General features: G+C 43.5%; 6 protein-coding genes and 1 pseudogene across 8 annotated transcripts; 4 read left to right on the plus strand and 3 right to left on the minus strand.

Annotated features, from left to right (window-relative positions):
- Positions 1-7,513: 7,513 nt before the first annotated feature.
- On the minus strand, positions 7,514-31,851 carry Pelp1 (proline, glutamate and leucine rich protein 1). The gene is made up of 17 exons (XM_026381897.2): positions 31,420-31,851; positions 24,330-24,394; positions 23,498-23,603; positions 21,051-21,200; positions 20,735-20,806; positions 13,837-13,896; positions 13,415-13,565; positions 13,099-13,228; positions 12,877-12,964; positions 12,339-12,427; positions 12,142-12,258; positions 11,881-12,028; positions 11,595-11,754; positions 10,712-10,767; positions 10,338-10,544; positions 8,708-10,225; positions 7,514-8,559 (listed from the first exon to the last, which is right to left on the minus strand). Exons 1-17 carry the CDS (start codon positions 31,666-31,668, stop codon positions 8,467-8,469), a joined length of 3,459 nt encoding a protein of 1,152 aa, XP_026237682.2. The 5' UTR covers positions 31,669-31,851; the 3' UTR covers positions 7,514-8,466.
- Positions 31,852-35,329: 3,478 nt separating this feature from the next.
- Positions 35,330-43,616, plus strand: Arrb2 (arrestin beta 2). Its single transcript, XM_077800451.1, has 15 exons — positions 35,330-35,426; positions 38,107-38,137; positions 38,723-38,783; positions 38,891-38,935; positions 39,134-39,330; positions 39,645-39,704; positions 40,105-40,172; positions 40,298-40,433; positions 40,626-40,710; positions 40,981-41,053; positions 41,325-41,462; positions 42,232-42,315; positions 42,405-42,484; positions 42,640-42,694; positions 42,987-43,616. The coding sequence occupies exons 1-15, from the start codon at positions 35,404-35,406 to the stop codon at positions 43,078-43,080; spliced, it is 1,230 nt and encodes a 409-aa protein (XP_077656577.1). The 5' UTR covers positions 35,330-35,403; the 3' UTR covers positions 43,081-43,616.
- A 7,005-nt stretch (positions 43,617-50,621) lies between these two features.
- Positions 50,622-52,133, plus strand: Med11 (mediator complex subunit 11). Its single transcript, XM_026381898.2, has 3 exons — positions 50,622-50,825; positions 51,035-51,165; positions 51,601-52,133. The coding sequence occupies exons 1-3, from the start codon at positions 50,741-50,743 to the stop codon at positions 51,736-51,738; spliced, it is 354 nt and encodes a 117-aa protein (XP_026237683.1). The 5' UTR covers positions 50,622-50,740; the 3' UTR covers positions 51,739-52,133.
- A 1,708-nt stretch (positions 52,134-53,841) lies between these two features.
- Positions 53,842-59,169, minus strand: Cxcl16 (C-X-C motif chemokine ligand 16). Its single transcript, XM_026381896.2, has 5 exons — positions 58,605-59,169; positions 58,099-58,237; positions 57,745-57,827; positions 54,453-54,872; positions 53,842-54,001 (listed from the first exon to the last, which is right to left on the minus strand). The coding sequence occupies exons 1-5, from the start codon at positions 58,669-58,671 to the stop codon at positions 53,961-53,963; spliced, it is 750 nt and encodes a 249-aa protein (XP_026237681.2). The 5' UTR covers positions 58,672-59,169; the 3' UTR covers positions 53,842-53,960.
- A 745-nt stretch (positions 59,170-59,914) lies between these two features.
- Zmynd15 (zinc finger MYND-type containing 15) lies at positions 59,915-65,136 on the plus strand. 3 transcript variants are annotated; one of them, XM_077801064.1, is made up of 13 exons: positions 59,915-60,500; positions 61,156-61,390; positions 61,480-61,635; positions 61,912-62,072; positions 62,607-62,759; positions 63,054-63,134; positions 63,280-63,396; positions 63,485-63,573; positions 63,660-63,758; positions 63,892-64,045; positions 64,113-64,195; positions 64,462-64,622; positions 64,965-65,136. In XM_077801064.1, exons 1-13 carry the CDS (start codon positions 59,915-59,917, stop codon positions 65,134-65,136), a joined length of 2,247 nt encoding a protein of 748 aa, XP_077657190.1. The 3 variants fall into 3 exon arrangements, with proteins under 3 accessions (XP_077657190.1, XP_026237684.2, XP_077657191.1); XM_026381899.2 differs by having other exon boundaries at positions 64,137-64,195; XM_077801065.1 differs by lacking the exon at positions 63,280-63,396 and having other exon boundaries at positions 64,137-64,195.
- Positions 65,137-92,174: 27,038 nt separating this feature from the next.
- Positions 92,175-104,020, plus strand: Tm4sf5 (transmembrane 4 L six family member 5). The gene is made up of 6 exons (XM_026381894.2): positions 92,175-92,345; positions 97,670-97,750; positions 98,279-98,415; positions 98,649-98,839; positions 103,702-103,862; positions 103,976-104,020. The coding sequence occupies exons 1-6, from the start codon at positions 92,175-92,177 to the stop codon at positions 104,018-104,020; spliced, it is 786 nt and encodes a 261-aa protein (XP_026237679.2).
- Positions 104,021-120,442: 16,422 nt separating this feature from the next.
- LOC113177383 (GTPase ERas-like) lies at positions 120,443-121,117 on the minus strand (annotated as a pseudogene).
- Between the last annotated feature and the right edge of the window lie 21,272 nt (positions 121,118-142,389).

Consider the following 142,389-nt stretch of genomic DNA (forward strand, 5'->3'; position numbering starts at 1 on the left):
AGAAGTCTATCCTTCATAGTCTGACTTGGGCAGAAATGTGTCCAGTGGATGCAGAGAGTACTTTTTGGAAGGAAAGAAGTGACAATTTGTCATTTGATTATTCTTCAGAATCCTGCAGCTCTTCAATAAGCTTGAAGGTTCAGCTAATTATGAAAAACTTCTGATGCTCACTACTAACCCTGGTTTCTCAAAGCCCTACATTCTTTTTCAATCAATAATCATATTAGATTTTCCAAGGATCTATATTGTAAAAGCAAAGACATCATTGGTTGCAAAGATGATGGCTTCAGTGTTGGGATAAATATTCTGTCCACCATCTGGGCGGGACTGAGGAAAATGAATATCAGAATTCTCATTAAGTCCCAAGTCTTTCTATGAGAAATGTCTAGGAAATGATTATAAAAGAAAATACTTCAAATAAAATCCATGAATAATTTTAAAGCCAAAGAAGCAATGAATAGATTAGATAAATCAATCCATTAAGTTTACAGAGATTAATGTGCCTGACCCCAGTATGCTCAGATGACTGGCACTGCTCTCCAATAACCTTCTAACACCCTTAGGTCTTCCTACTGTCCCCAGCCAGCAGCTCTCTGTTGGGGCTCCCATTGTACACTAAAATAATTATTCAAGGATTTCATTTCATTGTATTTATCCATTTGCCTTCCTCCTACACAGGGGACTATGAGATCCTTGGACATGGTGACTGTTTCCATTTGCTATCTCTAGCATATAGCATGATGTGTGGCCTACAGCACTATATGTATTAGGAAATAAATTTGTAAATCAGTGAATGGCTCCCTGGATGTCTCATCAGAGATGAGAGCTGAAGTACAACAAATGAAAGCAAGTAACCACCAGGCTGGTTGATGGACTGAAACAATGAAAGAGCGAGTTCAGATTCTTAGTGTTAGAGACCTAAAAGTGTTGCTTACACACTACTCTACAACATGAGAGCTAGAGAAACACAAGATAGGTTAGGCCTGAAGGACTTGTGGTCAGAAAGGTGGGGGAATCTGGAGTCAAATGGAGTTAAAGTGTCTGGAAACAAAACCAGCCTGAGAAGAGGAAGGCCAAGCACAATCACCAAGGACTGGAAAGGGCATTTCCTCCTCAAATCTGGATCACACAAAGGGACATTCATTTACCTTCCAGCCACCAACAGCCTCTTGATACCAAGCATTTTGTTAGGTAAAGAATACCCAACAATAGGGCTGGGGATGTGGCTCAAGCGGTAGCGAGCTTGCCTGGCATGCGTGGGGCCCGGGTTCCATCCTCAGCACCACATACAAACAAAGATGTTGTGTCCGCCGAAAATAAATATTAAAAATTCTCCCTCTCTCTTAAAAAAAAAATTACCCAACACTCAACACCTAGCATCCACAGGATGCTAGATGAGTTACTCTTTAGGGAAATCCACTGGACAGGTGGTAGGGAGGCCACTCCTTCAGGGTTTTAAGACTGATTTCCACAAGGCAGAAACTGAGAAAGAACACCAGGCACAAGGGCTGAAAATTAATGTAACCACATAGTCACAGGCCAGAGAAATGGCACCTTGTGGGCTCCACAGGCTCTGTGCTCTGAAAGATAGTTCAAAGTCTTCTTGGCTTGCAAGGAATGAGGGAGGAGGGTGTGCAGTCCTGTTGGTGCCCTACAGCCCCAGCCGGTTCTCTGTGATGTTCGGGCTGTGAGATGACGCCACCAAATGTTGGACATTCCTCAACAGCACAGATATTGACTCCCTCCCGCTTGAAGCTCTTATTTTCTGGGACACTGCCCTCTCCAAGTTCCCTTTCCTCTCCTCAAAGGGGCCCTTTTAACCCTAAATGTGCTGTTATCTAGGTCCCACAGACAACATCACTTTGCACTCCAAACAACTCCCTGGGTGGCTTTTTGCCTCCCAAATCTCCAGCCCTGGGCCCTCTCTTGAACTTTCAACCTCACATACAGCTGCTTGTCACCCCAGAAGTACTGTTCCCTCAAAATGTTATTTCCCAGACTGTGCACTTCTTTAGAGAGACATATAATATACTGCTTCCTCGATGCCTCATACCTGCTTGTGTACCATAAGGACATAAATGCTTGTTTAAATTGTTCTCCCGTTTATTCCCCAAACTAATCTTGGCTACAGTCCCTTCCATTTGGGGGATTACCTATGGTTTTCATCTACCTACTCCCCCAAAGTCCCGTCTCTAACAGAGTGTAAGCAATAAGGACACTGACTCATCATACTGAGAGTGACAAGAAAACACAAAGCCTGGCTAAGCAGCCAGCTCCTCCAAGGAAGAGTAGGAACAGTGAGACTGCTTGACCCAGCCAGGCTCTGGCAAGGATCCCCCAAACTGATACTCTCATGGCTTATGTGGCAGTCAAGCCCAGGCTTATGTGGCAGTCAAGCCCAGGATGCAGGCCAAAGGGCACTCTGACATATCAGGACAGCTCAACCTCACTTTCTCCATCCAGGGCTCCTGCCTACAGTCAGCTCCCACCACCCTCCCACTGAGCCCCTGCCCACTTAGTCTCTGATCTCTTGGGGTCCAACTCTCTTCACAGGCTGTCAGAGCTGACTGTAAATAGAATAAGACACTTACCTCCTCAAGGGAGGGAATCCCTGCAACTTAGAAGAAAGTTTAAACTCTGAAGCACAGCTTCCGATGCCCTCCACCACCAGATCCTCACAAACCATCCAGCACCTTCTTCACTACACCACCTGCCTCAGCCTTCTCTTGTTCTCAGGTGGCTATGCATGGAGGTACACTTCTGAATCTCCCTATTTCTTCTGAGCCACACCCTCCTCCTGCTCACTTAATTAAGGGGCCCAAAGACAAAATAGTCTGATCCTTGTGAAATTCCACCCTACAGCTTTGTCTTTTCTCCCCCAGTAGCGCTGAGGATTGAATCAAGGGCATCACCCATGCCAGGTAACACCCCGCCACTGGACCTTTTTAAAAATCCCTTTCAGATAATTCCAGATATGAGCCTTCCAACTTTGTCTCATAAATATTTAATAAACAGCTTCACAATTGAGTTTACAAGGATTTTTGATCAAAGTCTGGAGAATACCCCCCAAAACCCTCTCTTAATAACCCTGATTTGTTATCCCTAATAATTAGGGTCAACAAATTAGGGTATTAAATATGTGAATAATTTAACTAACCTTTCACTACCCTGACCACAAGCACATCTGAAAATCTGGTGGAAAGCTTGCTGAAGTCAATATGCTGACCTTACTTCCTCAACAAATAATCCAGAAATCCAGGACTAGCCGGACAACTCCTGTTCTGAATTATGGACCCATTCTAGTCCTTATCATTTATCATTTTCCCTAGATCAAGCAAAATACACCTTAAGAACATACTCTTCCTACCAGATATGGGTACACATCATAGATCTCCAATAATTATATGTGCACAGGCAGACCAATAGAATAGAACACACGGGGAAAAAAACACCCAAATACATGTAGAAACTATAAGGTATTTCATATCTTGGAAAATACGACATTTTTACAAAATGAGGTTTGGTTAAAATAGCAATGTTGGATTTGGTTTTGTTGTTGTTATTGTTTGGGGGCTTTTTGGTATCAGGGACTGAATCCAGGGGTGCTCTATCACTGAGCCACATCCCCAGTACCCCTGCTTTTATTTGTGGTGCTGGGGATGGAACCTAGGGCCTTGTGCATGTGAGGCAAGCATTCTACCAACTGAGTTATATTCCCCAGGTCTCCCCACCTTTTTTTTTTTTTTTTTTTGAGACAGGGTCTGCTAAATTGCTTAGGGCCTCACTAAATTGCCAAGACTGGCTTTGAACTTGCGATCCTCCTGTCTCAGCCTCCCAAATCACTGACAGGAGTACAGGCGTGCACCCAGTGCAATGTTGAGTCTGTACCTCATTCTTTACACTAGAATAAATTCCAAATGGAAGAAAACTTTAAAATTAAAAACTGAGAGCAGGGTACACTGATGCACACCTATAATCCCAGTGACTCAGGACACTGAGGCAGGAAGATTACAGTTAAAGGCCAGCCTGGGCAACTTAGCAAGAACCTGCCTTAACATAGAAAAAAAGGAAACTAGGTGCCCTTCAATAGATGATGGATAAAACAAAATGTGGTATATACACACAATGGAATACTACTCAGGCATAAAAAGTGAAATTATGGCATTTGCCAGTAAATGGATGAAAGTAGAGACTATCATGCTAAGTGAAATAAGCCAATCTTGAAAAAAACTAAGGACCGAATGTTCTGATATGTAGATACTAACACAATAAGGCGGGGAGGAGTGGCAAGGGAAGGGAAAAATAGGAGTTCATTGTACTAAAGAAAAGGGAATGAAGGGAAGGGTGGGGGGATGGGAATAGGAAAGATAACAGAATGAACCAGATTTGACTTTCCTATGTTCATATCTGAATACATGATCAGTGTAAACTCCACATCATGTACAACCACAAGAATGGGAAGTTATACTCCATGTATGCATAATATGTCAAAATACACTCTATTATCGTGTATATTTAAAAAGAACAAACTAAAATATGAAAAAAGGGATTGGGCATATAGCTCAGTGGTAAAGAACCCCTGGGTTCAATTTTTGCACAAAAACTCCTAAAACTTAAAACCATAAAAATTAGTACTACAAAGGCATGGCATCATAAAAATCTTAGTGAAAAAAAATGTGAGACATTCCCAATCTCACTCTAGGCTTCTAAAAAATATTACCTGAAGAGATAGGGGTATTGCTTAGTAGTAGAGCATCTAGCATGTTTGAGGTACTGCCAGGAAAAAAAAATAGGAAAAGAAAATCAAGCCAAACCCAATAGCCCTAAAACACATAAATTCAATAAAATAAAATAAAAATAAGCTAAAAAATTTTCAGCATGAAAAACAGTATAAACCATTAAAAGACAAACTGTAAAAAAGCAACCTTATTACAAAGAGCTAAATTTCCTAATCCACAGAGTTATGATGCAAGAAAAAACAGAAAACTTATTAGGCAAAGGATGTGGACATCTCACAGAAAAGGAAATTTAGAATATCTTAAACATGTTTAAAAAAAAAAAAAGCTCAAAACATGTTGCAAAGGATCACATGATTCAATACAATTTGGCAAAGATCTGGGGAAACATATTCTTGATGGAAGCAAAAATTGGTACAAATCCAAGGAAGGACTCAGCAATTCTGCTTCTAGGAATTTATCTAACACATACTCAAATGAAAAATGACACGTACACATATCATGCATATACATGTACATGTCTGTTTTGTGGCAGTAAAAGATAATCAACCTAAATATCCACAAGCCAGGGACTGGTTTCTTAAATTATTATATAATTAAATTCTAGGCATCTGTCAAAAAGAGAAATGGGGAACTCCCTATGAACTGAAATGGAATGTTTGTCCATACAACCTTCAAAGATTATCTAGAATCCAACCATTTTTTTACCACCTTGGTTGAATGAGCTCCTGACTGGGGTCTCTGCTACCACCCTTACTCCCTTTCATCTGTTCCCCAAGAATGTCGAATGAATCCTGCTAAGATACAAATTACATTGTCAATTCTCTGCTTAAAACCCTTCAGCAACCCAGGGTATGGTGCACACCTATAATCTGAGCCAGCCTTGTCAACTTAGCAACACTATCTCAAAATAAATATTTAAAAATGGACTGGGAGTTATGGCTTAGTGCTAAAAGCACTATTGTATTCAATCCCCAGAAGCCGGGAAAGACATGTTGGAAAACACACATACCCTCACAAATCTAAGCCCCCTTTCCTTATTTTCCTAAGGTATTTGTCACAATCTAACAGGGGACACATCCCTAGCCCCCTTTTCGGTATTTTTATTTAGAGACAAGGTATTACCGAGTTGCTTGGGGCCTCGATAAATTGCTGAGGCTGATTTTGAAATTGTGATCGTCCCTGCTTCAGCCTCCCGAGCTGCTAGGATTACAGATGAATGCCACCACACCTGGTCACATTTAGAAAACAAATCCCATAAAGACTGGACAGAGATTTTTGTCCATTTCCAAGCTTTATCATCAGCTTGGAAAATAGCACCTATCAGTGTATCAACATAAAATGGCTGGTTTTGTTAACCATGAGGGAGGGAGGGGACTGGGAAAAGGGTACCTCAATAGTCCTCCCCTCTGTACCATATTTGCAAATTCTTGTGTATCTTACCTATTTCAAATATACATACATTAATATATGTACCTAGGGCATAATGGTACTAAATAAATATTTCCTGAATAACTCCCCACAACAGTGAAATTAAGTGCTCTACTAAATTGTGGATATTATCATTTGTGTAAAAAAAATAGAATGTATATTTGTGTGTGTACATAAATATATCCACAAATATATATCTCTAGAAGAACATGTGAATACTGATTGTACTGGCTACTTTAAGGAGAAAATCTGGGTGACTATTTAGAATACAGTTCAAATTGAGAAATGTCTGTGCTAGCCTCTTCCCAGGATCAATATCAACTTCACCTATCTACAATTTCCAGACATCAGGTTTGGTTCTTTTCTGAAAAATCACTATTGCCAGAGGTCTTATACTTCTGTACCTCCATCCTTGCAGTGAGCCTTGGACTTTAAAACAGCCTTCACCACGTAATGAAAACTCTTGAACTTGATTCAGAAGGAAGTCGGGGGGGGGGGGCACAGCTCTAAGACATTTTAGGGACAATAAGGGAGATTTATCACAACATATATAATACAGATGTTCCTCCTCTTACGTTGACATTCCAATAACCCATCATAAATTTGAAATGTTTTTGAATATTGCATTTAACACCCCCAACCTACTGACAATGTGTAGCCTAGCCTACCTTAAATGAGCTCAGAACACAGCTCAGAACACTTAATTTGCCTCGAGTTAGGCAAAATCATCTGACAAAATATTTTATAATAAAGTACTAAATATCTCATGTAATTTGTTGAATACTCTACTGAGAGTGAAAAAAAGGGGAATGCAATCCTTATTATCTTAAGCCAGTCAGTTTAAAACAAATAATAGCCCACATCAATGTAAAGCCAAAAAAAAAAAAAAAACCCTAAAGTCAACTATCATCGTCACAAGGGATTATCTGTATTATTGAATTAGTTACTTTTGTTAAATTTGATGATTGCATCATGATAGTGTTCTTAATATTTAGAATGTTGAAGAACTGAGGGGAAAAGGTACATGATGTCTGCAATTAACTTTCACATGGTCTCACAGGGAGGAATGTGTACCTCCAGATTTCTGTCTACATATAGACGGTTACATGGGCTAAATATTAACAACTGGTGAGTCCAGGGAACGGCCTATGTATTATATTATTACAACTATTCTGGGGATTTGGAATTTTTCAAAACAAGTTTGGGGAAAATTTTTTTAAACCATACTAGTTCAAATGCTTTCAAGGTATACACAGAAAGAAGAAATGACTCTCTTTTCTGTATTCCTAAAGTCTTTACTTGTGTTCATACATCAATAGACTGAATGAAGACATCATGGGGCCCCATCTCAAGCCCATAATTCTTGGTACCTCACAAACAGCTTCAGGCTCATGGTTCCTAAACAAGACCTAGAATAAATATTAACTGCTTAAATGCACCACACACTAATTGGAGAATACCTAGGTATCAAGAGTGGGCAGCCCCTGGATATGCTTATGAAATTCATGCCCATGAGGTGTTGGGAGAACAGGGAGATTGTCAAAGGACTGGCCCCAGGACAAAGTTCACTCCCCAGCCCCACTGACAATGCCCCTTTAATATGGGGTACCCAAAGTTCACAGTGCACAGAATTTAATGACAAAACTTTCAATCAACTTCAGTCTGAGCCAGATGCAGTGGTGCACACCTGTAATCCAGCCTCAGTGGTCTGAGGCAGGAGGATCTAAGTTCAAGGCCAGCCTCAGCAAAACTATATCTCAAAGTAAAAAAAAAAAAAAAAAAAGGGCTAGGGATGTGGCTCGGTGGTTAAGCTCCCCTGAGCTCAATCCCCAGTGTCCCCGCACTACCACAAAAAATCCGTTTGCTTTCAGAGCAAGAGACTGCATGTGCACAGGCACAGGTTCACTCAGCAGGCTGCTTACTCCCTTAAATTCTTACATTATTTCCCACCTCTAATTACAAACTCAAAAGCAGGGCTGCATCTTTTAATTCCTTGCAGTCTTAGCCATACACACATCCTTGCATATACTTAGTATTATATGAGAGCAGAGAGCAAAAATTCTAAAATTCTGACTCTTAAATTTGCTGAGTGACAAGACCTCCATTTCTTCTATAAATCAGTGTTTCCTCCTCTATACAATAAAGACAACATGACAGCTGCAGGAACACTTGGAGACTCTGGATACCTTGAGAACTCCGGGCTCCTGGCCGGGGATATACTGTGGCAAGAGCCAGAAGCCACATCAATATCTAAGGATATAACTTTATTGGAAACAAAGTGTTGGGATGTGGAAGAGAGCTAGGAGTCAGGTTCCGTGGTAGGTGGTGGCTTCTCATCATCAGGGGGGCAATCGATGAAGTCAGCCAGCATGGCAGCTGTGTCATCCTGCTCCTTTTAGGAACAAAGACATAAGATTTGAAACATATACATAGGTATACATAGAAAAGTGGCAAACCTCTTCCCTAATAAAAGCAGCTGCACCCCATTTCCCCACCAGCCCCACCTTTCTAGCCAGAGTGCTTCTCCACCTGGCTCTCACCTTTTCCTGGAGAACTGCAGCCTCTGTCTCTGTCTCCATCTCTTCTTCTGCAGCTGTCTCTGGTGGGGGTGGCACATTGTCACCCCCACCCTCAGTCCCCTCTTCCAGCAGGGTTGGAGGAGCAGAGGGTTCTTCTTCAACAAGCTCCTGAGGAGGTGGCCCTGCCTCTGGGCTTCCCCCTTCCCTCTCTTCCTCGGCCTGAGAAGGGAGCACCTCGGGGGCTAGGGTAGGGGCTGTCTCAGTTCCATGCTGCTCCTCTGATCCTGGTTCCTCCACTTCCAGCAGCAGCCCAGGCTCTGGTTCTGGCTCAGGGTGCTCTTTGGGAGACTCTGGAGGAGGGAGAGCTGGGGGCAGGGTTGGGGGTGGAGGTCCACCTTCTTCTACCTCCCCTCCTGCTGAGCCAAACTCCAAGTCTTCAACCTCTTCCAACTCTTCTTCCTCCTCCTCTTCCTCTTCCTCCTCTTCTTCCTCTAATTCACCTTCTTCCTCCTCAAATTCTTCTTCAAACTCTTCTTCCTCCTCTTCTTCCTCTTCAAAATACTCTTCTTCCTCCTCTTCTTCTTCCTCAAATTCTTCCTCCTCCTCCTCCTCCTCCTCTTCTTCCTCCTCCTCCTCTTCCTCTTCCTCCTCCTCTTCATCACTGCTATTAATATTAATAACTGTCAAATCCTCTTCCAGAGCTGGGGGTCCTCCCCCTCCAGGAGTCCCCTCAGGGACCAGCTGCGGTGGCGGGAGTGTCACAGGACCAGGTACAGGTGGGGGTGGGGGTGGAGGGAGAGGCCCTGGGGCTGCAGGAAGCTCTTCAGGCTCCTCCTTGGCTGGCACAGGAGGGGATGCTGTTGGGGGCCCAGTAGGGGCAACAGGGGGAGGAGTGGTGCCCGAGGGTGGTGGGGGTGGCAGGGGCGGAAGCCCCTCAGGCACAATCACCACGCTGTCATCAGAGTCGCTTTCTAAGGAGATCTCAACATCAGATGCCTCCTCCTTATCATAGTGGACAAAGGCTGGTCTAGGCACTCTCCCCCCAAAAGTTTCATCTGGTGGGATGGTGGGTGGAGGAGTCCCACTAGGAGCAAGGACAGGGTCCTCATTGGAGCCTGCACGGTGGTTCTCAGGGCCAGGAAGGAGCCGAGGGGGTACAGATACCAGGCCTGGGACAGAGAGGCCTAAGTGGTTGGCTGTGGCTGGGGGTCCAGGGCGTGCTGAGGGCACAGGGCCTGCAGAGGGTATGGGGCCTGCTGAGGGCATGGGGCCTGCGGAAGGCATTGGGCCTACTGAGGGCATAGAGCCTGAAGAGGTCAATGGGCCTGCTGAGGGCATGGGACCTGCAGAAGGCATGGGACCTACAGAAGGCATAGGGCCTGGGGGCTGGAAAGGCGGAGCTCTGAATGGAGACGGGGCCTCAGGAGGGGGTACAGGGGCAGGTGTGGGGCAGGTGGGGCCCATGGCCTGTAGAGGAGGAACTCGGGGGTGAGTCAGAGCAGCACAGGTCACCAGTGCTTCCGAACAGAAAGAGGAGACCTAAGGAAGGAAGAAAAGGCCACTGTGACCCTCAAGAATACATGGTCTCATGGGCCAGCATAACAAGAGAATCCAATAATCAAAGAGGGTCTTGGGCCCAGTGAGCAGTTACCTCAAGACTGTCCTCTCGCTGACCAAGGGAGAAAGCTTGCAGGGCACAGGCAAGAGGAGGTGGGCAGCGAGGAGAAGGCGCCAGCAATAGCGCCAGCAGCAGGCGGTAGAGCTCACGGCGGCAACAGGAGCTGGTATATGGGGAGCTGCCCAGGACCTCACCCTGCTGGACACCCATGACCAGAGGCAGAATCAGATCATGCAGTCTCTGAAAAGGACACAGAGCATACCTAGAAACTTGGCCAAGAATGCCCAGACGGTCTCCAGGGCCTCCTCCCAGGTTTCAATGGACCCACCTTAGGGGGCACCCCCCATACACATGCAAAGAGCAACAGCCCCCACCCCCAGGCTCCATGGAGAACATGTTCCACTAACCCTGTGAGTCTCCTCCTTGATGAGAGGCCCACACATGAGGATGGTCCGGCTGAGGCCTGGCAAAAAGAATAGTATGTGACCTGTAGGCAGGCTACTGACAAGATAAAGACTGAAGGCTTCTGAAGCATACAGCCCAACAATAGCATCCGGCTGCCACTGAGCACCCTGGGCAAGGCATTTATTTCCTTCCCTTGGTCTGCTTTCTCATGTATAAAATGGGGACCATAAAAGCCCCTCTAGGATATAAGGCTATTGATAATACTTAAATGAGATAATGGAGGTACACCATTATAAATGTGCCCTTAGGTACTTGGACAGTTGACTCCCTGCTTCACATGGGGTGGGGGAAAGTGAAATACATGGGAGCCAAAGGAAAGTCACCCATTAACTGCATAGCATCCAATTACTAACTTCTATTGATAGATTAGTGGTTGCACTGGAGGCAAGGAAGCTTCACCAGGCATCCTGCCTTATAGGGGAATGTGAGTTCCAAAGGCAGGGATTTCCCCCAAGAGCTAGAATTGTATCTAATACATGGGTACAAAGTGTCTGTTAAGGGGCTGGGGATGTGGCTCAAGCGGTAGCGCGCTCGCCTGGCACACGTGCGGCTGGGGTTCGATCCTCAGCACCACATACAAACAAAGATGTTGTGTCCGCCGATAAATATTAAAATTTAAAAAAAAAAAAAAAAAAGTGTCTGTTAAGTAAATGAAAGAAGAGAAATGAGACTCTGGAAGGACAAGATGAACTATCAGAACCCCAGTCTAACAGCAGGACCCAAAACGCCACCTGCAGCCCTCATAGCTGCATGGCTGCTTCTGCTCCTTCTGCGGGCTATGGCTCCAAGCCTTCCCAGAGCCACACAGGTCCAGGCGTCACCAACCTCTCAGCGCAGCTGCACAGACATCACTGTTGGCATTGTTCTCTCCTTTCCGGTGGCTGGGTGGGGCCATAGCCTCCCCTACATCCAGCTTTATCTTCTTGGGGGCACTAGGCTTCCCAGTTTGCAAACCCCCATCAGGGCTCCCCCGAGGGCTGCGTAGCTGATGGTAGTGGAAAACACTAATCAGGTTATACAGAGGCAAACAGAAAGGCAGGACAGATGTAGGAGACAGAGTAGTGAAGAGGCACATTTGGACAAAGGGCACAGGAGATAAGTTCTCACTCACCTTAAGGGCATCAGACGGTGGGGAGATATCACTGAGTAGATGAGTGAGCAGGGCCTCTCCAGAGGCTCCTCCCTGAAGCACCCCTGCTGAGGCCCCACAAACCTGCACCCACAGCTCTAAGATAGCATATACTTTGGTCCGAATAGTGCTATAGTATGAGCAAAGAGGGTAGGTTATAAATGGAAATTGGTTGTGCCAGAGCCCCAGGTCCACCTGCATGCCTTCTCACCCTCTCCCCTTTATCCCCTCCTGGATGATCACCTGTAAGGCCTCTCCTGGCCAGGAGAGAGAGTATCCCTACCAATGCTCCAGGCGTTGAGGACCTGGGGGAGCAGGCGACTGATCAGAGCCCCAAAGCGTAAGAGCCGGCCTCCACACCTGAGGGCAGAGATGGAATGGTGACGCTCATTTCCTGCAGGCCCGAGATCCTTCTCCACACCCAGCTAAATCCCACTCACGCAAGAATGAGTGCAGAGAGCAGGTCCAAGGCTTCAAGGTGGATAGACGGCAGCAATAGCAACCTCAGGGGACCATCTCCAAGCAAGCTCTAGAGAAAAAAAATCAGCAAACGTAAGGACTGGGAAAAGAAAGCAAGAGCCAGAGAAAGGCAGAGCAGAAGAGTGTGACTTTATACATTATGTACAAATAATTAGGAACCTACTCCTTGGCCACAGCTCACACAAAAACAAACTCCAATCCTCTAATAAGACCCTGAAATGGAGGATAACTAGAGGATGGCTGAGCTTCTCAGTAACGACTCAGCTGATCCCCAAAGTCACCCTCCAATAAGGAGGCACTGGCTATGTGAGAAAATCTACTTTGACACTGGCACTTGTGTCAGGGAAGCACAGTGAGTTATGGTATTTGGACAGAAATAAGGAGCCATCTGGGACAGCTTCAGAGATGAGTCTGTTTGGGGAGCTTCAAGTCACAGTGCTTTCCTAGTTGCCCAAAGTCCTGAACAAGGGCTATGTATAAAGGACAAAGTCCACTCACAATATTCTTGCCACTGACACTGAGAGTCCGGCAGATGAGATCCAGGACTTCCTGCACAGGCACGGAAACAGGAGCCCCAAACTCAGAGCTAAAGAAAATAAGAACAGGGAGACCCTCAGAGCAGGCTCCCCAACATGGCTCCACACCCACCTCAATCTCCCTTCTTCACGTTGAAGTTAACTCTCCCATTCCAAGACCCTGCTCCTTCTAATACCCACACACCTGAGCATAAGCCCCAGACAGCGGGCCAGTCCTGAAAACCTCTGCCGAAGGCGCAGGAGGACATGGGCATCACCATCTTCTGAAGGGGAAAGCAGCGTCTCCACTCCAGGGCCTTCATTCTGAACAGGAGCTGAGCAGCAAACAATCACCTCATATACTATCTTCTTTCCATTCCTTCCTTTTTCATCGGTGGTACATGACCAGCTATGTTCATCCATTTTGCCTAGCAACCAACTGCCCCGCCTCTCTGGACCTCCCTCCTATTCCCTCCTGTCAAGCTCCCCAGTCCTTATTGACCATCAGCCCTGGTCCCTACCCGTTTCTGCGCCTTCATAGAGGGCCCCCAACAGGCTGTGCAGTGAGGCCAGCAGGCTGTGCAACTCCTGCTCCCAGCTCTCAGTGTGCTTCAGGCCCTGGGAAAAGCCAGCCCCTAAGGAAGGCAGCCTGGAATAACACTCACAGGCCAGCTGCAAGAGGAAGGGCAGAAAGCTGGTCAGATGGAACTAGCTCAGCTGTGGAGCCCCCACCCCTCTAAAACCCAAGAGCTGGAAATCAAAGGACGCTCAAGGGACAGTCAGGCTTTCGGGTCCAGATGGGCATAGGAAAGTAGAAGTCGAGACTAGTGATGTTAACCATGGGGAAGTGGAAACAACCCAAAAGCTATAAAAGAAAAGCTAATAATAAACCATAAGAGGCTCAGATCCCTGAGTTCTGTATCTCTCTCCCCACTTCCTTTACCTGCTGGAGCTGAGGGCTCAAGGCATCCACTCGAGACAGGAAAAACGAGGCCAATTTGCCCTAGAAGGGAAAAGAAGGAAGAGGTTGTGAGGCAGCTCCAGGAGCCAGAGATGCACACCCATCCATTCCCAGTGGCAGACTCTCCACCCAGTCTTTCCTACAGACGCAGAAAGCACACTGCCTACACAGGGCAGTGAAGCCTGGTATCATACATTCTTTCATAGCAGGAAAACACCCTGCATGTCACATCTGCTCCTTAGCCTCCTGTCTGGGGAGAAAAGAACCTGGGTCCTGCACTACAGACAACTGGACTCCGTCCTGCCAGTTTTTACAAAATTACAATCATCTCCTTCAACCAAGGACACAGTCCTAAGAAACAATCTCTACATTCCAACCCTCTACCAACTCAAGACACAGAAACCAGAGTCCAAAGCTGGGAATCAAGGCACTCTCTAGAGGTTATGAGGGACAGGCCAGTGGAGCAGAACAAAGGCAGCAAATCTGAGCAGTAACATGACAGTCAGCAAACATCATCTCTGCTTGCTATGAGAAAACTCTGGCACAGGAGTGTTTAATCTGAGGGCCACAATTTATTTGGAAATAAAATCAGAGGCCTTGAACATAGAAGATGAAAAAATTACATCATTATTTTCACTAACTATAAGTGAAATGTAGTGTTCCCTTCAATTGGAAATGTAGACAAATGGCAGTGTTAGCAGTACCTTTGACTGTCACCAACAGAACATACTTATTTTTATTTCATATTATAATGGTAACATCTTGAAATATCATCCACATGCATGACAAATTTAAAATTACAGTAGTCAGAAGACCTGCTTCTAGATTTATAATGAATTCTTTTAATTTTATGTTGCCTTAGTATCCATTGTGAATACAAACTGAACGTTCTTATACCAGAAGCAGGGCCAGTGTCCAATTCTCCACCTTCTCCCAATTGCTCAATGCAAGTGATCCTGGTATGTGTCTTGTTCTCTTGGTAGCCAGCCCTCAGATCCAGCCTACTGGACTCAAGGCCCCGCTGACCTTCACACCATGAATGGGCTGGGAAGATATGCCAGAGTGACTACTTCACTGTCACCTCCTGGAACCCATGCTTGATTCCTTTAAACACATCAATTAAAACTTCCAAGGGAAATTTGTCTGAATAATGCCCTAGAGTCAGAAGTGAGAGTGTGTGTATGTGTACGCATGCATGTGTGTATGTGTACGCATGGTCTGTTTCCTCATGTTCCCTAACCTCTTGTGTAAGTAGCCTCCAGGTATGCCATGTATCCTATAAGGTCCCTGGTAGGACCTGTAAGTAATAAAATCTTTGTTCTCTCTAGGTTTCTCCTAATCACTGAAGGAAAACTCATCTTAAGACAACTTAGATTAAAAAAAGACCTTGCTATTTAATGTATTAATAAACTAGAACATACTACTCTATTTTAAAAACTATTTTAAGAGACTAGCTTTCCTTAAAATTCTATGCATTTTATTTTACGAATTCAAAAATATTACTCCAATAAAAACATTACACTGCTGGGTGCAGTGTACACATGCTAATAATCTCAGAGACCCCGGAGGCTGAAGTAGAGGATTGTTAAGTTTGAGGCCAGCCTCAGCAACTAAGGCCCTAAGCAACTTAATAAAACCCTATCTCAAAATAAAAAAGTAAGAAGTTGAGGATGTAGCTCAGTGGTAATGTGCTTCGTTCAATCCCTAGTACCAAACAAACATTACTCTCAGAAGGGTTCGTGGCAAAAAAAAAAAAAAAAGAAGAAGAATACAACAACTGAAATATAAACAGGAAGAAGATAACATTTCTACTTTCAGAGAGATGTAAGAGTTAATCAGGTAGACACAATAGCCAAAGCTGGACAGAAAGAAGATCAGGAGGGAATGATGCTGAGGCTAGAGAATAGAACTGAGCTTGGTTTAGAAAAAAAGGCTGCAATCCAGATCATGAGGCCAGAGAGAGAAAAATGCTAAGGAAAGCTACAAAATCACAAAATGCCAAGAGAGAAGCAGACTGAAGTCTTGAATTCTGGATTGGGAAGTACTAACTTTATCCTGGACTCTGTGGCACCCTATGTACAAAGGTGCACTTCCAGAAGACAAATAAGCCGTAGCACCAGGCACAAGGCCCAGCACTAGGGAGGATACTAGGAATAGAAGCCTCTGCCAGTGTGTGGTTCAGAAACCAAGTTCCCAAGGGTTCCCTATCTATCTGTGGCAGGAGCCGCATATAGTTTCCCATATTACACTTCAAGATTCTCACTAACCATGAGACAAGCACTGTTACAGCTAATCCCAGGTAGGGGAGGATCCAGGACCATTTCCCTTAGGATTCGGAGAGCATTTGTATGTCTTATATGGTACCCAAGGTCTCCTGACTCACTTGCTTCTCCAAGGAAGACAGGTCTTCAAGAAATTAAGAATTACCAAAGCCTCAACTATTTGGGGCACTTGGTCTTTTGGGCCAACTTATTACTCATGCTTTTTTTTTTGAGACTCTGGCTCAAATGGCTGGACTGAGGCCAACAGAAGTCTGCTTGTGTGTCTGTAACAAAACAAACAACAGTGCAGTGACATGGCACCAACCACAAGATCAGCCCTGGCTAACCCATAAAGCAAGCCAAAGTTGTTCCAAGCTCACCTGAACATTTCACTTAAAACATGCATGAAGCCAGGCGCAGTGGCATATACGTCTAATCTCAACAGTGCAAGAGGCTGAGGCAGGAGGATTGCAAGGTTAAAGCCAGCCTCAGCAACTTATTGAGAATCTTAAGCAACTCAGTGAGACCCTATCTCTAAAACATACACAACAGGGCTGGGGTTGTGGCTCAGTAGTCAAGTGTCCCTGAGTTCAATCCCTAATACCACACACACAAAAAAAAAAAAAAAAAAAAAAAGAAAAGAAAAAGAAACAATATACATGTAACACACACACACACACACACACACACACACACACACACACACAGTCCTAGGTGTATTACAAGGGTAGGGTTTGTCTCCCCCCTCATTCTCATTCCAAGTAACTACTAATCAACTTAGCAAGGAGGAAGAAGTGAGGTAAAGCCTCAGCAGAGACAGACTTCAGGAACTCAGAATGTTTGAGATTCTTCATTTGGGAGGTATTACCCCTGAGATGGAAGATTGCAACTGCCCTGGGAGCATCTGGGAGGCAAGACAAAAAATTGATAAATATTTCAAAATGGCAACTATCAGTTTCCTAAGTACTGGTCTGCAAGATTTTACAAATATAGACTGCCCCTAATGCCTTGCATAAAACAGATTCTTATCTGAATAGATAAAGCAATAGACGAAGCCAAAATCCTCAACAGAGGGAAGGATGTTTTCCAAATGACACTATTCTTAGAGAAATAAAGGCAGGCCAGGTACAGTGGCACACACCTGTAATCCCAGTAACTCAGGAGGCTATAGCAGGAGGATCGAATATTCAAAGCCAGCTTCAGCAAAAGTGAGTCACTAAGCAACTCAGTGAGACTCTGTCTCTAAATAAAATACAAAATAGGGCTTGGGATGTGGCTCAGTGGTTGAGAGTCCCTGAGTTCAATCCACAGTAACAAATAAATAAATAAATACACAAAGGTAGGCATACTCTGCAACCACATGTGAATGCTTTGTTGTTTGTTTGGAAAGAGTACACAAAACACAGGCCATAACTCTAAAAACTATACTGTCTAAAAAAGGCTTTGAATTTTACACATCAACCTCCCAACTACTCACACTGAAAACTTAAGAGGCAACCATAGAGGAACCACTTAGCATTCTAATCTCTGTGACTATTCAAATTTCCACTCTTCAGGTAACACTCAATTTCCATTCTGCTTTTACATGGGGATGCAATTAAATGTAAATACCAAAGAAAGCTGAATCAAAACAGACATTTGTAGTATAATCTGAGAACGAACAAAACATCTTGCAAGACAGGCAGTTAGTAAAATGTCAGTAAATAAATCTTTAGTAATTGTTGGTAAAATCCATGAGTTACTCCAAATACTTTGTTTCTTTACCAAAATCCTGTCCTGTCCATTCAAAGTTTCTATTAGCTGTGGTTAAGAGCATTCATATGAAAACAAAGAATCAACAAGGAAATGACCCATCCTCATGCTCACTAAGAAATAGCACATGTTCTAGGACTTTTCAGATACTGCAAATAACCAGTTACAGAGGTCTCCCTCTTAACCATGGGGAGCACATTTCAAGAACCCAAACAGATGCCTGAAACCAGATAGCTGAAAACCTATATACTATGTTTTTGTTTTACTATACATACATACCCATTGTAAAGTGTGAGTTATAAATTGGGCACAGTAAGAGAATAACAACTAATAATAAAACAGAACAATTTTAACAACATATTGTAATACAAGTTATGTGAATGTGAATTCTCACATATGCTCATGCTCTTGATACTTTAATAGCCATCTCAGTTATCAGACTATTTCAGCATCATAATGCTTGTGTTCAAATAACCCTTATTTTACTTTATCATGGCCCCATAGAGCGAGAGGAGTGTTACTGGCAATTCAGACATGCCAAAGAGAAGCCATAAAGTTCCTCCTTTAAGTAAAAAGGTACTCCATTTACAAACACACAAAAAAAAGTACACTGAGGTTGCTAAGACCTAAAGTATGAACAAATCTTCTATCTGTGAAATTGGAAAAAGAGAGAAAGTCATGCTAGTTTGTTCCCAGCATGAGGCCAATTATCATTAAATCTATCAGTTTATATATAATAAGAAAAAACATTTGACCTACAAGGCAACACCTACTGGTTTTTAGGTATAGCTCACACCCAATTACACAGATGTGCCAATTACAAATGACCCTTAACTGTTGCTGTTTTAATAGAATTTGTAAACTGTTACTGCTTTAACAGAATTTGTAAACTATTCATATCTGTAGCAGCTCCTTAAAAATCAAAACTGGACCCCAGCCCGACGCACGGAGGAGGCAGAGGAGATGGCCCTGGCAACCAATGCATGGAGGAGGACACTGACCACATACACGTGGAGGAGGAGACTGACTGCACTGCAACCCCCCATCTACCAATGCATGGCCCTCCCAGTTCACTTCCATCTAGAGACAACAGCCAGGACAAGGAAGACTATAACCAAGGTTCCTGCAGGCCTAGTTAAACCAGAGGCGAGGTATTGGTAACCTGCAGGGACACTATAAGATTACAGAATAAAAATTATAATACCTCAGATCTGCACTGCCAGAGAGGAAGACACATGAACAACATGAAAAAACAAAGGAAGAACCTGCCCCCAAACAAACCAAGATGTTACAATAATAGAATCCATTGACAACACAGTAAATGAAATGTCAAGAGAAGGAATTCTGAATGTACATAATTAAAATGATCTGCAAACCACAGAATAAGATGAGAGCGATTATAGGCAACAATTGATCATTCCAACAAAGAGATAAGAGGGCAAATACAGGTAGCAAAAGATTACTTCAAGAAAGAGACAGACTCTTAAAAAAGAAAGAAAGAGAAGAAATCCTTAAAGTGAAGGAAACAATAAACCAAATAAAAACTTTAATAGAAAACATCATTAAAGACTAGACCACTTGGAAGACAGAACCTCAGGCAATGAAGACAAAATATATAATCTTGAAAATAAAGTTGACCACACAATGAAGATGGTAAGAAACCATGAACAGAATATTCAAGAATTATGGGATAACATGAAAAGAACAAATCTAAGAATTATCAGGATAGAGGAAGGCACACATATACAAACCAAAGGAATGCACAATCTTTTCAATGAAATAATATCAGAAAAATTCCCAAATATGAAGAATGAATTGGATAATCAAATATAAGAGGCTTACAGGACACTAAATGTACAAAACTATAACAGATCTACACCATGGCACATTATAATGTAAATGCCAAGCGTACAGAATAAGGGTAGAATTTTAAAAGCCACAAGAGAAAAGTTTCAGATTACATACAGGGGGAAACCAATTCAGATCTCAGCAGATTTCTCAACCCAGACCATCAAAGCTAGGTGATCCTGGAACAACATACACCAAGCTCTGAAAACAAAATTAATTCTTCCCCTGGCCTCTTCCCTCATCTGTGCCATGTATAGTCATTTTGTATGGATCATGACAAGTGGTGTGGAGTGGGGTGACAAAGGGAATTTAGGCAGGAATACAAAAAGAAACTTTTGAAGAGTTGTCCTAGGAAAGCAATACATCAAGAAGGCCTCCTACAGGAACAAAGATAGGATGTAGAAAAATGGGCAAGGCATTCTATAGATTCAGAGAAAGCAAGGCAAGACAAGATGGCACATGTATCTAATTCCAGCTGCTTGGGAGATGAGGCAGGAGGACTGCATGTTCAAAGGGCCTGGGCAATTTAGGGAGACCCTGTCTCAAAATAGAAATAAAAAGGGCTGAGGATGTACCTCAGTGGTAGAGTGACCATGGGTTCAATTCCTGGTTTGGGAAGGAAGGAAGAAGGAAGGAAGGAAGGAAGGAAGGAAGGAAGGAAGGAAGGAAGGAAGGCAGGTGGGCGAGGGGGAAGGAGGGAAGAAGAAAGGGGAGGAGGAGGAAAGAAAGGAAGGAGGAAAGGGAGTAAATGGGTGGTTGGTGGTTAGTTGTGGGAAGGAGTCCATGGGTACAGCCTAGGTCTTAACATCAGACAAATAAATAAAGGTACTGATCCCTGCTGATCTTAGGCCAGTTGCTTAATTCTAATTTCTTGATCTGTGAAGATTAAACAAGTGCTCCAAGGTAATATCATTATAGTTGTTGAGACAGGTGCTTAGAAAGCTCAGAAATGGGATCTGAGGTTAAGAGTGCTATCAAGGTTTATATTGGTGGGAAGAAGAGATTCCATGAATACTTACTTTGAGAGAACCACAAGCCCGAGGGAAATAGGTCATACAAGCCTTCATTCCTTCTAATGCTGACTGCTCACACTGTAGGAAAAACAGAAAGTCAGGAAGAAGGAAGAGATCAAGAGCCCAATGGCCCCATGTACATCCCCCACTGCACTCTACTACCCTAGAAGGTCCTTTCTCTACACACTCACTTTTTTCTTGCTCCTCCCCCATCCCACTTCTTGATCCTATTTCTTAATTACTTCTCACCACATTCTTTAATCCAAACAGTGTAAATAAGGGCAAAGACTCCTAGGGGTAAAGCAGTGGGGAAGTGTCTCACCTCTGGTCTAAGGCCCAGCAGGGAAGTGAGAAGTCCAGGAAGGTGGTTGATGGAGATGTCCCGAAACAGTGTAGGAAGTTGGGCTGCATATCGGAGTAGGTCCCTCAGAACAGCCACAGCCAACTCCATGGTGGGTGGAGGGTCCTGGGACTAAAAACAACAACACCCATGCTGCCAACCTCACCTCCACTGTCACCAAGAGGAGGAACAGGAGGTATAACAACATAGGGCTTTTGAGAAACATCACAGTCAGTGTCAATAGTATCATCAAATCTACTACTGTAGGGAAAAAGGGCCACAGAGAATATACAGATCCAAAAAGAACATATTTGTCTTCAGAAAGAACTTGTGCTTAATATTTTAATATTGAAAGTATCTGGAATCCCAGGAATATGTTAGGAAGGGAAAAACAAACAAACAAACAAACAAAAAACAACTAAAGCCCCAACCCTTTGAACCCTTCAAGGCTATATGGAGACACTTCCAGTCATGACAGATGGGATGCTTACGAAGAAGGATTCTATATAACACCCAAGGACACATCTATGGTGTTTTCTCCCATTCCTTCTGAACCTGGCTGTCTTCCAATGTTCTCAAGTCCATGAGTCATTCTGGGCATGTCTTCTCCCTAATGCTAATCAATCATCCGGACTCCTTGTTTTGCCTCTGTATCTCTATATATATCTATTTCTCGTTAATTCTACTGCCACCACCCTCATTCAAGCTACTGCAAATGTTCTAGATTACTTCAGTAGTCTTCCACATGGTATTCCTATTTTCATTTTCTCCTTTCTAATCCTTTCTCCACACAGCAGCCAGGGTGCTATTTTTAAATAAAAACTTGACCATCACCGTTACCACCATTTCCTCACTGCCACTGCTATGGTTTTAATGTTCTCCAAAATTCATGTGCTGGAAACTTTTCAACACAATAACGTAGGAAGGTAAGACCTTTAGGTGGGATTAAGTTATGAGGGTAAAATGGGTTAATGTCATTATCACAGGATTGGGTTTATTATAAAAGCAAGTTCTGGGCATGCACACTCATGCCCACAACCCCACATCCAACCTCCCATGTGATGTCACCCACCATGTTATGTTGCCCTCACTAAATGCTGCCTCTCAATCCTGCACTTCCCAGCTTCCAGAACTGTGACCCAGATAAATCACTATCTACAGTATTTTATTATTTTGACTGTTAGTATTTGGTATATTAAGATATCAACTTAAAACTTTGGATGAATTCCACTGCTCTCAGAATAAAAATAAAAATCCTTAATGTGACTATCAAGGCCATACATATTTTGGTCACAATCTATCTTCCCATTTGTGTCTCATCAACTCTAGCCCCACCAGCATGCTTTCAATTCTTCAAATGGCAACTTCTCTTCTGTCAGGGTTTATTCACTCTCACAACATTTTTTCAGCCCAATTAACTACTACTGATCAGTTCAGGAAAGCCCTTCCTAAACCTCTGACCCCAATCCCTACCTCTGCAGTTGGGATCAGATTCTACCTCCATAAAACCTACCTCTGTTTATCACGTCACATTCAACTGTATCATTATTCAGTTAAAGTGTTTTCCATTAGAACAGAAAATAGCAAACTAGGGTCTGTGGGTGCCTGTTTCTTCATGGCCCACAAGCTAAAAATGGTTTTCACATTTTTAAAGTGATGGAAAACAAACAACAGACGACACTTACTTCACTGAGAAAATTTCCCAACCTCTGTATTAGACTCTAGGCACCATGAAAGAAGAGTCCAAGTACACCTTACCACTGTCTGCCTAGAGCTTAGCACACAGTTTGCTGTAAAACTAAGTATAGACATCATCAAAGCATGGAAAAGGAGAGAAGAGAAATTAAAACATTAAAAGAGGAACAAAGGAAGCCAGGAGCAGTGGTGCACACCTGTAATCCCAGTGTCTTGGGAGGCTAAGGCAGGAGGATCATGGATTCAAAGCCAGCCTCAGCAACAGCAAGGCACTAAGAAACTCAGTGAGACCCTGTCTCTAAATAAAATATAAAAAAGGGCTGGGGATGTGGCTCAGTGGTTAAACCCCTCTGGATTCAATCTCCAGTACTAAAAAAAAAAGGGGGGGGGGGCACAAAGGAGTAGACCAAAACAAACCCAGAAAAAGGAATATTATCGATTTAGCGATGACATTCATTACAAAAGCTAACTAAGGAGTGAAGCTGTCAAAGGTTACAGTGTGATAGATCAGATGAATTAAAATAAGCCAGCAGATAAAAATATCAAAAAAAAAGTTTGAAAGGATGTTTCTATTTCAAGTTTAATCTCTCTATTTTCAGGAAATTGCTTCTCTAATCATTCTGTCCTCAGAACTAAATGTCCCAGGCACACACACACACACACATAAAAAATACCAGACCCAGGAGAAGGATCAGGTGGGAAAAGGAGAGGGCAGTAGGCAGCTGAATCCTTACCTGCAACACCTGCTGAATGCTACGAAGCCAGGACACACAGTGCTGCTGGAACATCTCTGTAGGGCTCTCCCCCACCAGCAGGGACAGCAGACACAGGCCCTCAAACCTTACAAGCAAGAAGGGTGTGACACAGTGGGTGGGGGCTACTGACTGCACTTTTATTCTCAAGGGCTCTAATAAAAGACTTCAACCCCAGATCCATTGTGCTTTCCACCTCCTGAAGTGCTTGGAGGACCTAAGGTAAGGTGGGGCCAGCAAGGAAAGAAAGGAGGCCCAGGTAAAGAATAGAAACTTGGGAACTGGAAAGGGTGGATTCAACTCAAGAGAGCTCACAATCAGAAAGAAACTTCCCACCCTTCTGGAAATGGAGAAATCTTTTGAATCCACAGGGTGGTGATAATAGATGGACAGGTGTATATACAGTTCACTCCCTAAGGGAACATACCCCTGGAGAGGAGGAGGGGGAAGCCAGGTGTGGTGGTCCACACACCTATAATCCCGGCAACTTGGGAGGCTGAGGCAGGAGGATCTCAAAGTCAAGGTCAGCCTCAGCAATTTAGTAAAGCCCTGAGCAATTTAGCAAGACCCTGTCTCAAAACAAAATATCAAAAAGGCCAAAGAGCGAGAAATGGTGGCACATGCCTATAATCTCAACAGCTCGGGAAGCTGAGGCAGGAAGATGAGTTCAAAGCTAGCCTCTGCAATTTAGTGATACCCTAAGCTGTCTCAAAATAAAAAAGGGCTGAGGATATGGCTCAGTGGTTCAGTGGTTTAGCACCCCTGGCTTCAATTCTTAATATCAAGGGGGAGAAAAAAGTGTTAAAAGACTTACCGAGTTTTGATGGAACCTAGACGTGCATTACTGAGACTCACCAATGCTCCAAGGGCTGAAAGATTCTAGAAAAAAGAAGTTAGGTAATAGGACATTAAACACAAGCAGAATTCTCCAAGCTTTCCCTTCCCCAGCACTTCCAAAATCCTTTCTGAAGTTACAGTTCCTTTGAGGCCAAAAGATCATCCCTCCAGAGGCCTTTCACCTGTGTCCTCTTCTCCTGTGGGTAACACTCATATCAGCCTCTGAGCTCTTCCTCAACTTCTAATTTGCCTGATCCCTTCCACCATACCACACCCAAAAAATCAGAGCTATCCAAGAAGAGCCAAACTCATCCCTCCATTAGTTTTCAACAATGGGTCAGGTTCACCTCGGATCCATGGAAAGCACTCAGCATAAGATATCCAGAAACCATAGCTGAAGGGACACTGAACTCATTCCCCATCCTTCTGCCTTCATACCCAAGCAAATCCTCTCCTGTTCCTGATTTCCATACAGCTGTAAAGAAGACATCACAGATCTACTCAGCCAGAGTCTTCCTTCCAAGGCTCCCCTTCCTCTCATACTGTGGAAGGCCATGAAAGAGGTTTCCTCATTGGCCCTCCCACAGAAAACTTCTCTACTGGCAGAAGGACCAGACCCCCCTCATGGCACCTGTATCTTCCTAATGGTATACAACACTCATTGTTTCTGTTTTTCTTCATACTGGGTATTAAACCCAGAGGTACATTACCACTGAGCTGCATCCCCAGCCCTTTTTATTTTTTTTTTTTTGAGACAAGGTCTCCCTAAATTGCTGAGGCTGGTTTTGAATTTACAATCCTCCTACCTCAGCCTTTCGAGTTGCTGGGATTACAGGAATGTGCCACCATGCCCAGCATCACTCATTCTCTGAACACACATCATGCATCTTTCTGAACACACATCATGTACTGGGTCAGGTCAGCTCAAGAAATGTTTATTCAAATGTGACATTGTCTTAGATACTGGATAGTTTACTTTCTAGTTAGAGACAGAAAATAAAGAACTGATGAAATAAACACAGGTTGAGCATTCCTAACTCAAATATCTAAAATTCAGAACATTTTGAGTGCTGGCATGACACAAGTGGAAAATTCCACACCTGACCTTATGTGATGGGGCCAGTTAAAACAGGTATACAGTAGCTTATGCAGTGCCCCCAAGGGGAAAAAAGAGACCCTCTTAGTCCCCTTCAGCTGTGATTCTCTTTCCCACAGCTCAAATTTCCCCCACATAAGCCTACCCACAAAAGGTTGTAAAATGGAGGCATGAAGGCCAGACCAGCCAATGACAGGTTCCTCACAATGCCCCACATGGATTACATGCAATACTCAGTGTTTTATTTTGCTGCTTATTCTCTGCTCTCTAATGTAAAGATATTGTTGAAAATTTTTAAAAAGCAGATACCCCTATAGGTAACCGTAATAAGAAAAAAGCATGTGTATTTACTTACAGAACATAGGTGTTCATGATAACAGAGATGATGAAGATGATGTTTTTTTTTTATATTTATTTTTTAGTTTTCGGCAGACTCAACATCTTTGTTTGTATGTGGTGCTGAGGATCGAACCCGTGCCGCACACATGCCAGGCGAGCATGCTACCACTTGAGCCACATCCCCAGCCCCAAGATGATGTTAATATTGGGGAAAATGTACCTACAGATGACATGGTGAAAATGTGTGAAGGATTTACTGAAGGACTAAAGCAATATGCATTCGTAACTGAATAAGAAATCATGTCCATTTGTAAAATCAAAGAGACTTCTAAATCAAAAAATGTTAATGGGGCAGATGACTAGAGGAAACATTTAAAAAAGTCATCCCAAAAAATGCATTCTCATTCCTTCAGGACCCACTTCCTAGTCTTGCAGCTGCTTCACACGTTTGTTTTCACTTAAAAAAAAAAAAACTAAAACAGTACACAGTAACCTTTCAATGAAAACACATGTAGGTGCCATTATTTGCAGATACTGGTATTCAATAACTGATGCAGGGCTTTTCTTGCTTTCTTTTTTCCTGTGGGTACCAGGGACTGAACTCCAGGGCACTCAATCACTGAGCCACATTCCCAACCCTTTTTTGTATTTTTATTTAGAGACAGGGTTTCACTGAGTTGCTCAGTGCCTCGCTGAGGCTGGCTTTGAACTTGTGATACTCCTGCCTCAGCTTCCTGAGCTGTTGGGATTACAGGCATGTGACGCCACACCTGACTCAATGCAGGGATTTTGATAATGTTTTTGTGCTACTTCCTTATCATTTACTGTATTAATGGTGTGTCATATCATATTTTTCACTGTAAAGTACTTAAGTATTAATAAGAAATGATTGCTTAGCATATAAATTCATTGCCACAAATGATGGTGATACCAAACAACCACAGATTGTCCACATGGGTGACTGAGAGCATCAGCTTCACTTCTTTACAGTTCAATGTACCCAAACTTTGTTTTATGCACAAAATTAACTAAAATATTACATAAACTGGCTGCAGTGGCACACACTTGTAATGCCAGCACAAAGTGGGAGGCTGAGGCAGGAAGAACCAGGTTTAAGACCAGCCTCAGCAATTTAGCAAGACCCTGTCTCAAAATAAAAAGAACTGGGGATGTAGCTTAGTGGTAAAGCACCCCAGGTTCAATCTCCAGTACCAAAAATAATAACAATAAAATGTTCCAGTACATATATGTCAGATGGTGCTAAATGTTTTAAGAAAGAATAAAGCAGAGTAAAGAAAGAAAGCAGTGCTCTGAGTAGGAAGGGAGTAGTAAAATGGGCACAAAAGTCCTCTCTTGAAAGTCTGTGTAGGCAGAGACCTAAAGAGAAATGAGAATAAGACACACCCTCATATGCTACTGATAAAAATGCAAGACGGTCATTTTGGAAAAAACAATCTGGCAGTTCCTCAAAACAATATGCATAAGCCAGGTGCTGGGTAATCCTAGATATTTGGGAGGCTGAGATAGGAGGATCACGAAGCCAAGGTTAGCCTCAACAACTTAATGAGATCTTGTCTCAAAAGAAAAAATAAAAAGGCTGGAAATGTAGCTCAGTGGTACAGTGATAGAGTATCCCTGGGTTCAATCCCCAGAACAACAACAACAAAAATGGGGTTATATGCAGAGTGAATACATGACCCAGAAATTCCACTCCTAGGTTGTTTTATGCACAAAATTAACTAAAATATTACATAAAATGAAAACATGTGCTCACAATAACTTGTATATAGTTCAAAACAGTATTATTTTAATAATGAAAAAGTAGAAATAATTCAAATATCCATCAATTTCACAAGGCCCTGTCCAAAAAATAAAAAGGGCTAGGATGTAGCTCAGCAGGAGAGTGTCCCTGGGTTCAATCCCCAGTACCAGTGACCACACACACACACACACAAAAAAAATTATAGAAGTAGACTAATGGTCACCTATGGCTGGAAGCAGTCAGAGAGGGTTGATGGGAAATAGGGACTATCAATGGGTACAACGTTCCTATATAGAGTGATGAAAATGTTCAAAACACAGTGATGGTTGCACAACTCTGCAAATACAAAAAAACAAAACAAAACAAAAACAAAAACATTGTATTGGGGCTGGGGATATAGCTCAGTTGGAAGAGGGCCTGCCTGGCATGCACAAGGCCCTGAGTTCAATTCCCAGCACACACACACACACACACACCCACCAAAAAAAAAAAAAACAACTATTGTACCCTTTAAATGAGTAAACTATACAGTATATGAATCACATTTCAATAAAAACTTTTTTTTTAAAGGAGAGAATTAAGCAGAGAAGTGACATTATCTGACTTATGGTTAAAATAAGTAAATAAACAAAGACAGACATACCAGATTATACTGGTGCATACTATAATCTATAAGCTACTCCAGAAGTTAAAGCAGGAAGATCACAAATACAAGGCCAACCTGCAAAACTTGGTGAGACAGTCTCAAAATAAAAAAATTTAAAAAAAAATAAAAATGGCTGGGATGTAGCTTAGTGGTAGAGCTCTTGCGTAGCATGTATGAGGCCCCGGTTTGATCCCAGTATTATCTCTTTGTAACCTGGTAAGAGTGTGGATAAAAAGCTGTTAAAATCCAATTAAATTCTGAAGGTAAAGCTAATGGAATTTGATATGAATATGCATACGGGATATGGATGGGAGATACTGAGAGAAGTCAAAGATAACCTCAAAGTTTATCACTTGATAATTAGACAGAGGTGCCATTTACTAAGGGGAATGATTCAGGAGAAGTAGGTCTTGAAGGTAAGAATCAGGAATTCAGTTTCAGGTATGTTAAATCTGTGGTATTTATTTAGCATCAAAATGGAAATGCCAAACAGGCATTGGGTAGACAAGTCTGGAGTTACAAGAATTCCTGGTTAAGATGTGAATTTGGGAGTTTTTGGTCATGACATTGGATCAGTTCACCAACGGAATAAATAAAGCAGAAATAAATAAATGGAATAAATAAAGCAAAGAAGCAATGTGAGGATTGGGTTCCTGGGAACTTTAACCTTTACAGAGGTCAAAGAAATAAGGAAGAACTAGTCTTTACTGGAAAAGACTGGAAAGGAGTAAACAGTGTGGTAGGAGGAGAATTGAGAGAGTGCTATCCCAGAAGCCAAATAAAGAAAGTCTTTTAAGAAGGAAGGATTCAGACACATGGTGGCACACACCTATAATCCCAGTAGCTGGGGAGGATGAGAGAGGTAAGAGGATCCCAAGTTCAAAGCCAGCATCAGCAATTTAGCAAGACCCTGTCTCAAAATAAAAAATAAAAAAGGGCTAGGGATGTGGCTCAGTGGCTAAGTATACCCAGGTTCAATCCCTGGTACTCCCCCCCAAAACAAAGGAAGGAACAATCGACTATACTAAATGATATAGATGGGTCAAGTGACATAAGGACTCAAATTTGACCCATGAACTTACTCTCTTAATGGTCACTAGGATTACCTTCAAGAGTTACCAGATCACCCCAAAAAAGTGTTTTGGCAAAGTGGCTGAACAGATTAGCCCAATGAAATAATCATCATAGTAATAATCTATTCTGGGAAGGAACTTTAATGGATGGCAAAACAGATGAAAGGTTAAGACATTTCATCTCCCAAGATATCTATTAATTACAAATAGAAAAATCATAAGTTTATATTGAGAAACCTAGAAAATACATCTTAACCCAGAGATGAAAATTAATATATCAACATGGAAAAAAAATAGACAGTATATGCCTCCTGATGTGGATGCTCCAAGAATGACACACCATAACTTCTGCAGAACTCCTGCTGAAAATGCACAATCTCAATCTAAGGAAAACCCAGAAATACCAAATGGAAGGGCATCTTACAAAACAACTATCCTGTACTGTTTTGTTTTTCTTTTTAGTACTAGAGACTAAACCCAAGGGCACTTTACCACATTGAAATACATCTCTAATCCTTTTGATTTTGAGATAGGGTCTCACCAAGTTGTCCAGTTTGGCCTCAAACTTGCAATCCTCCTACCTCAGACTCCTGAATTCCTGGAATTAAGGACAGAAGCCACCACCATCAAGTTGATTTTGACCTTTTTAAGAGTATTGGGCCAGGTGTGGTGGTGCAAACCTGTAATCCCAGCTACTTAGGAGGCTGAGGCAAGATGATTGCAAATTTGAAGCCAAACTGGGCAACTTAGTAAGTCTATAAATTTTTAAAAAATTTAATGAAAGGGCTGAAGTAAAGATTCAGTGGTAAAAGAACCCTGGGTTCAATTACAGTACTGCAAATAAATAAATTAAATGAATTAAATGTTGACTTGTGGGTAAAGGATATATAGGATTTCTTTTAATCTTTCAACTTTTCTGTGAACTTTAATGTTTAAAAAAAAGAAGAATGGAAGCAATCAAGTATAGAGAATTATTTTGAGGAGTTTTGCCATAAAATAAAATATAAAAATGGGACAGGAACTGGAGGGTAAGTTTTTTTTAAGCAGCTTTGAGTTATATACTGATGAAAATAATCCACCAGAGAATAGGGGAAGTTGATGATGATGGAGTAGAGATCTGCTGAAATAAGATTCTTGTGTAAGTGGTAAGGGAAAGTGTCTAGTACACATGCAGAGGAACCGGCCTTATGTAAGAGTATGGACAGCTCATCACTAGTAACAGGGGGGAAGGCAAAGCATTTGTCACAGGTAAGCTGGTCAATATGGTGGTGGAAGTCTATGGAAATTACCATCCATCCATTTCTCCTTTCTCCATGATGTCTAATTTATCTACCTAGAGATAAGAACAGTATGTTACATATAACCCATACCCAATAAATATTTGATGAATGAAAATCTATGGGGAAGCAGCAGGATTTGATAGAGTGCTTATGGTAAGGTGTGTGAGGAATAAAGTATTCAATATGACACTTGACTCTCTACTCATGCTTTCCCTCCACCTCTGAGCCTCTGGACAATAACCTTTTCAGTTCTTTCCTACCCCAGGGCCTTCCCACATGAGTTTTCCTCTAAAAACCCTCTCCCATTTTCTTTCCTTACCCAACCCCTACTCATCCTTAAGGTCTCATTTTACATTCCAGTTCCCTTGGAAAATCTCGACAATTCTCCGGATTAGGTTAGAGGTTCCCTGCTTAGGATTCAATTTTCATCGCGTTTCATTGCGCACTGCTCATCGCCATCATGCCTGTAAATGGAGAGCCTAGTACAGCCTTCGGCTTTCAGTAAAACCACGTAAATATTTATGCGTTGAATATGTCCGTTAACTCTGTGCAAACAATCCCCAAAACAGGTATCTCCATAAGAAAACGCGACTGGAGATCATTCAATTATTCAGTGACCAGGCCTGGAACTGACTCCATTCCGGAGTGCCTACCAATAGCCTAGCAACAGAAAAATGAGGCCTAATTTTTCCCCTAGAGAAACGGCGGATAAAAGGGAAAGACGTGAATCTCGTCTGAAATGATGGCTGGATTCGCTTTCTGCCGTTCTCCCCTCAACCTCCCTACTGCAGCTTCGGTGCAGCGTAATCCTGGCCCTCGGGTGCCTCGCCAACCTTCCCACAGAGCCGCGAGCACGCGAGCTCAGACTTACCTGGGCCCCGCCCACCGTCCCATGCAACCGCAATAGGCACATGAGCCCGGGCAAATGTGGAACCGAACAGACAGGGGGATGCACAGGAGCAACGGTAGACCCCGTTCGCGGCTGCAGCAAACCGGAAACGCTCTCCAGCAGCAGCAGACGAAGACGCGGGCCCGAGTTCATCGCCGAGAGACCCCCGGTTCCCCCGGGAACCCCAGCCGGGGAGCCCGCTGAGGGCCCACTAAGAACGGCTGCCGCCATCTTCCCCGGGCTCTACTGGTGGCGTGGCGCGATGACGCAAACACACCGCGACGGACGCGTCTTGAGAAGGGGGCTTACGGAGGGGGTTGTGATCCTGCGCACTGGCTGAATGGAGGTGGACTCCCGGGCTCAGGCTGAGTGGGAGCATGCGCGGGGTGGAGGGGCCCCGGGGGCTGAGACAGCGGGAGTGTAGCATCTCCTGTGTTCGGGGATGGCCTATAAGGCCCGCCCGGGGCGGGACGGAGGCGGGCTTGTGGTCCTTAGTAAACACGTGGTCCGGACAAAAGGCGCTGAAATCCGAAAATTTTCCTTTAAACAGTTTTAGACACCTTCGTTCTGGGATTTGGTAATACCTTATTTAAGAAACCACTTGTCTGAAATCACATTTTTAACCTCAAGTCCGGAAATGATATAATATACGTGCCTTTGGAGGGCATCAATTATAAAGAAAACCTTCTCTTTTCCAAAGGCACTCCCCCAGTAACGTGTGTATAATATTAATTCATGCACAAACACATAAATGAATAGTTTATCTTACAACAAGAGGGTGTGCACTTGGCTTTTTAAATTCATATATCGTGAGCGTTTTTTAAGCTGCGTAGGATGAATGAAATACACGTGCTACGATCTAATAGTTCCATTGATGAATTTTTGCACCAATTTTTTTTAATATGTCATGTGAACAGATATCTTTTTTTAAAAAGAGTGTGTGTGTGTGTAGAGAGAGAGAGAGAGATTTTTTTTTAATATTTATTTATTTATTTATTTATTTTGGTTTTTGGCGGACACAACATCTTTGTTTCTATGTGGTGCTGAGGATCGAACCTGGGCTGCACGCATGCCAGGCGAGCATGCTACCGCTTGAGCCACATCCCCAGACCCTGCACCAATTTTTCACCAATACATTATAAGTGAACACCCCAATACCTCATTCTGTATTGAGTGATGGTTAGATTCAAATACAAGAGTCATCCTTTTTTCTGCTAGATCTCTATCCAATTCTTCAAATCCTGATATTCTGCTTCCGAAATACATTAACCCAAGAGGGCTAATTTTTTTCATTTTTCCATCTCTGGTGTCACTCTGATCTAACTTACCATCCTCCCTCACCTGGCTTCTTATAAGCTCTTACAAAGGTTTATTTATTCATTGTTTTCTGCCACCCTTTTGCTTTCTAGTCCCTCCACACAATAACCAGAGGATTTTGGTTTTTGGGGTTTTAGTGGTTCTTTGTGTGTGTGTGTGTGGGGGGGTGTTGTGTTTGCTACTAGGGATTGAACCCAGGGAGCTTAACCACTGAGCCACATCCCCAGTCCTTTTTATTTTTTTATTTTGAGACAGAGTCTCACTAAGTTGCTTAGCACCTTGCTAAATTGCTGAGGCTGACTTTGAACTCCAGATCCTCCTGCCTCAGCCTCTGGAACTGATTGGATTATAGGTGTGCAGCACTGCACCAGGCTCCCATGTATATAAGCTTTTGTCACTTCCACCTTAAAGCCCTTCTGTGGCTTTCAATCAAGATGCTGAAGATGTAGCTCAGTTGGTAGGTCCTTGGATCTCCAGCACTGCACAAAACAAAAAACAAAAGTGATGACAATGAAATACTGTCTCTCTGGAGATACCTTGAGCCCAGGAGTTTTTGTTTTGCTGTTGATATTGTTTTGTTTGTTGGCAGTACTGGGATTGAACTCAGGGCACTTTTCCACTGAGCTACATCCCTTTTTCATTATTTTTTATTTTTGAGAGAGTCTCATTAAGTTGCCCAGGCTGGCCTTGAATTTATGATCCTCCTGCCTCAGCCTCACCAATAGCTGGGATTACAGGCATGCACCACCATGCCTGGCTGAGCTCAAGGGTCTGAGACCAGCTTTGGCAACATAGAGAGACTCTGTCTCAAAAAAAAGAAAAAAAATGCCAGGAACGATGTTGCTCACCTGAATTCTCAGCTATTCAGGAGGCACTGAGACAGGGGATCCCAAGTTTGAGGCCAGACTAAGTGACTTAGTGAGACCCTCTTAAAATAAAAATAAAAAGGGCTGAGGTGTAGTTCAGTGGTAAACTACCTCTGGGTTCATGCCCCAGTACAAAAAAAGAAAAAAATAAAAGGCCAATCTGGGTGTTGAAAAAATCTAATTAGTGAAATAGAATAACTTTTCATAGAATAACTTTTCATGTTTAGTAGACATTTATATTTCTTCTTCATTGCCTTTCATGTCCTTAACCTATTTGGGTTCTGTAGAAATTCTTTGTAGATATGGGAAATTATTGCAAGGCATTTCTACCAATTTGTCCTTTTATTTTTTTAGTTCATTTGATGAGATTATAGGAAAAGAGATGAAAGGAGAAATACTTTATCTCCATAAGTCATCCTTTATTCTCCCTCAAGTCCAATCTCACTCAAGAAATGACTCCAGTATGGCCCTCTTCTCTCTTCCATTCTACCAACCATCATTTTCTTTTGACTAGTTTATGTACTGCAGTCTTGTCCAACTCCTTCCACCCTCCAGATTGCCCAGAATTATCTTCCAAAAAGAGAAATCTCTTCATGTCACTCCTCTTGCTAAAATAATAATAATAATAATAATAATAATAATAATAATAATAAATTAATAAAGTGTTTCCAGGGAAAGACCTCAGTCCACTTTCTTCACCTACTATACCAAACAACGTGTTCCAGTCTTTCCCCTTTCTCTTTCCTGCCATCTAACCCTGTGAACACTTCAGAAGAGGATGTGACTTGACTTTTTCCCTCTTTGGAATGCCCTTTCTCCACATCTGCCCATCTTTCAAATTTCCTTCCTATGGACAGTCTTCACTCTCTCCACCCCCACGCTGGCCAAGCGCTTTTAGTTGTTTTGTCTTCTGAGTCATACCTCTATTATAGCATCCATAGGATCATAAAACCTGTTTGTGTGTGTCCTCAAGTATACAAGGAAAACAGGGGCCAGGGTACCCCATAGAAACTAGCATAAAATAGGGATGGATGTATCCATGGATGAATGAGTGGGTGGATGTTAGCTGGGATGGGTTGGTAGAGGAGGTGGAAAGTCGGAGAAATTTTAAAAACGAACCGTGTATGTCGAAGACATACACCAGGGGGAGCTGAGACACCACAATAAAACGGGAAGGCGGGTCAAAGGCTTTAAGCTCTGGGGTGAGAGGCACTCACTAAAGCAAGCATCACGCAACTAAGAACCGCTCACCCACGTGTGCATTACCCAGTCCTCCTTCGACTGTGTTTGAGCTCATCCCACCTCCCCCGCCACCAGCGTCGCCTCCACAGCCACTGAGAAAGCAAACAAAGGGGAGGGCACCCCTGCAGAGCTCCGGCTGCCAAGAGCCAATCAGTGGGCTCTTAGTATCAGGGAAGGCTGGTGCCTTCATTTAAAGGGGCCCAATCGGTTTCTAAGGGATTGAGGAGGGGCGGAGAGATGGGCTGGAAGAGCGGGAGTAAAACAGCGCGCGCAAGAAGGCTCCCCTAGGGAGGCCGAGGGCTGAGGCGTGGGGCGGGACCCAGGGGCGGCCCTGTCTGAGTGGAGAGGGCAGGCAGCGCTGCGGCGCGCGCGATCTGGCTGACGCATCTGGCCCTAGTTCCCCAGGACCTGAGGGGAGGGGGAAGAGGAGAAAGAGCCGTGGGCGCGCGTGCGCAGTGGCGCGGGGAGGAGCTGGGACCTGGCAGCGGGCGAGCAGGCTGCGAGCAAGCCGCGAACCCGGCGGGCGGCGGGCGCGCGCACCATGGGGGAGAAACCCGGGACCAGGTAAGGGAGGTGGGGCCACGCGGCGGGGCACGGCCGGTGGCGGCTCGCCGTAAGTGCCAGTATGGTCCCCAGACAAGGACAACGGGGAAAGAATCTCGGGCCGGACCCCTGGGTCCCTAGGGGGCAGCCATCCGGGGCCGCACGCCTAGGTCCTCGAGGATAATGGGGTGGGGGGGGCTGTGTGCGACTCATGTCTGGGCCCCTGTAGAAAGCGAGGCCTGTCGTCGTGCGACCAATGGATTCTCCTGTGCAGGCTGCGATGCAGGGGCGGAGGAAGAAGGAGCAGGTGGCCGGCCCCAAGAGGTTGTGTACTAGGAGACTGATGCTGGGAGGGGATCCTCCCTAGACTCAGACTTAACCAATGGAAAGCCTCCTGTCCAATACCCCACAGGCATTCGGGCTGCCCCCACCTGTCCCAAAGGCCCGGAGCTCTGCTTCCAAACTTCTGCCTTTCCCCGTGGTTGCTAGGAGCAGCAGCTTCATATTGAGGGAGCAGAGTGCTTAGAGACCCTCTATGAGATTAGGCCGAATCCCTCTTCTGGGGATGGGGGAGTATCAGCCCTGGGCACAGCATCCACTCCCCGGATGTTTTCTGTGCAATTGAGGCTCCTTCCTTCCACTGACACCCCGAGTTCTCGTTTTTTTTTTTTTTTTTTTTTTGGTCTCTAGCAAAATCCACTTCCTGTTGTGACCAACACCCCAAGGGGGCAGAGGGTGTATGCCTTAGTCCCAGGGGAGTAGGAGCAAAAGAAAAAAAGGTTGGGGTTATATGCCTCAAAGCAGAGGGGATCAGGAATGGGAGCTTGGTCACTAATTCTGCAAAACATCATATAAATTCCACCACTCCTCTCACCCATATAATATGAGAATTCAGGTTTCTGAGCATCAAGAGGACCAGTGTCCGATAGAGATAATCAGAGGGAAGACTGACATCCTGGGTTAGGAGTTAAACACCCCACAGAAAGGGGAAGTCACAGACTTGAGGGAGGCCCCCTGATTTCCGTTGTGTGGTTCATGGAGGGGGACGGGTGGACCAAAGTGGACTGCTGACTTGGCATGATTCCCTCCACCCTCATCAAATTCTGGGCCATAGGAAATGGAGAGAATAGCAGGAAGTGCAAAGGGGCATCTGCTTCAGCTACCCTCCCCCTGACTCCAGACACCTCCCTGATCATTCCCATACTCTGCTTCCTTGACCAGCTTTACTATGTGCATGCTCTGCTCCCTAGCATGGCAAGAGGTGGCTGGGATAAGATCCAAAAGGCAAGTGTCCTGTAGTTGCTCCAGAACTATTGACCCAGAGCCACATTCCAGTTGGCCAACTGACTGTGGCTGTTGCAGCCCTTTGCCAGGGCTCCTAGTGGGAGGAAACACTGGGACAAAGAGGAAAACCAGAAGCTGAGGGCAGGGAGAGTCTGGATGATGCCATAGCAAGTTGGAAAATAAGGTAGGGTCCTTATTCTAGCTGCCACTGTGTCCATGTTTACACTCCTTTATGATTGGGGATATCTGGGACACTCCATACCTTTGCCATATGACCTTTGGACAGCTTGGCTTCAGGAAAACGGGACAAGGAAGTTGTAACAGAAACTTGTGGTGGAGAATTTCAATTTCTATTATCTGGGTACCCTTCCTAGGGATTGCTGCTGATGACAAATTATTGATGCTAGTTACAAAGCATAGTGAAACATTTTGGTGATTAAAAGCAGGGACTTGGAGCCAAGTTGCCTCAGTTTGTGGAGGCTCACCATTTACATTCTGTGACCTTAGACAAAATTCTTGATCTCTCCAAACCCCAATTTCTTCACCTGAAAATAAAAATATTAGGACTTTCATCATTGGATTAAGAGCATTAAATATCACATTTGGAACAGTGCTAGGCATGGAGTATTCACCCAGTAAATGTTAGCAAGCATCATGAATTTCATCATATGGCTGTTACTAAACTAGGGATGCCTAAATGAACAAGGCTTTGGAACTCACGGTGTAAGGAGACAGAAAGATGGTACACAGCTAAATTCCCTTGTGTGCTGTCACTTGTCATGCAAGTAAAATATGAACAAGGTGTGATAGGATTCACAAAAAAGGAGTGGGCTGGGGTCTAAGCTGGGTCTGCATCCTAAAAGAGGTGTTATGTGAGCTAAGCTTTGAAAGATGAATAGACTTTTTAAGCTGCTGAGATCAGAGATGGGGACAGTTGGTGGTTAATAGAAAATAGCTCCTGTGGTAGAAACCATTTGAGGGACAAAGTCCAGAGCCATTGCTCTTCCATGTACCCCAACTGTCATTGGAGCTAGAGGGCAAATGGAAAAATGGTTAGTTCTGACTCTGGACACTGCTGCAGCTTGCCCATTCAGGTCCCCTCTGGGGCAGATACTCTGGGAAGAGTCTGGATGGTTCCTGGGGCAACCAATGGCCATCACTGTGGATTGAAGGGGACTAGTGAGGGTGGACCAAGGACAAGAGAAGGAGCATTTGCTCTGGTAACGAGCTTCAGGGGGCTGCCATGTGAGAAATGTAAGGGACTTATCAGAAAGTGGGAGGGGTAGAGCTGGGTAAAGTCTCCAGCCAGGGTTAAGGGTGAGCTCTGCTTCTCAGGCTGGGGAGGGATAAAGTCCTGGCATGGGGGTCCCTGCTGAGTCTGAGGGAGGCAGTGGGGTTTCCCTTTCTGTTTTGTTAGGGTCTTCAAGAAGTCGAGCCCTAACTGCAAGGTGAGTCACCCAAAGTACTTATCCTTTGACCCTCCCTGGGCCCTACCAAAGCCCAGCCTTCCCCTAGACAACCCCCAACACTAGCTCCCCACTTCCTGTGACAGCTAAGAGCTGACTTCCTTTGCCTCTTGAAGCCCCTTGCTTCAGAGGCTGCTCAGCCTAAGCCAGCCACAGGGCTGGGTGAGGACAGGCCCAAGTCCTTATAGCAACACTAAAGAAAAAGAGCCACAAGCAAGCCCAGTTCCTTGTAACCCTTTAGGAGCCAACCCATTGAGCCTGGGGCTGGGAAAAGTTAACAACCCCCCAGGCTATGGCCTGTTCATCCCAGAGCACCTTGAGAGGTGAGCCTTCTGTGCCAAATCACTAGCACTGTTCTCTGACCTGCTGATTGGGCTATCCTCTCCCAAACACATACACCTGACTGGTGAACAGAGATGAGAAGAGAGATAAAAGAGCAGCTAAAAAGCCTAAGAAGTTTGGTTTGATAGCCCAGCCTGGGCCTGGAGCAGGGCAGCCACTTTTGAGGGCTTTGATGCCTTGTCACCATCCTCCCCAATCCTCCCTGTGACTCCTTGACATCCTCAGCTCACCGTGTACTTGGGCAAGAGGGACTTTGTAGATCACCTGGACAAAGTGGACCCTGTAGGTAAGTTTGTCCAGAAGGGGACAGCTTACTCCCCCAAAGGGGAGATTCCTAAGCCTGGGAATGGGGAAGAAGTCCCTTCAAGAAATAAACCTGTGTCCTTTTCCTAGACGGTGTGGTGCTTGTGGATCCTGACTACTTGAAAGACCGCAAAGGTATCAGCCCCAAATCCAAGGGGCCTGAGGGGAGGTGGGGAGGAGAGAATGAGATGGACTGGCATTGGAAGGTGCCACAGAGAGATGGAGCAGAAGGAATTCTTATGCTACCAAAAAAGAAGCTATGGCTGCTTAGGTACTTGGAGGCGTTGGGGAAAGGGGTTCTCCTGACGACCCCACCTTGCCCTCCCTTACCAGTGTTTGTGACCCTCACCTGCGCCTTCCGCTATGGCCGCGAAGACCTGGATGTGCTGGGCTTGTCCTTCCGCAAAGACCTGTTCATCGCCACCTACCAGGCCTTCCCCCCAATGCCCAACCCACCCCGGCCCCCCACCCGCCTGCAGGACCGGCTGCTGAGGAAGCTGGGCCAGCATGCCCACCCCTTTTTTTTCACAGTGAGAATGCTCTCAACTCTCTGCTGGGCAAGGGGTCTGGGATCATGGTGGGGCAAAAGGGGTGAGGCATCTATTTTGAGCAGATCTAGAAGAAACAAGTGAGGCAGGTGCCCTAGATTCACCACCCTTTAAGGAAGCAACTTCTATGGTTTAACCATTCCCCACTTCCTGGAGCCCCAGGAAACCTTAGTATAGGCCTCCTCCCTGGGGCCTCTTATCCCCAGGTGCCCTTTGTCCAGCTTCTTAAATTGAGATTGGGATGAAGACATGAGTCTTTCTGGAGGCACTGAAGTTTCCCCTTTCCTCTGCTACAGATACCCCAGAATCTACCCTGCTCGGTCACACTGCAGCCAGGACCAGAGGACACAGGGAAGGTATGGAAGGAATGGCTCTGAGGACACATGGGCAAAACAAAGTTGAGCAAGACCCAGAGCATAACTGAGCAGAGAGTGAAACTGCAGGGGTGGATAGGGAGATATCCCCCACCCCATAGATGTGTGTGTGTGTGTGTGTGTGTGTGTGTGTGTTCACTGCACAAGTGACACTGTCTCCTGCTCTTGACCTGCATGCACATGGGTACAGGGGTTGCCCGTATACTACCATAAATGAGCCTCTGCAGGCTTGGAGGCAGCGGGGGAGATAATCCCTGCACTCCTCACAGCAATGGGGCAAGAGTCCCTGCCCAAGACAAGAAACGTGGAGGAAGGAAGGGGAGTGGTGGAGATGAGCGCAGGAGTCTTGGGTAAGATGTGGCCTTTCCTCCCCCCTCCCAAGGCCTGCGGGGTAGACTTTGAGATTCGCGCCTTCTGTGCCAAATCACTAGAAGAGAAAAGCCACAAAAGGTGAGGGAAGCAACCTCCTCTGTGGTTTAACTATTCCTTCCCCACTTCCTGGAGCTCCAGGCCCTGTGGGAGGTGGGAGGGAGATTTGGGTGTCTAGAGATTGATCCCTCCCCCCCCCACCCAAGGAACTCTGTGCGACTGGTGATCCGAAAGGTACAGTTTGCCCCAGAGAAACCAGGCCCACAGCCTTCAGCTGAAACCACACGCCACTTCCTCATGTCTGATCGGTCCCTGCACCTTGAGGCTTCTTTGGACAAGGAGGTGGGATGCTAGAGAGTGATGAAAGTGCCAAGGCAAAACTGACCCTGGGGGCAGGGATGAAGCCACAAGCAGTTGCCTCTGCTGGGTGTGGAGTTGCTATGGGCTAGGGCTCAGGGGAGGGGGCACACCAAGAACGGGACCAGTGAAAAACAGGTGCAATTCATGTAACGCCTGCCCCCCCCCCTTCAAAAGCTATACTACCACGGGGAGCCCCTCAGTGTCAATGTCCACGTCACCAACAACTCCACCAAGACCGTCAAGAAGATCAGAGTCTCTGGTAGGAGACAGGGTTGGAAGGGTATCTTGGGGGAGGGAGTCCCTGCATAAGTGACTTTTGTTAAGATTTCAGTCCAGGTCATATCCCAGTGTGGGAGACCTGCCAGGGCACAATGAATTTAGAGAATGTTATCTAGACCTCAGTATTTCCTGTGTTAGGGATAGTAGGTAGGGGTGTGCTGGGGTTTGGGGCCCACCCCACATGGTCTGGAATGGTGCCACAATGGTAAGTCTACGCTCCATCCAGAGCTGTTCCACCCCCACCCCACAGTGAGACAATATGCCGACATCTGCCTCTTCAGCACTGCCCAGTACAAGTGCCCCGTGGCTCAACTTGAACAAGAGTAAGTATCACAACAGGCCTGCGGGTCCCAATCTTAGAGAGGAGTAGGCCAGGGGAATATGAAGTGAAGGGCAGAATTTATTTCCTGAACCATCTCACTCCTAAGGTTGTTCTCTACACAGTAAGGTGGCTCTGAGCTGTTCATTTTCTTGAACAGACTGAGCCAAAACCTACCCTATGTAACCTGTGCCTAAAGGGACAAAAAGAGGTAGGCTGCCCCATCATCCAGCCTAGCCTCTCCAAGATTCTTGTCCCTTTGTTTCTACCCCAAGTGACCAGATATCTCCCAGTTCCACGTTCTGTAAGGTGTACACCATAACCCCACTGCTCAGTGACAACCGAGAGAAACGTGGTCTTGCCCTGGATGGGAAGCTCAAGCATGAGGACACCAACCTGGCTTCCAGCACCATGTGAGGCGGGGCTGAGTGCCCATGGGGCAGGAGACAGGGCTGGTTGTGTGTCAGGCTCTGTTCTAGATATCAGGAAGGTATCAGTGAACAGGAGACCAAAAACAATTCCCCCGCTCCCCCAGGAGAGAACAGTTGATCAGATAAAGGGTAAAATATGCATAGCATGTTAAGGGACAAGAGTTAAGGAGAAAAAAGCAAGCACAGACTGGAAATCTAGAGAGGGGCAGGTCTGCATTGATTTTAAATAGGGTAGCCAGAGGTGCATTTTGAGGAAGGAGGTGTTGTGAATATGCAGACCAAGTGTGCTCCAGGCAGAGAGAGCTGTAAGCCCTAAGACTCCAGAGATGGGACAGGCCAGTGTATCTAAGGAATTGTTAAGTGCCCTATGGCCTTGGGCAGGAGCAGCTCCATTGGTCCAGAGCTTTACAAAGGGCTGGATCAAACCCCAACTGGGCACACAGTGCACACTGCACACAGAAGGCCTGGAGGCCAGCATAGTGAGAAAGAACCAAAGGAGAGGAGTAGGTGAGGGGAACAGGATCTGCAAGGTTCTCGGGTTAGAAAGACTGAGCTTTTGTTGCCAGGGATGAGGCCCCAGGAGGGTTCTGAGCAGGGGAATGCTGCGGTGTCCTTTGCCAGTGCTGCTGGAATCCTGGGGTATAGTGTGACTTTGTAGTCCAGCTCAGAATCCTGATGGAAGCCACGGGGTTGTGTGAGGTGACAAGGCAATGAATGGGCCACCTGATCCAATATCTCCCCACAATTGCAGAGTAAAGGAGGGTGCCAACAAGGAGGTGCTGGGAATCCTGGTGTCCTACAGGGTCAAGGTGAAGCTGGTAGTATCTCGAGGCGGGTGAGTATGGCAGAACCTGGTAGGGGTCACAGTGGTTCTCTCTGGTTCCACATCATTGTTGTCCTCTTCATACATCCTCTTTCTCCCAGGGATGTCTCTGTGGAGCTGCCTTTTGTTCTTATGCACCCCAAGCCCCATGACCACATCACCCTGCCCAGACCTCAGTCAGGTGAGCACTCTGCCCACCCTGCACCCCCAGCAAGGCCAGTGGAGAAAATTTGATCCTTCCAGCACCTGCCCACCCTGCACCCCCAGCAAGGCCAGTGGAGAAACCTTGATCCTTCCAGCACCTGCCCACCCACCCACTCTCTCTTCTCCCCCCAGCTGTTCCCGAAACAGATGTCCCTGTGGATACTAACCTCATTGAATTTGATACCAAGTAAGAAACCCAGAGCTATACCTTCCTACTTTGACCTTCTTTGCAGATTCCCATAATATCCAAATCTACCCTTATACCTCCTGGGGTTATTTGTTTTCCTTGGGGGGTAAGAGGGTGGTTGAATATTGGATGACTCAGCCTTGTAAGACTCCCTATTTCTGTCCTTTTCCATCCCTTCTGGTTCCATTGTTGTTTAAACACCTCTGCCCCTGGGAGGGGGTAGGGAGCAGAGGGGGAAACAGAAAGAAGGGTCACAAGCCTTTACCTCATCCCTCTCCTTTCTACCACCAAGCTATGCCACAGATGACGACATTGTGTTTGAGGACTTTGCCCGACTTCGGCTGAAGGGGATGAAGGACGACGATTATGATGACCAATTCTGCTAGGAAGGGGGGCTGGAAGAAGGGAGTGGATGGTGCTGGGAGAGGTAGGGACAAGACCAAGATCCCCGCTATGGAGGCGGGGGGTGTTCCTGCTTCTTTTCCTTCCCCTCCATCCAGCAGTTTCCTCAACCAACCCCTTTTCTCACTCCCCCTTTACCCCAGATACGCACTGGACCCATCACTTGTTTAAAGTGGGCATTAATCTTTTTACTACAGCTCTGCTTCCCCAGTTGCCCAGTGGGTGGCAAGCTGTGTTCATACATGAATTTTTTGGAGGGGGACAACAAGGAGTGAGAGTAGGGAAAGGGGAAGAACTCCCATATTCAATTTCACACCAACACAACTGCCCCCTCCAGTCACTCTCTGCCTCCCATTCCTCCAAGATAAGACCCTGCAGAGGCAAAGCTGTTTCTTTGTTTCTGAGCATAAACAAGAAAATAAACCTTTTAATAGGCATGAGTGTGTGTGTGTTTTCCCTGTAGTGTTCAGTGCGTAGTGTGCGTATCCACAATTCCTTTCTGTACCCTCAGGGCACCTGACATCAGGCTATCAATAAATGTTTATTGAATGATTGTGTGTTCCTGTGTTCCAAAGTAAACACTGCAACTTGATTTGGTCACTCCACACTCAAGTTTAATAAGGCCACAAAGTAAACTGTCATTTACAGGGGAAATAATAATTAACTTCCCCACAGACAGGATGCTCCCTCCCAGGAGTTGAGCAGGGTGGGCTCTTCCCTGTTATGCCTGATGACATAGGACAGCATTGTGACCTGTTGTGACCCAGCTGGTTTCATTCCCACTTCTCCTTATGGTTACTCAAGTAGTCCGCTCCTGGGGCTCAGTGGGACCACATCTGCACACTTCACCAGACAGAAGCCACATGAGTGACGTCTTTCTAACACAGAAGCTGAAGCTTTGATCAGCCAAGAGAGTCATGCAGCTGTGGGCCTAAAGACACATCCTAGTGCTGCTCCTGTGATGCCTGGGATATGCATCAGAGATTCCCTGAGGCTTGGCCTAAGTTCCAGGCTAGGCTGAGGAAATAAGCAACACTCCAGAACATTTCTCACCTCCATCACCCACTGCCACACCTATAATTGACCTTTATCTCCTATAGCTCCTTCATTCATTCCATAAACTCTTTAGTTCTGGCAGGGGAGTACTGGAGATTTAACCCGGGGTGCCCTTGAGGGTCTCACTAAATTGTTTAGGGCCTTGCTAAATTGCTCAGGCTGGCTTTGAACCCATGATCTTCCTGCCTCAGCCTCCTGAACTACTGGGATTACAGGCGTGTGCCATCACGCCCAGCTCATAAACTCATCTTGATTTAATTATCTGTATGTGCCAGGCATGATATAGGGACATAGCAGTAGCCAAAACAAATATTAAGTCATTCCCCATCTATTACAGTATCTGTGTCCCAAGGATAAGTACAGGAACTGTGAAACACATGACAGGGAGTCTGATATAGCTGGGGTTTGGGGATGATTTCCCTGGAGGAAGTGACTTTTAAGCAAAGATAAGGAGACCACACAGAGATGGCAACCCCAAGTGAAGACTGAAAGGAACAGAGCGCCTTTTGGGGACTTGAAAGAGACTCTGGACTGGAACAGCTAGTCAAAGGCAATGGGTGTAACAGGGCAATAAACCATCTTTTTCCTTTTTCTCAAAACCGTGTCCTCTGGGGCTGGGGATGAGGCTCAAGTGGTAGAGCGCTCACCTGGCATGCGTGCGGCCCGGGTTCGATTCTCAGCACCACATACAAAGATGTTGTGTCTGCCAAAAACTAAAAAATAGATATTAAAAAATTCTCTCTCTCTCTCTCTTAAAAAAAAAAAAAACTGTGTCCTCATTGGCAATGGGGACAAGGATGGAGCTTTCAGCAACATGGGGACAAGTCTATGAGCTCTTAGTCTATGTCAAAGCTTATACGTGTAGAGTTAAATCATTATTTATCCACAGGCTTTAAGTGCTGCCAAAAAGTCAATGACCTTGTTTACCCCACCATAGGATCAAGCTTCCCTCTGACTGCCATGACCCTGCTCCTTGACCTCCAAGTCCATGGATCTCCAAAAGCTTCGAGTGAGTAAGAACCCTTTGGAGGCACAATAACAATCCAGAATCTGGCTCTACCACCTTGGATTCAGAGCCAGGAGCCCCCAAGAAGAATCCATGAATCCAGATGTATAATTAACACACTTTGAGAACATGAGGTTTTTTAAAGCTTTTTATGTTTTTAATGCTTTTTAGGAAGTAATACATGCAGTATGGTTTTTAAAAAGTCAAACATTATTTAACAGTAAACAATGAAAAGAAGGCTCCCTCCTGCCCATTTCCCATCCTTCCATTTCTTTTTCCTAGAGACAACCACTATTGCTAGTCCTTGATTATCCTTCCAAAGATATACTTCATATTCAGTCACACATGTGGGTTTATGTATTCTTTAGCTTATATAACACACAAAGACTAGCATATTATGAATTCTTCTATACCTTTTTACTTAATAGTGTATCTAAAATAGCATTCCTTCCACAATACATATAGATCCACCTCATTCTTTTAAAGAATGATTTCCTCATTGTTTAGATATCATTTATTTTTACCAGTTACCTACTAGTGGACATGCTGAATGACCACTATTTTGCCAACTCAAACAGTATTAAAATAATTGCCCTTGTTGATTTGTGGTTTTTGTTTTGCTTGTGGTACTGGGGATTGAACTCATGGCCTCAGTCATGGTAGGCAAGCACTTCCCACTGAGTTACATCCCCAGTCCTTAAGGTCTCAAGTTTCTAAGTTCCCCAGGCTGGCCTCAAACTTATGATCATCTGGTCTCAGGTGTCTGAGTAGCAGGGATTACACGTGTGCATCACTACAGCCAGCTTATACATATGTTATTTTGCCTATGCTAAGAGTGCCTATAGGACAAATTCTTAAAAGTAGAATTGCCAGGTCACAGAGGGTGAGCATTTTTTTTTTAATTACTGTCAATCTAGCAAGTAAAATATAATATTACTGGAGTTTTCACTTACATTTCTTTGATTTTGAGTGAGGATGAACCCAACTTACTGCACTGATTTTTTTTTTCTTAATGACAAAAGTTCTTCATGAACAAATCAGCTATTTGTAGTAGACTTTGCAAATATTTTCCCCAGTTTTTTTATATCTTTTGCATTTGTATCTAGTTTTTTATCTTAAAATACAGAATTCAATGATATTTAATACATTCACTATATTGTGCATTCTTCACCATTATCTAATTCCAAACATTTTGCTTCTAGTTTTATTCATTCATTCATTCCAGAAATTGAGCCCAGGGGTGCTTAACCACTGAGCCACATCCTCAGCCCTTTTTACTGTGTATTTTGAGGCAGGTTCTCACTAAATTGCTTAGGGCCTTGCTAAGCAGCTGAGGCTGGTTTTGAATTTGCCATTCTCTTGCCTCAGCCTTCCAAGTCACTGAGATTACAAATGTGTGCCACTGATTCTAGTATTTTGTTGTTGTTTTTGGTGGTGCTGGGGATTGAACCCAGGGCTTTGTGCATGCAAGGCAAGCACTCTACCAAATGAACTATATCCCCAGCCCTGCTTCTAGTATTTTTAATACACAAATTTTTAAGACAGTCAGCTATAATCACTTTTTAATGGTTTTTAAAATTTTTTTTCTTCTTTTTAGTTATTCATGACAGTAGAATGTACTTACTTTTGACAAATTTATTGGCTCTTTTAGTTTTTTATTACGAAAGCTCATGGTTCCTTCTGCTTTCTCACAACTCAACACTTCCTCTTCTTTCCAGCCTACATTCAAGATCATTAGATCAACCACTATCTTATCAGCATACTCAATTTCTTCTCCTTTCACAATTAGCTTTCAAACCCCACCCTTGAATCTGTCCCACTATCTCCTGCCTCTTTGCACTAACAGGGAGCTGATAGGCACTAACTAGAGAGAAATCATATAACCACACTTATCATTCAACAAATATTTTTGATAACCTCTAGGTGCCAACACTATGCTAGGCCCCAGGTATAAATTTAGGGCCACTATAAATTTATGGTCTCTAATCTAAGCTGAGATCTTGATACCTGATTCCCTTTGTCCCTTCTCCTTGTCCCTGGTCACCTCCCTCTCCTGCTCCCATCCAACTATTCTCTACCTTCCTTATAAGGATTTCTGCTTTTCACAGACATTAGGCAGTGAGGATGAATGACTTCAACTTCCCACTCTACAAACACTGACATCTACACCAACTCTCCTACACCACCAAGGTTAAGATGCTTTTTTGGTTCAAAGCTAATCATTCCACCTGTGCTCACAGCTCTCACTTCCCTCCTCCTCAGAGACCTTAATTCATTGAACCAACCCTTCTCTTCAACCCCCTTTACTAGCTCTTCCTTCACAGTAAATAAACCCACACAATTCTTTCCACTGAAGGGAAGAAGAAAGGAGAAAGAGAAAGGAGGGAGGGAAGAAAACAAACTCCTCCACGCTTAGCTCTTTTTCACAGTAAAGTATATCTCTATTTTCTCATTTTTTTTAAACTTTTTTTTTTTTTTGGTATCTGGGATTGAATCCAGGGGTGCTTAACCACTGAGCCACATCCCCAGTCCTTTTTTAATATTTTAGAGACAGGGTCTTGCTTGGGGACTCACTAAGTTGCTGAGGGCAGCTTTGAACTTGTAATTCTCCTACCTCAGCCTACCTAGTCCCTGGGATTACAGGTATGCACTACCATGCCCAGCTTGAGTTGTCCTCAGAGACAACTACTTTCACTGTCTTTAGATGTTTCTGTTGACATTTATCTCCACGTCTCCAAACACTTTTGACTTCTTGATTTTTTTTTTAAGCATTTATGGCTTCCCACCATAGAAGATAAAGACTGAACCCAATCACCAGGGAACAACTTTCATCTTGCCCCAACTCCAATTCTCTCAAGGGAATTATATCCTCAGTTTGGATCAGACCAATATTCTGTATTTAATTATGGCTATGCAAAGGTTATTTATGGTTGAGTCATGTGGTATATTATGATTTCCTTTCTGTTCTCATGCAACTATTTCCCCTAAATAACTGAGATTTTGAAATTTGCTTATTATCAGAATTTATCACTAATTCAGCAGTATACACTTCCAAAAAAAGTCTACATTTTGAACAATTCCAAAATTCATCTCTTTCATCTCCTTGAAGTAATCTCTCCAGGATCCTTCTGATGAACTAGCTGTTCTTTCCACCTGCTGTCCTGGAATTGCCTGGGCTGTAGCCCTTGTGGTGGTGGTATAGTGGTGAGCATAGCTGCCTTCCTGAGCCCAGGGGTTCCCAGTTACCTCTCAAGAATTAAGGCTTACTTCCTGGATCCTAGATCTTCCTCTTCTGGTTTAACTTTAATAACTTCCTGAGAGGGACTGGTGTTGTGGCTCAGTGGTAGAGCACTCACATAGCACGTGCAGGGCCCTGGGTTCAATCCTCAGCACCCTATATAAATAAATAAAGGCATTGTGTCCAACTACAACTAAAAAATAATTTTTTAAAAAAATAATAATTTCTTGAGAAAGGATGCATATAGGAGAAAAATTTTGAGAGCTTGTGCATATCAAAATGCCTTTATTCTGCCTGTGTAATTGAGAATTTGACTTTGTGAGTCTATTCTCTAAAAATCTATTATTTCATATCAATGGAACAATAGCTGGCCACCCAGGTAAGAACTGATTTCCCTGAACCTCAGAGACCATCTGACTAAGTTTTCTTCAATGGATGTGAGTAGCAATGATATGGGTTAGTTCCCTGAGACAGGTGAGCCTCCTCTGCATTTTCTCTCCCAGCTTCTGCCAGCTGCAACCCAGGAATGGAAACAACTATTTTGACAATGCAAACAATACATGCTCTAGAGTGTATTTCTCAAACTTTCTACGTGTACAAATCACCAGGGGATCATAAAACAAACACTGGCTAGGTGCAGTGAAACAGGCCTGCAATACTAGCAGCTCAGGAGGCTGAGGCAGGAGGATCATAAGTTCAAAGCTGCCCTCAGCAACTCAGCAAGGCCCTATGCAACTCAGCAAGACCCTGTATCTAAATAAAATATAAAAAAGGGCTGAGGATGTGGCTCAGTGGTTAGGTGCCCCTGGGTTCAATTCCTGGCACCAAATGCACGTGCACGCGCGCGCGCGCGCGCGCGCACACACACACACACACACACACACACACACACACACAAAACCCACAAAGTTGATTCAGTAGGTCTGGGTTGGGGATTGAGATTCTGTATTTCTAACAAGTTTCTAGGTTATGCCAATGAGGCTGGACTGCAGACCACACTTTTGAGGATAAGACCCTAAAGATGGACCAAGTACACTGAAAGCCTTGGTCCTGTATGATTTGTGGAGCACTGAATTATCCACACCCAACTATTTTATGAGAAAAAAATTAAGTGTGCTGAGTCATGGGAAAAAATGCAGTCATTGGATCCCTCCCCTTCCCCTGTACAGGAGATAGAACCCAAGGGTGATCTACCATTGAACTACATCTCCAGACTTTTTAAAAAAAAATTTTTTTTTTTGAGATAAGAGTCTAAGTTACCCAGGCTAGCCTCAAACTTGCAATCCTCCTGCCTCAGCCTCCAGAGTCCCTGAAATTACTGGTAATTACCACTTTTGTTTCATTCTTGATGATCTTCTGCAAGCTGCAGAAAGTGATCTTTCAAAAAAAAGGTAAATCTGGTCATAAAACATTTACTAAAATTCCTTCAAAGGTCCCCAAATGTGAATAAAGTCCACATTACTTAGCTTACAAATCTTTTCCTGACCTGGTTCCCGGATCCTGTCTCCCCAATGTCACACCTAACCACCACCACACTCCACTCAAAATAAACCCCTTGCCGGATTCCAAATGTGCTAGGCCTTTTCACATGCTCTTGCCTATGGTGTTTCCCTTTTCCACTCCCACTTCTCATCTAGTTAGCCCTTCGGGATTCAGTTCAAGCAGCATTTCCTCTTGGACTCTTTGTGATACACCCTGGGCATATCTCTTAACAAAACATCTATCCAAATGTCACATGAGAGTCCGCCTCATTCTTCTTTAACTCCCCTGATCCTACAACATAGGTACCCAGAAAAGCAAAAAGAAAAAAAGCTGGAAGGTGCCAGCAACAGAGAATAAATACTTCAATAGTCTGTATTGCGGCTGGACTCACAGTCAGTGAAAAGCCCTGGGGAGAACAATGTAACACTCACCAAGTCAAGTTTTCCTCGCGCGTGGTTGGCAGACAAAGGGCCCATGGCCATCCAGTCTGAAGGAATACCCTAGAAATCCAATCACCTAGCACCCAGGAGACGGTTAATAAATTCTTATTTTACAATTAAGTATGCTCCACAAAACAGTGGCATGAAAGTGGACAGGTCTGAATGTTCTCAGACCAGGACCTATTTCAACAGTACCCCTTACACAGGTGGTCCGCGGTGAAGGCGCAGACGCGGCCAGACGCAGGACGCCCAGGGAGTGACACCAGTTCCCAGGTGGACCGAGTGCGCGCTGGGAATCCTGGGAATTGTAGTGTTCGCTAGAGAGTTCCCTCTACGCAGGCGCAAGCCGACAGCCACTTCCGAGCCCTAAGCGTTGTACTAAGCAGAAGGACGGAATCCCGTGGAGGTTTCCCAGAGGCACGATGGCTACCTACAGCCTGGCGAATGAGCGATTACGCGCCCTGGAAGACATCGAACGGGAAATCGGCGCCATCCTCCAGAATGCAGGTTCGGAACGCGACGAGCGAAAGGCAGAGAGCCGAAAGTGAACCGGAGCTGCGCACACATGCGCCGACCGGAGCCTCGGCGCGTGGTGGGGGTGGGATCCTAAGCGCCTGCGCGGTAAATAGGGTGGGTCCTTAGGGCGGGGCTATAGTGCCAGTCTCCGATTAGCCGCACCCATTCCAGTGAGCCCCGCCCTCTCCCCGCCCCGGCAGGGACGGTGATCCTGGAACTGTCCAAGGAAAAAACCAATGAGCGGCTTCTAGACCGGCAGGCGGCAGCCTTCACCGCTTCTGTGCAGCACGTGGAGGCGGAGCTGTCGGCTCAGATCCGCTACCTCACCCAGGTAAGTATGTCTGCGATGTGTTGTGCACCTACCCCTTCTCCGCCTTAGCCTTAGCGGTAAGGATCCTCTAGTAGAGCATTAGCTGGGCAAAATCAGGCCTCCCAAACTGGCGAGTTGACACCTTCTTTCCAGGACTTGTTTCCTCCTCTAAGAGAAAAGAATTAAGGGGGTTCCTTATGACAGCTATCACCATTTCCTAAGGTTTATGTGTGCCAGGCATTCATTATTATCTTACAATACGACGACTCTAAAAAGTAGTTATTTTCACCACCATTTCACGGATGAACTTAACAGAAGTTAAGTGATTTGTCATCCACCTACCAAGCTGCTTAGCAGACCAAACTCAGGAAAAAAATGAGACAAGAAACCTGATGCTTGGTTGGGGGTTAGGTAAGGGAGGTAGGGCTACACTGATCAGTCTTATCTGTCCTGTAGGTGGCCACTGGGCAGCCCCATGAGGGCTCCAGCTACTCTTCAAGGAAAGACTGTCAAATGGCTCTGAAGCGAGTAGACTATGCCCGTCTCAAGCTCAGTGATGTGGCCCGAACCTGTGAGCAGATGCTGGAGAACTAAGCCAAGGAGTGGATCCAGAGTGTGAAGGGAGACTATGACCTGCACTTTGGGTCAAAACTTAGAAGCATGCAGGATGGGAAGCAGGAACTGAAACATACATGCCCTGCTGGTCAAAGAAGACTTAAGACAAGGACCAGAAGGTGGAAATGGAGAAACTAAAACCCCATCTTACCCACAGCTGTGGCCTGACTCCTCCAGCAGGGTGTTCCTGCTTTGGATTTAGCAAGTTCAGGAGATGGACATTCAGTTGCCCAATCCACTTCCTCATGTCCATCATGCCCCTGCCCCAGGTTCCCAAAAACAGCCTAATGAAGATATGTTCTTCCTCATTGGAAGATATTAAACAAGAACTAAGGATTTTATTAATAAAAGCAATAACAATTTTTTAAAGGAAATCAGATTCTTAATTGGGGTATATTTGAGTGGTATGAGGGATTGAAGAAGTAAACATGGCCTGAACTACATCAGCACAAAGCCACTGAGGATGGAAAGTGGGAGAGCCCAGACCTTTGGTGTGGGGTTGGAGAGGAACCACTGGTATAGTGTGCAGGATACTTGTGACTAGGAGGAACCATCAGCAGCAAAACTGAAGACAGGTGTCACGGTAAGGGGCAAGGGCCTAAAGCAAATGTCTATAGAGAAAAGAGTCAACAATTCTAAAAAAAAAAAAAAAAAATTTCAATGCTAGGGATTGACCCAGGAATATTCTACCACTGAGCTATCTCCCCAGTCTTTTTTATTTTATTTAGAGACGGGGTCTTGCTTAGTTGCCCAGACTGCCATCAAACTTAAGATCCTCCTGTCTCACCTTCCCAAGTCACTGGGATTATAGATCCTAAAAATAATTTATTTATTTTTTATATTTCTTTTTAAATTTGTTCTTTTTAGTTATATATGACAATAGAGTTTATTTTGACATATTATACATGCATTCTTTCAGTTGTACATGATATGAAGTTACACTGGTCGTGTATTCATATAAAACATAGGGAAGTAATATCTGATTCATTCTACTGTCTTTGTCTAATCCAAAGTACTTCTATTCTTCTCTCCCCATGCCCCTTATGGTGTATTAGCATCCATATATAAGAGACAACATTCAGCTTTTGGTATTTCAGAATTGGCTTATTTCATTTAGCATGATCATTTCTAGATTCATCCATTTGCCAGCAAATATTTCAGTCTTTATTGCTGAATAAATTTGTGTGTGTGTGTGTGTGTGTGTGTGTGTGTGTGTGTATCACAATACTTTTATTTTTTGTCCATTTATCTGTTGAAGGGTAGCTAGGTTGGTTCCAGAGCTTAGCTACTGTGAATTGAGCTACTATAAACATTGATGTGGCACATCATTATAATATGCTAAAAATAATTTTTAATAGTTAAGAAGCACATATAGATTTTGTCTAAGCTATCATTATGTAGGATAAAAGGCAGATTTTATTTTCTTTTAGATTTTTTTTGGCACAGATAGGGATTTAAACCAGGGCCTCACACATGATAAGCAAGCACTCTACCACTGAGGTACATCCTCAGCACCCAGATTTTATAATATTGATTTTTTTTTAAGGGGGACAAAGTTTGCCTGGTACAGTGGCGTACACCTGTAATCCCAGCAGTTTAGAAGGCTGAGACAGGAAGATCACAAGTTCAAAGCCAGTGTCAGCAACTTAGCAAGGCCCTAAGCAACTTGGTGAGACCCTGTCTGTATGTAAAGTTTAAAAGGGCGGGGAATGTGGCTCATTGGTTAAGCACCCCTAGGTTCAATCCCCCCCAAAAAAAGGGGGGCAGGGAACAACATGCCTCTAGTCCGAGTTGCTCAGAGGCTGAGGCAGGAGGATCCAAGTTCGAGGCCAGCCAATTTACAGAGTCCCTAACTCAAAAATTAAAAAATGCTGGGGATGTAGCTCAGTGGTAGAGCACTTGCCTAGCATGTTTGAAGCCCTGGGTTCAGTCCCCAGTATGAGGATAGGAGGCTAAGAAAGTTCATTGATTGGTTAGTCATATTAAATACTGAATATAGTACCTAATATGTGTCAGAAGTTGTATTAATTACATAAAATATAAAAACAAACCAACTTTAGGCTCACAAGTTGTAGGTGGACACATACTTTCATTTTATTTATTTTTATGTGCTCAGGATCAAACCCAGAGCCTCACACAGTCTAGGGAGGTACTCTACCACTGAGCTACAACCCCAGACCACACAAGCTTCATTTCTTGGCTTAGGCATTGAAGACTGTTGCCACAGGTGTATAATGCAAACCTGAAAAGGATAAAGAAATAGAGATGAGCTCTGAGATCTAAGGGAGTTGGAGAAGTGGATAATAATTTGAACTGGGGAGTCAGACTCTAAGACATCTAGGGCCTGGTATATAGTAAGTACTCAATAGAGGATTTGTGAATTTATTGAATGGTCCTCACCCTTTTCCACAAGTTCATTTCCCACTAGCCTAGTCCAGCTGCCATCTCCTTGATGTTGCTCCAAGCACTGCCTGACTTTAAAGTCCAAGTACTGGCCCCTGGGCCCATGGTAACTTCCCTCCCTCTCTACTCCATAGTCTCTGGCTGACTCTTCCTGTGTTCTGTAGCACAGGAAATGTTAACATTTGTGTGCCAGGGTCAGGTTTCCAGCTACCCGAGAACTACCAGGGGCAAGAGTCCTGCCAGGAAGGAATCCTGGATCCCTGGGGGAGGGGTTCACAAGCCCAGTTTACCTGGAGAGCACTGCAGAGACTGTTCCCTCCTCCTTTTGCACAACACATAAAGGAGGACTCCAGTGAGAATGAAGACAATGGCCAGGAGGGACGGCACTGCCACCATGACTGATTTATTAATGGCAGTGCCTTCCATTTCTTCCTTCTGCCTCTGTTTCTCTCCATCCTTAAACCCAATTCCCAGATTATAACCCACAGTGAAAGTGGTGGTTTCCTTTAGGTGAGTGAGCTCTTTGTCCAAAGGCAGCACTCCTGATGGAAGCTTGAATTGCTGGGTAGACTGCTGAGTAGGTGGCAGGTACATCTGGGCAGGAGTGTTCGTATCTGGAGGTGCCAACTCTGTGGGCTCAGGAATTGGAGTGCTGGGAAAAAGTAAGTGCTCCTGGTTGACCTGACTCTTCCCACGTTCATATCCACACTCTGAAGAGGAAAGAAGTGAGAAGCAGGGATATCAGGGAATAGGTGAAAAGCAGACAGAGGTACAGGAAAGAAAAAGTGGTAAATTTCCTCATTCATCCCCCAAATCATGGCTGACACCCCTATAAAAACCAAAAAAAAAAAAAAAAAGATTAAAGCTGGGTGTGATGGCATACACCTGCCATCCCAGCAACGCAGGAGGCTGAGGAAGGATGATTACAAATTTGAGACCAGCATCAGCAATTTAGCAACCCTCAGTAACTTAGGGAGACCATGTCTCAACATAAAAAATTAAAAGAACTGGGGATGTATCTCAATGAGAGAGCACTCCTGAGTTTAACCCCCATGTATCCCCCAAAGAAATTAGATACTAACAAGAGAAAAGCATAACAAATGTATTTAATCAATTTTACAGGGCATGGGAGCCTTCAGAAAGAAGACCCAGATTCAGGAAAAAATATTTTTGTCCTTAGATTGAATGAAGAATGGACAGTTATGTAGAAGTATGTACCAAAAGGGTATGATCTAGTGGTGATAAATGGGGTTGGAGGAGACCAGCAAAGCTTGCCTATTCCAATTCTTCTTGGCCTCCCAGTATAGGGCAGGACCCCTATGGAAGGAGAATATTATGACTTATTCTCAGATGAGGTAGGTCATAGAATTCCTTTAGGGAACACAGAAAGATGGTGGAAGGTCAGAGTGAGCTTGCTTTGGCAGTTTCTCAGTTGTTAAGGGGCCATGGTTTGAGGTATGGTGTTCCAAGCCTCAACAAAGAGAAGGATAGTAGGTCAAGGACAACATCAAGGGGACAACTGAAGGCCAAGAGAGGGAAGGAGACAGCAACAGCTGAGAAAGGCAGGGGACAAGGAAGTTAGCAAACCTCAAGATAGAACTACTGAGACAAGTGAATGTCCTGAACTGGATAATCAGGAGGCTTGGATTGTACCCTGAGCTGTGCCACAAAATAGCTGTTTGACCTTGCCCCTCATCTCTAAACTCTCTGGGACTAACTTCTTTCAGCTGTCAAATGAGTATAATTGTAGTACCAAGGGCCAGGGTAGCTGTGAGGATTAAAGAAATAACAGGTCTATGTAGCCTGAAGGACTATACTTCACAACTTTAGGTAGGACATCAAAGAACAGTTTGTATTTTAATAGCTGTGTATTTATTTCAAGAGCAAAATACAATCAGCACATCAAATATGTGACTTCAGTGCAGTGGTGTACACCTATAATCCCAGCAATTCAGGAGGCTTAGGCAGGAGGATCATGATTTCAAAGCCAGCACCAGCAATTTAGGAGGCATTTAGCAACTCATTGAGACCCTGTCTCTAAATAAAATATTTTAAAAAGGGCTGGGGATGTGGCTCAGTGGTTAAGCACCCCTAGGTTCAATCTGTGGTACCAAAATAAATAAATAAATATATATATATATATATATATATGTGAAATAAAAATATATAGTGACTTCACAGATGACATTTTTTAGGACAAATTGTTAAACAAATTTTTTTGCAAAACCAACTTGTGTACACTTATGATTTATTCACTTCACTATATACAAAATATACCCCCAAAAAAGAGCAGTGAAATTGTGAATGCTACTTAATAATATACATGCTTAAACATTTTGGGATGAAATATAACCATGCCTACAACTTAGGTTGAAATGCATCACAAAGTCAGCCACTGTGAGACACAAATTGAGGCAGAATCACAAGTTCAAGGTCAAACTCAGCAATTTAGCCAGACCCTCAGCAACTTAGGGAGCCCTGTCCCAAAATAAAAAATAAAAAGGACTGGGGATGTAGCTCAGTGGTAGTGCCCTGGGTTCACTCTCCAGTACCAGAAAAAGAGAGAGAGGGGGGGGGGGGAGAAGAAATCCATCAAAAATTAAGATGGATCTAAAGAAAAATGAGGAAGTGCCCCTGGGTTCAAGAAAGAAATAGAGAGAGAAAGGCAGGCAGGCATCAAAAAATAAGATGGATCTAAAACAAAATGAAATTGCAGAAAATGGATGGAAGACTTGAGAACATTATGTTAAGCAAAACAAACTAAACTAAAAAGGTCAAGGGCCATGTTTTCTGTCATCTGTGGAAGAGGAAAAAGGGAATGAAAGGGGGCGTGTCTCATGAAAATCAAAGGAAGATCAGTACAACAGAAGAGAGGGACCAGGGGGATGGAGAAGGGAAGGGCAAGGGGAGATACTGGGCAGTGAAACTGGCCAAATTATATTGTTATATTGTGTACATGTATGAATATGTAACAACAAATCCCCCACCATTATGTACAACTATAACGCACCAATAAAAATGTAGAAGAATTTTTTTAAAAAAATAAGATGGATTAATGATAGAGAAGGATATGCAATAAGCAAATACAGTAAATGATGTAATCTCAATATTGTGAATATCATATATTGTAAATATTTGCTTTATATGTGAGATATAGGTATATATAAATCAAATATTGCAGTCTAGGTGATGGACATATCATTGTTCATTGTACAATTCTTTAAACTTTTATATATGTCTAAATTTTCATAATTAAATATTGGAAAATGAAAATAATACCTTCAAGTGATTTCAAGGAAAATACAACAGTGATTATTTTATATATGAAAACGTTTTATATGATAGTGATTTCAAGAAAAATATTAAGTACAAAATATCACATGAGGTAGAACTGGCAAAAAAAAATCGTGAAGGAGCTGATAAATGATGTTTGGTAGATATGGACTTAAGCGAAAGTACTTTGGCCAGAATCAGAAGCTTCAAGGATGTAGTTAGTGTCTCTGCTTAAGGGCGGAGGCGAAGGAATTTATAAGGTGGAAAGCTGCCATGCCCAAAGTTGAGGAGGAAAGGCAAAGTTCTCACCTCCGTGATCAAAGCAGCTCATTAATTCACGAACCCTTGGGTGTTTGATGTTCCCACATACGCTCTTTCTAATTAGCTGAAACCTGCAAGAAACAGAACCTGGTCTCAGCAGCACCACCTTCCCCACCTTCCCTCATTCCAGAGACATAACGTCACCCAAAGAAAGTTGTTTCTGCGGAGACTGGAAATCCCCAGTGAAGTGAAACAGAAAAAAGATGGTGCAGAGAGTTAGAAGGAACTCGGAGATGGGGCAGGATTCACCCCAAGGGGATTCGCGTTTGAACAGAGAGGATTCCTGGAGACAACTGGCAGGGACGGACAGTTAGGCGCTGCCAGCTGGGTGAGGGAGATTACCAGATGTGGGTTCGACAGTCACGGTAGGCTCTCAGGTTTTTTCGGTAACGATTCATGATTTGCAAGGGTACTGGGTTATCCAAAGAAATTCTTTCATCACAGGGACAGCTTCCAGCGACGCTGCCTTCGTTGCCATCTCCTGAATGGGATAGAGGCGATCGTACCTGTTCTCAGGCCAAGAATCTCCCACCGCTGGTACTTAATCTACTTAGTCTCCAACTCATTGTCCCATGCAGCCTCTCCCCCTAGGCCTCGGGGGTCTGACCCGCATCCTCAACTCACACATCACACACCGCACCCCTCCAAAACGTCCATAATCCCACCAGGACCCCGTTGTCTCCAGCCTCCGTTCCCAATCCCAAGCAACTTCCCCTTGTCCCAATTGCCTTGGGAGCCCTGCAGCGCCCCAGTTCTGCACTCAACACCGCGGCCCTAGTGTCCCCTTCCCTAGCGCATTCTCTTCCCGGGACTCTAGGCTCCGGACTACCAACCCGCTCCAGACTAACCTGGCAGAATCAGCAGCACTAGCAGAAATAGGAGCTCGGGGAAGAGGGGTCCCGAGCTCGGTCTCATCTCCGGGATTGAGGGGAGTTTAGCTCATAGGGCCGCCTCTCCCTGACTCTGGATCGGAGAGTGTGACGTCCAGCTAATTTCTCGATGGCTTTCGCTTCCTTCCCCCGCCCGCCTCAGGTTCTGGAGAAGACTGCGGGGGCCGTAGGTGCCAAGTCTCCGCTGAGGAGAGGGCGCGAGGCGGAGGCGGCCTTCCGCCCAGCGCTCGCGCCGTCCCGAACCGACCTTTGGTCAGTATTTCTGAGCCCGTGCCGCGTCTGCCACCCGCGACAGGGAAATCCCCAAAGCGGAGCTCCTTAGCCCCGTGCCTAACCCAGAGTGGACTGAGGGGGCGGTCAGGAATGTCCGACGAAACCGAAAGAAAACTCAGACTTCGGGGTGAGACGAGTCTGGGTAGGCGGGCAGTTACTATACGGGATGATCGAGTTCGGTTCAGGGATGCCAGCCCCTCTGGCCGCCACTGGCCAGTCCGCGGACCTGTGAAATGGATGAATGGCTAGACTCCCACCTGCTCCAGCATGCTTTCACTTCCCTGGCTCCTCCGCTCCGTCGCGGCGGGATCCACTCTGCGGTGCGCAGAGGTGAAGCGGTCATAGGACTCCGGCTCGGCAGCGCACGCACTGGCTAGGGCAGCCACCCGCCAAGACACCCAGTTCGGGGGGGCGTGGCCACCCGAGGGACTGGCCGTGGGCTCGGGCAGCCCTGACGTCACGACCGCCCCCCACCCGAGGTATTTACCTTCGAAAAGTAGTGGCGGCTGCAGGTACCGGAGGAGTAGGGCGACTGGGTAGGGCTAGGTCTACTGGGGCTCACGCCAAAGTCCAAGGGATGCCTCAGCTCCTATTCCCTCTTCCCATACCCCATAGATCAGTGGGTCTTCCTTCCTCACAAGCCCTTCCCTATAGGATTAACCCTACCTCATCTCTACCTCTAATTAAAACCTTACTTTAGAGAATTTGAGTACTCAAATTTTGAGCTCAGAATACCATCTCATCCCTGAGTACTCATCTTCAACGCTAATAGCTCACTTTCCAATCCAGGTCCTCCTCCACCATTCTCACCCCAATCTCCCATCCTCATTCCCAAAAACTCTACTCTCAGCTCCTAATATTCATCCATAGATCCACCCTAAGTGACCTTCAAAACCCCATTCTCGCCCATTTAGTGACCCTGCCCCAAACTTTCTCAACACTACCCTATTACTTCCTATGTTCAGTCTGGGCCCAGGCCCTGTGCCCCTGAAGACATGGAGTTTGTGTCTGGATACCGCGATGAGTTCCTTGATTTCGCTGCTCTCCTCTTTGGCTGGTTCCGCAAGTTTGTGGCAGAACGGGGGGCTGTAGGGGCCAGCCTTGAGGGCCGCTGGCGACAGCTGGAGGCTCAAATCAGAAGGCTGCCCCAGGACCCCGCCCTTTGGGTGCTCCATGTCTTGCCCAACCGTAGTGTGGGCATCAGCCTGGGGCAAGGGGCAGAGCCAGGCCCTGGACCAGGCCTGGGGGCTGCCCGGCTCCTGGGAGATGAGCCTCCACTCCACCTTCAAGACCTGAGCCCCTATGTCAGCTTTGTCAGCCTAGAGGATGGGGAGGAAGGGGAAGAGGAGGGGGAAGAAGATGAAGAACGAGAGAATGGAGAGGAGGAGGGTGCAGGCACAGAGAAGGTGGAACCACAGGAGGATGGGGAACCGGCCACTACCAGTAGGGAATCCCCTCAGGAAGCCAAGCCTCCAGGGGAGCCAGAGGAGGCTGAACAGGAGGCATGTGGTGAGGATGGCTGCCGAGATTACAAAGTGGAGGATGAAATGGGACCTGAGAAGAGAAAGGAACGCAGGAGTGGTAAGAACCCAGGGCCAGCCTGCCCTATGTCCTCCCAGCCATCCTCCCCTTATGAGGCCATCCCCTCTCACTCAGACTCGGCTAGGGGTCACAAACTGGTGGCCTTTGGATCATCTGGCCCAAAAAAGTGTTTTCATCAACCACAGAGTTTTTTTTTTATTTTTCAAATCAACATTTAAACATTGAAAGTGATGAAAATCCCAAAGTATGATCTGGGCATCAGGGTGCATGCCTATAATTCCAGCAACTCGGGAGGCTGAGGCAGGAAGACTGCAAGTTTGAGGGTGTCAGCATCTTAATGAGGTCCTGACTCAAAATAAAAAATAAAAAGGGCTGAATATGTATCTCAGTAGTAAAGCACCCTATGTTTGGTCCCCAGTACCAAAAAAGAAGAAAACCCCAAATCCCCAGAAGTCTAGATTTATACTTCCTTAAGAAAAATCTAAAATTCTGACAGTGTGCCTACATTTCTGCACGTGGCAAATTCTGGTACTGTGTAGTAACAGTTGCCTTAAATGAGGCAGGGCCTCTCTACCTAGGCTCCTTTACTCACTGAACTTACTTGCCTAACCCCCACAGCATTTGAGTTTGATACTCCTGTCCCTGTACATCTTTGTTCCCTATTGTCTCTCCCAAATTTTCTCTCTTTCCCCAGAGACTGGCCCCCTGCACCTTTCCTGCCTCTTACTGGTGACGGATGAGCATGGCACCATCTTGGGCATTGATCTGCTAGTGGATGGAGTCCAAGGGAATGCAGGCCGGGGTTCAGGAACTGAGAACCTAGCTCCTCGGGCCTATGCTCTTCTCTGCCACAGCATGGCCTGCCCCATGGGCTCTGGGGACCCCCGAAAGCCGCGACAGCTTACAGTGGGAGATGCTCAGCTGCATAGGTACAGAAATCTGGTATTAGAGGATGGGGAGGTCTAGGGCCTGGACACTGGAGGCCCCTTACCCCATCCTGATGCCATCTCCACTTCAGAGAACTGGAGAACCTGGTCCCAAGGCTGGGTGTGAAGTTAGCAAAGACTCCAATGCGGACATGGGGTCCTCGGCCAGGCTTCACCTTTGCCTCCCTTCGGGCTCGAACCTGCCATGTTTGTCACAGGCATAGCTTTGAAGTGAAGCTGTCACCCTGGTGAGTAGCCCACAAAGATGGAGTCTGAAAAAAAGACTCTTAACAGGAAGAAAAAAAAAAAAAAAGCAAGCCAGATCAGTTGGAGACAGCCGACAGACGGGGAGGGTCAGGGAAATACAAAGACAGAGATGGAAAAAAACCAAACAGGAATTACAGGTAAGTTAGAGGGTATAAGACAAAAAGGCCAAATGACATATGGGCAGCTGCGGGGCAGACGGCCAGCAGACATGACTTACAAAGATTAATACTAGGTGCCTACCACCCCATGTCCCCCAGTCCCCAGTGCAGTGCCGTATTGTACTGTGGAGAGACTTGTCTCCGGGCTGATTGGCGGCGATGTCCAGATGATGTGAGCCACCGATTTTGGTGCCCAAGGCTTGCAGCTTTCATGGAGCGGGCAGGGGAACTGGCAACTCTGCCTTTCACCTACACTGCAGGTACCATAAGGAGTTCAGAGTGGGCTGGGTGAACACTAGGACCAGGTCTTTGAGATAGGGCCTGGGTACCTGGAAACAAGGTTCTGGAACAGAAAACTAAGTACCTTTGGATGAAATCTAGATCCCTGGAATAAAGTTTGGGTACTGGGTATTTGGGGCTAGAGAAAGGATCTCTGAAATGGAAAACCAGGTGCCTGGGTCCCAGTGAGAGCTCAGGGGACTTTCGGGTAGGTTTCAAATGCTTGCTTCTCAGCTCCATCACCAACTGTCAGTGCAACCTTAAACATATCATGTTACTTCTTGGAAGCTTAGTTTCCTTATCTGTAAAAGAGGAATACTAACAAATGTAAAATCCCACAGAATTGTTACAAGGATGGTGTAGGCTCTGTGCCTGGTATACTGTAGACTTTCAGAAATGATAGTTCCCTTCTGACTAGAAACAGACTCAGACCCAGATTCCTTGGGGAAAGTTGAGCAGAGCTCAAGTCTTGGGGCCTCAACACTAGGCCCTCAATACTTCCTCTCCTTCTCCAGAGGTGACCAGCGAAACCTTTAACAAGGAAGCCTTCCTAGCCTCCCGGGGACTCACTCGCGGCTACTGGACTCACCTCAGCATGCTGATTCCAGGACCTGGCACCCCCAGGCACCCTCGGGGCAGCACACCATCCCTTGGCCTTCTTCTCAGTGGTGCGTGGGGACTGTCCTCAGCCTAGAGGGAAGGATTGGGAAGAAAAAGTTGACCAGGTCCCAGATAATTCCTTCATATACACGCCAAACCCCTACCAACACCATCAGTGCCATTTCAACCCTCTCTGAAGCCTTCAAAGGGGTCACCCTGCCTATCCCATCCAGTAGCCCTGACCTTTAAAAGGCTCTCATCCCTCCTAGTACAGTTCTAGGCCCTCTCTCAGAGGACGCAGCTCTTCTGGAAGCAATAGAAGTTGGGTCAGGTGAAGGTCCCTCTTCTTTTCATCCTCTCAGGAGATCCCTACCAGCTTCTCCAGGGGGATGGTCCTGCCCTGATGCCTCCAGTGCCCTCAGATCCACCCAAGGCCCTCTTTGGTGAGCAGGAAGGGCCCTGAAGGAACCAGAGGTGGGGACAGGGAAGGCTAAAGGCCTGGGTGTCTGAGAAAAAGGGAACTATTAGACCAGAAAGGTTGGGGTTCAGGCTTGGAGCTGGGTCCTCCAGTAATCCACTCTCCCCCAGGCTCGTGGCAGGATTACTACACATGGCGGGGCCTCAGCCTCGACTCCCCCATGGCTGTGCTTCTCACCTACCCGCTGACCGTGTACTACGTCATCACCCACCTAGTGCCCCAGTCCTGTAAGGAGTACAGGGTAGGATGGGGGGATGTAGGGGCAAGAGGGGTCAGTGAGAAAGACCATATCCTTAAGAACTGGCCTCTCCTTAGTCCCTGAGCTCAATATACAGAACAAGCAGTCACTGAAGATCCACGTGGTAGAGGCAGGGAAAGAGTTTGACCTTGTAATGGTGTTTTGGGTAAGTCTTTCCTGGCCTGGAGACTGGCATTGGCTGTGGGGTGGACACAGGATGGGAGCTAGACCTGTCTTATCTTTGTTCTTCAGGAGCTTTTGGTCTTACTTCCCCATGTGGCCCTGGAGCTGCAGTTTGTGGGTGATGCCTTGCCACCCGAGAATGACCAGCAACATTTTACCCTGCAAAGGGTGAGGGCTTGAAGGAGGCCCTGATCCTTCTATTGGCCTCCCGATGTTTGTCTTCCTCTCCCCATTCTTCTGTCTTAACTGGTGCATCCACCTGAATTCTGGTGGCTTCTCCGCCCGACCCTTGGCTCCACAGGATGGCCCTGAGGTGTCTGTCCGTCCTAATTCTGGAGTATCAGCACGGCTCAACTCTGGGACTAAAGAGAAAGGGGGTCGCAGGGACCTGCAGATCAAGGTGTCAGCCAGACCCTATCATCTGCTCCAGGGGCCCAAGCCTGACCTTGTTATTGGTAAGAGCCTGGGACTAAGGGAGAGAAGTATGGGGAAGGGAGGAGAGAAGGAGACCACGGAAGCCAGCATCTCTCTGCTCTCCCTGGGCAGGATTTAATTCCGGCTTTGGTCTCAAGGACACGTGGCTGAGCTCTCTGCCCAGATTACAGGTGGGGTATCTCACTTTCTTCCCAAACCCCTCCTTTCTTTTCTGAAAGCCTGTGTACTCTCCTCTGTGTACTCACATCAACTGCTCCCCAAACGTGGAGAGTACCGACGGGGTCCTGGACCCTCTGAGCTCTGTGACTGCCTTCTGCCTCTGTAGCATCCTGGTGTGTCATAGGGTCTCAGTTTTCAACTGTCATCCTGGGGGCTTGGGATGTATCTGGAGGGAGGAGTCTCTCAGGGAGTCTCTAAGGCTCTGCCCCCACCTCAGTCTCTCCGAGTGCCTGCTTTCTTCACTGAGAGCAGCGAGTATGGCTGTGTGATGGACGACCAGACCATGGCAGTGGCCACGGGAGGGGGCACCAGTCCTCCACAGCCCAACCCCTTCCGCTCCCCCTTTCGCCTCAGAGCAGCCGACAACTGCATGCCTTGGTAAGGGCCCACTTTCCCTCTGGTCCCATAACCTCTCTTACTCTCTGCACCTAAAAGGTCTCCGTTCTCCTGGGACCTTACTCGCCTCAGCCCTATAGCCCTCCTTTTTTTGTCCCCATTAGTCACCACCACCCCATCCCCGCTGTTCCAGATAATCTCCAATACACCCCTTTGGATCCAGTTCACCGACTCCCCAACTCCTTTTCCTACGATGCAAAAGGCCCTGCTCACCCTTTAGCGAGCTGAGCCCTATTTAGCCCCGCTCCCCGAACGCGGGGCCCACAAGTCCCGCCCCTAAGAGCCCAGGCCCCGCCCCTGACAGCGCCCACGCGCCTCCCGCAGGTACTGCAATGCCTTCATCTTCCACCTGATCTACAAGCCACCCCAAGGCGGCGGGGCCCGCTCGGCGCCCGGCCCCGCGCCCCCAGCCCCAACTCCCGTAGCTCCTCCAGCCCCCGCCCGTAGGCGTCGAGGAGAAAAGAAGGCTGGACGCGGAGTCCGCCGGCGGAGATGAGTGCAAAGATGGTAGCAGTCAACTCCCCCCCCCCTTCCCAAACACACATCCTAGAAGAAAACAAAAATACAAAGGGGAGGATTGGTTGGCCGAACCTGAAAAGGTAAATAAAATTACTTGTTTGAAATCACTGAGTCACAGACCCTTTGATTACATGTTTTTAATTGGGCCATGAAACTAGGAAAGGAGAGAAGGATCTGGGAATGACTGATTTTGTCCCAAACCTTTTCACTTGTCTGATCTCAAACTCAGCTTTGGGAATGCTGATCTTCCTTGACAATCCCAAACCTCTCCCAATTTTTTTATGTAGGTAAATCGTTTTCCAGCCGGGATAACCCTCAGAGATCTGCCTCAAAGCAAGGAAAGACCAAGAAGCAGAAATTGGGTTCTCTTTAGTGGATAGGGAAGCAGACAACATTTTAGGGACACACAGACCCTTTGGTTTGGATTCAGTGAAAGACCCTAGCCACCCAGCTCCATCTTCTCTCATCCCTCATTTCCTGTACATCTAATAATACCAATTTTTGCTGGGTTGATCTCCTAAAATCACTCAAATCCATCTACTTACGACCAGTTCCACTGCAGGCTTCATTATATCTCATTTCCACATTACTGCCAAAGTATCCTTTTAAAACACATTTGAGGGTTGGGGCTGTAGCTCAGTGGCAGAGCGCTTGCCTAGCATGTGTGAGACACTGGGTTTGATCCTCAGCACCACATAAAAATAAACAAAGGTATTCTGTCTGTTTACAACTACAAAAAAAAGATTAAAAATTGAGGGGCTGCGGTTGTGGCTTAGTGGTAAAGCTTTTGCCTAACACATGTAAAGCGCTGGGTTCAGTCCTCAGCATCATATAAAAATAAATAAATGAAATAAAAGTATTATGTCCATCTACAACTTTTATATATATAAACTCATTTGAGGCTGGGCCCCATGATGCATGCCTATAATCCCCTCTGCGTGGGAGGCAGAAGCAGGTGGATAGAAAGTTCAAAGCCAGCAATTTAGTTCAACCTCAGCAATCTAGTGAAGCCCTAAGCAATTTAGCCACACTCTGTCTCAAAATAAAAAGGGCTAGGGATGTGGCTCAATGGTTAAGTGCCCCTGGGTTCAAGCCCTGGTACCAAAAAAAAAAAAAAAAAAAAAAGGAAAACCACACACACATATTTGAGGGCCTGGAGGTATAAAAAAATGATGATAGAGCACTTGCCAAGCATGTGTGAGGCCCTGGGTTCAATTCCCAGCACCACAAAAATAAAACACATTTGAATTTAGTCCTCTCCTAAGTCCCTTCAGTGACTTCCCTCTTTCTTAAAATCAAGATGGAGGCCCAGCAGGGTAGTGCATGCCTGTAATCCCAGACAGGGAGGCTGAGGCAGGAGGATCTTAAATTCAAAGACAACCTCAGCAATTTACCAAGGTCCTAAGCAACTCAGTGAAACCTTGTCTCTAAATAAAATACAAAAAAAAAAAAAAAAAAAAAAAAGGCTGGGGATGTGGCTCAGTGGTTGAGTGCTCCTGAGTTTAATACCCTGTAGCTAAGGAGTTCCTTGACTATAGGCAGTAATGATTTTCAAGCTATTGAATATAGAAAACAAAAGATAACAAACCTGGCAGACACCACCTTAACCAAGTGACTAAGATTTTTTTTACAGAGTTACAAAAATTGTGCTGTGAATGGATAATTATGAATGTAATGCACTCTACTGTTGTCATGTATGTAAGAAATAAATATAAAAAAAGAAAGAAAATATTTTTAATAAGTCCTGTTGACACTATGTGCCTCCTGACATGATGTGATGTGAAAGCCACCACACCTCTGCAGTATTCTTCCCCAAAGACACAATTTTAGGCTAATCATGGCACACATCCAACAAATCCAAATTGTAAACAGACTACAAAATACTTGACACAGTTCTTCAAAAGTGTTAAAGCCATGAAAGGCAAGGAAGGCCAAAACACTGTTACCGAGATTAGATGTGACATTTGATTGGATCCTGAAGCAGAAAAAAGGGACCTTGGTGGAAAAATTATAGAAATCTGAATAAAGTCTGTAGTTCAGCTAATAGTGTTGTATCAATTCTGATTTCTTAGTCTCGATTAACATGCCGTAGTTGTGTAAGATGTAACATTAGAGGAAGGTGGTGAAGGGCTTATGGAAACATTCTCTTTGCGATCCATCTATTTACCTAAAATCATTTCAAAATAGAAAGTTAAAAAGTGAAGTTCTTTCATATTGCATAAAAGATGCTCTCTTCCTATGAAGTATTCTCTAAGTTTCCTAATATACACAAAGCCCAGAGTCTGATAATAATAAATATCTTTATAACCATTACCTAGCTTTAAGAATTATCAACATTTCCCCTATTTTATTATTCCTACCTCCAGCTTTTTTTCTAGAATATTTTAAAGCATACACCAGACACTAGTCGTCTCATTTATTTGCATCTATAACTAATAATGGCTTTTTAAAAAATGTAACCACCATGTACAGTAATTCCTTAGTATCTTTTAATTCCCAGTTCATATTAAAATTTCTTCAGTTATCTCAAAGGTGCCTTTCATAGTTGGTTTGTTCCAATAAGGAATTAAATGAGAGCCACGCATGACTTCTGGTAGTTATGTTTCTTAGGTCTTCTTCCTTTTGTTTTTGAGGTTGTTGTTTGTTTTGGTTGCTGTTGTTTTGGGTTTTGTTTGTTTTATTTTGTTTTTTAGTACTGAGGATTGAAACGAGAAGCACTTTACTTCTGAGTCACATCCATATCCCCAGTCCTATCTATCTATCTATCTATCTATCTATCTATCTATCTATTTATTTATTTATTTATTATTTTGAGATGGGTCTCCCTAAGTTGCTGAGAGGCTTGTTAAATTGCTGAATCTGATCTTGAATTTAGAATTCTCTTGCTTCAGCTCCTCTAGTCCCTGGGATTATAGAACATGCACCACGGAGCCAGCAGAACCTCTTATTCTGTAACAGATCCCCCTCCTTTTTCTTTCTTTCCCATTTTCATGCCACTGGGAACCCAGATCATTTGTCCCATAAATTGTTCTTCATTCTGGAGCTAACTGATTATTTTCTCCTCCAGGTGTTTTTTAATTTGTTCATTAATCTTCTTTAGTTTCCACAAAGTGGTAATTAGATCTAGATGACAAGCTTCTTTTGATGTGGTCCTTGCCAACCTGATCTCATGCTACTTCTTGCTCCTCTCTGCCCTCCAGCCAAACACCTCTAAATAAAGATGCCACACTCTCTCATTATGGAACTTCCCATTGTCTTGTCTAACTAATTACTAGACAGTCTTCTTTCCTTAGGAAAGGAGGCATTGCCGAACCCACACTTGAGGTTAGACAAACCCCCTACCTCAAACTCTCACAGCACTGTGAATTTCCCTCCTGGTATTTCATCGTTTTCACTCTTATAATTCCTTATCTACCTTTTCAATTGTAAACACAGAAAGCATGAGTGCTACATCTATCTCTCAGGGTCTGGCTTTGCACGTGGTAGGAGATTGTTAATTGCTTGTCTAATTACTTTCCCCCCATAATCACTGGGATTATGATTTAGGATGCATGCACCATTTCCATCCTTCCTCCTTATCTTTCTTCTCCAGCTTCAGCCCCTACAGATAGAAAGGGGAAGCCTAGCTCCCTAGCGGTTTGAAGGGAAACAACTTTTCACCACTCCCTTGGCCAGAAAACAATCTTTTCCTAGCCAGACAGGCGTGGTGGTATACACCTGTAATTCCAAGTACCCAGGAGACTGAGGCAGGAAGATTGCAAATTCAAGCCCAGCCTCAGCGATTTAGTGAGACTGTATTCATGGAAAAAAAAAAAAAAACTTTTTCTAAATTTTTACCATATACTGCACAAAAGTATAAAAAGATGGCTATCTCTGAGTGGTAGGATTGCTAAAGATTTGCGTATTCATTTTGTGTGGATATGTTTGTTTTTTTAATCTATTAACACAAAGTCCTTTTGTAATAGAAATGTTTATGTACAAATTACTCCTTTAATAATTCATTTACCAACTTTATTCCCCTCACACACACACACACCCGCACTCCCCTACTGGGGATAGAACTCAGGAACTGAGCTACATCCCTAGCCATTAAGACAAGAGTCTCACTAAATTGTCCAAACTGACCTCAAACTTGTGATTCTTCTGCCTCAGCCTCCTAAATCACTGGGATTATGATTTAGAATGCATGCACCATTGCACCCCAAATTTACCAAATATTGATTGAGTGTACAGAAAGCTTTGTGTTGGACCTTAGATATTTAATGGGGGAAAAAGACAGATAATGATCCCTGTTTCCAAGAAGATTATAATCTATGTTAGTAAATGGTGGCCTCTAGCCAAAATCAGCCAACCGTCTGTTTTTGTATGACTTTTTTTTTTTTTTTTGTTCCACATCCCCAACCCTTTTCTGATTTTAGTGACAGGGTCTCACTGAATTGCTTAGGGCTTCCCTAAGGCCTCCCTGAGTGCTGGCTTTGAACGCAAAATTTTCCTGCCTCAGACTCCCAAGGTGCTGGGATTATTCGTGTGTGCCACCTCACCCAGCTATGTTTTTGTATGACTTTGAGAAGAGATCAAAAGAATAATATTTCATGATGTGAAAATTATATGAAATTCAAGTTGTAGTGTTAACAAAGGTCTATTAAAACAACTGCAACGGTGTCTTTACATTTTGTCTGTAGCCACTTTCAGGATACAAATGGTGCTAACTGGAACAGAAATCCTATGGCTCAAAAAGTCTAAAATATCTACTAACAGGCCCTTCACAGGCAAGAGATGATGGTGCTTTGATGTTGGAGAGAAGAAGAGAGACCCTAAAGCTAATGAGGAAATAGAAACAACAGGTCCTGATCAATGGATAGACATTAGAGAGAAGGAAAGGGCAGGGAGAAGGGGGAAGTAATAAAGGATGGCTCACTGGTTCCTAGCTAGGGGAACTGGATAGAAGAAAGTGCCATCTGTTCACAGTAGGGACATAAGAGGTACAGAGTTGGAGTAATTGGAAAGATTTTAGAGAGAAACATAATGAATTTGGGTGGAACTTTTAAAGTCTGAAATGCTTGTAGGACATTCTGGTAAGATTCTGGAAGTCTGATTTGTTTGTTTTGTTTTATTTTGAGGTACTGGGGATTGAACCCAGGGGTGTTCTACCACTGAGCTACATACCCACCCCCCCACACACCCCTTTTTTTGTGCCAGGAATTGAACTGAGGAATGCTTAACCATTCAGCCATATTCTTATCCCTTTTTATTTTTTATTTGGAGACAGGGTCTCCCTAAGTTGCTTAGGGCCTTGCTGAGTTATTGAGTCTGATTTTGAACTTGCCATCCTCCTGCCTCAGCCTCCTGAGTTGCTGGGATTACAGTCATGCGCCACCGCAACCAGCTCAGATATTTTAAAATATACAGTTGTTGTCAGTTATAGTTACTGTACTATGTATGCTACAGAACATTAGAAATTATTCCTCTTATCCAATGTACTCCTGTGCCCATTAACCATCCCTAAAGAACATTTAAATGACACTTGATTCTAACACCCAAAGATAATCACTGTTGTCATCTTGGTGAATTTACAGACTCTAAATCAGAATGCAGAAATTTCTACAAAATTTTAATAATGATATACATAATGCTAAATTGCTATTTTTTTTTTGTCCTGGGGATTATTGAACCCAGGCGTGCTTTACCTCTCAACAAAATACCCAGCCTTTTTAACTTTTTATTTTGAGGGACAGTGTTTTGCTAAATTGTGGCCTCACTAAATTGTAGAGGCTGGTCTCAAACTTAACATCCTCCTGTCTTAGCCTCCTGAGTCACTGGAATTAAAAGAGTATGCCACCACAACTGGCTGCCAACTTGCTTTTATGACATAACAATATGTTATGAACAATTTTTTTATGTCATTAGGCAGTCTATTCTCTTGGATAGTTGTATACTCGCTACCAGCCCTACTTTTGGAGATTCAGACAGTTCCTAATTTGTCTCAATATTAAGTAGAAAAAGGAAGTAGAAAGTGGCCCAGTTTGCAACTTAACTGGGACCATATATGGTGTGGCCTGCCTGATGGGTGAGGAGTTGATTTGCCTGAGATGCTCTACATGGAGTTTCTGGTCAAGGATGAAAGAAGGAAGTTTGTAGGTTAAAAGTGTGGGACGGAGATGGGGCATCATGGGTCAGAGGGGGATGCTCGTCTCAACTCAGCCTCTTGGGTTTAGTTAGATCTGAGCCCTACAAGGGAGGAACCATGGGCAGAGGCTGGAGGAGGTATTTTAAAAAATTCCTGTAAAGCCAGGAAGGTCCTTCTCCTTCTTGGGGAACACAGTGTGGTTTCGACAGGCACTGACAAGTCTAAGGAATCCAAAAGAGTGGCTTGGGCACACAGACAACTGACAAGTTTGGAAATTTTGGCCTTCTCACTGGAAGCACTGGTGAGACAAGAAACAGCAAGCTATATAGATGGTTATTGTGAATAGCCCCAGTTGGTACCCACATGCTGGGGTGGGGGAGCACTTTGTTTAGTTTCTAAATGTTTGGAGGTTTTTCCTGATAGCATGTTGATTTGTAGTTTGAGTCCATTTTGATCAGAGAACATTCTCTGTATGATTTCTGTTTTTAAAACTGGTTAATATTGAGTTTATGGCCCACGATAGATGGTCTATCTTTGTACATGTTCCATGAGTATGTGAAAAGAATGTGTATTCTTCTCTTATTGGGTGGGGTGATCTTTCAGTACTGATTGCATCCTGTTGTTTGAGGGCGTTGTTGAATTCCTCTGTTTCCTTGTCAGTTTTGGTCTCATTGCTCAATCAGTGGCTGACAGGTATGCCACGGATTATGAATTTAAGCAAAACTTGTTTGATCCCAGGTTCCAATAGTTACTAGCTGGGCAGGTATGGAGAGATTCAGAATTAGACTCCCTAGAGAAACTCTTCTGAGATCTGAACTCTGCTGGCCTAGCCTGGAAAATACAAACAGCAAATATTCTAGTCTGTGCCACACTATGTTCTAAGCATTCTCTCCTCCCCCAGGGATGCTTGACCACTGAGCCACATGCCCAGCCCTTTTTATTTTAAAACTAGATCTCTTTAAATTGCTGAGGCTGGCCTCAAACTTGGGATCCTAAGCCTCTCTAGTTACTGGGATTACAGGCATGTGCCACCACACCTGGCTGTGCTAAGCACTTTCATACATCAATTTAATCTTCACAGAAAAGCTACATCAGATGGTATTGTCTTCATTTTAGAGATGAGGAAATTGAGGCACAAGGAGGTTTGGTAACTTAAAATCAAGTCAAATAGGGTAGCCTGGGAACAAACTTAGGCAATATGGCTCCAGATATGAGCTTTAACCTCTCGGTCATACCGCTTCATGGAGAATGACACAATTTGCTACATTTGGATCTTGAATATCTCCCCAAATCCAGGGTATTGAAGGCTTGGTATCCAGGTGGTGCTATTGCAAGGTGGTGGAACCCTTAGAAATCGGGGGCTAGTAAGAGGTCTTGAGATCAATGAGAACATACCCAGGAAGGGATTTGTGGGACCCCAGTCCCCTTCTCATTTTTTTAAATTTTTTGGGCCACGAGGTGAGCAGTTTTGCTCCCTACATGCTCCTGCCATAATGTGTCACCTTGTCCTCAGCCTGAAAAACAATGGACCTGCCTGATCTTGGTCTGAAACATCCAAACTCTGAACCAATATAAAACTTTTCTTTTTCTAAGTTAATTATCTTGGTGTTTTGTGATAGCGACAGAAAGCTGATTATCACATCGACCTTGGGCAAATTACAGGCTCCTCTGTGTTTACCTCTCCACCATAAAATAGGGCTAGCAACAGTACCCACTCCATAGAGTTAATAAATGAATTAACATTTATTAATTTCCTTGGAAATTAATAAATGTAAATGCTTAGAAGAGCCCTCAAGATAGTAGGTATTCAAACAATAAGTGCCATATGATGTTTTTTATACCTTTTTTTTTTAGTTGTAGATGGACACACAATACCTTTATTTTTATGTGGTGCTGAGAATCGAACCCAGTGCTTCACACGTGCTAGGCAAGTGCTCTACCACTGAGCCACAACCCCAGCCCTCATATGATGTCTTGTTGTATTTGTTTTTATTGCAAACTAAGAGACCAGTTCTAAGACAGAACCTACAACTAGAACTAATTTTCCACATTTGGCAAAGAACACACCTTTCTTTACATCCCTATTAACTATAGGTACAGAAGACCACACTTGCCAGGGCATCCACTATCACTTAGATTGATCTCCAAACAACTCTTCATCCTCTTTTCAATACAATTTTCTACCTTCTCCCCACCCTTAAATCCTTCATTGGACCCTATCTGGATCTTAAGCTAAATCATCAACAAAATTCCCCAAGTCATCATCCCCATTTTCCCTTTGCCATCTTGCTCTCATAGACACTTGATGCTCCCTCAGAGACGCTACTCCCTTGCAACACTCCAAAGTAGTAGTAGCTCTTTTGTTTTTCTGTCATGCTCCACATACTTGGAGGTTAGGCAGGTATCTTTCTTGCTTCCTCTTCTTCTTGCCTCTAAAACCTTTCTACTCCTTCCAAAACCAAAGCATCTTTGAAGCACATGGAAACAGACTATACCGCTCATGATCCTTCCCTGTTGTGGTCATCTGCCCACATCTACCAACTTCTCCAAAGATAATTAGCTTACAATAACTTTTCCACCATTAATCATGTCCTTGTTGATGTGGCTTCAAATCCACCTAGGTAATCTGACATTTTAAATTTGCAGTTCCTTTCCCTTTGCGTTCTATTACAAACTTTTCCTCCCTGCCACCTCAGCCACACCTCCCTTGGTCAAACCCCAACCCTGTCATTATCAGTAACTGCAGCATTTCCAGTCTCCCCATTACAAGTATTCTACCAGTATCCATCTTTCTAGCCCCTTCTCTGGTACCCTCACACCAGCAATCCCTCAGCCCTTCAGAGTCCTTAGTCCATTAATCATGCCATGTTTTTACTCTGTCACTTTCTTCATGTCTTTGCATCTCACTTCACCAAGTTTAGATCCAGCTGTCCATTGCTACAATCATTCCTTTTCATGCACTCTTTGTTTTGAAAAAAAAATTGCTGCTGGATATTGAACCCATGGTCTCATGCATGCTAACCAAGAATTACCATTGAGCTACATTCACAGCCCTTTTTACTTTATTTTGAGATAAGATCTCACTAAGCTGCTGAGATTGACCTCAAACATGTGATCCTTGTGCCTCAGCCTCCCAAGGCACTGTGGTTACAGGCATGTACTGCTTTATCAGGCTCTGCATACATTTTTCTTCTTCTTTCTTTCTTTATTTTTTCCTGTTTTGGTTCTGGGACTGAACCCAGGGGTGTTCAACCACTGAGCTACATCCCCAGTCCTTTTTTTTGTATTTTACTTAGAGACAGGGACTCACTGAATTACTTAGGGGCTCGCTAAGCTGTTGAGGCTGGCTTTAAACTCACAATCTTTCTGCCATAGCCTCTGAGCTGCTGGGATTACACGTGAGTGCCACCGCACCTGATTCTACATACACTCTTAATTCCCATGTCCTTCTTGCTCCATCTCACTTGCTTGCAAAATTGCAAGTTTGATTAAACCAAATTCCATCAATGATGAGACTTTTTCTAAATTACATGACTAGAGAGAAATAACTGTGGTGACTGATTTCACTTTGAGTTTATAATCACAAATCATAGGTAGGCTCTCAGCACTGCCCAACAATTGTACTTAGTTTCCCTTCTCAGTTCTCTCTTTTACCCTCTGAAATAATGACTGAATACCCTATCTCTCCACAAATGACCACACGTCCCCATCCTCAGCGGGTGAACTTAATTTTTAATGCACACAGAAAAGAGAAGCAACCAGAACTTCCTCCTATTTCCACCAGTGCTTTCTATTGTGTCTCTTGCCTGCATGTTCCTGTTTTTTCTCTGTAGATTTTCTTTTTCTTTTTCAGTCTCTGTTGAATGCAATCTTCAAATGTTAGATGACGCTTTCTTCTTCATTCACATCTTCTTGTTTTGTTTTGTTTTGGTACCAGGGATTGAACCCAGTGGCACTTAACCACTGAGTCACATCCCGAGTCCATTAATTTTTTTTTTTTTTTAATTTTGAGGCAGGGTCTCACTAAGTTGCTTAGGGCCTTGCTAAGTCCATTCACATCTTGACCACTTCAATGAAAACCCCCTTGTTAACAATCTTGCCAAATCCAGTGGTCAGTACTTAGGACCACTTGACAGAATTGTGTCCTTCCTTGAAATCTTCCAAGACCTCACATGCCCTTGGTTTTCCTCCCACCTGGCCAGTGGGTCCTCTTGCTGGCTTCTGCCAGTGTGTCTGTCCCCTAAGCTCTTCTCTCTGAGTGTGTTCATTCCCCTACCCATGCCCTGCCTGTCTGCCTGTCTACCTCCTGATTTCTTGTGTTTAAAGTGGTACCACTTATCCCATCACTGGATCCAAATCTTAGGGGGATAGATAGATATAGATATAGATACTTTTTTTTTTTATAAAGGAGCTGGGGATGGGACTGGGACTCTAGCTGAGTGGCAGAGCACTTGCCCAGCACATGTGAGGCACTGAGTTTGATCCTTAGTACCACATAAAAATAAAACAAAATAAAGCATTATGTCCATCTACAACCACATACACACACACACACACACACACACACACACACAAAGAAGCTGGGGATAACTCAGTGGTAGACTACTTGCCTAGAATAGCTGAAGCCCTGGGTTCAATCCCCAGTAGCTAAATTAATTAATTAATCCCTGCCTTCTAATTTTGTGGTTGGAGAATACAACCAGTACAAGTTTGGGTTTGGGGACTTTTGTACTTCCATCAGAGCCTAATGTTTGACCAATATTTATAAATGTTTTATTGGCATTGAAAAAGATATGTTCTCCATTTATGAGATAAAAAGGTCAATAAATATTGCTTGAGTGAAAACTCTGAGAGGATGCAACCTTTATGTTCACTGCTAATGTATTTACTGCTGATGTATTACTGATATCAAGCAAAGGGCCTGACGTCCATCATAGGTATTCAATAAATATTTGTTGAATGTGTGGTTAACTAATCAACTTTATTATCATTTGGATTCTCTAAACCTTTGTACCATAGTATATTTTTTTCTTACTTTGCATGCCAAAGACTGGTGACGTAAGTTAGTTTCCTGCTACCATTATATTTCTAACAGTTTCCCAGTCTATTTTTATTTTGGCTTTAAATAGTTTGATACAATATGATTTAGTTTCTGAAGGTTTATGATCATTATATAATCACTCAGATAATAAATATATCCTATATCAGTATAAAATGTCTACTTAACAAAACACTATCTATAAGATATGGTTTAGGGCTGGGGATGTAGCTTAGTGGTAAAGCACCTGCCTAGCATACGTGAGGCACTGGGTTCGATCCTCAGCACCACATATAAATTAATGAATGTATAAAATAAAGGTATTATGTCCATCTACAACTAAAACTAAATATAAATTTAAAAAGATATAGTTTATAGTTTATTATTATGCATTTATTATTTTGAATAAGCAATATATAATAATAAAATTCAAAAGGTACAAAAGTGAAAAGTAATCTTCCCTCTTCTCTCCTATCTGATCACCTAGTTCCCCTCCCCATGAGACAACACTGCTAATAGAATTTTGCTGATTAGCTCAATTTAAAAACATTCAGATTTTTTTTAGTAATTTAGGATTTTATTTTGTTAAAGCATGACCAATATTGGATGTTATATTTGCATTTTGAACATTTTAATATAAATATAAAACACGAAACATCCAAAGTTAACAGTGATACACCATACTTGGATTTAGATACTGAGCATTTTATACTTTATAGAAAGAAATTTTCAGTGCTTTAAGTATATACTATTATTCCTACCAAAATCTTAATGAAATTTAAAGCATTGATATTAAAAGTAGTTATTTCTTTTCTTGAATATTCTAAAACATGCCAGTTTTGGATTAACCTTCAAATTTTAAGGATGTAAAAGATATTCAAATAGAATACTCAAGAATATGTTTTAACATGATAATTCTGTTTACAATTATGACAAAAACACCTTCAATTTTCAAACAAAAAAATCCCTAAGCAAACAAAAGGTATTTGGGGTCAAGTTATTTCTTAGTACAAATAATATATCATATGTCAATCAATTTAAAATTTTTACTTTTTCATATAGGAACTTAAAGTATTTGGCCCATATCCTTGGTATAATTTATCATATTATTTTATGCTTTCTGCTTTTTATTTTTCCTTGATGTTTTTATCTTCTACTTTATTGACCCTAATCCAATATGGCTGTTATCCTTATTAAAAGAAGACATCTGGACACAAATATATACAGAGGGAAGACCATGTGAAGGGACAAATAAATCAGCCACCTACAAATCAAGGCGGGGAGCCTCAAAGGAAGCCAACCCTGGTGACTCCTTGATCCCAGACTTCCAGCCTCCAGAACTGTGAGAAAATAAATTTCTGTTACGTCACTCAGGCCATGGTACTTTGTAACAGCAGCCCTCTCAAACTAACACTTTCCAAAATAACTCAAAGACAAGGGGGACCTATGTGGTCTTCTCACAGGGAATACCCCCAATGACCCTCTAGGGAGGAATCTAAAGAGGGGGGAGGGGACAGAGCATAATGTGTTCCCATCTGTGCTGCCATCTGCTAGCAGCTCTTCCTTGTCGCTCAGTGGATCCTAATGAAGATGTTGCAATGCCTGTAAGTAAATATTGCCTTCCCTGAAATGAATATATACTATGTCTAAGGATTTAAGCAGAATTGACTGCATCATTTCCACGATTTCTCTTGCCAGTAAGGAGAAGACACTGCATGGAGTTCTACTTTAGTGACCTTGTTCCTGGAACTGCACCCAAGATGGGGATCCCCTAAAATGAAGATCCACTTGCAGATGAGTCATAGCTAGCAGATCCCTAATGCTCCACCTCTGTCCACTGTTCCTAATCCCTGCTGAGTTGAGGACTTTTCTCAAAATGCCATCCTTCCTTTAGAATCTATTCCTGACACCCTCTTTGGTCTTGCAAATATTACAATCAAATATGTGGTGTTTTTTTTTTTTTTTTCCTGGTATCTCAAAGTCTACTCACTAGAAATAATAGTGAAGGGAGAGAGTGGATGGTGAACTCTGATTCCCTGGTCTCTGAAAGTCTCAGTTGTGAGAGGGAAGAAGAAACACTGAGGGGCTGTGTGCAGGGTTTCCACTGAAAATCTGAATTTGAACGCTTTACCATTTTGAACATTGTAATGTAAATTATCTCCCTTCTAAAGACTCCATCTGATCCTCACATGGACGTTAGTTCTCAGGAACTGGTGACCCAGGTCTTGCCATGCTCAGAGAACATTCAGTTCCCATCCCCAGCCAAATCACATTACAAAACATTCTAGATGGGAATCTTTAGATCCTCTGAATAGTATCACCTTCATTTCCTTCGCTTTCATGATTTTAACTCCCCCAACTTCAGGAAACAAAAACACTATCCATTTGGTTGATCAAGTCCCAAGTTTAGAGACATCTTTGACATCCTTTTCTCTTCCCACCTCCAGCTTCTACCCATCAGTGATCCATGCTCTCCCTATGCATCTCCCTGGCCCACAGCTACATCCTTCTCACCTACACAGCTGTAATAGCTTTTTTTTTTTTTTTTAGTTGTAGATGGACATAATACTTTTATGTGGTGCTGCAGATCAAACCCAGTGCCTCACACATGCTAGGCAAGCACTCCATCACGGAGCTACAACCCCAGACCAATGTAATAGCCTCCTATCACACCTGGTCTTCCTTTTCACAATCTGTTCTCCAGGTACCACCAAAATAGTCTTAAAAAAAAAAAAAAAAGGACCAAGTGTAGTGGCATATGCTTATAATCCCAGCAGCTGAGGAGGCTAAGGCAGGAGGATCACAAATTAAAAGCCAGACTCAGCAACTTAGTGAGGCCCTAAGCAACTTAGCAAGACCCTATCTCTAAATAAAATATAAAAAAAGGGCTGGGGATGCGGTTCAGTGATTGAGTGCCCCCGGGTTCAATCTCTGGTACCAAAAATAAATAAATAAGGCCTAGAATGTAACTCAGTGGTAGAGTGGATGCCTAGCTTACACAGGCCCTGGGTACAACCCCCAGCTTCAATAAATAAATAAGTGAGTAAATAAATAAAATCATTTCACAGCTCTAGTTATTTATTTATTTTAGGCAACAACAACTTTTTTCCTTTATTTCTTCCCCTTATGAAAGGAAATTCAAGTTCTGCAGCTATCCTTTTCTGCCCTCAAGTCTCCAACCAAACAAGTGACCACAGACACCAAATCTAAGGCTGGATAACAGCACAGACCTCAGACACTTGCCTCCAGGTCTGAGGTCCAAATGGATATTTATATCAGAAGGTCAGCATTAAAAAGAAAAGCACCACTCAAAACCGGGGGTGGGGGGCAGCTAGACCTAAAGCTTTTGTCAGGTAGACCAGAGGCATGCTTCTGAGTAATGAGTCTCAAGACAAGAGGCCACCTAAGCTTGGCTGGATGATGGCCACCTCTGTTTGTATAGAGGGCTGTTGAGAGTAAGCCAGCTCAGTTGTCTGAACAAAAGTGGAACACACAAGTCTTTCAAAGGAAGCAATCAAAGCATATCAGGGTCAGAGCTCCACCTTTATGTGCCCAAGAGGTTGCTGAGTCAGTGGTTGGTGGAGGCTTCCAAGGACAGGAAACAATGGGTACTTGTAGGCCATGTAAGCCTCTCAGGAGACTTCCAGGAGGGAAAGCTCATTCTTGGGGTCAGTTGACCATGACTTTACCCAGGGCCTCCAATACCTCTCACTTAGAGTCCTCAAAGTCCCCCATCAATTTGGCTAACACTTTGCTCCTCCACCACCCACGGTTGGCAGTTGGTTTCTGTGATGAGTCAGGTATCATGGCTGATGACAATCTCACCCTTGTACTCATTGATGGCCTCCCTCAGAGCACCAAAAAACTCTATGTCCAAGTTATTGGTTGGCTTGTCCAAGGTGAAGACATCGGGCTCCCCACAGGCCAGCTCTGCAAACACAACTTGGGTTTTCTGCCCACCAAAGACTTTGCAGATTTGGATGGTGTGTGAATGTTTCTCAAGGCCAAAGCAGCCCAGGCACTTGCCACATTCTGGTAGGGCAGGTTGACACTATTTAAAACTATTTAAAACCCTCCAAAGACTTCTAACCTTCTCACAAGGCTCTATATTGGAATCAGCCCCTGCCTGTCTCTCTGATTTCATCTTGGATCCTTCTTCCTTCTTTTGATTAGAATCACAAGATTCTAATGTTTTCAAATTTCAGTCACTTTTGGTTCCGCATGGCAAGTTCTTTCTCGCTAAGTTCCCTTCCCTGAGTGGAGGTGACAGCATTGTGGTGAAGGGTATCAACGCTGGTGCCAAGCTGCCTGGCTCAGACTCCAGACCTTCCCAATTTCTTTATTGACAAAATGAGAACAATGATAATAACTCCAATTTCTCTCATAGGTTTCTTATGAGATTATGGGAGTTGATACATGTAAGATAATTAGGACAGACTCTGCCTGGCTTACTGGTCAACCCTTATTATGGTAGTTATTATTATATCCTGCAAGTCGATTGAAAATGTTTATAAAGCCCAGGAAAGCAGCACAAATAGAGGCCCACATATCAGAAGTAAATATACCTCAAACTATTTCCACACTGCTTATGTGGAATTGTCCTCACAATCCAGAGGCTGAAGGAGCCACACTCTTTTCTATACCAGTAGAAGTACAAGAGTAACTCAGAATTGCAGGCACAGAGTGGGCAGAAGCTGGCTCTAGGGACCCACCAACCACTACACACACCTGCAGACTAAGCTTCAGGTCTACTTCAATGCATATATTTCTTTCCCATAATTTCATGGATTCATTTGGTTTCTGAACTTTCAAAACCTTTGTCCCAGGGCCAAAAACAGGACTGGAAGGGGGTCTTTGTGTTTTAGCATTTGTGATATGCAGAGCCTTCTACATCCTTACTACCCACAATGTGGTCCTTGGAACAGCAGCATCAGCATCATCTGGGAACGTGTTAGCAATGCAGGCTGTCTGGTTCCACCAAAAATCTACTGAATCAGCATCATCTGCATTTCCACAAAATCCCCCAGAGATGTGTATCAAGTCAAAGTTTGAACTAAGCAGTTAGGTAGGGGCCCTTCTCGCTCAAGTCCAAGTGTAGTTCTGATTCTCTGACCACCAAATAGAGTAACCATACTCTGTTTACTTCCTTCATATAATTTAGCATAGTCTCTCATTTCTAGTTTATTGTCTGTCTCCTCAAACTATAGTATGTCAAGACAAGTGCTGTATCTGCTGAGTTCAGAACTTGGCCTGTACAGAGAATGTGCTTGATAACTGAATTTTACTGTATCTAAGATACCTTCAATTGTAACACACCATTATTCTATGTACCCCTGGAAAAAAATGCTGCCAGTTAAACTACAACACAATTATTTCTTTTTTATATATATTTATTTTTTAGTTTTAGGTGGACACATTATCTTTATTTTACATATATATGTTGCTGAGGATCAAACCCAATGCCTTGTGCATGCTAGGTGAGCACTCTACCACTGAGTCACAACCCCAGCCCTATTTCTTAATATTTAAATTTTTAAATCTTATGCCAATTAAAACTCTTTCAGGCCATGAAAAAAAAAAAAACATCTGGTGCATACAATGTTTTTCCACACAAATATTGTTCTCTGTGCCTGCAAGAACATTGTCCAGGGCTGGGTGCAGAGGTGCATGCCTATAGTCCCAGTGACTCAGGAGGATCACAAGTTCAAAGCCAGCCTCAGCCACATCGCAAGGCTCTAAGCAACTTAGTGAGACCCTTTCTCAAAATAAAGAATAAAAAAGGTCTGGGGGATGTAGCTTAGTGGTAAAATGCCCCTGAATTAAATCCCCAGAACCTGCTTACTCCTGAAAAACAAAAAAGAAAAGAAAAGAAAAAAAAAACATTGGCCAGGGGCTGTGGATGTGGCTCAGTGGTAGAGCACTGGCCTAGCATGCATGAAGCCCTGGTTCAATCCCCAGTATCTCAAATAAAAAAAAAAAAAGAAGGAAAGAAAAGGCCAAACAGCATTTTTCTTTGTTTGATGCTGGGATTGAACCAGAGTATTCTACCTGTGCTATATCTCCAGCCCAGTGATTCTTTACTGTTTGTTTTTTTTTTACTTCCTTTTTTCCTTCCTCCATTTTTTTTTTAATACTGAGGATTGAACTCAACTTGCTGAAGTTGGCCTCACACTTGTAAACCTACTGAGTCACTAGAATTACAAGTGTGTGCCATCACACCCAGCTCCAGCATTTCTCAAGAATGTTCTTCCAAGTCGCTGGCATGTTCTTGTCTTTCCAATAGTGTGCACAGAATTGAAAAATTGAAACCTTCAAGCCAGGTGTGGTGGCATATCTGGTAATCTTAGCAACTCAGGAGGCTGAGGCAGGAGAGTTGCAAGTTTGAGTCTAGTCACAACAACTGGGAGACCCTGTTTCAAAAATAAAAAATAAAAAGGGCTGAGGATGTAACTCGGTGGTAAAGTGCCCCAGGGTTCAATCCCCAATACTGAAAATAAAATTTTTGACAACTTCACTAATATCTTTTGTGTGTGTGTGTGTGTGTACTAGGGTTTGAACCCAGGGACACTTTACCACTAAACTACATACACTCTCTTTCAGCCTTTTTTGTTTTGTTTTGTTTTGAGACAAGGTATCCCTAAATTGCCAAGGCTGACAGCAAACTTACAGTTCTTCTATCTCCACTTCTGAGTTGCTGGTATTACAGGCATACATTGCCAGGTCTGGCTATTAATATCAGATTTTTATCTCTACTTTGTTTCCATTCTTTTTTTTTAAATATTTATTTTTCAGTTTTTGGCAGACACAACATCTTTGTTGGTATGTGGTGCTGAGGATCGAACCCGGGCCGCATGCATGCCAGGCAAGCGCGCTACCGCTTGAGCCACATCCCCAGCCCCTCCATTCTTTTCTAAATACATAATTAGCTTTTTGTTTCTATTTTAAAACATAATATTCTGAGCACTGTGGTGCATGCCTGTAATTACACACACACACACACACACACACACAAACTTCAGTAAGAGACACAGTGGTATATGCATGTAATCCCAGCTACTCAGGAGGCTATACTTGAGACCATGAGTTCAAGGTCAACCTATGCAATATAGTGAGACTCCAACTCAAAAACAAAACAAAATATGTGTATACTTCCATTTTTAGAGCAGTTTTAAGTTCAAAGGAAAAATTGCAGAAAGTACAGAGTTCCCACATATATTATGCCCTCACGCATGCACAACCTTCTCCATTATCAACATACTATACCACAGTGGAACATTTGTTACAATCAGTGGACCTATAATAACATCATTATCAGCCAAAGTCCATAGTTCGCATTAGAGTTCATTCTTGGGAGTTGTACATTCTATGACTTGGACAAATATATGACGAATCCACCATTATAATGTCATATAGAGTAATTTCAGTTCCCTAAAATAATCCTCTGTGTTCCGTCTATTCTTCCATCCCATCCCCCCATAATCCCTGGCAATACTGACATTTTCACTTCCTCTATAGTTTTGTATCTTCTGGAAGATCATATAGTTAGAGCCATACAGTATGCAGCCTTTTCAGATTGGCTTCTTTCACTCAGTATTGAAGGTCCTTCCATGTCTTTTCATGGCTTTATAGTTCATTTCTTTTCTTCCCCCCAGTACTGGGAATTGAACCCAGGTCCTCACACATGCTAGGCAATCACTCTACCACTCAGCTACATCCCCAACCCTCTACAGTAAGTTTTGAAGTCAGTTTGTTCTTTTTCAGTCTTGTGTTGTTTATTCTAGGTCTTTTGCCTCTCCATAAACTAGAATCAGTTTGTGAGTACCTACAAAAAACTTGTTGAGTTTTGATTGGGATTGTATTGAATACATAGATTAAGTTAAAAGAACTGTTATTTCAATAAGATTGAGCCCTCCTATCCACGAACCTGAAATATTTCTGTTTACTTAGATCTTCGATTTCTGCTGGGCACAGTGGCACACACCTGTTATCCCAGCAGCTCAGAAGGCTGAGGCAGGAGGATTGCAAATTCAAAGCCAGCTTCAGCAACATAGTGAGGCTCTAAGCAATTTAATGAGACCCTGTCTCAAAATTAAAAAAATAAAAAAGGACTGGGGATGTGGCTCAATGGTTAAGCACCCCTGGGTTCAATCCCTGGTACCAAAAGAAAAAAAGAAAAGTTCTTCAATTTCTTTCTTTGGAGTTCTGGAGGCTTCTTGTTATAGATATTATACATATTTTGTTAGATCAGATTTATATCTAATTACAGTCAAATAACACATAACAATGTTTTAGTCAATGATAGATAGCATCTATGATGGTGGTCCCATAAGATTTTATTGCCTAGTGATGTCACAGTCATTTTAGTTTGTGCAAAAAATACATCCTACGCTGTTCTTCCAATGACAAAATCGTTTAGCAATGCATTTATTAGAACATAGCCCATGTTTAAGTGACATGTGATTGTATTTCACATGTCTAATGTGCTAGGAATGTACACACACACACACACACACACACACACACACACATACATTTAGTTAGAGCCATGGTGGTATATGGCTATAGTCCCAGCTACTCAGGAGGAACACTTGAGTCCAGGAGTTCAAGGCCAGCTTATGCAATGTAGCAAGACTCCATTTCAAAACAAAACAAAAATATATACATACACTTAATTTTTTAACAGCAGAGCTAATGTAAATGGTATTGTGCCTCTTGAAGACATTTCAAACAGCATCTTAATTCAAGAAGTACAAAATCAATAGGATACATAATTCAGTTGCATTGATAACAATACAAACAACCATGATCAAATTCTCACAAATGTAGGCAAAATATACAATGTTTACAAGACACAATCCATTGTATGATATATCCTCATGTCAGAGGTGTTAAAATGTACAAAAATGCATGATATGGTTTAACATTTAAGGAATCAATACTGGCACTGACTCAATCTGATGTATCCTTGTAACCAACTGTAGGTCCAAAATAACTAACACATTTCCTTTTTTTTTTTTGTCAGTTTACATCCTATATGAAAGCAAATCTAATTGTGTCTTTCAACCTGCCACACAGTTTATGGATTGCTAGCCTCTGTACATTAGTTAGGATGTAACTTTGGCTGCATATAACAGATACCCAAATTAACAACATCTCAAATAAGATAGGAGCTTATTTTTTGCTCACAAAACAGTAAAGAGGCAAGTAGACCACAGTTGTAACAATGCTTGTGTTCCTCAAGGTCGTTCAGGTATCCAGGCTTCTCGGATAGTGTTCTTTCACCATCTCCAGAGGCTCCCTTCATCCACATGGTTCAAAGGGCTCAACTTCACACCTGTATTCTAACCAAGAAGAAGGAAAATGTGAAGACCTGCTTAATTTCTAGAGTGCAGAACCAAAGTCAAACACACCATTTCTACCCCTTCTTGTAGACCACAACTGTGGTCACATAGCCCCAGTTAGCTGCATGGAAATCTGGCAAATATAATCTTTAGCCAAACAGTCATGTGCCTAGCTAAAAAGTCTATATCACTACATAAAAACAAAAGAATGGAGCTGGGTGTGGTGGCATGCACTTATAGACCCAACTACCAGGAGGCTGGGGCAGGGGCATCCCTAGAGCTCAGGAGTTCAAGGTCAGACTGGGCAACACAGCCAGACCCCATCTCGAAACAAAGAAACATAAGAATGGTGCTGACTCACCACCTCTGTCATATACTGGGGCAGGTATGTGGTCTACTCAGCTATGGCCAGGGATATAGGATCATGAATTTTAGATAGATTCCCTGGGAAGACGTATTTATTGTGCCTCCCCACTATCCATTCCATACTTCTTCCTTCCTAATAGTTCCCCTAACTTCCTATCTTAGTGGTGAAGAATTCCTCCTGCTGTAGAGTGGTCCCTGAGTGACTTATGTCAATTAGCATGTTGACTTCAGCATGTTACCTGTTCACAGTGCTGGGTCAGAGACAGGCACTGAATCTGAACCAAGCAAAGGAGAAGTTTTCTGGGCAACAGAAAAAAACTCCCTTTGTCTTTAGAGAAAGCCAAGAAGAAATTCCCTGGCTGCTGGTGGTGTAATGTGATGACACCTTGAATTTCTGGATCAGACTGCAATCATGTTAGATCTACCTTTAGATGTTTTGATTACCCAAACCAGTAAGTTCCCCTTTTGTTTCAGTGTGGGGTTGTTTGTTTGTTTGTTTGTTTTTAGGACTGAATTGAATCCCTCTGGGGCTTCTCACATGCTAGGAAAGCACTTTACCACCCAACCCAACAGAGAGATGGGTTTCCTGTTATGTGGTATTTCTTAAAATAGACTCAGGTCATGGCAGGCAAGAAATGATTGACATCTGGACACTCTTAATATCATTTTTAGAATTGAGATTATACATTCTGTCTTTAAAAGAACTTTTTGAGGGAAACTTATATCCAAGTCTGCAACCAGATTTATATAAATGATTTAGACTTCCCCATTTGGGAGTTTTGATTTTACTTCATCTCCTGGTGAGTTAAAATAATTTCCCACAAAAGGAGAAGGAGATACAGTGATATTTCCAAATCCAGACATTCTCAGAAATGCAGTTCTGTTGTCCTTTACGCAAAGAGCCACATGATCATATGACACTAGGCATAAATTTGAACATGTACATACTAATTGAGTCATGACTTTTTTGTTTTTGACATAGCTATAGATAACACTCCTTGGTCTTGTGACATCTGGCATTACAGAGAAGTCTCTGGTCAGACCAGCTTTTGTCATTTTGTTTTTGTTTTTATTGTACTGAAGATTGAAACTAGGGGTACTCTACTACTGAGTTATATCCCTGGCCCTTTTATTTATTTTTAAATTTTTATTTATTAATTTATTTTGTGGTACTGAAGATCAAACCCAGGGCCTCATCTATTCTTGGCAAGTGCTCTAACACTGAGCTATGTCCTCTGGTCCATTTTATTTTTTATATTGAGACAGGGTCTTGCTAAATTGTTGAGGCTGGCCTCAAATTTGTAAACCTTCTGCCTCAGCTTCCCAAGTAGCTGGACTACAAGTGTGCACCACCACATCTAGTTTAGTAGCACCTTTTCATCTTAGTCATTCTTTCTGGCTCTTACTGGAAGAATCCTAATGATGTCACTGAAAACCTTCCTGAAAATTTTCCAAATGCCACAGTAAATATTTTTTCAGAGATCTGTCTCTTCCTTTTAGTCTTTGGGATGATGTGCTCTCTCCTTGTTTTGAAGAAAAAAATTTCAGACCTCCTATAATGTCTTGAAACATTATTCACGTTATTTCATCCATCCAGAGTTGCATAAAAATAATACAATGAGTACGTGTGGACCATCCTGCTAAACAAAATTAATTTTTTTCTCTCATTACTTGTCCTCAAAAGAAGTACCAACTTGGGCTGGGGATATGGTTCAATGGTAGAGGGCTTGCCTAATATGTATGAGACCCTGACTTTAAGGACCCTTGTCCTACCATCTTGCCAGGTATGGTGATGCACATCTGAAATCCCAGCAACTTGGGAAGGAAGCTGAGACAGGAGGATTGCAAGTTTGAGACCTCAGCAACTTAGTGAGGCTTTAAGCAACTTTAGAAGACCTTGATCTCAAAAAAAAATTTTTTTTTTAAGTTCTGGGGGGAAAAACAAAAAGCTCAGTGGTTAAGTGGTCCTACTTCAATCATCAACCAAAAAAAAATACATAAAAAAAGTACCTCTCTCAGACTCATTAGTGATCAACTTGTGTGTTGATTGCAAATAAGTTGCCTGTTCATGGCCCACTCTTAGTCCATCAGGTCCAAAGGCCGAATCCCCTTTTCAGGTCTATATTGGGAAAGCCCACTATTCAGGACAGGACAGTTGCTCTAGTAGTTCGACATTAGTTCTGGTGACCCTGCTCTACCTTCAGCATCATCACTACCACCCGCTGCCCCAGACCCAGATTCTCCATCTCTGCCTCCGGGTCCTCAGGCTCCTTCCTCCCGCACTCTTCCTAAATGGCACCTCTCTACTCAATTCTCTTGCTGCACCCTCTGATCATTTGTGGTTTCTGTTGCCTCGTGGCTTCTTCTCACTGCCTTCCTTCATACATTGTTCAGTTTGGGGAACTCCTTCTTCTCTGTCTCTCTCAGGTTGTCTCACAGACATATTTCCCATGAGTGAAGATCCATTTAGTTAGTTAGACCATAATAGAGTCTGCTTGAGGACAAGTAATGAGAGAAAAAATTAATTAAGTTTGGCAGGATGGCCCACACGTACTCATGATCATGCAGACAGGGTACCTCTGTTCAGCAGGGCTCTCACCTTCAGCAATCTCCTAAGTCTCTGGCTACATGCTTGCCTGTCTGTGGATCAGCTACTAGTTTGTGACACAGTCAGCTGTGGCCTGTATAATCAGGTTTGTGCTAGGCAGCTATTGCTGTATAAAGAAAACTCCCAGGTCTTAGTAGCATACAAATATAAGCATTTATTTCACTTACTTGTGCATGGATTGGTTGGAGATGGGCTGATCTTGGCTGGGATCCAACCTGGACCTTTCCTTGAATCTTGCACTTTGTTTTTATCAGTGGGTTAACTCAGGCCTGTTCTTCTCATGGCCATGATAGTGGCAAGTGGCAACACATAATACCTCTTCAGGCCTAGGCTCAAAACCAGTATCTTGTCGATTATGCCTACTCTACTTTCTGCCCATATGGTGGGAGGTATATTCTTCCTCTTTCTGAGTTGACAGTGGGCAGGGGAACAACTAAATTTTTTAGCAAAGGACATGGATACAGGGAAGTTTGAGGACTTGCAATGAACAGTTCCATTTTTACTACAGATCACATGGTCATATGGCTCCAGGCAAGGTGAAACATCTGAATAGAACCCCTCAAAGGAGGCTGTGGAATGAGAGTCTGAAGTTTCTCAGGGAGAGGCAAGTTAAAGGACACTGTTTGCAATATTTAAAAGTAACCACTAGGGGGCTGGGGATATAGCTCCGTAGTAGAGCACTTACCGGGTTCAATCCTCAGCAACACACACACACACACACACACACACTCACAAGTGATAATAATAATAAATAAAATAACTGCTATTCAGATTTTAAATAGGTCTTCTAAAACACAGGAGAAAGTAAAAACTTTAAAGAAATAGAACAGAAGATATCAGAAGCAGCATGGAAATATTTTAAAATCATTAAACAAGCCAACATAAGCAAATCCAAATATCAGTTACCACAATAATTGCCTATGAGTCAGAGGCAAGCTGTTGGGGAAAGTTCAAAGTATTTTCTTTTTTTCAGGCGTCCTCTCATTCAAGAGGACAATTCTTCATAGCTTTTCCCCTCACCCAGCTTCTCTGTCTTACAAACAGCAAGGATTCCCCTTAGATTCTGGTGTACAGGTTAGCAGTAAGTTTCTCCACCATTCATGTCTCTCTAGTGTTTTGAGTGGGCCTTTGGGAGAAGCTATATCAAAAGTCCCCAACTGGCTCCCACTTTCCTTGTGGTACCGCTTTTTAATGCATGCCCTGTGAAATTCTGTGGTGCTTAGTGCTATGCTCATTTTTTCCATGGGCACTACCATTTCCTACTTAGGTGTAGGCTACTTCTGTGGGGGGCTGCACATTCCTATTTGTGTCTGAGACTAAGCTGGGTCTCGATCATTAACTGAGAATCCCCATCCCTCTACCATAGGCCTGAATGAAATCAAGGTTTGATGAATTAAATCTCTGTATCAAAAACTATTCTTTACATTGTAGCTGACATAAACACAACCCAAACCAGTTCACATCATCAAAAGGTTCCAAGGACTGCCAGGCACAGTGGCTCACGCTTATAATTCCAGTGGCTCAGGCATGAGGGTGGTGAGTTCAAAGTCAGCCTTTGCAACTTAGCTAGGCCATAAGCAACTCGGGAAGACCCTATCTCTAAATAAAATACAAAAAAAAAAATGAGGGTTAGGGTTGTGGCTCAGCAGTAGAGCACTCATTTTGCAAGTGTGAGACCCTGGGTTCTATCCTCAACACCACATAAAAATAAATAAACAAAATAAAGATATTGTGTCCATGTATAACTAAAAAAAAAAAAAAAGGACTAGAGATGTGGTTCAGTAGTTAAGCACCCCTTAGTTCAATCCCCAGTACAAAAAAAAAAAAAAAAAAAAGAAAAAAAATGGTTTCAAGAGTAATCAGGCTTCAGACATGGCTGGTCTGCAGATTCAAATGAAGTGATTACACCTCTCTCTACCTCTCAATTGTTCTTTCCTCTGGATTGACTTCCTGTACAAACAGGCAGGCCCTTCCTTCCTCATGGTGAAAACAGGCCACCAGCAACCTCAGTGTCTCAAAAAAAAAAAATTTCTTTGAACAATACCACAAATCAATTTAAAGATGGATTCTTCACAGAACTGGCTTGGATTGTACAGCAATCATTGAGTCAAACGTTGAGGCCAGAGGATGGAATGTTCTAATGTGATGGCAAAACCAGACCTGGTTGTGAAATGAGATTATGCAAACATTACGGTCAGAAACCAATGCCTGGGGAAAGGGTCAGTTCCTCTCCCCACTCTCAGCATTTCTCCAGGAAGCCTAATTAACCAGGGGTCAATACCTTTTGGATTGTAAATAACTGCCCTGGAAGTCCTACTACTTCCTCTTGAAATATAACAAATGCCTGTGAAAAGAGCCATTTCTTCTAATCTGTTTCTGTAACCATGCTTGATGTTGGAGACCCTGCACATGGCCTTCAGCCACATAGATTAGGAATTTTTTTTTTTTGTTTTGAGAGAGAGAGAGAGAGAGAGAGAGAGAGAGAGAGAGAGAGAGAGAGAGAGAGTTTCTTTAATACTTATTTTTTAGTTTTCGGTGGACACAACATCTTTATTTTATTTTTATGTGGTGCTGAGGATCAAACCCAGTACCCCATGCATGCCAGGCGAGTGCACTACCGCTTGAGCCACATCCCCAGCCCCAAGGAATGTTTTTTAAAAGAGGAAAAAAGTCCCAAAGATAGGAGAGGTCTAAGATGATGCCAAATAACCACAATAATAATGTTGTTAAAAAAACAAACAAACTGTGGATCAAAAAAAAAAAAAAAAAAACCAAACAAACAAACAAACAAAAAACCTGTGGACCAGGGCTCAGAATTTGTTTTCCTCTGGGTGCACTGGCGTAAAAAAAAAGTTTGGAGTTTTCCTTGACTCCCAGTGCTGCTTGCTGCTTTTCTATCAGTCTGTTTCCTGCAACACTATCAAATCAAGCCTCAATCTCGAATTCACCAGAGAAATAGGTAATAGTCGCAAAAGGAGACGGGATCAAAAAACAAATGTAAAAAATATGAAATAAAAAGACAACTGAAGCCTGTCATCTTTTTCATTTCTTTCTAGGAGGAACACTGACTGTGTGATGGAAATGATGAGGCCACTGTACACCTGCCTAGTTTACAAAATACCTCCCTTGTCCTAAGGAATCCTTACAGCCTGCTCAGGAGAAAAGTGGTATATCACTCTACCCTTTATAGAGATGAGGCAATTGTGACTTAAAGACATGAGATGGCTTGGTCAAGTCTTCAAACAGGTTAAGGAATCAAAGAAAGGACTATGGAGAGGCATGCTCAGAAATAGAAGAAACTGATGCCAGGCAACGTCCAAAGGTGTGACTACTTCCCCCAACTGCTCCATCACTACCTTCTCCCCGTCATCTCACCAGCTGCAGCCCCAAAGCTTCCACCTCCTCAGGGCCTCTCTCCCTTATCATCCTAATCCTGCCAGTTTCTACCACACCTCTTCTCTGACCTTTGCTCACGCTCCAGCCTGTTTTCCTTTGGACCCAGGAACCTCCGGCTCACTTTCACTCACTGCCCGCCATGTGCACGGGGAAGTGTTCCCGCTGTGTGGGGCTCTCTCTAATATCTCTTTCCCTAGTCTGTATTGTGGCCAATGCTCTCCTATTGGTGCCTGATGGGAAGACCTGGAGCACTAACCAACTCAGCTTGCAAGTCTTGCTCATGGCTGGCTTCATCGGCGGGGGATTGATGGTGAGAATAAAGCATAAGCCAGTGGCCAGGGGCCTGGGCATCCCTGTGAGGGGTTCTGAGTGGGAATCAAGGGGAGAGGAAAAAGGATGGTGCTTCAGAGGGAATGGCAAGTGCTTGGTGGGGACAAGGAATGTGCCCAGTCCTTCCCCTACACACTCAGCACTCTGTAGACAGCCCTAGAGGAGCCCCCAAAGACCTGAGCTGAATGCCTGAAGGGAGGGGGAAGGCAGGGAGGGGAGGCTCAAGTCTCTAAAGAGCTTCCCTTCTGGGTCAAAGCATGTCCTACCTGACCCTCCCTGCCTCTGTGGCTGAGCAGATGTTGGGGACCTCTCACTACAAGGGTAGAACAAGAAGGAGCAGCTAGTTGTGTGGGAGGTCATCAGGGCAGGGTGATAATAGGTATGAGGGGTACAGCAAGAAGGTCTGGAGTCAGGCAGTGATGTCACCCATCAGTCACAATACCTATCAGCTCAGTGCTGTCCTTCCCTCCTCCACATCCACTCACTCTCAGCCCACATTCTGGATGCTCACTCTGTGCTGGGTGCTAAGAACAAACTCAGAAGCAGGTCAGTAGGGCAGAGAAGTTGCCTCCAAGGCTTCTTGGAGATGAGGACCTGCTGGGAGAAGTGGAAGAAGAGGGGGCGCAGACTTCCTGGATCTACTCCTCTAACTCTTTCCTCATTTAGAGAAAGTTTTAGATGGTCAACTAGTGTCATATTTTTGTGGGGTAAAGATGAGACATCTATCCAGCATAGGTTCCCTCTTTCCAGGACTGCTGACTGACAACTTTCTCTAGAAGGGGTCTCACCTCATCCCTTTTCCAGGTCACACCTCTATTAGCTAAGTGGGTACCTCTCCTTTACCTAGCAACTCTTTCTTACCTTTTGAGGTCTCTTCTACTCCCCATCTGTTGCATGGATTTATGGCTGATGGACTCTACTCCAGCTCTCTGACCTGAACTCTCTCTGAGATGTCACACTCCCCCAAGGCTACACACTTGCTCAGTGTCACATCATGTCCCTTCTCCACCTAAACTATCCCCCACTTCTCCACCCAGCCTAACTACTCTTCTTCAGGGGTGATCTCCAAGGATGTGCTTCCAATAGTCTCATTCATAGCTGCCCTGGGTTATAGGAAGGAAGGAAGGAAGGAAGGAAGGAAGGAAGGAAGGAAGGAAGGAAGGAAGGAAGGAAGGAAAAGAAAGCTATCATAAAGAGCTCCTATGGAAGAAGTTGGGGATTTCTGTGTTTTGCTTTTATTTTTGGGGGGTGGGGGAGCATGCACTGGGAATAAGTCACTCCCAGGAAGTATCACATGATGCCACAGGGACACAGACAAGATCCCTACTCCCTTTGAAGCTTCTGTTCCTTTGTGGGTCAAATGGTGTCAAGGAAGCAAGACCAGAAGCCCCATGAGAGCAAGGACTGCCTGTTCTGTTGGTTGCTGTGTGCCTGGTGCCTAGACCAGTGACTTCACCCAACAGGAACTGTGTTAATAGTCACTGAATGAAGGAAGTAGTCTGCAAGATGATTTCAGACAGGAGTGGGTGCCATCAAAAATAAAAATATATAGGGCTGGAGGTATAGCTCAGAGGTAGAGCACTTACTTAGCATGTGTGAGACACTGGGTTTGATCCCCAGCACTACTGCAAAGAAGAGAGAGCAAGACAGAGGGAGGGAGTCAGGGAGGGAGAGAGAATACACACACACACACACACACACACACACACAGAAACAGAGAGGAGGAGACCACAAGCTAACCAGGCATGGTAGACAAGCCTACAATACCACTTACTCAGAAGGAAGGTAATGCCAGGTGCAGTGACACATGCCTGTAATCCCAGATACTTAGGAGGCTGAGGCAGGAGAATCCAAGTTTGAGACCAGCCTGGGAAATAAAAAAATTTAAAAAGGACTGGGATAAGTCTCAGTGGAGAGTATCATTGGGTACAATTGCCAGTACCACAAAAAAAGAGAGAGGGAGGGAGGGAGGGAGGGAGGGAGGGAGAGAGAGAGAGAGAGAGAGAGAGAAGAAAATAATAAGTTTGAGTCCATCCTGGAAAAGGTATGAGATATGTACCCCTCATACCTATTATTACCCTGCCCTAATATATATGGTTGAATATATATATATATATATTCGAATTTTTCTCTCTCCATATACATATACACACATGGAGAAAGAGAGAGCTTACAGTGCATGCTGTGCTGTGGATGTAGCTCAGTGGCACAGTGCCCTGGGTTGTTGGGAGGAAGGAAGGAAGGAAGGAAGGAAGGAAGGAAGGAAGGAAGGAAGGAAGGAAGGAAAAGCAAGTTATCATTAAGAGCTCCTAGGGAAGAAGTTGGGGATTTTTGTTTTGGGTGATTTTTTTTGGGGGGGAGGCGGTTATTTGTGGGGGACCCACAATCACTGGGGATTGAACTCAGGGGTTGTGAATGCTAAGTACATGCCCTACATCCCCAACCCCAGCTCAGTGAATTTTTACTAAGCGGACATATCCACATACCCAGCACCCAGATCAAAAAAACTGTTAATTCACGCACTATAGTCCCAGCTACCCAGGAGGCTAAAGCAGGAGGATCTTGAGGCTGAGACTAGGAGTTCCAGGTCAACTTGGATAAAATGGCAAAAACCCATCTCATAAAACAAGTGAGTAAAAAAATACAGGTCATGTATTACCAGAATCCTTCACATGCCTCTCACCAGGTACTACCCCCACCAACAAGGGTAACCATTATTCTGTCTTCTAACCCCAGAAACTACTTTGACCTCTTCAGTAATCTATTTGAAATGAAATCATACACTATGTGTTCTTTTGTGTCTGGCTTCTTTAGCGTAATATTTGTGAGAGCCATCTATGTTACTTTGTGTAGCTCAAGATTTTAATTTCTTATGCATTCTGTCATGTGAACATACTTCAATTTAAATTACACTCTATTGTTGGTTCAATTTAAATTACACTCTACATTGGGCAGTTCCCAGTTTGGGTTTTTTGCAAATAATGTTGACATCATCCTTCCGGTAGGTGCCTTAGGTGAACATATGTGTTTATTTCCATTGTTACTCTTAGAAGTAACACTGCTGACTCTTAAGGTTTGCAATAGTCAGTGCTAACACTGGCAAATAGTTTGCTGGAGTTTTTGTATCAATTCATTCCTATCAGCACAGTGTGAGAGTTGTAGTTGCTCCACACATCACTGGATTGAAGTAGATCCCTCTGGCATTAGTGTGGAGAATTGATAGCAGGAGCTTAGCCATAGATGCAGAAAGATGAGACTAATGTCATGGAGGGATGACAGTATCTTGAAATAGCCCAGTGGCCATGGTAATAGAGAAAAGTGAGCAGATTTGAGCTATAAACAGTGTTGTCTCCTGAATTTATGATGACAGTTCTCTTTTCATGAAGACAATTAGATGGCAGAGAACAAGAGAGGGAAGTTTAGACCACCAAAGGAAGCAAATACTTTGACCAAAAGTAATATTCTCAAACAGGTGGGTCATTTGAAATGGGTAAATCTGGGTTGGGGCTGTAACTCAGTGGTAGAGCACTTGCCTAGCATGGCAATGCCCTGGATTCGATTTCCAGAAACACACACACACACACACACACACATTAGTAAAACCAGAGACAATTCTAGGTATCTTTGGATCCTGGAAACTCCCAGTAATTGATCTCACCAGAGAGGGTAAGAAATGGGGGTCAGCACTGGCCCTGGATCTGCCAGGACATAGGAGGAGGGGAGTGAGAGTGCTGGTGGAAATTTGGTTCTACTCATTATTGCAAATAATCAATGCATTAGTGCTTCTCTGTGGTTGCTGGGGATGATAAAACAGAACTAAAACTCTCAGTCCCTTCCCTTCAAAAGAACAAAACGCTGCCTTGTATGGTGTATGCCAGACAAAACCAACAGGAAGGAAGGATCAAAACAGCCGATGAATTCCAGGGATGGGAGATGAACAAAGAACCTGGCCTGGGCTATGAAGACAATGACAAGGCTAAAGGCAGAGTGAGGAGCCTCAAAGGACTTGCTAGGATTCAGTATTGAGAGGATCCTCTCTGAAGGACTTCAGCAGAAAGAAAACCAACTGAAGAAGTCCCTGCTCCCGGTGATCAAAACCAGGAGCCCTTTCCCTCTGAGCTACAACCCCAGCCCTTTATTTTCTATTTTGAGATAAGGTCTCCATAAGTTGCCAAGGCTGGCCTTGAATTTGCATCCACCTGCCACAAGTGTGCACCACCCCACCCGGCAAGACCAAGTTTAATCTGGTGGTGGCATGAAGGATGAAGTGTGCAACAGCATGGGGCAAGAGCTATGGGAATTTAGTAGGGAGGCCAAGAACATCTTCCTCATGGAACCTGATTAGGAACTGAATGGGGGAGAAGGACAAAGGACTGATAGATTCAGGAGCCACTGAAGGAAAACTCAAGAAGACTTGAGGTCTGGCTGGATGCAGAAGGATTAAAGTTTTCCATTGTAGGTGACCTGATGGATGATATTTTTCAATCATGAGGATGAGGAAATCAAAGGAAGATTTATTTGGAAAATATTTTGAGGTCACTTGTGAGACTGAATCTGAGCTAAAACCAAGATATTTGAACACCTTCCTCAGGCAGTTGGGTTTGGATCTCCAGGCATGTGGAGGTGACTATTGGCAGAGGGAGTAGCTGATTCCCTGGGAGGGGATGGACTTTGTGAGAAAAGTCACAGGAAGAAAAAAGATTAGGGGCTGGATCTTAGGAAATCCCACAACCCACATCACAGCATTTGTGAACACATATCCTAGCTCACCATATCCTAGCTCACCAGACCTTCCAACACCACTTCCTCTTCCCACTGCTGAAGACATTTATAGCTAAAGAGCATTTACTCTAAAGCAGTCTTGACACCAGGCCCACCAGTTATCTCATTCAATCCTAAGCACAACACTGTGAGTGAGGTAGGCTTTACAAACCCATTTTACATTGGACAAAATTGAGACCCAAAGAAACTAATCAGTTCACGAGTGTGAGATAATGTGCGCCTGGCCCTCAACCCAGGGCCTCCTGATTCTCATTAAGAAAGGCAACTACTATGTGCCAAGATTTATAGGAACTGTTTAATATTGAACCCAACCCTCAAGGAAGCTACAATATGGACAGAGTAAGATAGGCATATAAATAAAGTTTTGTTAAGATAGGCACGCTCCAGGACAGGTAGAGATAAGATCTTCCTATAGTCCAAAGGGTTGAGGACACCATAGGCAGCTTCCATAGGAGGTGAAGACCTTGAGGATCTGGGCTGGGGTGGAGGGTTCACACTATCACACTGATTCTTGTCCCACAGGTGCTGTGTCCAGGAATCGCTGCAGTTCGGGCAGGGGGCAAGGGCTGTTGTGGAACAGGCTGCTGCGGGAATCGCTGCAGGGTGAGATCTAAATTAAAAAGAGAATTGGGCCATGTGTGGTGGTGCACATCTGTAATCCCAGTGACTCTGGAGAATGAGGCAGGAGGATCTCAAGTTTGAGGACAGCCTCAGCAATTTAACTGGATTCTCTCTCTTCAAGAAGAAATAAGAAGGGCTGGGGATGTAGCTCAGTGGTAGAGTACTCCTGGGGGGTTCAATCCCCAGTACCCCTTCTCCTTGCAAGAAAAAAGAAGGATTTAGGATTAGTTCTCTCTCACAGGGCCACAGCATCCTCTGTAGAATTCCTTACCCTCATGAATTTCTGCTGGCCCTTAGTTTTGCCTAACTCCATGTCCTGGGTTTATAGGAAAACGTATTTTCAAGCATTCTTTTACAGGACTGCATCCCCAGCTCTGGGAATCTGTTTTTAACCTGGCTCCAGAGGAGTTTGGCCATGGGAGGGGGGGGGCGGTGACAGAGCTAGGCACCGTGGGGCCACGAGTGGGGATGGGGCGGCCCTATTCAGCCCACCTTCCACACCCGGTCCAGATGCTGCGTTCTATCTTCTCCTCGGCCATTGGAGTGCTTGGCGCCATCTACTGCCTTGGCGTGTCAGGAGCTGGCCTCCAAACTGGACCCAAATGCTTAGCGGATGACAAGTGGGACTACCATTTCCGAGAAACCGAGTAAGGCTTAGCCTGTGTTCGTGACCCCTCAGTCTCTGCATTTCACCGTTCCCATGGCCTCCCCAGGTGGGCGGGGAAACCTGGGTGCCACCGAGCTTCTGATTTCCCTCCACGTGGGTCTAACTAACCCTTTGCAAATCCCAATGGGCGCGGGTACGGGGATGGGGGTGGGGGAGGGGAAGGGGGGGGCGCCACGTTCTCTTCTTTACTCGCTTGACCCCACCTGTCCACAGAGGCGCTTACTTGTTCAACCGTACTCAATGGTATTTGTGCGAGGAGCCACCCAACGTGGTTCTCTGGAACTTGTCGCTTTTCTCGTTGCTGGTGGTTGTCTCCTGTCTGGAGATCGTGCTGTGTGGCATACAGCTGGTGAACGCTACTGTTGGTGTCATTTGTGGCGATTGCAGGAAAAAGGTGGGACAGGGTGAGGTGGGGTTGTGGAGGGACCGGCTTGCTCCTGGCTACGTCCTCACTCACTTTCTCTTTTCCGCAGAGCTCAGCTCACTGAGACTCCACTGGCCGCCCGGTTATACTTACATGCTCCTGGACCCCTGCCTGGCCCCCACAGTCCCTGGCTTGCCTAGAATAAATGGTTTTGAGTCCACCCCCAACCCTCCCTGCTCAGATAATGCCCTAAGCCAGCAGGAGTGTGTGAGAGTCTTCTGAGGTTGGTGTTCTCCTGACCCTGTTTGCAGCCCCACCCCCCACCCCCACACAAACCTGTTATTTTTTTTTTTCACAGTTTCTGAGCTATTAAGTTGTGCAGGAAATACAGTGGTAAAGAAGACCTATGATTTCTATGCTCTCAAAAAACTTGACATTCCAAGGGTGGAAAATGAAATTTTTAAAAGAAAAGGATTATTTCCATTGCATGGTTACTACGTTTTATTTGTTAGTTTTATTATTGATTTATTTTCACTACTGGAGATTATTGCACCCAGGGCCTCACACATGCCCTCACACATGAACTTTCTGATCATTTGTGATTCAAGTGCTTTACCACACCATTGAGCTACATACACCCCCATCCCTTTTTGTTTAATTTTGAGACAAGTTCTCACTAAATTGCCAGGCTGGCTCAAACTGGCAATTCTCCTACCCCAGCCTCCAAGTTGCTGGGACACAAGTGTGCATCACCACACCTACTTTACTAGCACCTTTTCATTTCAGCCATTCTTTCTGGCTCTTACTTGCAGAATCCCAGTGATGAAATTTCCTGAAAATTTCTTCCAAATCCCACAGTAAATATTTCTTCAGAGATCTGTCTCTTTCTTTTAGTCTTTGGGATGATATGTTCTCCCCTTCTTTTGAAGAAATATTTCAGAACTCCTATAATGTTTTGAAACATTATTAACATTTCATTCACACAGAGTTGCATAAAAATAATATTATGAGTACCTGTGGACCACCATCCCCACACACAATTAACTTCTTCTCTCTTTACTTGTCCTCAAAAGGGGTACCATCTTGGGCTGGGATGTGACTCAGTGGTAGAGTGTTTGCCTAGTATGAGTGAGACCTGGCTTGGAGAACCCTTGTCCCCAGACAAAATACCATCTTGCCAGGTGCAGTGACATATGCCTGTAATGCCAGAAACTTCAGAGAGAGGCTGAAACAGAAGATTGCAAGATTGAGACCAAACTCAGCAACTTAATGAAGTCCTAAGCAACTTAACAAGATCCCGTATCAGTTTAAAAGGTCTGGGAATATGGCTCAGGGGTTAAGTGGCCCTAGGTTCAAGCCTCAAATCCAAAAAAAGAGAAGTCTCATCTTTTACACTCACTAGTGATCAACTTGAATACAAATGTGTGACCTGCTCAGGGCCCACTCTTAGTCCATCAGGACCCCTCTTCTACATTGGGAAGGCCCACTATTCAGGATAGGACAGTTGCTCTTGTAGTTCAACATTAGTTCTGGTGACCCTGCTCTATCATCATTTCCACCTCCCACCCACACACCCCAGGACCCAGATTCTCCATCTCTGCCTCCCAGTCCACATGCTCCTTCCTCCTGCGCTCTTCCTGAATGGCACCTCTCTATTCAATTCTCCTGTTGCACTTTCTGATCATTTGTGATTCTACTGCCTTGTGGCATTTACTCACTGCCTTCCTTCATACATTTGTTAGTTTGGGGACTCCTTCTCTAATGTCTCTCTCAGGTTGTCTCACAGACATATTTCCCATGAATGAAGATCCAGTTAATTGCTGAGTGATCATGCAGACAGGGTACCTCTGTTCAGCATAGCTCTCAACTTCAGCAATCTCCTAAGGCTCTGGCTACATGCTTGCCTGCCTGCAGATCAGCTACTAGTTTGTCACTCAGTCAGCTGTGGCCTGCATAATAGGGTTTGTGCTGGGCAGCTATCGCTGTGTAAGGAAAACTCCCACATGGTCTTAGTAACAATCAAACATAAGCATTTATTTCACTTATCCGTGCTTGGATTGGTTGGAGGTGGGTTGATCTTGGCGGGTTACAACCTAGACCTCTTCATTGTATATTGCACTTTTTTTTTTTTTTTAATCAGTGAGTTAACTCAGGCATGTTCTTCTCGTGGCCGTGATAGTGGCAAGTGGCAGTACACAATATCTCTTTGGGCCTGGGCTCAGAACCAGTATCTTGTTGAGTATGCCCACTTTACATTCTTCCCACATAGTGGGAGTTGTATTCTACCTCTTTCTGAGTTGACAGTGGGCAGGGGGACAATTAAATAGCAAAGCAAAGGACATGGATACAGGGAGGTTTGAAGACTTACAATGAACAGTTTCATTTTTACTACAGATCACATGGTCATATGGCTCTAGGCATGGTGAATCATCTGTATAGAACCCCTCAAAGGAGGTTGTGGAATGAGAGTCTGAAGTTTCTCAGGGAGAGGCAAGTTAAAGGATACTGTTTGTAATATTTAAAAGTAACCAGTAGGGCTGGGGATATAGCTAAATAGTAGAGCACTTACCTGACCCTGTGTTCAATACCTAGCAACACACACACTCACACACACATAATAATAATAATAATAATAATAATAATAACTGCTATTCAGATTTATTATACATAGAAGAATGTAAAAAATTTAAAGAAAAAGTACAGAAGATATCATAAGCAGCATGGAAATACTATAAAAGCATTAAACAAGCCAACAGAATGAAAACCCAAGTATCAGTTTTCACAGTGTTTGCCTGTGAGTCAGAAGCAACTCATTGGGCAAAGTTCTAAGTATTTTCTTTTTTCCAGTCCCTTCTCACTCAAGAGGTCAATTCTTCATAGCTTTTCCTCCATCCAGCTTCTCTGTCTTATAAACAGCAAGGATTCCCCTCAGATTCTGGCATTCGGTTTTAGTAGTAAGTTTTCTCCCTTATCTACATCTCTAGTGATTTGAGTGGGCTTTTGAGAGAAGCTATATTAGAGTTCCCTGACTGGCTACCACCTTCCATGTGGTACCAATTTTAGTTGCATGCCTGTGAAGTCCAGCAATCTTTACTGTTACCCTCATCTCTTCCATGGGCACTACCACATCCTACTTGGTGTAGGCTAATTCTGCAGGGGGCTGAAAACTCTTGTTTGTGCCTGACACTAAGCTGGGTCTTTGTCCTAAACTTGAATTCCTGTAACTCTACCATAGACACTAATGAAGCCAGGGTTTAATGAATTAATCTCTGTATCAAAAACTATTCTTTACCCTGTAGCTGACAGAAACAAAATTCAAACCAATTCACATCATCAAAAGATTCCAAAATTCTTATAAATAAATACATGACCAGTGTAACTCTACATCATGTAGAACCACAAAATTGGGAGGTTATACTCCATGTATATACAATATGTCAAATTACCCTCTACTGTCATGTATAACTAAAAAGAACAAATATAAATTTTTTAAAAAAAGGTTCCAAGGAGTGTATGGCACATGTCTAGATTCCCAGCAACTCAAGAAGATGAGGCAGGAAGATTGTGAGTTTAAGGTCATTCTAAGCAATTTATGGAGCCCCTAATCAATGCAGCAAGATCTTATGTGTAAATAAAACACAAAAAAGGAGAAGAGATGTGACTTAGTGGTTAAGATCTTTTGGGTTCAATCCCTAATACCAAAACAAACAAACAAAAAAGGTTCCAAAGAGTGATCTGCAGATTCAAATGATATCATCACACCTCACTCTGTTTCTCAACTGTTCTTTCCTCTGGATTGACTTCCTGCTCAAGCAGGCAGGTCCTACTACCTCATGGTGAAAACAGGCCACCAGCACCTCAGCACCTTGCGGGGAAAAAATCCCAGAATTTCCTTGACCTCAGAATGCTGAACAACAGCAGCAACACAAATAAATAAATTTTAAAAATGTATTCTTCATGGAACTGGCTTGGAGTACAATGATCACTGAGTCAAACATTAAGCCAAAGGATACAATGTTCTAACAAAACAGGCCTCAGTCTCAAGTCTACCCTGAGAAACAGAAAAGAAGGGATCAATAAACAAATGTTAAGAATATGATATGAAACCAGGCACTATGGTGCATACCTGTAATCCCAGCACTTGGGGAGGTGAGGCAGGTGGATCATGAGTTAAAAACCAGCCTCAGCAACTTAGCAAGGCCCTTAGCAACTCAGTGAGACCTTATCTATAAAAAAAAAAAATACAAAAAAAGGGCTGGGGATGTGCCCCAGTGGCTAAGTGCCCCTGAGTTCAATCCCTGGTACAAAAAAAAAGAATATAAAATAAAAAGAGAACTGAAGCCTGCTGTCATCTTTTTCATTTCTTTCTGGGAGGAACTCTCTCTGTGTGACAGACGGAAATGATGAGGCCACTGTACATCTCCTCTGTGCTGCCTGGTTTACAGAATACTCTCCTTGTCCTATGGAAGCCTTACAACCAGCTCAGGAGGAACTCTACCCTTTATAGAGATGAGGCAATTGAGACTTAGAGACATGAAATGGCTTGGTCAAGTCTTTAAACAGATAAAGAATAAAAGGGGGACTATGGAGAGTGTGTTCAGAAAAGAGGATAAAGACACCGATACCAGGCAACTTGCAGTGTGTGACTAGCTCCCCTACCTGTTCCATCACCACACCCCCATCACCTCACCAACTGCAGCCCCAAAGCCTCCACCACCTGCACAGGGCCTCTCTCCCTTATCACCTTGATCCTGCCAGTCTCTACCACACCTCTTCTCTGACCTTTACTCATGCTCCAACTTGTTTTTTTCTGAACCCAGACACCTCAAACTCACTTTCACTCACTGACTTGTCCAATGTGTGCCCACTGTGTGGGGCTCTCCCTAATACCTCTTTCCTTAGTCTGCATTGTGGAAAATGCCCTCCTATTGGTGACTGATGGGAAGACCTGGAGCACTGACCAATTCAGCGTGCAAGTCCTGCTGATGCCTGGCTTCATCGGCGGGGGATTGATGGTGAAGATTCTAGAGCACAGGCTGGTGATCCGGGGCCTGGGCACCACTGTAAGGGGTTCTGAATGGGAAGGGAAGGGAGAGAGAAAAGTAGCCCTCCAGAGGAAATGGCAAGTGCTTGGTGGGGACTAGGAAAGTAACCAATCTTCCCCCTACACACTCAGAATTCTGGAGGCAGCCCTGGAGGAGCCCCCAACGGCCTGAGCTGAATGCCTGAAGGGAAGGGGAAGGCAGAGAGCGGAGGCTCAAGTCTCTAAAGAGCTTCCCTTCTGGGTCAAAGCATGTCCCACCTGACCCTCCCAGCCTCTGCGGCTGAGCAGATTTGGGGACCTCTCACTACAAGGGTAGAACAAGAAGGAGCAGCTAGTTGTGTAGGAGGTCATCAGGGCAGGGTAATAATAGGCATGAGGGGTACAGCAAAAAGGTCTGGAGTCAGGCAGCGATGTCACCCATCAGTCACAATACCTATCAGCTCAGTGCTGTCCTTCCCTCCTCCACATCCACTCACTCTCAGCCCACATTCTGGATGCCCACTCTGTGCTGGGTGCTAAGAACAAACTCAGAAGCAGGTCAGTAGGACAGAGAAATTGCTCCCAAGGCTTCTTGGAGATGAGGACCTGCTGGGAGAAGTGGAAGAAGAGGGGACACAGACTTCCTGGATCTACTTCTCTAAGTCTTTCCTCATTTAGGGGAAGTTTTAGATGGTCAACTAGTGTCATATTTTTGTGGGGTAAAGATGGGAGATCTACCCAGCATAGGTTCCCTCTTTTCAGGACAGATGACAGATAACATTCTCTAGAAGAGGTCTCACCTCATCCCTTTTCCAGGTCACACCTCTGTCAGCTAAGTGGGATACCTTTCCTTTACCTAGCAACTCCCTCTTACCTTCTGAGGTCTCTTCTACTTCCCATCTGTTGCATGGGTTTATGGCTGTTGGACTCTACTCCAGCTCTCTGACCTGAACTCTCTCTGAGATGTCACACTCCCCCAAGGCTACACACTTGCTCAGTGTCACATCATGTCCCTTCTCCACGTAAACTACCCTCCACTTCTCCACCCAGCCTGACTACTCTTCTTCAGGGGTGATCTCCAAGGATGTGCTTCCAATATTCTCATTCATAGCTATCTTCCTCCCCCTCCACACCTTGAGTCACTCCCAAGAAGTACCACATGATGCCACAGGGACACAGACACGATCCCTACTCCCCTTGAAGCTTCTATATTGCTTTGTGGGTCAATGGTATGAAAAAAGCAAGACCCAAAGCCCCATGAGAGCCAGGACTGCCTGTTCTGTTGGTTGCTGTGTGCCTGGTGCCTAGACCAGTGCCTTCACCTAACAGGAAATAGGTTAATAGTCACTGAGAGAATGAAGTAGTCTGCAAGATCATCAGACAGAAATGGGTGCCATCAAAAATAAAAATACATAGGGCTGGAGGTAAGCTCAGAGGTAGAACACTTACCTAGCATGTGTGAGACACTGGGTTTGATCCCCAGCACTACTTCAAAGAAAGAAAGAAAAAGCCAGGTATGCATGGTAGTACATGCTTGTAAGTCTAGCAACTCAGGAGACTGAGACAGGAGAATCACAAGTTTGAGAACAACCTGAGCAATAAAAAATTAAAAGGGGGGCTGGGGATGTGGCTCAAGTGGTAGCACGCTCGCCTGGCATGCGTGTGGCCCTGGTTCGATCCTCAGCACCACATACAAACAAAGATGTTGTGTCCGCCGAGAACTAAAAAAATAAATAAAAAAAAATTAAAAGGGCTGTAGTATGCCTTAGTGGAGAAAACCCCTGGGTTGATAGTACTGGCAGAGAGAGAGAGAGAGAGAGAGAGAGAGAGAGACAGAGAGAGAGACAGAGAGAGAGAGAGAGAGATAAGAAAATCTAACACTGATTGAGATCAACTTGGGAAAATTAGAATATCTATAATTTATATATATTAGAATATATATATGGAGAGAGGAGAGAGAGAGAGAGAGAGAGAGAGAGAGAGAGAGAGAGAGAGAGAGAGAGAGAGAAAGAGGAGAAACACACTAATGATGTAGCTCAGTGGCAGAGTGCCCTGGATTGTTCAATACCTAGTATCACAATCAATCAATCAATCAATCAATCATAAAGAGTTCTTAGGGCAGGATATTTGGGGATTTTTGATTTTGTTTTTTGGTTCTGTGTGTGTTGTGTGTGTGTGTGTGTGTGTGTGTGTGTGTGTGCATGTGTACTGGGATTGACTCAGGGCCTTGTGAATGCCAACCACATGCCCTACTACTGAGCTACATCCCCAGCCCTTTATTTTGTATTTTGAGATAAGGTCTCCCTGTGGTGCCAAGCCTGGCCTTGAACTTGAGTCCTGCTGCCTCAGCCTCCTGACCCGCTATGTTCACAGGTATGCTCCATTGCACCCTGGCAAGAATAAGTTTAATCTAGTGGTGGCATGTAGCATAAAGTGTGAAGTGGCATAGGGAAAGAGCTACAAGAAATTAGTAGGGAGGCTGAGAACATCTTCCACATGGAATGTAATTAGGAATTAAATGGGAGAAGAAAGAGAAAGGATTGATAGATTCAGAAGCCACTGAAGGAAAACTCAAGAAGACTTGAGGTCTAGTTCAGTGCAGAAGGACTAGAATTTTTCACCCTAGGTGACCTGGTGGGTGACATTTTTCAATTATAAGGATGAGGAAATCTAAGGGAGATGAATTTGGGAAATATTATGAGGTCATGTGATGTAGGCTGAATCATAGTTACAACCAAGATATTTGAGTAAGCATATCCTTCAGGTAGTTGGATTTGGATCTCTAGGCATATGCCAGTGACTATTGGCAGAGGCAATAGTTCCTGGGAGGGTAGACTTCCTTTGGGAAAAGTCACAAGAAGAAAAAAAAATCAGGGGTTGGATCTAAGGAAATCTCACAATCCACATCACAGCATTTGTGAACATATTCTTTCACACTCCACCGTGTCCTAGCTCACCAGACCTTCCAATACCACTCCTCTTCCCACTACTGAAGGCATTTATAGCTAAGGAGCATTTGTTGTAAATCCTAAGAACCACTCTCTGAGGTAGATTTTACAAACCCATTTTATACAGGACAAAACTGAGACCCAGAGAAAGCAATCAGTTCATTGAGTGTGAAGTAATGTACCTCTGGCCTTCAATCTAGGGCCTCCTGATTCCCATTCAGAAAGGCACCTACCATATGTCAAAGTTTATGGGGAATATTTAATAGTGAACCCAATCCTTAAGGAACCTGCAGTATGGACAGAGATAAAGTAGGCACATAAATAATGATAAATCGAGGTAGAACCCAACAATGTTCCAGGATAGGTAGATATAAGGTCTTCCTATAGTCCAAAGGGCTGAGGACACCATGGGCAGCTTCCATAGGAGGTGAAGACCTTGAGGATCTGGGCTGGGGTGGAGGGTTCACACTATCAACTGACTCTTGTCCCACAGGTGCTCATCCCAGGGATTGTAGCGATTCTGGCAGCAGCTGGACATCTTTCCTGGGTGAGATCCAAATTAAGAGGAGATTCAGCCAGGCATGGTGTGCTCACCTGTAATTCCAGTGACTTGGGAGGTTGAAGCAGGAGGACCTCAAATTCGAGGCCAGCCTCAGCAATTTAGCAGGATCTTCTCTCATTTATCAGAAATAAAAAAGGGCTGTGGATCTATCTCAATGGTATATTAAAAGGGTTAAATCCCCAGTGCACCCCCATAGCCCACCCCCACAAAAAAGGAGAGAGAAATTGAGAATTGGGGCTCTGAACCAGTCTCTCACACAGCCATAGCGCCCTCTACAGAATTTCTAACCACCATGAATCTTCACTGGCTCTTGGTTTTGCCTAACTTCAAGGCCCAGGTTTATTTATTTATTTTTTTAATGTAGTCTCAGGCATTTTGTTACAGGACTGTGTCCCCAGTTCCAGAAATGTATTTTTAACCTGGCTGCAGAGGAGCTTTTCAAGGTCAGGTTACGAGTGGGAAGGGGCCACCCTATTCAGCCCACCTTCCACACCCCGTCCAGGTGCTGCATTCGGTGTTTTCCTCAGCCCTTGGAATGCTTGGTTACCGCCCATGTCCTGCACAGGCTGTGGAAAGGGGGTTCCTTCTGGTGGAATGGGCTGGCGGGGAAATAAAGACTAAGAGAAATAAAATGGTGAAATAACCACAGAACACAGAAAGTAGTTTCAAAGCACAGGCAGGATAGGCAAGCTGACCAGACGGATCTAGCTTTTAATACACAAAGGAGCACATGTCTGCTTTATTTAATCAGAAGACATCAAAAAAATTCTATAGAATGTTCTTCACCAAAACAGGTTATAAGTGAGAGCAGGCAGGCTGCTCAGTTCCTAATGAGTTACACCCATCTCTGGTGCAAATATGGGTGAACTTTCTAGCAGAGTGGAGGGGAAAGGTCACATGCATTGGGTGGTCTGTCACGATGGGAGAGCCACGGGAAGATTCCAATGCTAGACCTATTCCCTCCCTGACTTCCATGCCAAGAGAAGCCCTCATGTATTTCACAGATGGCTTCCTGCATACTCCCCTTTTTTACTTTGCAAATTTAAACTATGAGTTGTTGTTTCGATTCCCAGATCCTTGTTCTGAGGGTACAACAACCTATTATTACAATACAAAAGAGAATTAGTAGCAAACATATCATTCGAATAATATACCATGCAGAATATTTCAGCATGTTTCCAGGATTAAAACCATTCTGTACTTGAAGTATTTGATCACCTAGAGATGTAGGATCCATAAGATCAATTTTGCTTTTTTAAATATCCTGGATGTGATGATGTAATGCCATAAGATCCAGGCTATTATTATTGATATGCCATATATGCATTAGATGCTTTTTAACCTTTTCCAATTCTACTGAGAAGCATCATATTTGGCTGCAGTGACACAGACATATTTATAGTCAGCATCACATTTAAGCCTTTCCTTAAACTCGAGAATGGAAAGTTCATTACCAATATTTATGACAATAGCTTCTAAGGCATTCAATTTAGTTTTAATCTTTTCATAAATATCTATCTGATTATGGAGGACTTTGGAATTATTCTGAGCCAAATTATTAAGAAAATTTGCATGTTAAATATTTTGGTCCCATGAAAGAAGGACTAGTATAAGCTGTGACTGTAGAATCGATGAATGAAATTAAAGCAGCCACTTCAAGAATTATGAGACAAAGAGTTCGCTTGGGTCTGTTAACTGAGCATGCATCTGTTGATCTGAAAACTTGAACATGAGCATCAGCATACCATGGTTCTGAAATGTTGGCTGGTAGTAAGACAAAGGAGGGTTGGTGAAGAATTAATGTTTCTTTCCCTCTGTTAAATCTAGTGATGAAGTTAAATTGGATTGCATTTTTTACAAGCTGCAAGATATTTATCATCCTTCTTCTTAAATCTTACATTTCTAGGAGATTGAACACAGGCTCATAGGCCATAGCAGGAACCCTCTTTGCAATTCCTGCTTACAGAGTCAGGGATAGGGCCATCAGTATAATGTAGAAAGTCTGAGGCTGCAAGTAAGCACCCAAGATCTTTATGGATACTACCTCACTGAAGGTTAGAATATTACCAGGTGTCTGGCATCCTTACATAATTGTCTTTTATCAATTCTTGGAGACCAGTCTAAGATATACCTACTATTTCTAGAAACTTTGAGTTGTACTGACAAGACATTTGCATATTCCATCCATTTAGGAAAGGTACAAAATTCTATTACAGAATAATTAGGACAGTAAGGTATTGGTGAACATTCTACAGAAATGACTGGTTATTAATATGAGAAAGTCCCATTTTAATAACTGTTTGGACATACGGCCTTGAGTCCCAGGGGCCAGAACAATTGGCTAGCATAGACCCCCCCCCCCATGCTGTCTTTTCTCAAAAGATACCCTGAGCCAGCCAGCATGCTTATCATGGGACCAAAATATAGCTAGTTGTCCACTGTAACCAGTATAATTAAATCCAGTCACTTGGATGAGAATAATATGAGTGTCTGTAAAACCACCCATCATATGATTATCATTAGTATATACTGAGATGGATCCTTCAGTCCGCATCGCTGGGTGTACTAAAGGTGGATCTGGAAAATATATTCAATAGGTTTCTCCATGGACCTCACTTACCAGACAGCTCAATAGTGCTATCATAGCCACAAACGTTGTGGCTGGAGACTTAGTTTCTCCTTTTTGTTGAACTATCTGTTCAGCCTGTTGCATCAGATTCTTCAGTTGTTTTTGCAATGGTAGTTTGGACATTCGGTCTCTCTGGGACTTCTTCATCTTTCTCCTCCCTTCTACCTTCCTCTTTCTGCTAGGGTTTATGACTGACATCTCTTGATCAATCTTCAGTCATTTGAAGCTTGGCTCTAGATCCTCCATGTCAGATGGCATGTTAAAGTACCCAAATAGGACAAAAGGCACCTTCTGGGAAAACACAAGCATTCCCTCTACCCCACATTATCACTGGATCTGGTCCTTTCCATTGTCATGTTTGTAAATCTTTCCACAAAACTAGGCCCAAGGGACCTGTTGCAGTGGAAGACATGTATCTCTCAGCAGCAGTGTGACCTTAGGAGTCACAATTTTAAAAATTTAAAACAAAGCAGGATTAAGATTATTTTGTGGGATCTTATTTCCCCCTTTTTGTTTTTTGTAATTGTAGCTTAATAGATAAATAAGCTTGTTCTACAATGGCTTGGCCTTGAGGCTTATAAGAAATACCTGTTTTATTACCAATATAAAATTGATGGCAAAACTGCTGGAAAGAAGGACTAGTATAAGTTAGAGCATTATCAGTTTTAATATGTTGAGCATTTTCTTTTACATGGGCAGTGGCAAATATAGATCTAAAGTATCAAGAATAATATGAATGTAACAATGTTTGCCAAACTGAGGGAAGTGTGTTGCATCCATTTGCCATAACTGATTTTGTTATAAACCACGGGGATTAACTGCAGTTGGTGAAGATAGAATATGTGTAACACATTGTGGACACTGGCAAACAATTTGAAGAGCTTGTTCCCTAGTAATATTAAATTTTTTATGTAAACTAGAAGATTTCTGAGGATGCAAAGAATGCAAGGCTTGTGCACGACCATATAAAGACATTTGTTGACAGACAGAAACAAGCCTGTCAATCTTATCATTACCTGATGCTAAAGAGCCTGGATGATTAAAATGTGCTCTGATATGACCAACAAAACAAGGGTGTTGATGCAATTGAATTGTCTTTTGTAAAGTATGAAACAAATAAAATAACTCTTGTAATGCTGTATTTCCAATAGTTGATGTCTCAATATTTTTTGTAATTCCAACTGCATATGCACTATCACTATAAACACTGACTGTCTCATTAGTAAAATGAAGTAAAGCACAGATGAGAGCTTGAAGTTCTGCTCATTGTGCAGAAGTATATGATGTCTATATTATCTCCATATGAGCGTGACTAAAGAAACCCACTTGAACCATCAGTAAATACTGTTATTGCTCCAACTATTGGTTGAGCATGTATGATTTTGGGAAAAATAAGTGTAGTTACAAAAGCAAACTGAATAACCTTATCACGAGAGTAATGGCTTACTATTTGACCAAGGAAATTAGCAAAAGCTATTTGCAAAATATTGGAAGATTGCCAGAGCCAACCATGCGGTTGAGTAGAAAAAGAAGTTAACAATAATATTAGGCTCTGACTCAACCAATTGTAAAACTAGTGTTCTTCCTTTAATAACCAAGCAATAAAATCATGGAATGGAACTAACAACTTCTGAGGAGAATGAGTTAGGGGAAGTCATTCAATAATTTTCAATGACTGCCATATTGCTCCTGTAAGGGTATGAAAAAGTGGGAAATGTTAATAAATATATAGGCTCTTGTGGATTAATTCTAGAAGGCAGAGAAGTCTTAATGGCAGATTCAACTTTTGTCAAGGAAGTCCTTGCTTTTGCCACAAGCTGAAGAGGAGAAGTTGGAAAAGGATCTCCCTGTAAAATTTAAAATAAAGGACTCAAATCTGCAGTGGTTAGTTTTAAACGTGGTCATAGTGTTACCACTGTTTACCGGTGACAGGTGTCTTGCTTCCCCCTATGCTGAAGTACAACACCAGAGAAGCATGCTGAGGCAAGTGTTGAGTGGAAAGTGGAAGGCTTTACTAAAGGATAGCAGAAAAGACTTCCTCCTGGAAGACAAAGGGGACCCCAAAGGCAGAATCTTTGGAAAGGGGAGGTCTTCCCTTTTTTATATCTAAGGTCTTCTTTTAGTCTTCCCACATTTCTGTCCTTTGTTTCCCTCTATCCTGCAGTGATAGAAAGCAGGTGGGAAGGTCAAAAGGTGGGAGATAGGTGGGCTGATGGGGTAGGGAGGAGTAATCTGGGCAGGAAGGGCCTGGGTGGTTTGATTAGCACCTACCTGTTTGCTGGGAGCTACTTCATTAACAGTTCTTTAGGATAGGTTCTGGGCCTTGGGGACATTAACATTTTAATTTCCCCAGGTGTTGTTCTGGTTTCCCGGACTCTATTCTTGATGTGGTCTCCATTTTCCTTATTGTACTGGATATTGGACCAGATTTAACGAACTACACTAATTACCTATCTTTAAATCTGGCTTCAATAGTCAATTAATATCACCTAGTAATTTTGAAAGTCATTAGGAGTATGTAAACCATCAATTCTTATTTGTAGATTTGTGGACAAATCATGTGTCCTTGGGTTAAATTGCCTAAATATTGAAAAGGAGAAGCTTTTGTGCCTTTTCAGGTGCTATGCATAAACTCATTGCAGTAAGTGAAGTTTATAATTGAGAAAAACTTTTTAAAAGTACATCTGAACTAGCATGAGCCAAAAGAATATCATCCATGTAATGAATTGCATATGCATCAGGGAATTGTTCTTGTATTGGAGCTATAGCTTGTGCTACAAAATTTTGACCTAATGTTAGGCTATTGGTCGGTCATTCCTTGGGGCAATACCTTCCAGCAAAATCTTTTAACTGGCTCTTTGAAATTTATAGCTGGGATGCTAAAAGCAAGTCTATTATGATTATCTGGATGCAATGGTACAATGAAAAAAAACAATCTTTTAAATCTATTACTATTAATTGATAATCAAGAGGGATAGCTGTAGAAGAAGGAAACCCAGACTGTAAGACTCCCATTGGTTCCACAGTACAGTTAATAGCTCTAAGATCTTGTAACAATCTCTGTTAGCCAGATGTTTTCTTTACCACAAAAATTGAAGTATTCCAAGGACTAAGAGTACATTTGATATAACCAGCTTGAAGATGTTTTTGGAATAGGATATTGTCTATTTGGAGTTTTTCCTCTGTAAGGGGCTCTTTGGTCAACACAGAAAATATAATCTGACAGCCAATTAATTTTCTTTGCTGTTTTCTGGGCCAGAAAAGAAACCAATGCCTCCATTAAAATTTTTGGTTGGATGAACTAGATAATTTAAATTGTCTTTATTGAGAAGACTGAGTCATAGGTAAATAGCCTTTTTGTTGATTCCCCCCCCTTTTTTTTTTGGTACTAGGGATTAAATTCAGAGGCACTGGACCATGGAGCCTCATCCCCAGTTCTATTTTGTACTCTATTTAGAGACAGGGTCTCACTGAGTCAGCTAGTGCCTCGCTTTTGCTAAGACTAGCTTTGAACTCCTGATTCTCCTGTCTCAGTCTCCTGAGCCACTGGGATTACAGTCAGGTGCCATCACACCCAGCCTTGTTGATTTCCTTTTAATCCATTAGTGAAAATAGATTCTTGATTAAGCACTTGAGATGAGACCATGGAATTAGGAGTTATTAATAATACTCCTAGACTACTCAAAATATCTCACCCCTGTAAATTTACTGGCAAAGTGTTAAGGACATAAGGTTTTAAAAGTCCTGTATTGCTATCCTTATCTCCCCATTGGAGGTATATGAGCACTCTGAACTGGCTGAGAGATCTGTCCAATCCCTTCTAGACTGGAAGGTGCAGTATGCAAAGACCAACTTGGGGGCCAAAATCTGCTAGATATGACTGATTTATCTGTTCCTGTATCTATTATGCCCTTGAAAATTTTATAGTTACTTTTAGGGTCCAATAGAAGGTGCTCTTGCTTAACTAATTGAGCCCAATAAGTTCTGTATGGGGTCCTGGAAGTCTGAATTTCTCGTGTCTGTCCCCTAAATCTTTCCTTGCAGAACAGCAAGGCAAGAAAATAATTTATACAATTGTATCTTTTTGGAGAAAGCTGAATAATGGAATTTGTTTGAACAGTAATCTTAATTTCCCCATTAAAATTTACATTTGGAACACCCAGTCATCCCTTTTTGAGTTACATGGCTTCTTCCCAATATTAAACCTACTGTATCTGGTGGCAGTGGTTCATAAGTTCCTGTAGGAACTAGCTGTGGACCCATCTCTGGAGTCAGTATGAATTCTGAGGCCCGACAGAGCTCCAAGTTCCCAGTTCCTGAGCGGAAAATGTCCCGATGTATCATGAGACTGAGCCTGTGCATAAGGAGGATGGACTAGAGTGAATGATTGATGACCTGGAGCCAATAGCTATTGCCCTTCTAGAGCGAGTTGTAATGCCCCCATTGTTTCGGGGGGGGGGCAGGCCAAGGCTGGCCCCGACTCCAGTTTCCCTGCTGCATAAATGGAGGCATCCCATTTATGACATGCTGTTCACAGCATTCCCACACCATGGCAAGGGCAGAAACCCAGTGCTATGGGTTTCTCTCAGCCAGTTCGGAGTGTTCATATACCTTCAATGGGGAGATAAGGATGGCAATACAGGACTTTTTAAAGCTTATGACTGCAGTCTCTCACCATGTGCCTTTGGTAATGGTTTCCTCTGATGGGGCTCATAGAACCTGTTTTAATGCAGCAGGCATGGTTAAACCTTGAGATTAGGCCTGTCCTACATCTGCGCAAAAGCGAATATAATCTGAAATGGATCCCTTTTTATGATGTGATTGAATTACCTCCTGGAAAACTTCATTAGCACTTTCAAAAACTAGCTGTTTAACTAACATCTCAGAGGCATTTGGGCCTCTGACCAAGTGCTTCACAGCTTGGTTTAAACGCACTACAAAATCTAAAAAAACTCTTCTGGTCCCTGCCAGATCTGACTAAAATTTATATTTTTTTTCACCCTTAGTGGTTAATTCTCTCCATACCATCTGACACATGCACTAATCTGATTATAATCTTGTAAACCACAATTTAACTGTTGTTCCAAATCAGTAAATGGTCCCATCCCAGTCAACATGTCTACTGTAATATTATTTCCATGCCTTCTATTAGTTTCTGCCTGCTTAGAGCAGAAATCCATCCAGTTAAAGCTCCACAGCAGATCATCGTCTCCCAAAAGGCATGCTTTCACTAGTGTTACCCAGCCATGAGGTGGCTAAGCCTCCTTACACACTGATTCTATCAGGCTTTGAACAAAAGGTGAGTTCAGGCCATATGTGGGGCAAGAGAATTTTAATTCTTTAATGTTTTAAAAGAAATGGAAGTATGAACTCGTCCACATTGGTTTTGCTCATCTAACTGCTCAAAATTGGAAGTAATTTAAATTCGGAGATATCTTTTCCCTCCTGTAATGCAATTCTGAGGCCAAGTTGCAATGGAGACAGGTTTGTGGCAGCCATGTTTGAGGCTGTGAGCCTTAGCCTTCCCCGCTGCCTTTTTTGTGCTATGAGCCATGAATTGCTCTGGCTGTGCCCACAGACTGTTTCCCTCACTCCATTTTGCTATGAATTAAGCATGCTTTGGTTCTGCCCTAAGTCTGTCTCTCTGACTTTCCTGAGCTACAGATGGGGTGTGACTTTGTTCCACCCTTAACCTTTCTCCCTATATTTAGTGTGTTAGGTTACCTGTAGACAAAGAAGTCTCAGGAGCTGGGAAATCCTGTTTGCTAGGTCTAAGACTTTTAATTTCATCTCTAAAGCCTGTAAATCTCCTGAAGAACATCAGCTGATGTCTTGGTTCAAATATAAACAAATCTCTATTATAGTCCAAATTGTTTCTACATTTTCAATTGTACTTCTAGGTAGGTCAGCTGAGAAACATCCTTCATGTAGCTCCCTGCCCAGTCTTTCCCCAAATATGTAAATCAAGCAATTCCTCTTCACAAAACCACGGGCAGATTTCCCTAATCATTTCTAAGAACTGAGTGACCTGGGATCTTTTTATATCTTTTCCCTTTTGTTTTATTATTGTCTTCAGAATTGAAAAATAAATTTCTTTCTCTGAAGACAAGGAGTCCCCTTTGCTTAATGTCCCACAATAAAGAACTTCCTCTCTCCTCTTTCTCTCAATATACTAATCCACAATATGCTAATCCATGCATGAGCTTTTCCTGGGAGGGCCAAATACCCACTGGTTACCTTTTAATTCCATACGATGAGAATCCTTGTTCCAGATGCCAGTTAAAACCCACGTCCTGTGTGGGTGGTATAAAGGGGGTTCCCCTCCAGTGGAATGGGCTGGCTGGGAAATAAAGACTAAGAGAAATAAAATGATGAAATAACCACAGAACACAGAAAGTAGTTTAAAAGCAGGCAGGACAGGCAAGCTGACCAGACGGATCCAGCTTCTAACACTCAAAAGAGCCCATATCTGCTTTATTTATATCAGAAGGCATCAAAGAAATTCTATAGAATGTTCTTCACCAAAACAGGTTATACGTGGGAGCAGGTAGACTGCTCAGTTCCTAACAGGTGACACCCATCTCTGGTGCAACTATGGGGGGACTTTCTAGCAGAGTGGAAGAGAGGGTCACATGCATTGGGTGGTCTGTCACCATGGGAGAGCCACAGCCAGACCTATTTCCTCCCTGACTTCCATGCCAAGAAAGGTCTTCATGTATTTCACAGATGGCTTCTTGGACTTGGTGCCATGAACTGCCTTTCTTGGAAGTGGACTTAAATGTTCAATGAATGGCAAGTCGGCCTACCACTTCCAAGAAACCTTGTAAGGGCTAGCCTATATTTTGATTCCCATTCTCTGCATCTCCCCATTCCCATGGCTGGGAAACCTGGGTGCTAAGCTTTCCTCCACATAGGCTTAAGTATCTCCTTATAAATTCCATTCTGCACATGCAGGAGGACGGAGGTGGGGGTAGGGCACCACATTAACCCCTTCACTCTCTTGACCCTGCCTATCCATGGAGGCACTTACATGAGCAGCTGTGAATACTGGAATTTATGCAAGGAGCCACCCAATGAGGTGCCCTGGAATGTAATACTTTTCTCATTTCTGGTGGTTGCCTCACACCTGGAGATAGTGCTGTGAGGCCTACACCTGGTGAACCCTATTATTTTACCATTTGTCTGAAAGCACATGAAAGAGAATAAAAAATGATAAACTGGAGGGGGCAATGCTTTATTTTTAGTTGTTGATGGAACTTTATTTTATTTATTTATATGCGGTGGTGAGATTTGAACCCAGGGCCTCATACATGCCAGGCAACTACTCTACCACTGAGCCACAGCCCAGCCCCACAGTCTGGATTCTTATCTCTCCAAATAAAAATGAATTTTTACAGCTTTTTACAGTTTTAACCTTTTACAGCTGTCCCCCATGAGTTAAAAGTTTTAACCTACATAACTAGACCCTGACTGTCTGAAGGGCATACCTACAAGTTCCAATGATGGAATCACCCTAATTGTACCCTGTAAAACCAAAAAAAACACCCTCCGAAACCGGTGGCCTTTTTGCATCTAGAACATGAGTCCCCACGGGAGCGCCGAGTCCTCGAAAAACAATAAAGTTGTGCATCTTCCGGAGGAAAAATGTTGGCCAGTCATCATGAAGATCTGGGTTTTGTACGGTTTATCCAAACCTTGTCGTGGGAAAAGCTACTATTGCAGGCAAGGTAATAGTAGAGTGGGGCAGGAGGACAGGTAAATAACCAAATCCTTCATTCCAGAGTCTGGAAGGGAATCATGAGTTGGGGCCATGTCATCATATCTGGCTACCTCCTGCTGGAGTGGGCAGAGTAGGGGATCCCATGTCAGAAATCTGGAAGAATATAAGGAGGTAAGAGGTATTTTAGGCTCTTACATAGTCCTACATCAACATTTTATTAATTGTATGACCACCTAGAGAAACTTCTTTTAGAAAATTTAAAGTCATCTTTACTCTTATTTGTTTACCTAAGTTAGATTGAACTTCTTTTTTAGTCATGTGAACTAAAGTTATTTGGATCCATTTTTCTTTTACATTTTAATTTATGATGCTCATTTATCTATATGCCAATTTTTTTTTTTTTTTTTTTTTTTTTTTTTTTTTTTTTTTTTTTTTTTTAGAGAGAGAGAGAGAGGGAATTTCAATATTTATTTTTCAGTTTTTGGCAGACACAACATCTTTGTTGGTATGTGGTGCTGAGGATCGAACCTGGGTCGCGCGCATGCCAGGCGAGCGCGCTAACCGCTTGAGCCACATCCCCAGCCCTATATGCCAATTTTGATATCATGTGCATGACATATGGACACCTGCACATATGTAGACATGACAATACACAGGTGTGCACGCATACACAAAACAAAGACAGATTTGTAGGCAGATTTCCACTGTAATGCTACAGATGTTTATTAAAACCTATTAGTTTGAGAGATAACCCTTGTAAATTGGCCTCTGAACAAAGCAGAGTGTAAACAAACAAACAAACAAAAAACCAAGAGAGATGGAAAAAAATAGGACTGCTCAGAAAAACATATTAATCTAGGTGCATAGGATGAAAATGTGAATTTAACATAAAACCAGGAGTTCAAAAATATAGAATTTTTTAAAAATTAGGGGGAAAAATAAAACGGCCAATAATTACTCTAATAAAGCAGCATGCAGTTTATTTTGGGGCTCATATTAGTCAGTTCAGATATTGAAAGATTGAAAGAAACCTCTGAAATATTTGGATAAAAATTCTCAAGGTAAAGAAGACAATGGCTTGGATTTAAAGTGGCACTTTTTTTTTTCCCCTCTGGTTCCAAGTCCTGTAAGCTGGAAAGGCATCCACCATTTACATTTCAATGTAAGATTTCGTGAGATCTGGCAGAAGCCAAGGGAATCCACTGTTTGAGTTACACTTCATGCCTAGAGCATTTGAACCATTTTTATTCCCCAGTTGCTAATCAGGCCAGGCTTGCAGAAAACTATTAGGCATCTCCTTTATCTAAGCTGTGATCATATCATTCCCTACTATTACTTTTGAGGGTGAGGCTTCCCTTTGAACAAAAATAAAGATAACAGAAATATGGGCACCTTTGCTGAGAAAAGTGTTTCTTTGGCTAGGGGACAACTTCCCGATCCCAGAGTGGTCAGAAGTCCCCTTATCCGCCCTTTTGTTTTGTTTTGTTTTGCTTTTTGTTTAATGTAGTTGTAGATGGACAGCATGCCTTTATTTATTTAATGTGGTGCTAATGATGAAACCCAGTTCCTCACACATGCCAGGCAAGTGCTCTGCCACTGAGCTACAGTTCCATCCCCTGAGTTTTTGTCTTTTCTTCCATGTACTCTGGCTGGGGCCTCACTCAGAATGGAGTATATTAACTTTCTAATAACTATTTCAATTTAAAGGAGGACATTTATTTAAGCACAAAATAATGGATGCAGACCTCAACAGATCCGGGAAGTCATTTATTGTTCTTTGAGAACTCATTTTCTAGATGCAAAAAAGGGCCATCCATTACAGAGGGTATTTTGGTTTTATAGGGTAAAATTAGGGTGATTCCATCATTGGAACTTGTGGGTATGCCCTTCAGACATTCAGGGGCTAGTTATGTAGATTAAAACTTTTAACTCAGGGGGGACAGCTGTAAAAGGTTAAAACTGTAAAAACTGATTTTTATTTGGAGAGGTAAGAGTCCAGATTGTGGAGCTGGGGTTGTGGCTCAGTGGTAGAGCATGTGCCTGGCATGTGTGAGGCCCTGGGTTCAAATCTCAGCACTGCATATAAATCATCAATGGCGGTATCAATGCAGGACCCTGGATGATCCAAAAGGCAAAGGGTCTTGGCGGGGCATTTTGAAAAGAGACTGTAATTGGTCTTAACTTCTCTGAGGAAAAGAAGGCCCAGGTTGCATGTGGGACCAAAATGACATAAAGTGGCCTCTGAGTTGGAGGTCTCATGAAGACAGAGGAAAAAAACTGGAGTTTCATTGGAATGGGGAGGAGTAAAAATAACCTAGAAAACATCCTGTTCCCAGTTAGGGAACCAAATGAAAGCACCTGAAAGAGAATACAAAAAGAAACAGAAAAATGGAGGGAGACCTCATGGACCAGTGATGCTTTATTCAACACTGGAGAGGCACATCTTTGGGGGCAAAATGGCAGAGGCAGGTCATCATGAGGGTCTGGGTGTTTTTTTTTTTTTGTTGTTGTTGTTGTTATTGAAACCTGAGAACATTTTAATTTTGCACAAAAATCTCTCAATTTGACATAACAGAGCCAACATTAGAAATCCCCGTGTTGAAAAAAAAAAACCCTCACCAAAGGAAAGTTAATAAAAGTGTGTCCATCTATGCCCATTACACCAACAGTGTCCATGATACTAGTTGATAGGGGGGTGTCTCATATCAAAGGAATCATCATCCTGGCCTGTGGGAGAAGACATCTTTCCAGACCTGTATCTTCAGGCCACAGAGCAGCCACAACTGCACATGGCCTTCTGGTGCCTGGACTTCTCCTCACGTGACACTGCCATGGCCTTCCGGACCCTTTGGATCTCTTGGATAAGCAGGGAAAAGGCTTCCTCCACACCTTGCTGGATCTTGGCTGAGGTCTCCACGCATGCCCCCCCCCCAGCTTTGGGCCAGGGCTACAGCAGCAGCATGAGCATCTCCAGTGGTGGTCACAAGGTCACACTTGTTGCCCAGCAGGACTAGGGGCTTGGGGTGGCAAGGACTCCAGGTGGCCCATATCTGCTGCAGCTGGGTCAGAGATGAAGGATCATCGAGAGCAAAGACACCTAGCACACCGTCACCCACTGCCAAGCACTGGTCACGCAGGGCCCTGTGAGTTTCCTGCCCTGCAGTGTCTAGCGCATTCAGAATATAGCCCCCATGGTCCAGGGCCACCTCCTTCCAGAAGGAATCTTGGGTGGTGGGGTCGTGGTCTTCCACAAAGCCCTGGTGGGTCATCTGGATGGTCAATGCACTGTTGCCCACGCCACTTGGCACCCACTACCACCGCCTTGTACTCAGGCAGTCGCTTGCCAACACCCTTGCAGTGTGACCAAGCCTCTCGACTCTCCTTTGAGCTAGGGCTCCAGGTGCTCAAAGACATCAGGCTTTGTTGGCAGTTCCATGCCCCCAAACAGGCAGCTCAGGGAAGAGAGAACAGCAGGCTCTGTGTCCTGAAGAAGCGATGCACAGGAAGCAGCTGGTGGATCTCGAGGGTCTGGGTTTCATAGGGTTTAGCCAAGCCAGATCATGGGAGGAGTTACTTTGGGTGGGCAGTTTTAGGGCCAGGTGTTAGGAGGAGTTTAGGGTGGGGCAGGAGCACAGGTAGGTAACCATATACTTCCATGTCCACTTCACCTTTCAATATATACCCCTGGTAGCTCTAGGATTATTTTTGAAGGGGACATGTTTTTCTTTTCCTCTTCTCCCTCTATTCCCCACTAACCTGGGGACTGGAGATATCTGTGCTCCACAGGGAGGAGATGTCTGCCAGAGTTTCTAGGAAGAGAATATCTTCCAAATTAAACAAGTGAATCCTAACACACTATCAGGGTACCCTGGGATCCCCTGTCAGGGCACACCTGGAAGTAGGCAGAATCATAGCTGTCAGGACCTGCCCTGGATGCAGACACCTTTGAGTCCTGATGCACGGGGTTCTGAACAATTATTGGATTCAGTCTGGCACAGTAGTGCCAGATCCTTACCCCAGCTTGGATAACAAGGCGTGGCTCCAGGAGTGAGCATCACCCACTGAAGATGAGTTACACTTACCTGTTCCTTTGTAATTCTACCCCTTTGTTCTTTGGGGGATAGAATGTTCCATGGAAACTCCCCTTGTGTTTCCCCTATATAAGAATAAAGAATTCCAGTGGCTGTCTCTTTCCACAGACCTGTAAGGTTGGAGAGCTGTCCTGGATTTTGAAAAAAGTACTTCTGTGGGTTTTTATTCTTCCTTTGTCATTTTCTTTAGTGATTGGAATAATAAGATTTGTGAATCCAGCATAGGTCACTAGCTGGGAGAGACGGTGATACACAGACTCTGAGACAAGAGTCCCCTGTGTTTCTCCTTTGCTAGCAAAGCCATAAAATAATCTTATTCTCCAAACTGTGTCTGCATTATTAAATGGCCATGAATTGGCATCAGGGACAAGGACCAATCTTTGGGTTACATTATTAGTTTCATTTGTGCCAACTGGAGGAAAAAGGAGGTGGGACAGCATAAGGTGGACTTGTTGAGGGACCTGCTTACTTCTGGCCAAGTCCTCACTCCCTTTCTCATTTCTACAGGGCTCAGCTCACTGAGCCTCCCTCCACTGACTGCCAGGTCATTCCTGCTTGCTCCAGGACCCAAGCCTGGCTGGCCCATTCCCTGCCTCCATGGAATAAACTGCTTGGAGTCCACCCCAACCCTCCCTGTTCAGAGTATGCCCTAAACAGCAGCAGTGTGTGAGGGCCTCCTGAGCTTGGTGTTCTTTGACCCTGTTTGGAGCCCTCACACCCCACTTGTTATTTTTGTCACAGGTACTGAGCTACTAACTTGCCCAGGAAATACAGTGGTTAACAAGGTAGATGTGCTCTCAAAAACCGAACATTCCAGGGGTGGAAGAGGCCATCTTAAAGAAGCAAGGGATTATTACAATTGGTGGTTAACACATTTTAATGTATTCATTTATTATTGATTTATGCTCAATATTTGAAATTATTGAAGACAGCCTCACACAGGCTCTGTAAGTGCTCTACAGCACCATTGAACTACTACACCCCCATCAAGTTTTGTTTAATTTTGAGGCAAAGTCTCGCTAAATTGCCAAGACTGGCATTCAACTGATGATCTTCATACCACAGCCTCCCAAGTAACTGGTAAGCAGTGTGCACCACCATGCCTAGTTTATTAGCACCTTTTCATTTCAGCCATTCTTTCTGACTCTTACTTGCAGAATGCTAGTGATGTCATTGAAAACCTTCCTGAAAAATTCTTTCAAATCCCACAGTAAATATTTCTTCAGAGATCTCTCTCTTTCTTTCAGTCTTTGGGATGGCGTACTCTTCTCTTGCTTTGAAGAAAAATTTCAGAACACCTATAATGTTTGAAAACATTATTAACATTATTTCATCCATACAGAGTTACATAAAAATAATTTAATGAGTACTTGTGGACCACCCCCATACACAATTTTTTCTCTCTTGTTCTCAAAAGAAGTAACTTCTTGGACTGGGGACATGTCTCAGTGGGAGGGGGCTTGCCAAGTATGCAAAAGACCCTGTATTTAAGGACTTTTGTCCTCAAAAAAGTACCACATGCCTATAATTCCTGCAACTTGGGAGGGAGGCAGAGGCAGGAGGATTGCAAGTTTGAAACCAGCCTGGGCAACTTGGTGAGATGCTAATCAACTTAGCAAGACCCTGTCACAAATTAAAAAATGGTCTGAGGATGTGGCTCAGTAGTTAAATAGTCCTAGGTTCAATGCTCAGCGAAGAAGGAGGAGGAAGAGGAAGAGGAGGAGGAGGAGGAGGAGGAGGAGGAGGAGGAGGAGGAGGAAGAGGAGGAGAAGAGTTCACTAGGACCAAGGGCTGAATCCCCTCTTCAGGTCTACATTGGGAAGTCCTACTATCAGGACATGACAGTTGCTCTAGTAGTTCAACATTATTGCTAGTGATTCTGCTTTACCTCTCATCATTTTTACCTCCCACCCCCACCCCTCAGGACCCAGATTCTCCATCTCTGCTTCCCTGTCCTCAGGCTCCTTCCTCCTGAGGCCATGTGCCAGTTTCTGAATGACTGCTCTCTACTCATATCTCTTGCTGCACCTTCTGATTATTTGTGGTTTCTATTGCCTCACGGCATTTTTTTTTTTTTTTTTTTTTTTTTTTTACTGCTGTCATTCATACATTTCTCAGTTTGGGCACTCTTATAACTGAAAGTTTAGTCCCTATCCCCAATGTCAATTAATACCAATACAATGATGAGGACACAGTTTTGAGAAAAAGTTAAAATAAGGTTTACTGCTTTGGTAGCAGAGGAGAAACACAGGGGCTCCTGTCCCAAAGACTGTGAACAAGGGGCTTTTAAAGGAACTTCAAGGGTTACATTCCACGGCCCAGGATGGCATATTAGGATTCACTTGCTAATTTGGGAGATATTCACGTCCCAGATGCTTAGCAGGCATCTCCCCCTTGTGATGAGTGTGTTCAAGTGCAGTTAACCAGAGGAAGAAAAGAAAACACTGTCTCCCCAATTTTGTTAGGGAGGGGGAGAGGGAAGAAGAGAGAAAAAAATATTTAAAAAATAAGCCTTGGGGGCTGGGGATATGGCTCAGTTGGTAGAGTGCTTGCCTTCCATGCACAAGGCCCTGGGTTCAATACCAGGACTACTACTACTACTACTACTACTACTACTACTAATAATAATAATAATAATAATAATAATAATAATAATAGTGTCTTAGAGCAAGAAGGGTACATTCAGAAGGTAAAGGAACCACTGTTAAATTTCCCACTGTCAATTTCTACCTTCCATTTCTATGGAAAAGTGGGCAGGGACATCTCCAAGTTACTTCATGCTGAGGGTGATGTTGGGGAAAAGAGACCCAAAATCTTTGTTTTCTGTCAGATGGGGCATGAACTACAGCAGTCCAAAGGTCCATGGTAGCAGTTGACAAGTGACTAGACAAGGTTTATGCTAGGACAACAGTAAACAAGAGAGCAAAGCATTACTTTTTTGATAAACAATTAATATGAAAACAATTTATTTGCCAGTGTCTGGAATGCAGGACAAGCTTGTGTCTCTAGAAGTCCTTTGTGATAGTTAAATATTAGGCACTCTCATTAAGTACCCTTTCTTTACAGCCTCCAGCTTTACTTACTTTTGTTGGGCTGACACAAGTGTACATCTTAGGTTATATTAAAAAAATTTGGTTTTCTTTTTAAATGTCCATGTAGGACTGTGCTCAGGCTACCCTCTCCTGCCAGGTGTTTAAGACCAAGTTGGTCAAAACTGACCTTGTTTCTATCTAGTCTGAAGAGTCAGCCGAGACTCCTCAGAGATGACTCTTGGGGACATGTGTGAAGCCTCCTGGCTTCTTTAGGTTTCCTCTATCAGTGGTGCCATGTGCCAGGATGGGTCAGATCAGGGTCTTGATGACCACACATGTGACTTCTTTTGGAAGTTTTAGGCATTTCATTCCAGTGACCCTCCTCTTTGCATAATATGCACCACCAGTTGGATTTCTGTTCTCTTGGGTCCCTTCAATCTTTCTGATTGGCAGATCAGGTGACTCACCAGAATTTCAGAGGGATTCCATCATTCTCTGGGTGCTGGCTGAACTTGGAAGGCAAGGGCCAAATATTGGCTGATTTTTCCTTGGCCCTTTCACTTCCTTGACTTTGGTCTCCAAGTTTCTGATTTTAAACACCCAGCAAGCCAGTTTCACCAGTCTTAAAGAGGGAGTAACAGGTTATAACTTTAATATATGCAGTTTTACAGCTACCCTTTCATTTAATTGGGTTAGCATCTATACTGGAACTCAGTATTATATACTCTTTGTCCTGTAGGTGATGGCTTATTCTCTCAAATTAACCCAATTTTTTTCTTTTAGAAGCAGTGCCTCTGCAAAACATTAACGAGCAACCTTTATAAAGTTTACAAGGAAAATACAAAATGAAATTAACAGAGCAAAAACATACTCAGTTTGTGCAATAGCTATGAACCATAAAAAATGACTTTTATAATCTTAAACCTTTACTTAGTTATATATTATATTCCCTCTTTGAGATCACAGTAATCTTTACAACAAAAATCAATCTTTTGAACACCAATTTTAAATGAGCTGAAGTCTAGCCTATTTTGGAGCCACTCTAACATGGAATAAGGTGGGAGGCAGAGCCTTATCTCAGGTAAGTTACTATTTTAGACAATTTTAGTTTGGGGAACATAAGCTTGGTAAAGTGCTTTTCCAAGCTTTATATTTTAAAATTTCTATACTAGAAGAAATGAGTATACTTAATATACAAAGAACTAATAGTTAGCATCACCATTACACAGATGTCCTTTGTATTAACTAAGTTTAATTTTTCACAGTAAAATTCAGAATTCATGGATCATTACAGGTTTGCAGAGTTTAGCAGTACTAGCAAAAAATCAAAAGAATAGCCTTAAATCTCTTATATATGTAGGGAACAGTGTTAATTATCAGAACTAGTTAAAGCAGACAGATATAAGCCAGTTTTTCAAATGGCAGTGTGGCCCTTTTTATGCCAGATGCAATATATAAGAGAGCATTTATTGGTCATATAAGAGAGCACTTATTGGTCAAACCTATATGAACTTTCATTTTATAAAGTTTTACAGAACATTTAGATAAGATTCAGCAAACATATTTCGTTTCAGATGTATTTATATTTCTATCACATATATTCAGGTTATTCATGAAAAATCAAGCCTGGTCAAAATTTTAAGTTATCTGTTTCTCTAACAATGAAAAAACCTAAAGGTAATGGACATCACAGTTTTTTATAACTCTCAAGACTTGTACAAATTTTACTCATCAGCGTGAGATTTTTTTTTAACAGGCAGGATAGGCAGAGTAGGAGATCTAGAAAAGTTGACTCAATTCATATTTTAAACTGGCCAGAAGAGAATGGATTCCCAGAATCCCCATTAATGTCTCTATATTAAGGGGTTATCCCCTCCCCCTGGGGGAGGTTATTTCCTCCTAAAACAAAATGTTGATCAAAATAACATTGATCATTGATTTTTATCCCAAGAGAGAAATGAGACAGTCTGGCATATTTTTTAAAAACTGTGCCTTAAATCTTTTTCCCTTCCAGTTTGAGCTCAAGGGGTAGGAACATAGGTTATTGTTATTTGACCAGTTTCTATTGTCATCATCATAATGTCAACAACTTTAAGTTAGTTCCCCACTGTCAACTGTACCCAGAGATTCTGTCATTATATGTGTATGTATCTGGGGCATTCTGTCCAATAAAAGTCACATTGCCCATACAAAGATTCGTAGGGACCTCTCTTTGCAGAAATCAGCAGAACCAAGACATAGGTGCTTGAATTCATGTATTTTAGATTTGGGGGCAATAGGTAGAGCTGCACCCAGAAGTGTTCTCTGGCCAAATAGAGCATCCAGTGAGATCTTTAAAAAGGGGAAACTATTTTGTCCCAAGGTTATAATTTTATTTCATAGAACTGTAACCTATTGCCCCACTCCTTGCGCCTGGCAACTTTTATCTTCTACCCCCCATTAAGATAGGCTAGTTAACTGGGCACAGTGGTGCACTCCTGTAATCCTAGTGGCTCAGGAGGCTGACAGGAGGATTGTGAATTTAAAGCCAGTCTCAGCAATTTAGGGAGGTGCCAATCAATTCAGTGAGACCCTGTCTTCAATTAAAATACAAAATAGGGCTGGGGAAGGGCTGGGAGTGGTGACTCAGTAGTAAAGCACTTGCCTGGCACGTGTGAGGCTCTGGGTTCAATCCTCAGCACCTCATATAAATAAATAAATTAATTAATTAAAATAAAAAGACTCATTTACAACTAAAAATCATTTTTAAAAAAGGGGGGGTGGGGGCTTGGGATGTGCCTCAGTGGTTGAGTGCCCCTGACTTCATTCCTTGGTATCAAAAAAAAAAAAAAAAAGAATTTCTTTCACCTCCAAATTGTGAAAAAAGCAAGAACACAAATAAATAAATTTAAAAATGAATTCTTCATGGAACTGCCTTGGATTGTACAGTCATCACTAAATCAAAGGTTGAGGCCAAATAATGCAATGTTCTAACAAATCAGGCCTCAGTCTCAAGTCTACTCTGAGAAACAGGTCGTAGTCTCTAAAGGAGAGAGGATCAATGAACAAATATTAAGAATATAAAATGAAGCCAGGCATGATGGTACATGCCTGTAATCCCAGACCTTGGGAGTCTGAGGTAGGAAGATCATGAATTCAAAGACAGTTTCAGCAACTTAGTGATGCCCTAAGTAACTCAGTAAGACCTTGTCTTAAATAAAATACAAAAAAGAGCTGGAGATATTCAGTGGTTAAGTGCTCCTGAGTTCAATACCTAGTTAAATATATATATGAAATAAACTGACAACTGAAGCCTGCTATCATCTTTTTTATTTCTCGAAGGAACACTCTCCATGTGACAAAGGGAAATTATGAGGCCACTGTACACAATTTTTGAGCTGCCTAGTTTACCAAATATTCTCCTGTCCTAAGCAATTCTTACAACCAGTCAAGAGGCAAGTGGTACCCCTCTACCCTTTATAGAGATGAGGCAATTGTGACTTAGAGACATGAGATGGCTTGGAGATATGTTCAAACAGGTAAGGAATCAAAGAAAGACTACAAACACCTAGGTACAGAAAAAGAAGACATGGACACCAGGCAACTTCCAGTGTGTGACTAACTCCAGCAACTGCTGCCAATCAGCATCCACCCCTACTCCTCACAAGCTGTAGCTGGTGATAAGGGCCTCTCTCCCTTATCATCGTGATCCTGCCAGTTTCTACCACATCTTTTCTCCAACCTTTACTCATGCTCCAGCCTGTTTTCCTCTGGACCCAGGGACCTCAGGCTCACTTTCACTCACTGCCTCACCATGAACCCATGGAACCGTGCCTGCTGTGTGGGACTCTTTCTAACTACTCTTTCTCTAGTCTGCATCGTGGCCAATGCCTTCCTACTGGTTCCTGATGGGAAGACCTGGAGCAGTGACCAACTCAGCTTGCATGTCTTGCTCATGCCTGGCTTCATCGGCGGGGGATTGATGGTGAGGAGTCTACAGCAGAGGCCAGTGACCAGGGGTGTGGGCACAACCATAAGGGGTTCTGGATGTGAAGGGAGGGGAGAGGGAAAAGGACAGAGCTCCAGAGGGGATGGCAAGTGCTTGATGGGGACAAGGGATGTGCCCCATCCTCCCCTACACACTCAGCACTCTGTAGACAGCCCGGGAGGAGCCCCCAAGGACCTGAGATGAATGTCTAAGGGAAGGGGAAGGCAGGGAAGGGAGGCTCAAGTCTCTAAAGAGCTTCCCTTCTGGGTCAAACATGTCCTACCTGACCCTCCCTGCCTCTCCAGCTGAGCAGATGTTAGGGACCCCTCACTACAAGGGTCAAGCAAAAGGAGCAGCTGGTTGTGTGGGAGGTTATCAGGGCAGGGTAATAATAAGCAGCAAAAATGTCTGGAGCCAGGCAGTGATGTCACCCATCAGTCACTCTATCAGCTCAGTGCTGTCCTTCCCTCCTCCTCATCCACTGTCTCTCAGCCCACATTCTGGATGCCCACTCTGTGCTGGGTACTAAGGACAAACTCAGAAGCAGGTCAGTAGGGCAGAGAAGTTGTCCCCAAGGCTTCCTGGAGTTGAGGATCTGCTGGAGAAGTAGAGGAAGAGGGGACACAGATTTCCTGTATCTCCTCCTCCTCTCTTTCCCCGTTTAGGGGAAGTTTTAGATGGTCAACCTAGTGTCATATTTGTGTGGGGCAAAGTTGAGAGATCTACCCAGCAGAGTTTCCCTCTTTTCAGGACAGATTTCAGAACGTTCTCTAGAAGAGGTCTCACCATGCCCCTATTCCAGGCTACATCTCTATTAGATAAACTAGGATAACTCTCCTTGAACTAGCAACTCCTTCTTGTCTTCTGCTCCCCATCTCTTACACAGATTCATGGCTGTTGGATACTATTCCATCTCTCTGACCTCAACTCTCTCTGTGATGAAACACTCCTCCCACACCTACACACTCTCCAGTGTCACATCATGTCCCTTCCTCAGCTTAAATTATCCCCCCACTCCTCCACCCAGTCTAGCTACTCTTCTTCACTGGCAATCCCCAAGGAGGAGCTCCCAATATTCTGACAGGTATCTTTCTCCTCCTCCACAACTTGAGTCACTCTCAGGAAATACCACATTAAGCCACAGAGACACAAGGTCCCTGCTCCCCTGGAAGCTTGTGTTCCTTTGTGGAGGTAAATATTTCGAGGAAGCAAGACTAGAAGCCCCATGAGAGCCAGGACTGCCTGTTTTGTTGGTTGCTGTGTGCCTAGGCTAGTGCCTTCACCTAACAGGAAATAGGTTAATAGTCACCAAATGAATGAAGATGATTTCAGACTGGAGTGGGTATCACCAAAAATAAAAATAAACAGGGCTGGAAGTAGAGTTCATTGGTAGGGCATGTACCTAGAATTTATGAGATGTTGGGTTTGATCCCTGTGTGTGTGTGTGTGTGTGTGTGTGTGTGTGTGTGAGAGAGAGAGAGAGAGAGAGAGAGAGAGAGAGAGAACACAAGCCAGCCAGGCATGGTAACACATGTCTGTAATCCCAGGAACTCAGGAGGCTGAGGCAGGGAGAATCACAAATTTGAGAACAACCTGGGCAATAAATAATTAAAAGGACTGATATAGGGCTTGGTGAAAAATACCCCGAGTTCAATTGCCAGTAGTGCAAAGAGATAGAAAGAGAGAGATAAGAAAATCATGACTTTGATTGAGATCAACCTGGGAAAATTAGACCATATAATATGGGGAGATGTAGGGAGAAGAAAAAGAGTTCATGCTAAGGATGTAACTCAGTAGCAGAGTGCCCTATGTTATTCAATCTCTGGTACCATAATAAATAAATAAATAAAGCTATCATAAACAGCATTTAGGGCAAGAAGTTTGGGGATTTTTCTTTTTGTTTTTTGGTCTTGTGTGTGTGTGTGTGTGTGTGTGTGTGTGTGTGCACGCACATTAAACTCGGGGTCATTTGAATGCTAAGCACATGTCCTGCTACTAAGCTGCATCCCTAGCCCCAGCTCAATGTAGTTTTACAAAGTGAACATACCCATATACCCAACTCCCACTTCCAAAACCAATTCATTCGTGCCCCTGTAGTCCCAGCTCCTCAGGAAGCAGAGGCAGGAGGATCTTGAGGCTGACACTAGGAATTCCAGGTTGACCTGGGTAAAATGGAAAAAACCCAATTCATACAACAAATGAACAAAAAAACCCAAAGATTATGTTACCAGAATCCCAGATATACTATCACTAGGTACTACCCAAAACTCACAAGGTTAACCATTATTCTGTCTTCTAACCCCAGAAACTACTTTTGTCTCTTTAGTATTCTATATAATATGAAATTATACACTGAGTTCTTTTGTGTCTGGCTTCCTTAGCATAATATTGTATTTGTGAGAACCATCCATGTTACTTTGTGTAGCTCTACTTTTTTATTTCTTATGCATTCCATCATGTGAATACACTTCAACTTAAACATTCTACTGCTGGTGGACAGTTTGGGTTTTTTTGCAAATAATGTTGCTATCATCCTTCCTGTGGGTGCCTTAGGTGAACATATGTGATTATTTCATTGTTGCTCTTAGGAGTAACACTGCTGACTCTTAACATTTGCAAATATTCAGTGCTAATACTGGCAAGTAGTTTTCTGAAGTTTTTTTTTAATCCATTAATTCCTATCAGCACAGTGTGAGTTCTAGTTGCTCCAAACCCCACTGAATTGAAGAATATCCCTCTGGATCTTGTGTGGAGAATGGATAGTAGGACCTGGTCAGCCATAGATGCACAGAGATGAGACTAATATCATGGAGGGAAAACGGTACCTTCAAATAGCCCAGTGGCCATGGTGATAGAGAAAAGTGAGGAGATTTGAGCTATAAGAGTGTTGCCTCCTGAATTTATGGTGACAATTCTCTTTTCATGAAGATAGTTAGATGGCAGGGAAGAAGACAAAGAAATTTACACCACAAAAGGAAGCTAATAATTTGGCCAAAAGTAAAATTCTCAAGGAGGTGGGTGATTCGAAATTGGTAAATGTGATTTGGGGGTGCAACTCAGGGTTAGAGCACTTGCCTAGCATGGAAAGACCCTGGATTAGATCTCCACCAAAACAACCCACACATACACAAGTAAATCCAGAAGGAAATTCTAGGTATTTGTGGATCCTGAATCCTCCCAGTAAGTGACCTCACCAGTGAGGGTAAACAGTGGGGTCAGCATTGGCCCTGAATCTGCCCTGACACAGGAGGAGGAAAGCGAGAGTGCTGGTGGAAATTTGGTTCCACTCATCAGGTGCTTCTCTGAGGTTGCTGTGGATGATATAACAGAACTAAAACTCTCAGCCCCTTCCCTGGAAAAGAACAAAATGCTGCCTTGTATGTTGTATGCCAGACAAGACCAACAGGGAGGGAAGGATCAAAACTGCCATGGAATTCCAGGGATGGGAGATGAACAAAGAACCTGGCCTGGGCTATGAAGACAATGACAAGGCTGGAGGCAGAGTGAGGAGCCTCAAAGGATTAAGAAACCCTCCTCACAGAAGGCTCTGTGGCTCACATCTGTATTCCCAGTGGCTTAGGAGGCTTAGGTAAGAGGATCACAATTTCAAATCCAGCCTCAGCAACTTTAAAAGACCCTCATCAACTCATTGAGATCCTGTATCTAAAAACAAATATAATAATGGGCTATGGATATGGCTCAGTGGTTATGTGCTCTTGGGTTCAATACCCAGTACCAAAACAATACAAAAAAAAAAGAAAATCCTCCCCACCCCTGCCCCCCACCCCCAATTGAACTCAGCCACATTTTCCCACTGAGCTACAACCTCAGCCCTTTATTTTTTTCTGTTGAGATAAGCTCTCTCTGTGTTGCCAAGGCTGCTCTTGAACTTGCATCCTCCTGCCTCAATCTCCTGGATCTCTGGGTTCACAGGTGTGCCCCATCCCACCCTGGCAACACCAAGGTTAATCTTGTGGGGGCAGGAATGGTGAAGTATAGGGTGGCATGGGGCAAGAGCTAAGGGGACTGAGTAGAGAGGCTAAGAACATCTTCCTCAAGGAACTTGATTAGGAATTGAATGGGAGAAGAAGGAAAAAGGACTGATAGATTCAGGAGCCATTGAAGCAAAATTCAAGAAGACTTGAGTTTGGCAAGGTGCAAAAGGATTAAAGTTTTCCAGCCTAGGTGATCTTGTGGATGACATTTTTCAACTAAAAGGATGAGGAAATCAAAGGGAGATGAATTTGGGAAGTATTATCAGGTCACTTCTGGTACAGGCTGAATCAGAGCTATAACCAAGACATTTGAGTGAACACATCCTTCGGGCAGTTCGATTTGGTTCTCTAGGCATGTACAGGTAACTGTTGGCAGGGGAATAGCTGATTCCCTGGCAGGAGTGATCTTCCTGTGGGAAAAGTCACAGGAAGAAAAAAAGTTCAGGGGCTGGATCTTAGGAAATCCCACACTCCACATCACAGCATTTGTGAGCATACTTGAGCATATCCTAGCTCACCAGACCTTCCAACACCTCTACCTCTTCCCACTGCTGAAGGCATTTATAGCTAAGGAGCATTTACTCTAAAGCAGTCTTGACAGCAGGCCCCCCAGTTACCATTAAATCCCAAAAGCAACTCATGACATAGATTTACAAACCAATTTAACATAGGACACACTGAGACACAGAGAAATGAATCAACTCATTTGGGTTTGAAGTTGAAGGCCCTTGCCTTCAACTCAGGTCCTCCTGATTTCCATTCAGAAAGGTATCTACCATATGCCAAAATGTATGGGCAATGTTTAGTATTGAACCCAACCTTCAAGGAAGCTAAAATATGGACAGAGATAAGTAGGAAAATAATGATAAAGTAAGTTAGAGACCATTCATGCTCCAGGAGAGGTCCAAAAGACTGAGGACATCTTAGGCCACCTCCAGAGGTGGTAAAGACCTTGAGAATCTTTGTTTGTTGCCAGATTCACACTATTAACACTGACTCTTGTCTCACAGGTGCTGTGTCCAGGATTCAGAATGATTCTGGCAGCAGTTGAACATCCCAACTGGGTGAGATCCAAATTAAAAGGAGATTCAGCAGGGCATAGTGCATACCCCTGTAATCCCAGTGGCTCTGGAGGTTGAGGCAGGAGCTTCTCAAGTTTGAGGCCAGCCCCAGGCAATTTTGCAGGATCCTCTCTCATTAATAATAAGAAATAAAAAGTCGGGGCTGGGGTTGTGGTTCAGTGATAGAGTACTCACCTAGCATGTTGTAAGGCACTGGGTTCAATTCTCAGCACTACATAGAAATAAATAAATTATATAAAGGTATTGTGTCCATCTATAAGTAAAGTTGAGAGAAAGAAAGAGAGAGAGAGAAAGAAAGAAAGAAAGAAAGAAAGAAAGAAAGAAAGAAAGAAAGAAAGAAAGAAAGAGAGGGAGGGAAGGAGGGAGGGACGGAGGTGTGGATGAGGCTGGAGATGTGGCTTGGGTTGGGGCTGGGGCTGGGGCTCAGCTGGTAGCGCACTTGCCTGGCATGTGTGAGACAGTGGGTTCTCACAAATAAATAAATAAAATACAGATCCATAACAACTAATAAAAATATTTTTTAAAGTGGGGGGGGGTGCTGTGGATCAATCTCAGTGGTAGAGCACTCCTGGGTTATATCCCCAGTGAGCCTAACACTCCAAAGAGAGAGAGAGAGAGAGAGAGAGAGATTGATTGAGGATTCGGTTTCTAAACTAGTCTCTCCCTGAGCCACAGCAGGCTCCACAGAATTCCTCACCGCAATGAGTATCTATTGGTCCTAATTTTGCTTAACTCTAAGCCCTGGGTTTATAGGAAAATGTATTTTCAAGTGCACTATTTCGGGATGGCTTCCCCAGCCCCCAGAATCTCTATTTAACCTGGCTCCAGAGTCACTTGACCATGTGGCAGGGGGCTGGGGATGGTGGGAGCTCAGAGCTAGGTGCAGTCAGGCCATGAGTGGGGACGGGGCGGCCCTATTCAGCTCACCTTGCACACCGGGTCCAGATTCCACGTTCCTGCTGGTGCTCAGTCTTCGGAATGCTTGGTGCCATCTACTGCCTCTCTGTGTCAGGAGTCGGTCTCAGAATTGGACCCAAATGCTCCATAAATGGCGAGTGGGACTACCACTTCCAAGAAACCGCGTAAGGCTTAGCATCTGTTAGTGACCCCCCACCCCCCCAGTCTCTGCATTAAATGGCTCCCATGCTCTTCCCACGTGGGTGCCACTGAGCTTCAGGAGAATTCCCTCCATGTGGGTCTAACTAACCCTTTGAAAAATCCCACCCTGTGAGTGGAGGGGACTGCGGGTGGGGGTAGGGTGTCGTGTGACCTCCTTCACTCACTGGACCCTATCTGTCCACAGAGGCGCTTACTTGAAGAATGATACTTCCTGGAATTTGTGTGAGGAGCCACTCAAAGTGGTGCCCTGGAATGTGACGCTCTTCTTCTTGCTGGTCGTTGCCTCCTGCCTGGAGATAGTGCTGTGTGCTTTACACCTGGTGGTAGAGCCCATTCATGCTCCAGGAGAGATCCAAAAGACTGAGGACATCTTAGGCAACTTCCAGAGGAGGTAAAGACCTATTAATTTAGAACTTGGGAACTTCAGGATTAGAATATGGCCCTCCTTGCTCTGAGTCTTATTTTTGAAAAGAGATATGATTTTCTTTTTCTCTCCTTCCTCCCCCTTCCAACCTGGGGGCAAGGAATAAGATTACCTTGAGTTATCTGGGCTCCACAGGAAGGAGATGTGTGCCAGAGTTTCCAGGAAGAGACTATCTCCCAAATTAACAAGTGAATCCTAAACACACTATCCAGATGCCCTGAGACCCCCCTCTCAGGGCACACCTAGAATGTAGATTTTGAAGACATTCTTTAAAAGCCCTGTTTGCCCTGATGGGTAAAATCACAGCCTCTGGGACAGGACTCCCCTGTGTTTCTCCTTTGCTGGCAAAACAATAAAATTATTTTTCCTTTTTTCTCAAAACAGTGTCCTCATTATTAAATTGGCATGAATTGACATAGGGTACATGGATCAAGCTTTGAATTACATTATTAGTGACAACTGGAAGAAAAAGGAAGTGGGACAGCATAAGGTGGACTTGTTGAGGGACCTGCTTGCTTTTGGTGAAGTCCTTACTTCCTTTCTCATTTCTACAGGGCTCAGCTCACTGAGACTTCACTGACTGCCAGGTCATTCCTGCTTGCTCCAGGACCCCAGCCTGGCCTGCCCAATCCCTGCCTCCCTGAAATAAACAGTTTGGAGTCCACCCTACCCATCTCTCAGCGGAGAATACCCTAAACAGCAGTGTGTGAGGGCCTCCTGAGCTTGGTGTTCTGTGACCCTGTTTGGAGCCCTCACACCCTACTTGTTATTTTTGTCACAGGTACTGAGCTACTAACTTGCCCAGGAAATACAGTGGTTAACAAGGTAGATGTGCTCTCAAAAACTGAACATTTCATGGGTGGAAAAGGCAATTTTAAAGAAGCAAGGACTTATTACAATTGGTGGTTAACACATTTTAATGTATTCATTTATTATTGATTTATGCTCAATATTTGAAATTATTGGGCTGGGGATGTGGCTCAAGCGGTAGCGCGCTTACCTGGCATGCTTGCAGCCCGGGTTCGATCCTCAGCACCACATACAAACAAGGATGTTGTGTCTGCCAAAAACTTAAAAATAAATATTAAAAAATTCTCTCTCTCTCTCTCTCTCTCTCTCTCTCTCTCTCTCTCTCTCTTTAAAAAAAATTGAAATTATTGAAGCCAGGGTTTTGTTTAATTTTGAGGCAAAGTCTTGCTAATTTGCCAAGACTGGCATTCAACTGATGATCTTCCTACCACAGCCTCCCAAGTAACTGGTAAGCAGTGTGCACCACCATGCCTAGTTTATTAGCACCTTTTCATCTCAGCTATTCTTTCTGACTCTTACTTGCAGAATCCTAGTGATGTCACTGAAAACCTTCCTGAAAAATTCTTCCAAATCCCACAGTAAATATTTCTTCAGAGATCTCTCTCTTTCTTTCAGTCTTTGGGATGGCGTACTCTTCTCTTGCTTTGAAGAAAAATTTCAGAACACCTATAATGTTTGAAAACATTATTAACATTATTTCATCCATACAGAGTTGCATAAAAATAATTTAATGAGTCCTTGTGGACCACCCCCATACACAATTTTTTCTCTCTTGTTCTCAAAAGAAGTAACTTCTTGGGCTGGGGACATGGCTCAGTGGGAGGGGGCTTGCCAAGTATGCAAAAGACCCTGTATTTAAGGACTTTTGTCCTCAAAAAAGTACCACATGCCTATAATTCCTGCAACTTGGGAGGGAGGCAGAGGCAGGAGGATTGCAAGTTTGAAACCAGCCTGGGCAACTTGGTGAGATGCTAATCAACTTAGCAAGACCCTGTCACAAATAAAAAAATGGTCTGAGGATATGGCTCAGTGGTTAAATAGTCCTAGGTTCAATGCTCAGCTCAGAAGAAGAAGAAGAAGAAGAAGAAGAAGAAGAAGAAGAGGAGGAGGAGGAGGAGGAGGAGGAGGAGGAGGAGGAGGAGGAGGAGGAGAACCATCTTTCAGATTCACTAGTGATCAACTTAAAGACATAAGTGGCCTGCTCTTGACCTGCTTCATAGTTCACTAGGACCAAGGGCTGAATCCCCTCTTCAGGTCTACATTGGGAAGTCCTACTATCAGGACATGACAGTTGCTCTGGTAGTTCAACATTATTGCTAGTGATTCTGCTCTACCTCTCATCATTTTTACCTCCCACTCCCACCCCTCAGGACCCAGATTCTCCATCTCTGCTTCCCTGTCCTCAGGCTCCTTCCTCCTGAGGCCATGTGCCAGTTTCGGAATGACTGCTCTCTACTAATATCTCTTGCTGCACCTTCTGATTATTTGTGGTTTCTATTGCTTCATGGCATTTTTTTTTACTGCTTTCATTCATACATTTCTCAGTTTGAGCACTCTTATAACTGAAAGTTTGGTCCCTATCCCCAATGTCAATTAATACCAATTTATAACGAGGACACAGTTTTGAGAAAAAGGAAAAATAAGGTTTACTGCTTTGCTAGTACTCCTGTCCCAAAGACTGTGACTCTCCAGATCGAGAGGAGCAGGGGGCTTTTAAAGGAACTTCAAGGGTTACAGTCCAGGGCCCAGAATGGTATATTAAGATTTGCTTCCTAATTTGGGAGATATTCACTTCTCAGATGCTTAGCAGGCATCTCCCTCTTGTAGTGAATGTGTTCAAGCGCAGTTAACCAGAGGAAGAAAAAGTAACACTGTCTCCCCAATTTTGCTAGGGAGGGGGAGAGGAAAGAAGAGAGAAAAAAATATTTAAAAAATAAGCCTTGGGGCTGGGAATGTGGCTCAGCGGTAGCCCGCTTGCCTGGCATGCGTGCGGTCCGGGTTCGATCCTCAGCACCACATACCAACAAAGATGTTGTGTCCGCCGAGAACTAAAAAATAAATATTAAAAATTCTCTCTCTTCTCTCTCTCTCCTCTCTCACTCTCTCTTTAAAAAAAAATAAGCCTTGGAGGCTGGGGATATGGCTCAGTTGGTAGAGTGCTTGCCTTCCTTGCACAAGGCCCTGGGTTCAATCCCAGGATGTCTACTACTGCTACTATTACTAATAATAATGTCTTAGAGCAAGAAGGGTTCATTCAGAAGGTGAAGGGAGCACTGTTAAATTTCCCCCTGTCAATTTCTACCTTCCATTTCTATGGAAAAGTGGACAGGGACATCTCCAAGTTACTTAATGCTGAGGGTGATGTTGGGGGGAAGTGACCCCAAATCCTTGTTTTCTGTCAGATGGGGAATGAACAACAGCAGTCCAAAGGTCTATGGTAGCAGTTGACAAGTGACTAGACAAGGTTTATGCTAGGACAACAGTAAACAAGAGAGCAAAGCATTACTTTTTTGATAAACAATTAATATGAAAACAATTTATTTGCCAGTGTCTGGAATGCAGGACAAGCTTGTGTCTCTAGAAGTCCTTTGTGATAGTTAAATATTAGGCACTCTCATTAAGTACCCTTTCTTTACAGCCTCCAGCTTTACTTACTTTTGTTAGGGCTGACACAAGTGTACATCTTAGGTTACATTAAAAAAATTTGGTTTTCTTTTTAAATGTCCATGTAGGACTGTGCTCAGGCTACCCTCTCCTGCCAGGTGTTTAAGACCAAGTTGGTCAAAACTGACCTTGTTTCTATCTAGTCTGAAGAGTCAGCCGAGACTCCTCAGAGATGACTCTTGGGGACATGTGTGAAGCCTCCTGTCTCCTTTAGGTTTCCTCTATCAGTGGTGCCATGTGCCAGGATGGGTCAGATCAGGGTCTTGATGACCATACGTGTGACTTCTCTCGGAAGTTTTAGGCATTTCATTCTCCAGTGACCCTCCTCTTTGCATAATATGTACCACCAGTTGGCTTTTTGTTCTCTTGGGTCCCTTCAATCTTTCTGATTGGCAGATCAGGTGACTCACCATCATTCTCTGGGTGCTGGCTGAACTTGGAAGGCAAGGGCCAAATATTGGCTGATTTTTCCTTGGCCCTTTCACTTCCTTGACTTTGGTCTCCAAGTTTCTGATTTTAAACACCCAGCAAGCCAGTTTCACCAGTCTTAAAGAGGGAGTAACAGGTTATAACTTTAATATCTGTAATTTTACAGTTACCCTTTCATTTAATTGGGTTAGCATTTGTATTGGAAGTCAGCATTATATACTCTTTGTCCTGTAGGTGATGGCTTAGTCTCTCAAATTAACCCCAATTTTTTTTTCTTTTAGAAGCAGTGCCTTTGCAAAACATTAACGAGCAAACTTTATAAAGTTTACAAGGAAAATACAAAATAAAATCAACAGAGCAAAAACATACTCAGTTTGTGTAATAGCTATGAACCATGAAAAATTATTTTTATAATCTTGAACCTTTACTTAGTTATATATTATATTCCCTCTTTGAGATCACAGTAATCTTTACAACAAAAATCAATCTTTTGAACACAATTTTAAATGAGCTGAAGTCTAGCCTATTTTGGAGCCATTCTAACATGGAATAAGGTGGGAGGCAGAGCCTTATCTCAGGCAAGTTACCATTTTAGACAATTTTAGTTTGGGGAACATAAGCTTGGTAAAGTGCTTTTCCAAGCTTTATATTTTAAAATTTCTATACTAGAAGAAATGAGTATACTTAATATACAAAGAACTAATAGTTAGCATCACCATTACACAGATGTCCTTTGTATTAACTAAGTTTAATTTTTCACAGTAAAATTCAGAATTCATGGATCATTACAGGTTTGCAGAGTTTAGCAGTACTAGCAAAAAATCAAAAGAATAGCCTTAAATCTCTTATGTATTTAGGGAACAGTGTTAATGATCAGAACTAGTTAAAGTAGACAGATACAAGCCACTTTCTCAAATGGCAGTGTGGCCCTTTTTATGCCAGATGCAATATATAAGAGAGCACTTATTGGTCAAACCTATATGAACTTTCATTTTATAAAGTTTTTTAGAACATTTAGATAAGATTCAGACAAACATATTTCGTTTCAGATGTATTTATATTTCTATCACATATATTCAGGTTATTCATGAAAAATCAAGCCTGGTCAAAATTTTAAGTTCTGTTTCTCTAACAATGAAAAAACCTAAAGGTAATGGATATCACAGTTTTTTATAACTCTCAAGACTTGCACAAATTTTTACTCATCAGAGTGAGATTCTTTTTAACAGGCAGGATAGGCAGAGTAGGAGATCTGGAAAAGCTGACTCAATTCATATTTTAAACAACTGGCCAGAAGAGAATGGATTCCCAGAATCCCCATAATTGTCTCTATGTTAAGGTGTTATCCTTTCCTCCTGGGGGCAAGTTATTTCCTCCTAAAAAAATCTTGATTAAAATAACATTGATCATCGATTTTTAATCCCAAGATAGAAATCAGACAGTCTGGCATATTTTTTAAAAACTGTGCCTTAAATCTTTTTCCCTTCCAGTTTGAGCTCAAGGGGTAGGAACACAGGTTATTGTTATTTGACCAGTTTCTATTGTCATCATCATAATGTCATCAACTTTAAGTGAGTTCCCCACTGTGAATTGTACCCAGAGATTCTGTCATTATATGTGTATGTATCTGGGGCATTCTGTCCAATAAAGGTCACATTGCCCATACAAAGATTCGTAGGGACCTCTCTCTGCAGAAATCAGCAGAGGCAAGACATAGGTGCTTGAATTCATGTGTTTTAGATTTGGGGGCAATAGGTAAGGCCGCACCCAAAAGTGTTTCTGGCCAAATAGAGCATCCAGTGAGATCTTTAAAAGGGGGAAACTATTTTGTCCCAAGGTTATAATTTTATTTCACAGTACCTATTTCCCCATTCCTTGTGACTGGCAGCTTTTATCTTTTACCCCCCATTAAGATAGGCTAGTTAACTGGGCTCAGAGGCTGACAGGAGGATTGTGAATTTAGGGAGGTGCTAATCAATTCCATGAGACCCTGTCTCAAATTAAAATACAAAATAGGGCTGGGGAAGGGCTGGAGTTGTGACTCAGTAGTAGAGCACTTGCTTGGCAAGTGTAAGGCCCAGGGTTTGTTCCTCAGCACCTTATATTAATTAATTAATTAATTAAAATAAAAAGACCCATTTACAACTAAAAATTATTTTTTAAAAAAGGTGGCGGGGGGCTTGGGATGTGCCTCAGTGGTTGAGTGCCCCTGAGTTCAATCCCTGGTATAAAAAAAAAAAACAGAATTTCTTTCATCTCCAGATGGTGAAAAAAAAAAGAACACAAATAAATAAATTTAAAAATGAATTCTTCATGGAACTGCCTTGGACTGTACAGTCATTACTGAATCAAAGGTTGAGGCCAAATAATGCAATGTTCTAACAAATCAGGCCTCAGTCTCAAGTCTACTCTGAGAAACAGGTAGTAGTCTCTAAAGGAAAGAGGATCAATAAACAAATATTAAGAATATAAAATGAAGCCAGGTATGGTGGTACATGCTTGTAATCCCAGATCTTGCGACTCTGAGGCAAGAGGATCATGAATTCAAAGCCAGCCTCAGCAACTTAGTGATGCCCTAAGTAACTCAGTAAGACCCTGTGTTAAATACAAAAAAAGACTGGAGATATTCATTGGTTAAGTACTCCTGGGTTCAATACCCAGTCTCATTCATATATATATATGAAATAAACTGACAACTGAAGCCTACTGTCATCTTCTTTATTTCTTTCTGGGAGGAATGCTCTCCATGTGACAAAGGGAAATTATGAGGCCACTGTACACAATTTTTGAGCTGCCTAGTTTACCAAATATTCTCCTGTCCTAAGGAATCCTTACAACCAGCTCAGGAGGCAAGGGGTACCACTCTGGCCTTTATAGAGATGAGGCAATTGTGACTTAGAGACATATAATGGCTTGGTGATATATTCAAACAGGTAAGGAATCAAAGAAAGACTACAAACACCTGGGTACAGAAAAAGAATACATGGACACCAGGCAGCTTGCAGTGTGTGACTAACTCCAGCAACTGCTCCATCACCATCCACCCCTACTCCTCACAAGCTGCAGCTCGTGATAGGGCCTCTCTCCCTTATCAT

Source organism: Urocitellus parryii, chromosome 7 (genome assembly GCF_045843805.1).
Source record: "Urocitellus parryii isolate mUroPar1 chromosome 7, mUroPar1.hap1, whole genome shotgun sequence".
Classification (NCBI taxonomy): Eukaryota; Metazoa; Chordata; class Mammalia; order Rodentia; family Sciuridae; genus Urocitellus; species Urocitellus parryii.

What these genes read in the sequence shown, in the direction of transcription:
- Pelp1 (XM_026381897.2), bottom strand. Translation starts at nt 31,668, where the DNA reads ATGGCGGCAGCCGTTCTTAGTGGGCCCTCAGCGGGCTCCCCGGCTGGG. An exon ending in TGCTGGGCCTTAGACCAGAG is followed by an intron (nt 20,807 to 21,050) that starts GTGAGACACTTC and finishes TTTTTCCTACAG; the next exon opens with TGTGAGCAGTCAGCATTAGA. An exon ending in TGAGCCCTCAGCTCCAGCAG is followed by an intron (nt 13,566 to 13,836) that starts GTAAAGGAAGTG and finishes TTCCTCTTGCAG; the next exon opens with CTGGCCTGTGAGTGTTATTC.
- Arrb2 (XM_077800451.1), top strand. Translation starts at nt 35,404, where the DNA reads ATGGGGGAGAAACCCGGGACCAG. An exon ending in AGTCGAGCCCTAACTGCAAG is followed by an intron (nt 38,138 to 38,722) that starts GTGAGTCACCCA and finishes TGACATCCTCAG; the next exon opens with CTCACCGTGTACTTGGGCAA. An exon ending in CTGGTAGTATCTCGAGGCGG is followed by an intron (nt 42,316 to 42,404) that starts GTGAGTATGGCA and finishes TCTTTCTCCCAG; the next exon opens with GGATGTCTCTGTGGAGCTGC.
- Med11 (XM_026381898.2), top strand. Translation starts at nt 50,741, where the DNA reads ATGGCTACCTACAGCCTGGCGAATGAGCGATTACGCGCCCTGGAAGAC. An exon ending in CGCCATCCTCCAGAATGCAG is followed by an intron (nt 50,826 to 51,034) that starts GTTCGGAACGCG and finishes CCGCCCCGGCAG; the next exon opens with GGACGGTGATCCTGGAACTG. An exon ending in AGATCCGCTACCTCACCCAG is followed by an intron (nt 51,166 to 51,600) that starts GTAAGTATGTCT and finishes TCTGTCCTGTAG; the next exon opens with GTGGCCACTGGGCAGCCCCA.
- Cxcl16 (XM_026381896.2), bottom strand. Translation starts at nt 58,671, where the DNA reads ATGAGACCGAGCTCGGGACCCCTCTTCCCCGAGCTCCTATTTCTGCTA. An exon ending in GAGCTGCTTTGATCACGGAG is followed by an intron (nt 54,873 to 57,744) that starts GTGAGAACTTTG and finishes TTTCCTCTTCAG; the next exon opens with AGTGTGGATATGAACGTGGG. An exon ending in GTCTCTGCAGTGCTCTCCAG is followed by an intron (nt 54,002 to 54,452) that starts GTAAACTGGGCT and finishes TATCCTTTTCAG; the next exon opens with GTTTGCATTATACACCTGTG.
- Zmynd15 (XM_077801064.1), top strand. Translation starts at nt 59,915, where the DNA reads ATGGAGTTTGTGTCTGGATACCGCGATGAGTTCCTTGATTTCGCTGCT. An exon ending in GAGAAAGGAACGCAGGAGTG is followed by an intron (nt 60,501 to 61,155) that starts GTAAGAACCCAG and finishes CTCTTTCCCCAG; the next exon opens with AGACTGGCCCCCTGCACCTT. An exon ending in GCTCTCTGCCCAGATTACAG is followed by an intron (nt 64,196 to 64,461) that starts GTGGGGTATCTC and finishes CCCCCACCTCAG; the next exon opens with TCTCTCCGAGTGCCTGCTTT.
- Tm4sf5 (XM_026381894.2), top strand. Translation starts at nt 92,175, where the DNA reads ATGTGCACGGGGAAGTGTTCCCGCTGTGTGGGGCTCTCTCTAATATCT. An exon ending in GCTGCGGGAATCGCTGCAGG is followed by an intron (nt 97,751 to 98,278) that starts GTGAGATCTAAA and finishes CACCCGGTCCAG; the next exon opens with ATGCTGCGTTCTATCTTCTC. An exon ending in TCCGGGGCCTGGGCACCACT is followed by an intron (nt 103,863 to 103,975) that starts GTAAGGGGTTCT and finishes CTACACACTCAG; the next exon opens with AATTCTGGAGGCAGCCCTGG.